The sequence below is a fragment of the Dendropsophus ebraccatus genome, chromosome 2, assembly GCF_027789765.1.
Source record: "Dendropsophus ebraccatus isolate aDenEbr1 chromosome 2, aDenEbr1.pat, whole genome shotgun sequence".
In the NCBI taxonomy this organism is placed as follows: Eukaryota; Metazoa; Chordata; class Amphibia; order Anura; family Hylidae; genus Dendropsophus; species Dendropsophus ebraccatus.
Window position 1 is genome coordinate 208,102,007 of NC_091455.1, and position 109,028 is coordinate 208,211,034.

The following is a 109,028-nucleotide window of genomic DNA, read 5'->3' on the forward strand; positions in this document are numbered from 1 at the left end:
TACAAATTATACATTAACCTCTTATGCACTATACATCTATACATTCTTAAGTCTAATATTTTGCCTCATGATATATGAAGATGACACTGAGAATTATAGTTTCTCCCAACAGTAGAACTCCGATCCTCTTGTCCCTCGCAGGTCACGTCTTGTAGCTAAAAGTTTCCCATTTACTTTCTTCGCTATTGCCCGTACTTCTTGACTTTTCGCTCTAGTACATCGTGGCCGTCGCGTTTCAGGATGTAAAGGATACAATACATTTATATGTATTTGTCTGTCGGTGTGTACAGCTGTACTTATGCATTCCGCGCCCCGTCATTTGGCTGATTACTTGACTGAAGCGTTGTTTCTTTAAATGTCAAGAGTCTCTTTGCCGTTGACGACTTCCATTGTCTGCCTGGGATCCTTGGCTTGGCTGCTTTTAGCACTTGATAAATTAGTCATGTTGTACAGTTGTGCTGTTTTGAGCCTCTCGTGCCCTGCGTTTGTAAATTGTGGTTAGAGGCTGAAATGTTCGCGTTACCTTCGCTTTACTGCAGGACAATTACCGGTAATCATCTGCAAGAAACTTATTTTCCTTTCCCCTTTTCAGATGATGGAATTGAACAAGTGTAATATCGGTATCATATTCACAACTACTATTCCTTCTGGGTGCTTTTTATTTTTTGGTAAGTCGCTTGCGGTTGTTGAGGATGGAGCCAGCAAGGAAGGAATCTGATTACATTTCCATAAGACAAGGAAGAACGTCAGGACCACCACCACCCTAGATAGTCCTGATAGTCACCTGTGGGAATGGTGGGTGATTCTATCAGAAGGAAGATAGTGGCTACACCAGGAATATGCTCTAGATAGGGGTCACCAATAGTGATGAGTAGAGATGAGCGAACCTGGAGCATGCTCGAGTCAATCCGAATCCGAACTTTCGGCATTTGATTAGCAGTGGCTGCTGAACTTGGATAAAGCCCTAAGGCTATGTGGAAATCATGGATATAGTCATTGGCTGTATCCATGTTTTCCAGACAACCTTACAGCTTTATCCAAGTTCAGCAGCCCCAGCTAATCAAATGCCGAACGTTCGGGTTCGGATCGACTCGAACCGGAACCTGGTTCGCTCATCTCTAGTGATGAGTGAATGTGTCCAATGGCTGGGTTCATCTGATCTCGAACACTTGGCATTTGACTCCCGGTGGTTGGGGTTAAGGTTGATGAGCACTAGTCACTAACCGTACCCCCAATCAACGCACATGCTCAGATGCACTGAAATTTAAATGTGCATGCAAAAATACTAAGGAGTTATCCAACTAACAAAACTTATGCTCTCTCAATATACATGGTGCCAAGTCCCATCTTAAGATGATCGACCAGCGGAAAATCTTAAGAGTCTATAGAACTCGAACCTTGTTGAACCTTCCGCATTCGATTCCCAATGCCTTCATCGGGAATCTAATGCGGAAGGTTCGACAAGGTTCGAGTTCTATAGAAGATTTATCCTAAGATTTTCCGCTGTTCGATCTTCTCTAGTCCCATCGGCTTGAATCCTCACACAATCACTGCTCCATATGGACTGTGTCTCCTGCAGAGAGTCAAGCTAGTTCCCTGAAACCCAAGCCCAACCACACACAGGACAACCTCCCTGGACTTCCCAAGCTTCCTCTCTCATTGGCACCAAGAGCACCACCATTTTATAATCTCTTCAAATCTCCTTCCCCTCAGCATCCAAGCACAGTGCACCCCCCTTCACTAGGCACTTTCTGCCTGTTCTAGGCTCCTACAGTGCAACTTTGCGTCTTACATACATTCAACAGTATCTTTTGCAATGAAGCTAACTTCTGATTAGCATTCAGTTGCAGATGACACTGGAAAAGTTTGGAACAAGTTTGTAAAAATGGCGGTTGCACAATTTAATAGACATAAAAAAAAAGGAAAAAGAAAAGAGTATACTCACCGCTCCATGCTCCCCCGGGTCTCCAACGTCCTCAGTTGATTGTAGCCATCTCCATACCGCTTATCATTGGCCGCAGCATTGTCAAGTCTCACAGCACTGTCAAGTCTTGGGTGGGCTTTAGGCGGCTTCAGGGGACACCAGAGAAAGAGGACACCGGGAAAGCGCAGACAAGTAAGTATTGATGAGCAAACTTTGTGAACTGCACTAAAACAGCTAAATGTCCGTAAACATTTAGCTATTTTAAATGCAGGTTCATTTTCGGTTCGATGTAGAACAACCCAAAATTTTCTTCAAAGTTCTGCAAACTTACCGAACCGAATTTTTGAAAAGTTTTCTCATCTCTACAGGTTACTGATCCCAAAGTTCTGTGTATGAGCTTTAATAATAAAGATAGGACTCGTGCATGGAACTAAGCAGGCGTGCGGCTTCATGCTGGTCAGGAGCTTCAGCGACTTCATGCTGGTCAGGAGCGAGCTGCATTGTGATGGGTACTTTAAGGGGAACCTGCCATCACGTTCATGTTACCCGAACCACAATGCATAGCGGTGGCCCTCCATGGTTTCTCCCTGCATCCCTAATAGCTCAACCCATGCTTGGGAATAGGGAGGGGTCTATCAATCAAGGCAGGTGAGGCGGGCAGAAGCCACCAGGGACCGCCCTCATGACTCCTTGTTCAGGCAGCACAAATGTGATAAAAACTGAAGAGGAACTAAAAACAGACAGAAAAATGTTACATCTCTACAAAAAAGGAGGAAAAATGGACATGAAACTATGTGTATATATGTATAGTTCTGTATATTTGTATAGTACAAGCCGTATACCACCATCCATCATTACAGTAGAATCACTACATACGCAGTACTGGTTATTAACACTTTGCGGTAGTTTCCACGCTTGTCATCATGCGGATACCTGGTACCTCCACAGTCCCAGAGGAGAACGCTCATCCTTTACCAACAGAGGAGACGGTATTTTATTAGCGCCATAAATCCAGGAGTCTTTGATATATGGTAACAGGTTAAAGCCGCGCTCATTACGGGAGCTCCCGGCACCTCCGAATCATTGACATTTGCTCTCTTTTGCAGGCTGCCGCTTAGCATCTCCGTCTCCCCTGCTTCTAGGTGAGAAATGAGCACAGTGGGGGACGGCAAATAAATGACAGGACTTATTTAGTTAAGAGGCAAGTCTGGCTGGTTCGGCCAGGGGCTGCAGATGGGAACCGCTCAGGTTTTGTCTCATTTTGAGGCGCACAGCTAAAAATGTCTTTTTCACGTATCAATATTTACATGTTCGGTGACTATTCTGTCAGGAACACCATAAAAATAGCTTCTCCGGCAGCTGCTCGCAGCATTATTTAATGCATCATTTCATCGGAAGTTCAATTATAAATAGAAGGAAAAATAGATGATATATTTGTTTAAGGTACAGGAGGGGATGGAGGCCTGTAGCTTTAAAACGTGAACCTGTTATTATTCTAAAATATTATTATTTCCAGCATTTCATAAGATCACAGAGATCACTTGGAAATGGAGCGGAACTTTTGGAAAAACTTTTCTTAACCCTTTAAGATCTGTTGTATCCAGCAATGCTCTGTGAGCTGTACAGCCTGCACTCCAGACTGATACATTGTACATAGGTAGTCCTGCTCTCAGCTGTATCCAGTGTAGACAATGCTCTGTGAGCTCCAGACTGATACATTGTACATAGCTAGTCCTGCTCTCAGCTGTGTCCAGTGTAGATTATCCTAGTTGGCATATTGTACCGAATGAAGAGTCAAGTATGGGAGAGTGTTGTGAACATGCTCTGTGACCTGTGCAGAGGTCAGTGTGTGGGGAGGGGGAGGAGGGGAGCTGTGACTTTCACATATTGTAAATGTCTGATCCTTTGATGTGTATGTGTGTGTGTGTTTTCTGTCATTGCCTGTGATAATAATGACGACAATATTGAAAAATTTCAGAACAGTGTTATATGTAAAAGTACATTTACATTTGTAATAGCCAGTGATATAGAAAAAAAAAATCTTAGGTTTATATAATTTCCTGGTGACACATTCACTGTAAACTGGAATGTGTATAAAACAAAATTAATACAAGAAATTCTTACCTTATTCTATCATTATTATCTATACTTTTTTACATTAAGGCCATGTTCAGACACTGCATGAGACCCGCCGTTCCGTGACCCGGCCGGGTTACATAACAGCTGGTCTCAGAAAAGATCATCCAGATGATCTTTAGCGCTGCTGAGTTCTGATGCGAGCACATCAGTGCGTGCCTGCATCAGTGCTCTCCACTGCACACAATGGAGCGAACGGCCGGAGCTGCACGCTCTATTGTGTGAATTGACAGGGTTTTCTCACGGCGCCGCTAGGGATCCGGCCGGAGTGTATACTATGTGTATACACTCCGGCCGGGATTCCCTCAGCCTTCAGCACAACATAAGTTCTGCACTAATCACGGCCATTGCAACAACGGCCGTGATTACTGCGGAACTTACATTGTGTGAACATAGCCTTAACATGGATGGTAGACCCTGCGTAAAAATGAGACCTTAATTTTATGTTTCTGTCAATTTATTATTAATGATATCAACAACAATAAAATAATAATAACAGTAACAATATCAACAACAATAAAATAATAATAACAGTAACAATAGCAACAACAATAAATAATAATAATAATAATAATAATAATAATAATAATAAAAATATAATCAACAACAATAAAATAATAATAATAATAATAATAATAATAATAATATCAACAACAACAATAAAATAATAATAAATGTTAATAGTAATATCAACAACAGCAATAAAAAAAAAAATAATAATAATAATAATAACAACATTAAAGTAATATCAATAATAATCACTTTTGTAATAATATTTGTTACTTTGTGATGAGCAATAATATTTTTAGTTTGCTTATTACCGATATTAGAATTTGTATTTATTTACTTTATCATACTATTTTTTTTCCTTTTTTGCTTTTTCTTATGATTCGTCTACTTCTATGTTACGCTTTTCGCTTTTCTCTCCTCACTCTCAGAGTTGAGGCCGCCTTCTCCAAATCTGACTTTCCTCTCTGAGAATAGATCAAAGACAAGACACTCAGCCTGTCATAAAGCCAAGAGTATTTTTATCATTAGGTCTGTTGTTTTTATTGCTTTCCTGAAAAGGTATAAAAGCTTTGTGTGGCCAGTCATCACATCATCCCAATGATTCAGGAGAGCTCTTCATCTGGATATTGACATTGAGACGTCCTTCACCTGACTTAATCCGATCGTCATGTGTTCGGATTGCGGCTCGCTACTCTGCTCTCGGTTAATATTTATTGTGATATCAGACAAGAATAAGATTAATTTTAAACTACTGAAATCTGAGCAATTTAAAGGGGCAGTTCCACAATAACATTAATAACATACCACCTTTCCCTGTTAGAGTTCACAACAAAAAGTTTGTTACAAAATACTTGTAATGCTGCCTTACTGAGCATGTGCGACCACCCAGCGTGTCTAGTGTGAGTGGTCACACATGCTCAGGAGCTGACTCTCATCACCCACAAAGCAATTCCTGTCATTTTGCAGCATTGGTAGTGACAGTTAGTCCTATGACCCTCCCTTATAAATGTTTTCACTTATTTCTCAAGGTCATAAAAGATCTGAGTCCTATGTTTCATTCCTCTGATATATCAGGGGCTTATTGTTTATGTATCTTGTGCAGATTTGCGCCCCCATCCAGACTTGCAGGTATTAGTCAAAGTGCCAGAGATTTGTAAATTACTTCTATTAAAAAAAAAATCACAAGTCCTCCAGTACTTATCAGCTGCTGTATGACCTACAGGAAGTGGTATTCTTTATAGTCTGACTCAGTGCTCTCTGCTGCCACCTCTGTCCATGTCAGGAACTGTCCAGAGCAGGAGTTTTCTATGGGGATTTGCTGCTGCTCTGGACATTTCCTGACATGGACAGAGATGGCAGCAGAGAGCACTGTGTCAGACTGGGAAGAATACATGACTACCTACAGGACATATAGCAGCTGATAAGGACTGGAAGACTTTTCAGTAGAAGTAAAAAGAAAATTTTTAGTAGAAGTAAATTACAAATCTCTGGAACTTTCTGGCACCAGTTGATTAAAAAAAAAAAGGTTTGGTGAACAGCCCCTTTAAAGAAATAGAAGGGATCCCCCCCGCGCAAAAAAGGCGCAAATATGAAAAAAATTAGCTGTTTTATTCACCCGATACTGACCAGACGTAAGCCTGCGCCTGTTTATGTGACTTTTTAAAAAGTCGCAGATGAGTGATAAATTGGGTGCTAATCCCAGATTATGCAAATTTTAGGGTTAATACTAGAGATGAGAGAACCTGGAGCATGCTGGAGTCCATCCGAACCCGAACTTTCGGCATTTGATTAGCGGTGGCTGCTGAAGTAGGATAAAGCCCTAAGGCTATGTGGAAAACATGGATATAGTCATTGGCTGTATCCATGTTTTCCAGACAACCTTAGAGCTTTATCCAAGTTCAGCAGCCCCAGCTAATCAAATACCGAACGTTCGGGTTCGGATGGACCCGGTTCGCTCATCTCTAGTGAATACTTAAAACAGGCAGATTTTTTTTTTAAAAAAAGTCAAAAATATTCACCTGTCGAATACTGGTTCATAAATAGAACTTAGACCAAAAATGGTTGAAAAGTGCAATTTTTCACAGAAAATTAGGCGCAAAACCCTTGATAAATGTCCACCTAAGTTTTTTTTTAAAGGTTTACATTTTTTAAAAGCCATCAGATAAAATAAAAGTCATTTACGTTACATATCGTTGTAATCGTACCGACTTGAGGAACATATATCACATGTCACTTGTACCATAAGGCGAATAGGGTAACCACGAAACCCTTCAAAATGAAAACAAATTCCTTTTGTTCCACGCATTTAATTTTTTTCTGGTTTCGCAGTGTACTTTATGGAAAAATTAAGTCTGTCATTGTAAAGTACAATTAGTGGCGCAAAAAAGTAAGGGCTCATGTGGGTCTGTAGGGGGAAAAGTGCAAGCGCTATGGCCTTTTAAACATGAGGAGGAAAAAACGAAAACGCAAAAACGAAAATTAGCCAGTTCCTGAAGGGGTTAAATACTGAATTCAGATACATAACATAAATTCAGCCCAGCTACAACTGTGACTTCATTTTACAGTTTTACAGTATGGACAGTTTTCCTTTCACTTCAATTACTGAGAGACTGTTCCTTACTCCGTCCATTAGTATTAGAGAGTAATAACCATACAAGATAAAATGCACAGTCCATCATTCATATTCCCAAAGAATCTTTTTCTTCCTCACAGTCCAGCTGTTTGTTGTTATTACGTCACGCGCGGCTGATGGAGAATCTTCTAGACGGTAGGGATGGCGATGAGCGAATTTCCACAATTTGCTTTTGGTCCAATTCATAATTTGTTGGATTTGATATACTTCTTCCATGCACTGGAAAGTCATATATGGCACTGTAAGATCTTCTAGGACGGTGTCACATCTATTCAACTTCAGTATAAAATAATTGTAACTTAAAGGGGTGAACTGGTGAAAACAGATCGATGGCCTATCCACATTGATGGGAGGGGTGCTGACTGCTCTAGGAGACGCATAACTGCAGCTCTGCTCCCGTTCAGGTTAATAGCGTCTGGGCTACAGTAACCAGGTCTGACCACTACACAATGAACAGCGTCAAACACTGTGTAGTGTAGGTGCTGATCAGCTGATCGGCACCCCTCTGATCAGTGATTGATGGCTTATCCTGTGGATTTATCTGGGTTAACGGAAAAAAAACTTTTAAGATTAGAATATGGTTTATAGGTTTAGGGTTTCTAACTAGAGATGAGCACAACTAGAGCATGCTTAAAGGAGAAGTCCGACGCGGGGGAGCAATAATAAACTATCACTACTCACCTCTTCCCATGCCTCTCCTGCACTTGCTCGCTACTTTGGGAGCCCCATGGGACTCCGGGATCTCTTTTCAGCCGATGTTGATGGACTGGCCACTCAGTCAGTCAGTGACTGGGGTGGGACACCACAGCAGTCAATGATTGGCTGAGTGGGCTGTCCATCGCCTGGATTGGCATTTTACCCCACATTGTGGCATCATCAGAACTGTCCGTCGAGGGCCACCATTATTCAGATACCGAATGATCGGACCCAAGCATTCTCCAGTTGCACTCATCTCCACTTCTAACCTAACCTTTTTTCTGATCACTGAAATAGCAGCTGTCATTTAGATTGGTTCAGCTCAGGATTGGTTTGGAGTAGGGGTTACTGATTGGCTAGCCTCTGTTTAAACATCTTTGGATTTTGCAGTAGGGTGAGTATTATAGTATATGCTTTGTAGGTTTTTTCAGCCCAGTATTCTGTTAATTTCATCAGTACCTTATTCTAACCTAGCTTTGTGTGTAGTCATGTTGTCACTCCCAGTCATCATCTGTTCCCATAATGCTTTGGCTGTTATCTATCTGCTTGTTCTGATGCCTGCTTTCATATTATATGCAAGACGGATATCAGATAAATAGATGAATAACAAGAAAAAAGGATAAGTATGAAATCGTTTGAGAGATACAGAAGATAAATAGATAGATGATAGATAGATAGATAGATAGATAGATAGATAGATAGATAGATAGATAGATTGACAGGAGATAGATAGATAGATAGATAGATAGGAGATAGATAGATAGGAGATAGGAGATAGATAGATAGGAGATAGATAGATAGATAGATGGATAGATGGATAGATAGATAGGAAATAGATAGATAGATAGATAGATAGGAGATAGATAGATAGATAGATAAATAGATAGATAGGAGATAGATAGATAGATAGATAGATAGATAGGAGATAGATAGATAGATAGATAATAGATAGATAGATAGACAGGAGATAGATATGAGATAGATAGATAATAGATAGATAATAGATAGATAGATAGATAGATAGATAGATAGATAGGAGATAGATAGGAGATAGATAGATAGATATGAGATAGATAGATAGATAGATAGATAGATAGATAGATAGATAGATAGATAGATAGGAGATAGATAGGAGATAGATAGATAGATAGATAGATAGATAGATAGATAGGAGATAGATAGATAGGAGATAGATAGATAGATAGATAGATAGATAGGAGATAGATAGATATGAGATAGATAGATAGATAGATAGATAGATAGATAGATAGATAGATAGGAGATAGATAGATAGGAGATAGATAGATAGATAGATAGATAGATAGATAGGATATAGATAGATAGATACTTAGCATATGGCTCTGTACAGTTTGTTCATTTGCAGTACATATTTTATTATAGTGTATATGATATTATAAAGTTGCACATACATTGCAAGTCTATAAAAATTTGTCTCACTCCAATCTATATGCAAATAAAATGCACGCCCACTTTTAACACTTTGCTAGCTCATTAGCATGTCTCGCCGTAACCATCTGTCTCTAAGCGGATTTTACATAAATAAAGCTTAATCCCTGTGAAATGAAAAGTTCTACAACCCTGCAGTCTACTGTGTATTTCACTTCCTTATACAGAAGATCTCTGCTTGCTGTCAGTGTATGGGGGCAATGATGTTTATGTTCAGAAGCTGACAACCTGTCCAGTCCTAATATGTGGGACATTTGATGGTTTATTATAATTGTATCTAATGTGGGGTTCATTCTTTCTGATGGTGACCCCATAGCCCTGTGACGTGTCCTCTGGGGCCCAGACCCCATAGCCCTATGATGTGTCCCCTGGGGCCCAGACCCCATAGCCCTGTGATGTGTCCCCTGGGGCCCAGACCCCATAGCCCTGTGATGTGTCCTCTGGGGCCCAGACCCCATAGCTCTGTGATGTGTCCTCTGGGGCCCAGACACCATAGCTCTGTGATGTGTTCTCTGGGGCCCAGACCCCATAGTCCTGTGATGTGTCCCCTTGGGCCCAGACCCCATAGCCCTATGATGTGTCCCCTGGGGCCCAGACCGTATAGCCCTGTGATGTGTCCTCTGGGGCCCAGACCCCATAACCCTGTACCGTGTCCCCTGGGGACCAGACCCCATAGCCCTGTGATGTTTCCCCCCAGGGACCCAGACCCCATAGTCCTCTGATGTGTCCCCCGCGGCCTGGACCCCATATCCCTGTGACCTCCCCTGTGGTATCAGCAGCAGATCCTGTGCGGTGATCATTGCGGCCTCCATTGATGAGACTTTTCTCCAGCACATCCCAAAGAGGATCGATCAGATTGAGATCTGGGGAATCTGGAGGCCAAGTCACCAACTTCATCTCTTTGTCCTTGTCCTCATTCTTGAACAATATCTGCATTGTGGCCCCCAGGGCATTATCCATTACATGCATTAGGGGGTCCTCTCATGGAGAGGGAACTTGGTGTGTCCCATGGTTAGGTTTGTGGTAGGGTTCACAGTAACATCCACATGATAGCAGGACACAAGGCTAGAACGTTATCCATCACTCTGCCCCCGCCATCTTGTCCCATCGGGCACCTGCTGCCATCCCTCCCCTCCGGTAAGTGACGCACACGTACCCGGCAGTCCACACGATGGAAGACGTGATGTACGCGTGTGTAGTGTGTGGTGGTCGCCCAGTTTTCAAAGTTTTCAACTTTAATTTCCATAAAAAGCAAAATGATCAACTTATCAAAAGTGACATAAAAACAATAATGAAACATAATGAGGACGATATCCGATGTAATTGTCTCATTCAAAGTTTTGCGTCCAATTTAACCTCATTGCAGGCTTTTACGACAGTAACTACATAGAGGAGATAATTCGGCTGGTTGAGACTTTGATGCCTTTTTCTTATGTATCTACTGTTCTACTATTGTTTTCTATTATAAAGTTTTATGACTATAGAATGCGGCCAATTATCTGCAGGAAACTCACTATCAATAGGTAAAAACAGGGATCTGAGGCTCGTAGCCAAACCAACAATACAGGAGCCATAGATCATAGCCACACCGACAGGGATCCAAGGCTCATACCTAGAGATGACCGGACCAACGGAGGCATCGGTGCTCTCTCATCATGCCTTTGATCTCTGGCCGCATATTCCCGTGAGCGCAAGTATGCAGCCGGGATCAAAGGCATGACGAGAGAGTGAACTGCTTTCGGACCAAAAGTCCGAGCAGTTCGCTCATCTTCACTCATACCCACACCAACATAACCGAAAACCAACCACACCAACATAACAGGGAGCCAAGAATCATAGCTACACCGAAGCTTGTAGCTACACCAACATAACAAGGATCCTAGGCTCATACCCACACCAACATAACCGGAACCCGACCACACCAACATAACAGGCAACCGAGGCTCATAGTCACACTGCCATAACAGGGAGCCAAGGATCATAGCCACACCAACACAACAGGGAGCCATCCACACCGACATAACAAGGTGCTGCGGCTCATAGCCAAACCAACATACAGGGATCCGAGGATCATAGCCACACCGACATAACAGGGAGCCGAGACTTGTAGCCACACCAAAATAACAGGGAGCCGAGGATCATACCCACACCAACATAACAGGGAGCCGAGACTTGTAGCTACACCCACATAACAGGTAGTAGAGGCTCATTGCCACACCGACATAATAGGAAGCTGACCACACCAACATAACAGGAACCAGAGGATCAAAGCCACACCGACATAACAGGGAGCCAAGACTCGTAGCCACACCGACATAACAGGGAGCCAAGACTCGTAGCCACACCGACATAACAGGGAGCCAAGACTCATAGCCACACTGACATAAGAGGAAGCTGACCACATCGACATAACAGGGAGCCGAGACTTGTAGCCACACCCACATAACAGGGAGCCGAGACTTGTAGCCACACCAATCTAACAGGGAGCCGAGGCTTGTAGCTACACCAACATACCAGGGAGCCGAGGATCATTGCCACACCGACATTACAGGGAGCCGAGGCACGTAGTCACACTGACATAAGAGGGGGCCTAGGATCGTAGCCACATGGACATAACAGGGATCCGAGGCTCATAACCACACCAAAATAACAGGAAGCCGAGGATCATAGCCACACACACCGACAAGTTTCTAACTTTAATTCTAATTTACTCTAGTTTTCGGATGACAGACAAGGCGCGTTCTGGGGTACCACACGCAGTCACCATAACTCTCTCCTTCTATTATATTTAGCCCTCACTGATCAATAGCAGCAATGCCTCTAAACGTGCTGGATCTGCTGGATAAAAATAATGTGAGGCTCCAAAATGTCCTAATGTTATCAGGCAAAAAGAGGGAAAAACTTCTCTACCTATAAGACTGAGACTCTGTAAGAGCAGCTGTATATTGTCAGGACTGGCGGTCATGGCGTCCGTGCTGCCGATCCTGCTTCTGACTCTGTGGGTGATGTGGATGCTCGCTCCCGTTCTCGGTCATTAGGTGCACGCCGGAGAACGCAAGCATTTTAATCCATTGCTATGTTGTACAGACCTGGTCACCTAAAGGGTTAATTGTTCACTGGAGTTTCTCCCCCCCTCACCTGTGGGGGTGGAGATTCCAGGCTGCATTTAAAGGGGTTGTCCAGTGAATAGTCCCCCCCCCCCTGGTGTTCTCTCATTAGTAGAATTACACACAGTGAGGCCCAAGAGACATCTTCACCCCTCTGGCCCAATCCACCATGGTTACTTCTCCCAACTCATTGCTGTGCAGACATCTTTGACATCTTTTCCTGCCCTATAATAATGCTACTAGTTACTTGCTCTAGATGGTAATGTCTACCCAACACAATAATAGTGCCCCCTTAGTGGTGCCCTTTATGGAACCTTTACTGGTACCAAATTGGTGCCCTCCGTACCATAATAGTGACCCCCATTAAGCAAAGCAATCAACTAAGTGAAAGTGTCTCCACACCGGAGACGTCCCCATATAGTGACTGCGCACACTTAGGGGAGTATGTGTCAGTAGTTTTCAGGCAGACTTTGGTGCAAAATTGGTGATCTCAAAAATGTGCAAAAATAGGGACTTTTGGTCAGAGGATTGAAAACATCCCCCCTTAGTGCCCACAACTATTCTTAGTGCCAGAATAGTAATAATTACCATCAGTACACTCCAACACAGTAAAAGTGTTCCTGTAGTACCTCCACATTATGATAGTCCCCATAAGTAAGTCCCAGTGTGGTAAAAGTGTACCTGAAGTTTTCCATAGAGTAATAGTGCCCACAAGTAAGCTCTGGCATGGTAAAAGTGTTACTGTAGTACCTCCACATAGCAATGGTGCCCACTATTAAAGGTGAAGTCCAGTGAAAATTTTTATTAAAGTATTGTATTTCCCCCAAAAAGTTATACTTTATGCTTATAAAGTGCTTTTTTCCCTGTACTTACTACTAGCATCAAGGCTTCACTTCCTGGATAACATGGTGATGTCACTTCCTGGATAACATGGTGATGTCACTTCCTGGATAACATAGTGATGTCACATCCTGGATAACATGTGACTTCCTGGATAACATGGTGATGTCACTTCCTGGATAACATGGTGATGTCACTTCCTGGATAACATGGTGATGTCACACCCTGACTCCCAGAGCTGTGCTGCTGTTGGAGAGGATGATGGCAGGGGGATGCTCAGTGTCCTGTGTCCCTCAGTGTCCCCCTGCTATCATCCTCTCCAGCAGTCACAGCCCGCACAGCTCTGGGAGTCTGGTCATGACATCACCATTTTATCCAGGAAGTGACATCACCATTTTATCCAGGAAGTGACATCACCATGTTATCTAGGAAGTGACATCACCATCTTATTCAGGAAGTGACATCACCATGTTATCCAGAAAGTGACATCACCATGTTATCCAGGAAGTGACATCACCATGTTATCCAGGAAGTGACATCACCATGTTATCCAGGAATTTACATCATCGTATTATCCAGGAAGTGATATCACCATGTTATTCAGGAAGTGACATCACCATGTTATCCAGGAAGTTACATCATCATATTATCCAGGAAGTGAAGCCTTTATGCCTTTTTGCTGGACTTCTCCTTTAAGCGTTGGCATAGTAAAAGTGTTCCTGTAGTGCCCCTTCAGGGTTAATTGTGCCTATCAGTCATTTCCAGCATGGTGAAAGTGTTTCTTCCCCTCTTCCACATAGTAAAAGTGCACCATAAGCAAGTCTCAATGCATAAGCAAGTCATAAGCCTCTTCGACCCACATGGTACTAATACCCCTACTACATAAGCCTAAACACATAAAAAGTGCGCCCAAACAAAACTAATACTCACCTGACCCCTGTTCCCATGCAGAGCAGCTTAGTTACACAACTCTTCCAGCCTCCGACCTGAACTGAATGGTGGCAGAGGAAACCAATAGGGACAGATAGAGAGCTGCTGAACATAGTAAGCCTCTGCCTCTCTTATAGATGGAGGTCCTCAGGTCAGACATGATGGGGTATGGGATTTGCCGAGAGGAGACCCTTAATATACAGTACTAGGGCGAGTATGAGGAAGCTGGCTCCCCATTAATCCTTCTATATATGTATTCCCTTTATTGTATCCGCTTATAATATGTATTAATAATGGTCCCATATTTGCAAAATACATCAAGTGAAATAAAAGGATCTCAGTAGGAAAGGGCCTGAAATTACGATGTGTCAATTGTTAATTATTCCTATATGCCAGTGATTATTATTAATCTATAACAGCAGCCTAGCATTTGTCTTTCCGTGTAGCTACGCTCTCGCTTTACTTCCTTTAAGATGATGAAATGATCAATAATCCTGGATGCAGCTGCTTCATCGTGCTGGCACCGAGCCAACCCGTCCCTTCAGCCAAAAAGACAAAGGAAAACTTGTAGCAATTTCCTAGTGAAGGAGCATAGTACAAGTCTTTGTTAATAGTCCCATTGTATCCTAGTAGTAAAGTTTATAGGGATATTGGGGCGGACTGCGGGGATTTACAATATCAGTGCCCTCATGTCCTGTATATATTATTATAACATTGTCCGACGTTTGTATATACAATCTACAGAGAAAGTCTCTATGTAACTATATCACATTACTTATCATCTTCTAATCCTGAATTGCATCCTGTATTATACTCCAGAGCTGCACTCAATATTCTGCTGGTGGGGGGTCACTGTGTACATACATCACTTGTCCTGTACTGATCCTGAGTTACATTCTGTATTATACTCCAGAGCTGCATTCATTATTCTGCTGATGAGGTCACTGTGTACATACATTACTGATCCTGAGTTACATCCTGTATTATACTCCAGAGCTGCACTCACTATTCTGCTGGTGGGGTCACTGTGCACATACATTACATTACTTATCCTGCACTGCATTCATTATTCTGCTGATGAGGTCACTGTGTACATACATTACTGATCCTGAGTTACATCCTGTATTATACTCCAGAGCTGCACTCACTATTCTGCTTGTGGGGTCACTGTGTACATACATTATTTAACTGATCCTGTACTGATTGTGAGTTACATCCTGCCTGTGGTATTGGGTTATACAAGTGGAGAAGTATGTATACAAAATAACACTATGGCCATAGTTCATAAACAATATTCAATTACTTTATTCACATGATTAATTTAAAACATGATACAATAAAATAAAATATAGTATACTACATAAAGAAATGGTAAAACAAAATGACCAATTACTAATACAATATAATTCAAGTCTAGGGTCTTGAGAATGCTATATAAGGTGCAGTAGAGCAGTATGTATTGGTGCGGTGTGGTGATGGATTCTACAAATGGAGCAGTATGTATTGCTGCAGTGTGGTATTGGGTTATACAAGTGGAGCAGTATGTTTTGGTGCAGTGTGGAGTTGGGTTATACAAGTGGAGCAGTATGTATTTGTACAGTGCAGTGTTGGGTTATACAAGTGGAGCAGTATGTATTTGTTACAGTGCAGTGTTGGGTTATACAAGTGGAGCAGTATGTATTTGTACAGTGCAGTGTTGGGTTATACAAGTGGAGCAGTATGTATTTGTACAGTGCAGTGTTGGGTTATACAAGTGGAGCAGTATGTATTTGTACAGTGCAGTGTTGGGTTATACAAGTGGAGCAGTATATATTTGTTTAGTGCAGTGTTGGGTTATACAAATGGAGCAGTATGTTTTGTGCAGTGTGGTATTGGGTTATACAAGTGGAGCGGTATGTTTTGGTGCATTGGGGTGTTGGGTTATGCAAGTGGAGCAGTATGTATTTGTACAGTGCGTTGTTGGGTACTACCAGTGGAGCAGTATGTATTGGTGTAGTGTGGTGATGGTTTAAACAAGCAGAGCAGTATGTATTGGTGCAGTGGGGTGTTGGGTTATACAGGTGGAGCAGTATGTATTGGTGCAGTGCGGTGTTGGGTTATACAAGTGGAGCAGTATGTATTGGTGTAGTGTGGTGATGGTTTATACAAGCAGAGCAGTATGTATTGGTGCAGTGGGGTGTTGGGGTACACAAGTGGAGCACTATGTATTTGTACAGTGCGGTGTTGGGTTATACAAGTGGAGCAGTATGTATTGGTGTAGTGTGGTGATGGTTTATACAAGTGGAGCACTATGTATTTGTACAGTGCGGTGTTGGGTTATACAGTTTGAGCTGTTTGTATTTGTTAATTATGATGTTATATTATACAGATGGAACAGTATTTCTGGTGCAGGGTGATGTTGGGTGTTACAGGTGGAGTAGTATTTATGAGGCCTGCAGACGAAAAGTTTGAGAAGCCCTGATCAATAGGACAGCTCCTGTCCATTGTCTTGCTGTAAAGTGTATCACTAACTGCAGCTCAGGCAAGATGGCAGCCGCCATAATAATGTACAAAAAAAATTAAATGAGAAAATAGAAAGAGATAAGAAAACGAGAACATATCTCTGTGTCTGGATCTAATCAGTAAAAAAAAAATGTAGGCGATACATTCCCTTTAAGTGTTTGTTCTGTAAACCAGGTAGCCCCTTTAAGATGTTACTAGCTGTAATAATTTGAATAGTCCTAGTAGATTGCAGTCACCTTGTTTCGGTTCGCAGTGCACGTAACCTTTCTGTAAGACTCGGAGCTTCTTGTCTCTCTGTAGCCAGAATCCCATTGAACTGTGAATAAAGTGGCCACTCATCTTGAAGCACCACTCTTTCTGCTCGCCGCGCCTGTTCACCTGCATTTCTAGGCATCAGAATAAAGTCTCTTTGATTATTTCAGAGAGATTCCTACACAAGACCCTTTCCTTGTCCTTGCAGAACCTTGCGAGACGAAACTCAAAGCGCACAGAGAAGTAGGTGAAACCAATTTAACCGTTTCTTCCATCGGGAGCCGCGTGCGGATGACTCCGTAGGTGCAACCGTCAGCACTATCTCACCCACCTGAAATAACCGATTTTTTTTATGTCCAGCTTTAACTTATGAAAATCACATTTTTATCTTCGGTATAAAGACTTTATGGCCGCGTTATCGTGCTAAACGTTCCGTAGACTTTTCATACAATTAGATTTCAGGGTCGTAAAAAAAAAAAACGAGTTATGTGGCTTCTCCGTTTTGAAGCTTGTAAGAAATTAATTATAAAAGTTTACAATCCTCAGGAGGGAGATAATGAAGGAACAGGATCAGACGGGGAGGAAAAAGGAGACGCTTCTATGTTCTATGTAGCACGGTGTCATTTCTTTACATGTACTTTATATTTATTATTAATTAATTTATAAGCAACGGCAATATTTCATGTATCTTATCAGAATGTGATGATAGAGAGGTAGATAATAGATAGATAGATAGATAGGAGATAGATAGATAGATAGGATATAGATAGGAGATAGATAGATAGATAGATAGATAGATAGATAGGAGATAGATAGATAGGAGATAGATAGATAGATAGATAGATAGATAGATAGATAGATAGATAGGAGATAGATAGATAGATAGATAGATAGGAGATAGATAGATAGATAGATAGATAGATAGATAGATAGATAGATAGAGATAGATAGATAGATAGATAGATAGATAGATGGATAGATAGATAGATAGATAGATAGATAATAGATAGATAGATAGATAGATAGATAGATAGGAGATAGATAGGAGATAGATAGATAGATAATAGATAGATAGATAGATAGATAGATAGATAGATAGATAGATAGATAGGAGATAGATAGATAGATAGATAGATAGATAGGAGATAGATAGATAGATAGATGGATTATGGAATAAATCTTGCTTTTTTTCACAAATATTTCTTGAGTGCTGCGGTCTATTTGTGTGAAGATTTATCAGCCCATGGTCAGGGCAAGCTGCTGGCACCTACCTACATCGACTCAGAGTGGTGCTGCTCGACTATCTTTATCATAGATAGATAGTAGATAGATAGATAGTAGATAGATAGATAGATAGATAGATAGATAGATAGGAGATAGATAGGAGATAGATAGATAGATAGGAGATAGATAGATAGGAGATAGATAGATAGATAGATAATAGATAGATAGATAGATAGATAGATAGATAGATAGGAGATAGGAGATAGATAGGAGATAGATAGATAGATAGATAGATAGATAGATAGATAGATAGGAGATAGATAGATAGATAGGAGATAGATAGATAGATAGATAGATAGATAGATAGATAGATAGGAGATAGATAGGAGATAGATAGATGCTTCTGATACAGTGCTACTGTTGCTCATTGAAGAGAATCAATTGGTATATAAAGACACTACAAAATAGCCATGTTTAGGGGTTTAAATAGCCCATAGAACAGCTAAAGGCAATAAAAAAATAGAGATTGACATTTTTGACACAGAAACAGCAGAAACACATTACTATTGCACCACTGTTTGGTCTCCATATACTGCTACTAGAGATCAGTGCAACTGGAGCATGCTCAAGTCTGATCAATCGGCATTGGATTACCTGTGACTGAAGAAGTTAGATTCAGCCCTATGGCTGCCTGAAAAAATAGATATAGCCATAGGCCATAGGCTGTATCCATGTTTTCTCAGACTCCCTAGGGCTGAAACCAACTTCTTCAGCCATCGGTAATCAAATGCTGATTGATCAGACTCAAGCATGCTCCAGTTGCACTCAGCTGTACTGTTGTTCTAGGGCTTTTTGGTCTCCATGCACTGCTACTTTAGGACCACTTGGTCTCCATATACTGTAGGACAGTTTGGTCTTCATGCTTTGATATTGCTTTGTACTGCTATTGTAGGACCCCTTGGCCTCCATGTACTCCTACAGTAGAACCCCTTAGTCTGCATTTACTGCTTCTGTAGGACCCCTTGGTCTCCATGTACTGCTGTTGTAGGACCCCTTGGTCTCCATGTACTGCTGTTGTAGAACCTCTTGGCCTCCATGTACTGCTATTGTAGGACCCTTTGGTCTCCATATACTGCTACTGTAGGACCCCTTGATCCCCATGTACTGCTATTGTAGAACCCCTTGGTCTCCATGTACTGCTATTGTAGAACCCGTTATTCTCCATATACTACTACTGTAGGACCCCTTGGTCTCCATATACTGCTACTGTAGGACCCCTTGGTCTCCATGTACTGCTATTGTAGAACCCGTTATTCTCCATATACTACTACTGTGGGACCCCTTGGTCTCCATGTACTGCTACTGTAGGACTGTATGTTCCCCTTGTACTTCTATTGTACAACCACTTGGTCCACATGTACTTATGTTCCTTGTTACAGTTACAGTTTTTTCTCAAATGTTATTTATTTTTCTTACCACCATATTGATACTTTTGCCCGTCTCTTTCGCAGCCGAGCGCTCGCTATATAAATCCAGGCTTGTTTTACCCTCCTGTTTTGATAGAATTGTAAAAATATTTATGTTGCATTTTTCTTCACCTCTCGCTATAACAGGTGGAAGGAATAAATATTTCTGATCACCTTTAAAAAAAAAAAAAAAAAAAAAAAATGAATACGGCAAACGAACGTGTAAATCTAGTAATGAAGTGTCTCCGCTTTCTGGTGCTTCCCACATATTCCAATGGGCAGTGAAGAGAGGAGAGTAAAGAGATTTGCTTGTAGAAGCAGATGGCAGCAGTCAAGAATTAGCCAGACTCTCCAGATATTTCCTTTGCACCTGGCACTGGAGGTGTGAGCCATGCCAGTTACTCAACACAGATGTTCTTGTTGTACATTTTTATGGAAGTGCAACGTTACTTTCCTGCTCAAAAAGTTGCCGGGCTGAATGCGAGCGCTGTAATTCAAGAACAACACTTTATAAGAGCACCTGTATTTTTGGAAGAATTTCACAATCCCTCTGTCTATTTCCAGCCTTGCTGAGCTCTACTGGATTTCAGCACAATGTAGATGAAAGGGAGTTTCGGATTGTAGCTCAGCTCCGTGTTTTTCCTACTTGTCCTACATTTTACCAAAAAAAATAAAAAATAAAATTGATTCTACTTTTGTCCATATATAGAGGTCAGAGCTATGGGGGGGGCATAGATTGGCACGTTCTACACCAGCCTTAACTTGAAGATCATCGGAGTGAAATGTGCCAGATTTATTATGAGGTGCGCGCTTCATAATATATTTGGCAGATCTTAAAAACAGAAAATTAAGTCTGTGCTTGCTACGAGCAGGTGGAGGTCTGCACCAAAGAGGGGAAAATTTACAACCGGCGCTGGAACCATTAGATTCCGTCTTTTCGTGTGTGCGAGAATGTTGTAGACGAGACGAGAGGATACAGTGGACTTGTTGGTATATTCTGGAGAAACAAAAAAGAAAAAGAGTCCCACCTTATATTAAAGAGAAATAGATCGCTGATCTCAGGGAGACCAGCCAAATGATAACACTGCCGGCTGCTAGTGAAAGCGCTCAATGCAGTGAAATCCTAGGTGCATTGCCCCCTGGGAAACATGAATATGCAAAAGAGGAGCCTGTGGAGCCTCATGGAAGAGTCTTGAAACAAAAGACTAGCCAGATATCCCTCCTAGGAAGGACCCGACCAAATTGAACGCTTTCACTAGCAGCCGGCAGTGTTATCGTTTGGCTGGTTTCCCTAAGATCAGCGATCTGTTTCTCTTATGGCTCTACTAGGCATTGCTCCCACCTAGCCAGAATCCTGCTCCACACTGATAAGGGGCAACACCTCGAAACAGCTGTCTGTGGATGGCTACCTGGCCTTGGTTATTCCCTTGTAATTACATTGACTTATAGGGCCACTTAATATGGTGGTTTTGGTGATTTCCCTACAGGAGCCGCCCCTTGGCTGGGTCCTTCCCGGAGGGATATCTGGCTAGTCCTGTGTTTTGAGACTCTTCGATGAGGCTCCACCGGCTCTTCTTTTGCACCTTATACTTAAATTAAGCCTTAAGCCACAGTCACATAACGTTTCTTTTTTGCCCCTTCGACTGACTTTTTTGGACAAATAACGACCAAATAATAGTGATTATTCCACAAATAATGGATATTGATTGGACACGAGATGGCGACCATTCAGAAAAACAGCCTTCAAACGGCCAAAAGAGACATGTGGTTGTGACCTTATACTGAAGATGTCCAAACCTGCCAGTGCCGGTGAGTACAGAAAACAGCATCCACAGTGGTAGGCTCCACACTCTGGAGGGAGTGCTGACGCCAAAGAAGTCTGGCTGTGACTTACACCTCCCCATAGATAACACATGAACGTTATCCGTGCCAACCATTCATGTGTATTAGGAGGCCGGGAGATAACTGTTGGACAAGCCAACATTCAGTGGACTTAATAAGGTGTATGGCCTGCCGTTAGATCGGTATTACACTGGCAGACCTAAGCCCAATGGGAGCACTGATCAGGTAAATCAGACGGGTTATCCAGGATTAGACAAATATAGCTGTTTTTACTCCTAAAACAGCACCACCCCTGTCTTCAGGCTGTGTGTGGTATTACACCCACCAATCAAAACTTCTGGCATTTCTCTGTGACATGTCGGATAATGACAGGTAGACTTTTAACATAATTTACAGAAAAGTAAGAGATGATTCATAGGTTTACGTAAAAGCTCCCACTTAGGGGATAAAGAGTTTTTTTATCTAAATTTTCTCTATTCCTTGCCATTAGTCACTCCCAGGCAGGGCAATCCTTCCCAGCTTCATGACCAGAAGCATTTTTGTGTTTTGTTTAGTTTTTTTAAGCACAAGAATTTGGTCATTCCAGTCATTTTTTTGCATTTTTTTTGTGGTACAGAGAGCTTAAAGGGGTATATATTCAAGATGGCGCCAGCCCGGAATCTACATCTCAGCAATGATGATGGGGCAGTGTGAGCGTAGCTTGGCTTCCAGTGCATTACGGCAGGCTTGGCCAGGGAACACTAATGTTAGTGGTGGGCTTAGCTTGTGGGTACCAGGCCAGGATCACCACTGAGACAAGAACCATGTGGGTGTCATCTCTGATGGTAGGGGGAGAAAAAAAAAAAAAAAACAAGACAGAGAGGACCGGCTGAAGATGCGTTTTCAGCACGTGTTGAGGGTAGGTGATGTGGAGAAGCCCCGGAACGGCATGGATGGTGTGACTGTAGTATATTACAAAAAGGACTTGCTTGGGATAGCTATTTAATAGAGTAATAAAAATCTATCTCCTATCTATCTATCTATCTATCTATCTATCTATCTATCTATCTATCTATCTATCGATTTCTATCTATCTCCTATCTATCTATCTATCTATCTATCTATCTATCTACAAAACACAAATTGCGCAGCACTCTAAGAAAAGAGCTTTGCCCGGTGCCGTGGTCAACACCCCAATCCACAGGTGTCTATACAGAAATCCAAAAAGTAACTGCAGCACACAGGACTTCGTGAAAAAATTCAATCTGTATTGGTGATTATTCCATACAAAGCACAGAGTGAACAAATAAGCAACGTTTCGACGTCTCACTGGCTTGAGAAAGACGTCATTAAGACGTCGAAACGTTGCTTATTTGTTCACTCTGTGCTTTGTATGGAATAATCACCAATACAGATTGAATTTTTTCACGAAGTCCTGTGTGCTGCAGTTATTTTTTGGATATCTATCATCTGTCTATCTATCTGTCTGTCTGTCTCCTATCTATCTATCTATCTATCTATCTATCTATCTATCTATCTATCTATCTCCTATCTATCTATCTATCTATCTATCTATCTATCTATCTCCTATCTATCTTCTGTCTATCTATCTATCTATCTATCTATCTATCTATCTATCTGTCTGTCTGTCTCCTATCTATCTCCTATCTATCTATCTATCTATCTATCTATCTATCTATCTATCTATCTATCTGTCTATCATCTATATCATCTATCTATATATCATCTATCTATCTATTAGTTGTTATTATTTATTTATTTTGTGTTTGATTTTGGGGAAATTAGTTGATTTTTTTTCCTTTCTTCAGTATTACAATTTATTTATTTATTTTTTACTAATTATTTGTAACTTTTTTTATATTTTTACTTTTTACTTATTTTACTTATTTAAAATTTGTTTTGACATTTTTCGATCGCATATGATCACCAGGGCAGGCACACAACTGTTGAACCTGGTGTTCAGCACTTATGTATATGGGCAGAGCAGCTATCACCAGGATGTTCATCTATATGGGAACTCTCCCCTGTCAGTGATACAAACACGTCTCCAACTACAAGTAAGGGGTTAAAAATCATCAACTAACAGACGCCGGCCGGCAAAACCAGATCCCACAGAACTTCTTCCAACCTACATAAGATGTCTATAGAGATGTAATGTAAGACCCTCCTTATATTGAAAAAGGGACACGTGGTGTAATAATTTTTCTCAAATTTTTTTTTTTAATTTTTAAATTCCCAAAATGGTTTCAATTGTTCAGTTGGTCCCAAAGGCGCCACAAGACTTACCGCCTCGGTTCGCCGTTATATCGCCTCAACAAAAGCAGCAAATTTCATTATATTAATTGTGGGTTTTTTGGAATTTGGCCTACAATCAAAAAGCTTCTTGTCTAATGTCTAATAATGCGCCTTTCAGCTACCAGGAGATTGATAAAGTCCTTTTTCAGGAGTTGTTTGCCGAGATAATTTTCACTGTGCAAAATAGATGACATGTTTATTGTCCACTATTTATATAGCAATATTTCTAATCGGTAATATTTTTAGCCTTGGCATTGTTATAATATGTATTTTTGTATTTTTTTTTTTTTTTGGTGTGCGATTAGCATTTAGGACAAGATATTAATTTAGAGTTTTGTAATGAAGCCCTATTGAAAAGCCATAGGCGTAAATATATCCCCCCAAACATCATAGGGAAAAACGGATTGTTAGTCATCCCCCCCGTGTCCTACAATTATTAGAAAAGCTGCGTACTTGATAAAGTTACCGCAAGTTCTATAGCGACGAAGCCAAAAGTCTAAAATACATTGGACACTGTGTAGTTATTTCCAAGAATAGCGCATGGAAGGATTAAAGCTATTGTCCATCTAACCACATCCTGCATCACATTATTGTCTGATTAAACATTTCAACGTTACATTTGAATAAAGGGAAACTTCCTGTTATCAATATTTTCTTCTTCTTCTAGTATTTGCTAAATGGTTGGAGGGATAGAAGGACTGGATGGCGTTTTATTGTTTCCTGACTCGCTTGTGTTTCCCTAAGTTCGAGTTCTGCCGAGAACGGAAAGTAATACAAGAAAAGGCACAAAGGAAAGAAAAAAAAAAAAGTTTCACACTTTGTAGTTAAAAAGTGAAAACAAAAAAAAGAAAAATTTTTTTTATGTAATATTTTTGGAACAGAATATTTTTGAACTAATTAACCCTTTAACTACAGCCAAAATGCATTTTTTAGGACATTTTAAAAGGTTTTTATTTGGCAGCACTATAAAAAAATTAAACTGTCGTTAAATTTTTTTTCTCCAGAAATCAATAGTACAGGCCATTTTAATGAAACTTTGTAATCGGGTTTATTAGCCTGAAAAAATAATTTTTGTCATGAAAAAAGCAGTTTGAAGCTCTCCCCCCTATCTTCATGGTTTTCCAATGGAGAGATGGAGATGAAGGCACCAAAACAGGACAACAAAGAGTTAATTTACAGCTACCACCAGGCTCTCTCCTCTGATGTCACCACTGACCTCTCTGACCTCTAAATAGCTTCCCCGCTGTGTAATCCTTTGTTCTCTGCTCTCTGCTGGCGACTAATCTCTCTCCTCCCTCCTCCCCTCTCCATAGCTCAGACAGGATCCGACTTCATAAAAAAACTGTCGAGATTTCCTGATTCTGAGCAGTGGATGACAGAAAGGAGGGGAGGGGATCTGGGAAAAGGCTTTTTAAATGCAGATAATGGCATATTTGCCTAATAAACCCAATTACAAAGTTTCTTAAAATCGCCTGGACTATTGATTTCTGCAAAAAAAAAAAATAAACAACAACAGTGACACTTTAAGAATCACATAAGCCTAGGTTAGGGGTAGCCATAAAATAACAGGGACAGCCACAATGCCATTGACTCGGTTGACCTTGCGATCACAGAGACAAACATTGTGGTTGTAATTACTGTGACATCATCAGAAGCTGCCATGACAACCCCAGAGAACTGGAGAACTGGTGTAAACATATAAAGATATATACAGTAAAAGAATAGAATGATATAAAAAAAAAAATTCTAATGATAAACTACGTAAAAATAATAAAAAGGGAATAATTTTTAGATCAACTGGTACCAGAAAGTTATATTGATTTGTAATTTACTTCTGTTTAAAAATCTTCAGTCTTCCAGTACTTACCAGCTGCTGTATGTCCTGCAGGAAGTTGTGTATTCTTTCCAGTCTGACACAGTGCTCTCTGCTGCCACCTCTGTCCATGTCAGGAACTGTCCAGAGCAGGAGAGGTTTTCTATGGGGATTTTCTGCTGCTCTGGACAGTTCCTGACATGGACAGAGGTGGCAGCAGAGAGCACTGTGTCAGACTGGAGAGAATACACCACTTCCTGCAGGGCATACAGCAACTGATAGGTACTGGAAGGTCAGGGATTTTTAAATAGATGTAAATTACAAAACTATATAACTTTCTGACACCAGTTGATTTGAAAGAAAAAAGTTGTCGCTGTGGTCATTTAATGAGGATGTGAGACTCTCTGAACATTAAATTAAAATGTCTAAGAAAAAAATTAATAAAAAATACATTAAATATACAGGTAACATTTACATTTAAATATACAAATAAAGGAATAATTAAAAATAAATAAAAAGTTAAAATTAAGGGGGAAAAATTAATGAAAAGAAAACATTAGCTGTATTACGGAGGTGAATGGCTCCTATAGTGTGACCAATGAATTCTATAGCCAAACAGTTGGAAAAACATTATCTTTTAATTATCCATGTAGTGATGGACTTAGGTAGCTTGGGCCCACCTGAGATGATTCTGAGGGTCCACTCTCCGTCCATATCCCAATATGTGCACACTCTCTGTATCACCAGGGTCTAACAGGTTATTTGGGAACCATTGTATAACCAATGGGAGTCACCTCCAGATATGGCGTCTTCTGCTATTAGAGGCCCATTATTCTGTCAGAGCCTGTAACACCATCTATCCTTTGGTTTTCTAATGGGTCAATTCAATTCTATACACATATATTAATAGAAGAGATAAAGCAATCAATTAAAAACCTCCCTGACCCCATGCCCATGCTATATTTTTCCTCTGTGCCATATCCAGCTGTTTCAGGTTTGGCGGGGAACGGGTAAACAACACTGTCACACGGCCCCTTGGGGCAGGAGACCAGTGTTTTGTGCCCCTTTAGCCTTAGTTTATTTGATCAGGACACCTGCTGACTATGTGGTATCCCACCACGGTTTTGTTTATTGGTTACACCTTTCGCAAAAGCCTGAACTTTTAGGAGTAAGTAGTAATGTAGCAGTACCATTGTTTTACCACAAGATGTCATTATTGTAACTATGCATATCCAGATATTGCACGGCTGTCGTACCTAAAGGGTTATTGTTTTGTTTGTGTGTCACATGGATCTGTACACCAATGAGAGTCTTTTCTTTTGCTCATTTATCATCTTTCTCTTTACTTCTTTACATGCACTCCTCACCCACTCACAGCACACATTACATGCGCTGTAGGAAGGAAGTCCCATGGGTGGAGGAAGTTTAGGGTCTTTTGTCTCTGGATTCTGTAGAGGAAGGATGCAGGTTAGAACGCTCTCTACAGCAGCCAAGTTGGTTCTGGTTTTGACCCTTTGACTTGTTTTCTGGTTATTCTTCTATGTTCGGATTGTGCTCATACATGCCCATCTGGTATTGGCCCGGCCTGTCTGACCTCTCTCCTCCTGGGCTCCTATTCTAGTATAGGGACTGTTGCCCTGTTGGGGGCTGCAGTTAAGGGCAGGGTAGGTAGTGACAGTCAGTCGGGTGAAAACAGAGCTGCACTCATTCTGACCTATCATGACAGTAACAAACTTGTTCAGATTTCCCCCAAAATTTTGAATTTTAGGGAATTTAGGTACATTTTCAATCAATCAGAAGAAGGATAAGGAAATAGTCATGGTATGATTAGGGACCATCTGTCATGTCCTTGCCTGCTCAGACCTCAGCACAGTCCTCTGTTTGTAAAGTATGGCCGAGACTGCGCTTCAGTGCCTTAATTGGATGTTTCCTTTGCACCAGTGTGAACTGTGTTTTATGATAGTACTTGCTGTGTGATGATTGACAGGTTACCACCACACCCATCTGGCTTCTTCTGCTAGCTCTACTCTTGGGCGGCAGGTTATGGACAGTTACCTTCACCACTCACTTCCCCACCCTGCCAATCTGTGTCCTGTGTAGTCCTGATGCCAGAGGGCTGGTCCAATCACTCTTTGGACTGGGACTCTGACACGCTCTGGGACCTTGCTTGTGATAGTCTTTTGCAGCTTGAGCTGGTGTTTTTATTGGATCGTCTTGTTTGGCATTCTGCAAGCCCCCCCCCTCCCCCCCCCCCCCCCCCGCGCCGATCTCGTTATCGGTGCCCTCCAGCTCTGTTATGAATAGAAGAGTCGGAAGAGTGCCGTACTTGGATCTTTCCGTCGGCTCCATAGGAATGAAAAGAGCCACGGGTCGTGTGCCATACCTACAGTATTCATAACAGAGCTGGCGGGGCACAATATGAAGATCAGCGGGGGGTACAGTGGTCTGACCCCCTGTGGATAGGAGGGGATAGGTATTCCCCTAGGATTCCCCTTTAACGAGCGAGCATGTGCTGACGTTATTTACGCTTATTTACATACATGACAAAGTTTTCTAACTCAGTAATGTGTGTTGATTAAGCAAAAACAAAAAAAAAACACTGGAGTTGTCCTGCCAGAAAGTTCCAGAGATTTGTAATTTACTTCCATTAAAAAATCTCCAGTCTTCCAGTACTTATCAGCTGTTGTTTGCCCTAAAGGAAGTGGTGTACTCTCTCCGGTCTGATACAGTGCTCTCTGCTGCCACCTCTGTCCATGTCAGGAACTGTCCAGAGCAGTAGCAAATCCCCATAGAAAACCTCTCCTGCTCTGGACAGTTCCTGACATGGACAGAGGTGGCAGCAGAGAGCACTGTGTCAGACTGGAAAGAATATACCACTTCCTGCAGGACATACAGCAGCTCATAAGTACTGGGAGACTGGCGATTTTATAATAGGATTAAATTACATATCTCTGGCACTTTCTGGCACCAGTTGATTTGAAAGAAAAATTTGGGGGGTGAACTACCCCTTTAACATGATATACTAAATAAGGTTGTAAAAAGTGTCTTTATGTGGGGGCACAGGTATGACTCTTGGGCTATAGTACAGCCAGTCTCTGGACTCTCCGCTCTTTGATGGTAGTGTGAACTCGTAACACATTAAAATTCCTCCTCCTCCTCCTCCTCCTCCTCCTCCACAAGTGGTAGCTGCAGATGACCCTCACTGATCTTAAACATATTTCAGTATCTGTAACTGAATAGAGGGTTTCCGTACAGCATGTTCTAATGGTCGTCTGGCTTATAGCCAAAACGCCAGTGAATAAGCCTGTTTGTAAAATACAGAAACCGAGAACAGCTGCAGCAATCAAATTTGATAAAAACAGAGAACTTTTTTTTTTTTTTCTTCCAAGTTTTAGACTCTTACAGGAGCGGCTTTTATTCTGCAAAAAACAGGAACATATAAGAAAAGGCGACCGACAGTGGAGCAGATATTGTAATGATAAGAACTGACAGGAGTTGTTTATAGGTGGTTGGGCAGGGGCTAAAATGCGACAATTTTTTGATCAAGAATAATTACCTATATTGGGTATTGATCAGGCAGCGATATCAGGTGCAATCTTGGACAATTTTGTAGGTGTCTTGTTTTCTGTTCTCCTCTGACAACTTGGGTTATAATAGTCAAATCCATCTGACTACTGGAGGGAATTTTCCCCTTTATGGACAGCTTTACGTAAAAGATTGAAAGATTACCCTGGTGCCACCCACTGGTCATTTCTAAACCTGCACTTAAAGGGGTACTCCAACCTTTTTTTGTTTTTGTTCCAGATCAACTGATTTTAGAAAGTTATATAGTTTTGCAATTTACTTCTATTTAAAAATCTCTAGTCTTCCAGTACTTATCAGCTGCTGTATATCCTGCAGGAAGTGGTGGAGTCTTTCCAGTCTGACACAGTGCTTTCTGCTGCCACCTCTGTCCTTGTCAGAACTGTCCAGAGCAGGAGCAAATCCCCATAGAAAACTTCTCCTGCTATGGACAGTTCCTGACATGGACAGAGGTGGCAGCAGAGAGCACTGTGTCAGACTAGAGAGAATACACCACTTCCTGCAGGACATAAAGCAGCTGATAAGTACTGGAAGACTGGAGATTTTTAAATAGAAGTAAATTGCATATCTATATTACTTTCTGACACCAGTTGATTTGGAAAAAAAAATCACTGGAGTACCCCTTTAAAGTGAAATTTCACCTTCTTGTTTCACCTTTCTAGTTTGGACTACTATGGTAAACAGTTATTTTCCCAGGTCCATCAAGATATTTCCTTTTAAGCTCATAATTTGGAATATAATATACTTAATATAATATAATAGAATTGTATGGGCTTAGGGGCTGTGCATATGTGGAAGGTTCCATATGATGCCCACCGCCATAAATAACTACAATTCCCCTATATGCAATGCTCAGTAGGCATTGGCCCCCTCTGTCCTCCATTCGGCCCCTGTTCCATATAACAGACTCATTCCCTATAGAGTTGCATGGTGAATGCATGCCCAACCACCTCCTTATTCAACCAAGGACACATAGGACTCCTGTTTTCATTTTCGACCCCACCTATCAGACACTGATGACTTGGTAAGGAACCTGAGACTTCCTTTTCTGTCTGTGATGATAAGAAAGAGGATGCTGTAAAGTGATCTGTGCAGAATTACAATAAAAGGTGACCAGTAAATAGAGATTTAAAAAAAAAATTACTGCTCAGCCTCCCCCTCCCTGTGGAATGACCACATCAAAGGTCATAGAGCATGCTCGGTAATGTTTCCCATTCATCTCAATAATTGAGATGAATGGGAAACATTACTGAGCACGCTCTGTGACCAATAATTGAGATCTCAGTAATTGACATGAATGGGAAACATCACCGAGCATGCTCTGTGACCAATAATTGAGATCTCAATAATTGAGATGAATGGGAAACATTACCGAGCATGCTCTATGAGCAATAATTGAGATCTCAATAATTGACATGAATGGGAAACATTACCGAGCATGCTCTGTGACCAATAATTGAGATCTCAATATATGACATGAATGGGAAACCTTACTGAGCATGCTCGGTGACCTTTGATGGGGTCATTCCACAGGGAGGGGGAGGCTGAGCAGTAATTTTTTTGAAATCTCTATTTACTGGTCACCTTTTATTGTAATTCTGCACAGATCCCTTTACAGCATCCTCCTCCTGTCCATTGTCGTCTATGTCTGTGGGGATTTGCTTTCCCTACAGCACCAGCACAGGAAAAAACAAAGCATTACATCTTAACCATTGACATCAATGTAAGGTTTTAGTTATTAATGGCCGTTTCAGAGGGGGGCATTAGAAAATGGGGGTATTAGAAAGTAAGTTTTCTCTTCCAGACAGCTCCTTAAACATCTTATTAATTAATCTGTATTTATTTAACTTCTCTTCTACTTTAATAGAGAATGCGGCTGAATGTTTTTTTCCGCATCTACGATGACATACTGCTCACACATGCGGGAAATGTTTTCACAGGTCCGTTTTATGTGCATTAATAGTCCGCAAGGAAAATAAAGAAACAGAGAAGAATCTTGTTTGGGTTCCTTGCTAAATATTATGGGACTTTTCAGCACATGATTAATTATAGTTCATTAAGCCTTACGAGGTGAACCTGAACCAGCTGCGGACTGACTGCTCAGCGCTCCCAGCCGGAGACGGGCCCCCTTGTCACTCCGCTAATACTCATTTTTTAAGTTCTTTAAGTTAGAAATTAGAAAATAAATTGGGTATTTTATGGTCAGTGGGGGCATTTTGGACAGTAGCCGGGGTCTGTACAGTAGGAAGGGGGCTTATTATGAAGCCAATGATATAAAATATTGGACTCCAGGAGAAGACGTTTTGTAGCCAATAATGATACCGCAGGGGAAATGGACAATTTAGGTAAAACGAAAAACTGTTTGAAACATGTTTTATGACTTAAAGGGGTTCTCTGCAGAAAGAAAGAAAAAAAATTATAATAATGAAAAAAAATATATATATAATTTTAATCAACTGGTGTCATAAAGTTATACAGGTTTGTAAATTAAATTAAATATTTACAGTCTTCCAGTACTTTTCAGCTGATGTATGTCTTGAAGGAAGTGGTGTATTCTCTCCTGTCTGACACCGTGCTCTCTGCTGCCACCTCTGTCCATGTCAAGAACTGCCCAGAGCAGTAGCAAATCCCCATAGAAAACCTCTCCTGCTCTGGACAGTTCCTGGCATGGACAGAGGTGGCAGCAGAGAGCACCATGTCAGACTGGAAAGAATACATCACTTCCTGCAGGACATACAGCAGCTGATAAGTACCAGGAAGACTGGATATTTTTAATCTTTATAACTTTCTGTCACTAGTTGATTAGAAAACATGTGTTTTCTCCGGAAATGTGTGTTTGGAGATGGACGATTTGGAGGAATAGCTGTTAACTGCCTAGCTAATCCAATCAAACAAAAGTTTGGGAAAAGTTTGTATGAACCCGAACGCTCGGCAGCAGATTCCCGCTGTCTGCCCGCTCCGTGCAGCGGGTGGATACAACGGGAAGAACGCCTGGAAAACTGGGATACAGCCTATGGCTATGGCTATTTCCCAGTTTTCCAGGCGGTCCTCCTGCTGGATCCGCCCGTTGCACGTAGCGGGCAGACAGCGGGAATCCTTACCGAGGGTTCGGGTTCGTACAAACCCGAACTGAACTCGGTTCGGACCATCCCTAGTTCTGGACAATTTAAAAACTTCCCTTAGGCTGGGTTCACACTACGTTTTTGCAATCCATTTATTTGCAAAAAAACAGATGAAAAACTGATGAAAAAAAACGGATGAAACTGTGTGCATCCGTTTTTCCTATTTACTTCCATTATAAAACTCCTATTATAAAACGGATCCGTTTTTTTTTACGGACACAAAAATGAGGTCGACTACGTTTTTGTGTCCGTCAAAAAAAAAAATAAAAATAGATCCGTTTTGATCCATTTTTTTTTATAACGGAAGTCAATGGAAAAATTGTATCAAAACGGATGCACACACATGCGTCTGTTCTAAAAACGGATTGCAAAAACGTAGTGTGAACTCAGCCTTACTGCCTCTCTAAACTAGTGCCTACTTGCCCTATCAGTTCCCAGCAGCCCCTGCTGTGAGACCTTCTGGTTAGGGATGGTCCGAACCCTCCGAGGTTTGGGTTCGTATGAACCCGAACGTTCGGCATTAGATTCCGTGGAGCCGGTGGATACAGTGGGAGGACCGCCTGGAAAACTGGGATACAGCCTATGGCTATGGCTGTATCCCAGTCTTCCAGGCGGTCCTCCTGCTGGATCCGCCCGCTGCACGGAGCGGGCAGACAGCGGGAATCATTACCGAACTCGGTTCGGACCATCCCTACTTCTGGTCCTAGTTATGTTCTATCAGAATGGGCCAGAAGATGTGACAGCAGGAGCTATGGGATATGATGGGAATAGGAAGCAGGGGTAAGCAGTAAAGAGAAAAATTTGTCCAGAAAATCCCTTTAAGTTGGAATACCCCTTTAACAATCATTCCGAAATCCAAGTGGCTTGTAGTATAAGCTTTACATGTAAACTTCAGCCATTGTTTTAGGCGCGGAAACTTTGTCAGCCTCGCGTCTTTATAAAGTTGTCCGGAGAAACGCTGATTTGCATGTAAATTGTCAGCAGGGCAAAATATCTTCAGTTACACACTGGGGAAAAAAAGCAAGAAAAAAAAAACACAAAAACCTTCATTCGAGCCTCAACGGCAGATACTTAAATCTGCATAAAATTTAGACAAATTGATTCATTTCATTATGAAAGTGTCCAGCTGGAAGTGAGCGTGCATTGTCAATGACAGATGTGCCTGTGTGCGAGGACAACGTCATATATTTGTATTATATCAAATTGAGTTTACATTGTTCACTTAGAAATTGTTATAATATTCATTGTTAAGTGCATTAAACGGAGGCGTTCAATATTCTCCCTCTATCCCAGGATTTCGGATTAGTCACCCATGCATAATTTCCCTTTTAATCAAAAATCAGTTTTTACAGCTGACTGCTTTTAATTTTCTCCCATGTGTTGTTAAAGGGATACTGCGCCCGCCGGCATAAATTAGAGCGCAATCCCTGTCACTGTAAATAATTACTTATTGCTAATATTTACGTGACTCCCATCATACCTTAGGAGTGAGCTGATTTTACGTTTTTGAGCTCGTTGGAGTTGTAGTTAGGGATTGTGCTGTAGGCTCTGTGCTAATGGAAGAGCCGAGTGAACAAATTCGTATAGAACACACAAACAGGTGAAGTTCTTCCTGCTGTGCCGCCATATGGAGCTTTTAGGTATAACTGTGTACTGTATATAAGGACCTATAAGAGTCCTATTACACACTAGATCGGTGCTCGTTTGCTGAACTATTACTTTGGCCGATTATCGGGCAGCAAGGGCTGCACGGACATCATTAGCGATGTCCGTGCAGACCTTGCATTTAGTGTAACATAATAAATATTAATATGCAAACAGTAGAAGGAAAGCAGGCACTACGACATTCGACACACTCCAACAGTCCAGCGTTCCATATGACACATAGCCGCTCAGGCGGTGCTCGTTGCTAAAGACCAAAGTCCACTGTACAGCTGAAGACAAGTAGAAATACAACGGCAACTAACGTTGTATTTCTACTTGTCTTCATAATAAATATTAACTCACCTTACCGCTCTGGACTTCTGCGCTGTGTGCAGCTCTGCCTCTTCTCCGGTCATTGCAGTGACAGGCCAATCACTGGCCAAGACAGGCCGCGGTCAGTGATTGGCTGAACGGCTGGTGACTGGCTAAGTGGCTGCGGCCTGTCACTGCAAAGACCAGAGCAGAGCTGCACAGGGCTATGGAAAAGTCTCCGAGGACGCCCTGGAATGAGGTAAGGTGAGTTAATATTTATTATTTTACACTATAGTCATCAGCCGTCGGCAGCGCATCGCTATTACACGTAACGATGCGCGGTTGGCACCTGATGATTTTGGGTCTGAACCTAAAGAAACCGGTTAAACCCAAGCATGTCCAAGGTTCACTCATCTGTAATTTATATGAAAAAAAAAAAAAAAATTATAATAATAATAATAATAGATAACTAACAACAATAATAATAATCAATGATAACAAGAATGATCAGAATATGGTAATAATAATAATAGCAATAATCATGTGTGTGCTAGAAGTAAAGGGAGGAAACATTTTTATTATAATCACTTTTCCTATTTATACCATTATTTTTTCTTCAACATTCCAGAAACTTCTATATATAGTCTCATTATTGTTTGCCTTATTATCTTTATTATTGGTAATAGAAGTACCATAGTGGAATATATTTAGCTTTTATTATTATACTATTATTTTAAACATTTCCTGTATTTTATTTAACTATATAATTGGTTTATGCATATATATATATATATATATATATATATATATATATATAAATATATATAATATATATATATATATATATATATATATATATATACAGTATATATATATAACCACTATATAAACTAATTATATAGTTAAATTCTAATATAATATAATTATATAGTTAAATATGAGAATACAAAGTGTATTGTAATTAAAAGAATTAATATATATATATATATATAATATTTTATCTCATTTAAATAATAAAAAATACTATTTATAAATTCTATTATATTCAATGTACTATATAAATAATAAATACAATTAATAATAAATAGTAGATTATTAATATAATATTTATATTCTTTCTGTAAACTTCTGATAACTAATAAATAATAAGGAAATAAAGGAAAAGAAAAAAATACTTTAAAATACTTAAAAAATACTTAAAAAGAAAAGAAAAAAATCCTCGGAGACAACTCATTTAATTTCCCAGAGCAGCTGAAACGATACAAGGAAGTGGGCCGGCCATCTCCCTAGTGACTTTTATCCGAAGATCAAGAATGAGTGCACGGGGTCAGATGTACTGTGTGCGCCATTCACAATGTGCTGACATCAGTCGTCATTCATGAGAGCACGCTTTGTTTACCCGGAGCACTAATATGAGGAGACACGTGAAGTAGCTCCGTTTATGGAAGAGGCCAGAAGAGACACAGAGCTGTGAAAACATTCCCACACACTGTAACCACTCATTGACTGCGAAACCCTGCACAACCCTCATTCACAAATCCTCCACAATGCTCTCCCTTAAAAAAATAGTCTGCAAATCGGAGCTTAGAGCATCATCTGGTGCAATCCCCTCCTGCCCATCGCTGCTTTTAATAAAGGAGTCCTTTTTTTTTTTCTGGGGTGCTGAATTAGAGGAAACAGATGCAGGGGTTTACATGTGGCTGTAACATGTCCTGAATATAATGTCGTAGAAGTCTGAAGAACGGAGGTGCAAAAGATTAGAATGGGGGCCACTTGGGGCTGACACTACTTCACCCCAGCAGGACTTGGGGTACCACACCTGTCCATGGGCTCTGACTGGCTCCAGTGATATGAATAAGAGAGAGCTGCAGTACCATGCACAACCTTTGGACAAGTGTGGCGCTGTTTTTTGAAGAGAGAGAGCAATGTGTTTTTTAATGCTTGGTAAGAAGGAGGACGATTCCCTTCACAGATTCTTACCAATAAAGAAGGAATACACCCAACTTTGTGTTGGAACCTCTCTTTAGCATGGTCTACCTCTATGATGAATGTGACTAAATTACGAGCAGTACAGAATTCATCTGTAGCTTGTAGAATAATGCTTCAGGGGTGGATGGACCATTACAGTAGACGTAGACATCAATGGACCTCACAGCCCCTTAGGATGCCCATAGACCTCAGACTTAGGGTCACCCAAACCCAATGACTCCATTTAGTTGTCCGAGCAACAGTGGATTAACACCAAACTTGATTGACATTTCTGGCTTATTTGTAAATACAGTATATATATATATATCGGTTAGTGTCAGGCCACACCCCTCCTGGTAAACTCCACCCACTTCAGGAAACACAAAGTTGCAAATTTCTTGCACAAAGAAACTCTCTCCGCCTTCCCTATAGTGAACCCAGTTTGTCAATGTAGTAAATGATAAAGTTTTGTTTATTAATTGTGCTATTATATTACATGGCTATGACTTCCCAATCGATACCAGCTGTTCTCAAGGGGTTTAGATGCCAGATTCACTTTAAAAGGATACTGTCACTTTAAAAACCCGTGAGTGATCACTGGGACTGGGAATAAATGCATTGTGAAATCATTGTTGCGCATTTCTTTTTCTAGATCTCAGCGATCAGTTGTTGGAGGTGGTCGGCCTTGAAGGAGCAATGGAGATGGGACAGATCTACACAGGACTGAAAAGTGCTGGAAGGCGTCTTGCACAATGTTCCTCTGTGGTTATAAGGTGGGATTATTATTACAGTTATGATTATTGTTACTATATACGATTATATTGTTGTTATTTTATCTTGTATGAATAGTGAAATTAATGAGTGAATAAATCAACTCATAATGTATAATTGGGGTTGAATCTGACCCCACTGCGGTGCCACTAAAATTTTGCGCAGTGATCATGACTTCCAGTGACCAGGTCTTATATCAGTACTGTTATTTGTAGTAACTTTTGACATGTCTGATGACATGCCAAAAGTTAAATGATCACCCCGAGTATCCCACTGTGATCCAGAGATACAGTCGAAGACAAGAGCGCAGCAGTGAACCTGACCATCAGAACATCCCATTCTTTCGTTTCATAGGCTAGTAATTTTCTTTACATCTGAAGCTATACCTACTTGTATTTAGTTACATGTGGGAAGGGGACATTTTCTTATCTCAGAACACACAGCACAGCCCATACCTAATACCAGTTAAGCTGTCAGTATGACGTGTATAGTCAGGGTAGAGCCTGAGAAGAGACAGAGAAGGACACAGACAATGAGCCCTAAACTGGTCCCACTACCTGACCCTGCTTCCTTGCCTCAACAGTCCTGACAGTCAGTGGTAGATTTTCATTGCATGACCCCTTTGGTCTTAAAGGGGTTATCCAGCGCAACAAAAACATGGCCACTTTTGCACCACTCATGTCTCCAGTTTGGGTGGGGTTTTGAAACTCAGTTCCATTGAAGTAAATGGAGCTTAATTGCAAACCACACCTGACCTGGAGACAAGAGTTGGCGCTGAATAACCCCTTTAAAGAGATAACCTTTCATAGAAAACATAGAAACATTCATGTGTATTGGGAAGACGAGAGCAATCGGCCAAAAGTTATTGAAAGTCTTAACCATTCATCTAAAAAAAAAAATACAAATTTATAGAAACCAGCAGTGAATAGACGCCTTGTTTAGCTTCTTGTTATTATCTATACTGACGTTGTCTCTTGTCTTTATTCACAGGACGAGCAAGTCTCTCCCTATGCAGATTGATGGGGAACCCTGGATGCAGACACCTTGCACGGTGAGTACAATTGAAGAAAATGGCTTTAATTTGGTGTAGGAAGAAAACTTTCCCTGAACAAAACACTGAAGAATTAAGACTTTGAAATCTGGAAAATATATCAGTTGGAAACAACTGACCAAAATCTATCAAGTTACCGATAGTGTCACAGTAGGGTTAGAATTCCTGTTTATGTTATTGCTGTTGCTATTTAGTGTTGAGCGAGCACTAAAATGCTTTTTCAATACTCGAGTGCTCAACTCGAGTAATGAACACCACTGAAATCTATGGAAGATTTAAAGGGAACCTGTCACCTGGCATTGCGGCGCCGAGCCCACCCGACCCCCCAGTGCAGCCCCTGATACTTACCCTTTGCTGCAAGTCTCGCTCCTGAACCCGGCCCCTGAACGGAGATATCGCCGTTGGCAGCCGTGCGCGCATGCTCCAGAGATGAGTCCAACGCCCATAGAGAATGACGGCTCCAGTCATTCTCTATGGGCATTGGATTCATCTCTGGTAATTGGCATACAGCGAGTGCTCAGCTTCCGGTGCCAATATATCTCCGTCCGGGAACCGGGTCCAGGAGCGAGATTTGCAGCAAAGGGTAAGTATCCGGGGCTCCACTGGGGATCGGGTGGGCTCTGCGCCGCAACGCCGGGTGACAGGTTCCCTTTAAGCATTTAACCAGGTGCCCCCTGCCTGGCAGAGCAGAGGGTGTCTGGTAGACCTATTGCATTTTTGTTTGTTCTAATTTTAGTATATTTCCTCCCTTGAAGGGATGTTAAAACAAAATATACAAAAATTAGAAGAAAAAAAATGTAATAGGTTTCTGCAAGACACATTAGAACTTTGGCGGTATGTGCCAATTTCTGTCATACTGCCAGAGTTCTAATGTGTCTTGCAAAAACCTATTGCATGTTTTTGTTCTAATTTTTGTATATTTCATTTAAACTTCGCTTCAAGGGACAAAATATGCAAAAATTTGAAAGAAAAAATTGCATAACATACTGCGGCAGGCGGGAGATATAACTGAGGACAAATGATTGTTCAGCTGTCAGTTAATGAAGGTGCATGGCCACCTTTGACCGAGAACCACGATGCACGCTCAACACTATTGCTAACCTTGACTTTGTTACCGGACCTTGTTCTTGTTTACCTCCATGGATTCCTGTTCTGGTTCTTGTAGTACCTCTCTGGTTTCTGAACTTGTATTTATTTCCCAACCTTGCTCTCGTTCAGCCCCGTGGATTCCTTGTCTGCTACTTCTCTGGTTCCTGATTTTGGCTTTGTCCCTGATTTGACTCTTATCCCTTATGAGTGATCCATGACTGCCCCTCTGCTGACGGTTTTGGCTGGCTACCATTCACCTGCCTGGTTAAAAACTCTCTAACTATCACTTCAGAACTATATGGGAACTGCAACCTAAAGCTTTTCTATAACAAAGTTCCACATTTCCTTATGGAGGATAACATGTAAAAAATTTTTTAAAAAACCTAAGACTTAGATGCCACACTCCTACACAACTGGATTTTGGTTTCGAGGATCCAAATTCTTGATTATAATATTAGTTCTGTTACTTATGATTCCCAAATAACCTATAAGATCTTCTTGAAAGATAACAACATGTCATTATAATTGGATCTCACATAGTCTGTATAGGTGGAGGGTGAACCCTCTCAATCATCTCCTTTGGATTCAAGAAGCCAGAGTTCAAAAATTTCCTAAAACTATTAGGAGAATTTTTTTTATCAAAGAAAAGTCTGAAATTTTTTGGATTCTACAATTAAATCGAGAACAAATCAGAACTGAGCTCCATTATCCACATTCCTTAGGTCTTTTCTTTTAAGGATTGCCAACCTTCCCCAGCTGTATCTCCTGTCTTGCATAAATGAATGGTGATTCGGTAATTACAGTATGTCAGTGTCACATCGCATTCTTCTACCATTTACCTCCCAGCAGTGACTATCTCCAAGAAGACGTTAGCTACTATAAATTATAACCAGGCTGAATTTCTAATTTCAGATTCCTTTCGTAAGCACTCTCTGTGATTGTTCCCTTATTTACTGCAGAGAAATGGATTTACAGCCCGCTTTCATGCACTACGATGCACGGCCCAGGAAGGGTGGACAAAGGGAGCACTGTGATAATAGAAAGAGTGGAAACTATGTTTTTAGGGCGAGTTGGCCCAGTATAATAGAATAATGTGTTACTATTGATGTTTCAGAACTGAATTTTCTCCCTTTGGAAAATTGAGCAAAAAGTTGGAGTGAAAATAGAACTAAATGTGCCCATACATGTTTTACTAAAGCCTCTCAAACCTGTTGCTGGCCTCCTCACTCCCTGCCGACAGATGATCTTGGTGAAGAAAAGGATTTTTTGCAGCCCAGCACTTTTGTTCTTGGAGGATTTGTTTGGCCAACAATTATTAAAGGTGCACAGGGTAGTTAAGAGATACAAGAACTTGGTACTTCATTTAAAGGAGAAGTCTAGGGAGGGGGAGGATAAAAGAAATAACAAGCTCTTACCTCCCCCGCTCCAGTGCTGGTGGCCACATAGCATCTCTTCAGTCCCTGGTCCGCTCAACAAGTCAGAGGCCATATCTGATGAGCAGACCCTAGCCTCGCAACCCAGGTCTGGCTCAGACCAGGAAGTAGCCAGGGACCCAGGGACTGGAGCGGCGGTACACGGCCACCATCTTTTATCCTCCCCAGCACTTATTTAAAAAATAGCTTTCTCCTTTAAGTAAGAAATTAACATGTTAAAATTTTTAACAATGAAGATTAAACTCCAGTTTTTTAATTAAACAAAACATTTTAAAATTAAAGTCATAAAACAAAAGAAACATATCTATCCTCCATATTGCTACCACCCATAAATGGGCACTGTCATTGCCAATAAATAATGTTGAATCAGCAGGGAGGGGTGATATACTACATCTTTGCAATTCACTTCTCTTCTTAATGCTATACATCTGGCCACTAGGTGTCTCACTGGGAAACTGCAGTTGAAGCTCCGTCACTAAGGCCGTTTTGTCTTTAGTAAAAAGCAAAAAAAAGACGGCCTTCAGAATCAAGTGTGGCTGCGTCACCCAAAAACTGACTTCATCCTCAAACTTATGGCAGGGCCTAGATTTTTTTTTGTTCTACATCTATGATCCAGAAAAATCTTACCTTGGTGGAAACCAAACCAATACGATCAGTAGAGAAATGAGAGATGCGGAGAAGACGTCTTCTCGTATTCTAATTTAAATGCTGCAAAGAATTCTGGGAAATAATCAACAAAGATCTGAGCAAGGTTTTTATTTTTGTATATTTTAACTAACAACCATAGAAGCTTCAAGGCTTTTACCTCATTCAGGAGGCGCTCGCCTACCCGAGTCCACTTCATTAATGTTGTTGCCCCTGTTTCTCCGAACATGATTTCTATATGGATCATAAGTACATTTGTATTCATTCCTAAACTGCTGTGAGTGCCTTCTGCCGCATCTAAATGCAATGTATTCATAGCGTCCACATAATTTATTTCCTTTTTCACTCTTCATGCAAGATGGGTTTTTAGCCAAAAAACACATTAGATCAACTACTATCAAGGTAAGCCATTCACGGGCCAAGTTCACTCTGTCTTGGCAGCGGCTTCTTGTGCAAGTGGAAAGGAATTCATGAGCTCTCCTTCCCTCTTCTCGGTAAACCTGAACGATACGCTGCAACAGCAAAAATATAATCAAGGGTTTTCGAGAGGTTCTTCTTGTTGAGTATAGTTGAGTAAAAAAAAAGAAATATTGTTTAGCTCTATGGTACCTTATGTTACAGAATTTTTAAAAAGTTTTTCTTTATATTTACATTTCAATTACTTTGCTCTTTTTTGTTCTGTTGATTGTTTCTTAACTACACCTATCGTGTTGATCCAGAAGAAGGCAGATGGATAGGGTTACCTCCAATGATCAACTCATCAGCTGATCGCTGTCTTTATTACACAGGGCTATTATCTGCCCAATCAGGCCGATTCGGGCAGATATCGCCCTGTGTTATAAAGACAACGATCTGCCGAAGAAACGATCATCTGCTGATTGTTGTCTTTTAGGATGTTATAAAATCATCAGCCATGCTTCTCAGTTTAGATGAGGTTTTGGTGCACAGTATCGATCCTCCAAACATACCATTGTGCATGTGTTACTGTAAGGTTCCCAAATACCCTATTGTGACCCATCCCAAATTTACTTAAATAAGAATTCTGGGCTGGGATGATTTTTGGCCGAGGAGGGGGAAGATGAAAGAAGTAACATGGTCTCACCTCCGCGGCTCCAACGATGGTGCCAATCCCAATCAGCCAGGCAGCGGCCATAATGGGGTCCCACCTCGGACGCTGACTGGCTGTCACATCCCAGGTCCCTCCTTATTAGACCCAGAGGCTCCTGGGACTGGGAGACCGGAACTGTGGGATACCAGCACCAGTGCTGGAGCGGGGGAGGTGAGACAATGTTACTTCTTTTATCCACCCCGACACTCTGCCAAAAATCACCCCAGCCCAGAATTCTCCTTTAAACCACCTGGATGTGCCACAGTGCTTTGTGAAAACATTTTATAGACAGGGGAGACAGTAGTAGAGCTTTTCATTTACAGATCCCTCATTCTAGACTCCCCTGAATGACACAGTCGTTGTAGTTTAGCAACAAACTTTTTCACGGTTTCCACTGTTGTCATCAAGTTGGGGTGTGCAATCTGTCTTTCTATCTTATTATGGTCGCTATGACCTAGCTATTACCACTATGAGCCTAGCTACTATCACTATGAGCCTAGCTACTACCACTATGAGCCTAGCTGTGAGCCTAGCTACTATCACTGTGAGCCTAGCTACTACCACTATGAGCCTAGCTACTACCACTATGAGCCTAGCTACTACCACAGCCTGCCCTGACCATGAGCCTAGCTACTACCACTATGAGCCTAGCTACTACCACAGCCTGCTCTGACCATGACCTGGGCTTACACACAAGTGGGGGCATTATCCTGGTCCTCATGGCCATTACGTCACTGCCTTGTACAGATCTCCCTTTGCTACAATGTGCAAATCACAGAATATAACCCTCTACCCAAAGAATACATTTCCAGTCTTTTTTATATAAAGGGAATGAGAAGTATAAAAAGGAATTGCCAATTACTGGTGGCCCCAGCTGCTGTACCCCAATAATCAGTAACCGGTGGTATAACCTTGTGTCTTTATATTACTGACAGTGACCGGAATAGCCCTGTCCCTGTATGTTCTATGGGTGGATTTCTGGTCACTTTAGGGCATTTGGTGCTTAGCGGGTATACAGTCAGATATAAAACAGGATAAAATGTCTTTTCCTTAAATAGACTCCGAGAAGCAGGTTTACTTTTTGAAAGACTTTCATCATCTGATAGGTACGGCTGTATTTTCTTACGAGATCCTATTAATTAGCTGTAGAGGGAATTCTATCATACATCACTCCCAGACGCCTTCTGACATAAAAGATATTTATGGGATCACTGAAAACCAGGGAAGATATTAATAGTAATGGCTCTTTAGTGTCTCTGATGTCAACCTGTTTATCTCGGCGACTAAGTACGAATATTGTGCAGAACAAATACAGTGTGAGTTCTACTCCGTGGAAATGGTCCAACACTTTCTATCATGGATCAATATATAGTCTAAAGGCCCCAATTACACTGATCAGTATTTGACCGTATCGACCAATACGGACAATAATCGCTTTGTGTAATAAAAGGCAACGATCAGCCTACGTGCACGATGTCAGCTGATCGTTGTCTTTCAACCTTTTGAAAGAGCAACGATGCAGATAGCAACGATCTGCTGCCGTTACTCCATGTAATAGGAGGCAGCAGACCTCCACTATCTTCTATGGGCTACCCGGAAGTTTTAACGATGGCTCTTACCCGCTCGCTGACGGTAGTGTGTGCTGGCAGTGAGCAGGGAGTGACGGCCAGCGCTCGCTTGCTTCTCTGAATCGGCCCATGTAATAGGGCCTTTATGGTGCGTTTACACGGAACGATTATTGTTCGAATTTTCCCAATAACGATCGCATTTGAGTGATAATCGGCTTGTGTAAACACAGCGAATGATCAAGCGATGAGCGATAAATCGTTCATTGTGATCTTTCAACATGTTCTCAAATTGTCGTTGGTCATTCGCTAAAAATTCGTAGATCGCTTTGTGTAAACAGTCATTCAAAGATTCACCCTATATGAAAGATGGGCTTGAGCAATTCTAAAACGATTGCAATAACGATTTTTCTAATGATTAATTCGTCTAAACGCTGATCGTTATAAGAACCAAATCATTGCTTCAAAATTGTTAAACAATCGATTGGGCGAATTATCGCTCCGTGTAAACGGACCATTAGTCTGTAATCACACTGGAGTCTAAATGGAGCCATGACAACTACAGTATATTGGAAATGTTTTTAGATGGACAGAACTATATCCTGATGGATCATGGGAAACTATAATTGGCTCAATCAGGTCTCTGCCTTCTATTATATGGAGGAGCTTTGAAATTTTGTGGTCCTTAAATCGTTCACCATATTACACAGAACGATGGTCGTTAGTTACGATCGTTACTATGATCGCTTTTGCAATCGTTACAATGATCGTTTATTCCTTCTGATCCCAGCAAAACAATGAACAATGTGCAATTACACTGAGCGATTAGTGAACAAACACGGAACTACAGCGAATGAATGTGGAATTACAGCGAACGATTAGCAAACGATTATCGATAATTTTAGGTTCAGATCTAAATCAACGATCAACGACATACGAAAGATATTCTGATCGTTGCCTGCAATTACACAGAACGATTATCGTTTAAATTCGAACCATATAACGATTTTTCGCACAATAATCATCTCGTGTAATAGGTCCCTTAGAACACTTTATATCTTTTATCCTCCCCCTCCCCAACACTTTACCCGGTCTTCCTCTTTAAAGTTATTGTTATTCCTGTTGCTTATCAGGATATTGTACAGAGGTTCCGATCACTATTATTTCTCTATGTGCTCAATGAGGCTCTTCTCTAATTTTCCTCAGCAAACATGGGCAACTACTTTTTGGGGGGGAGGGGGCTGCATATTGACATAATCTGTGTATAGAGTCCAACTGGCAATCCCACGTAGGAAAAATATGCAAGTTAGCTTAGTAACATAGTTAAAAAGGTTGGAGGAAGAGAAGAATCCATCGGGTTCAACCTAGAGAAACCCTACTGTGTTGATCCAGAGGAAGGCAAAAACTCCTATGAGGCAGATGACAATTGCCCCATCACATGGGGAAAATTCCTTCCTGACTCCTATAGCGATCAGAATAATCCCTGGATCAATGTTCAGAAGAATTCAAACAGTCGGGCTCTTGACACCTATTGGTGGTACCTCCTGTGCAAGTTAGTGATTGATGGAAACCAGAAAATACAGAGGAAATCCTCATCTCCAGGTGAAGAACATACAAACTCAATACAGATGTTGTCCTTAGTTAAAGTTGAAAGCAGAACTCCAATGTCGTAAAGAGACAGTGCAAACTAATGAAGGGTACCTGGGAGAATATATGTATTTTTAAATCAACTGGTTATACAGATTTGTAATTTATTTCTATTTTTTTTTAATCTCTCGTCTTCTAGTACTTATCAGCTGCTGTATGTCCTGCAGGAAGTGGTGCATTCTTTCCGGTCTGACACAGTGCTATCTGCTGTCACCTCTGTCCATGTCAGGAACTGTCCAGAGCATCAGCAAATCCCCATAGAAAACCTCTCCCGCTCTGGACAGTTCCTGACATGGACAGAGGTGGCAGCAGAGAGCACTGTGTCAGACTTGAAAGAATACACCACTTCCTGCAGGACATACAGCAGCTGATAAGTACTGGAAAACTTGAGCTTTTGAAATAGAAGTAATTTACAAATCTGTAAAACTTTCTGACACCAGTTGATAAAAAAAATCATGCTTTTCCACCCCCCAGAACACCCCTTTAAGGAGAACTGGAGTCAGATAACTCAGAATCAGACTTTTAACAGCCCAACTCCTCCTCCCTCTTCCTGCCCTGTGACAGAGCATGTCCACTTCACTGTCCCATAGCAACCAATGAAATATTTACCCACTAAATAGAGATACATGCTGGGATACAAAATGCGCAATTCAGGCAAGATGGCTTCCCCCATAATGTCAAAATAAATAATACATTTAAAATTTTAAAGTTTAATTAAAATAATCCAGGCCATAGACAATTTAAGCTTAGACTAGACAGTATAAGGGTACTATTACATGGAACAATAATCGGCCGAATCGATCCTATCCGGCCGATTATCGTTCTGTGTAATAAACACAATGATCAGCTGATGATCGTTGTCATCAGCTGATCGTTGATATAGGTTTGGAGCTATAATTGTCGGCCATCAACCACGCATCTCTACGTGTAATAGCGGTGCGCGGCTGGCGGCTGACGATTAGCTAGGTAAATACATTACCTATCCATGGCCCAGGGCTCCTCCTGCGCTGTGTTTCTCCCCAGGTCCCGTACACTGCCGGGACCACCGCGACCAGTGATTGGCTGAGCGGCCTGTCAGGCCGCTCTAAAGCTGCAGCACGCAGGACCCAGGGAGAAGCAGAACACAAGAGGAGCCATGGACCATGTATAGGTAATGTATGCCAGTTTAGCAAGGGCTGCAAGGACATCGGTAACGATGTCCATGCAGCCCTTGTTAAACGATTATCGGGCCGTGTAATAGGCCTAGTAAACGAGCTCGTTTACAGTTAATATCGGTCCATGTAATAATACCCTAAGAATGTGCTAGATCCATGACAGTAGTAAAGTTTTGTCCATTTACGTCGGATTCAGATCAGAATCAGATTCCACCTTTTATTTTTCAAAGAGTCTGTGAGGAATGAAAGTAGGAATCTGATTGGTTGCTACTTTACACCAGTTTGATAAATCTCCCCCATAGTGTTACAATTCAAGCCACACCCCCTTTTTTAAATAAAGCGCAGTGAAGCCACACCCCCTTGTCAGATCAAGGTGTGAAAAGTGTCCAAAACACATGGCAAATTTGGTGCAAATGCAGAGTGCACCGGAGTATTTTACAATAGTAACCCGCCCCTTATGTTCCAGGATCTTTTTATAATCAGTTAGAACATTAATTGATACTTTCCCTTTAAGACACAGACTAACATTTCCATTCTTAGCAGACGATCCCTGGTAAGAAAAAAAATAAAAAAATAAATTACAAGCGCTCTTCTCCTCTCCGCATTCCCAAATGTTTAAGCGGTAACATATACTTTTGGCGACTCCCTCCAGCTCGGTTAATTACATTTGTTTACCTTCTCATAATTTACTTTAATTTTACAGTCATCAATATTATTTCTTAGCACTGACAACACAATTTACTGCTTGCGTGCTCGCGGCGCGGCAGAACCGGGAGGCGAAGAAGGTGTAAAGGCACAGGCTCTTAAATCTGTGACTGGTAAGAGCAGAGATTACCTATGAGTAATTTCTAATTAATTTGGGATAATTAAGAGAAGGAAAAAAAAAATTGCACATTTTAATTAAGCTTAAAATAATCCAAACTGTCATTTCCTGGTATCTGTGGAATATATTACTTCCCATAGTCTGACACTGATCTGTTACAGACTGGAGCACAGAGGCTTTATTAATGGAAGGGCTCACTGATACCTATTAAAACCAAACATGCAGGAATCGTATGAATCATTTACATAATGTTTCCAGCACTGTCACCTTCACTTTGTGCTCAGGATTAATGATGGGACCATTACATTTTCTTATTTACCTGAACTAATGGAAGAGAGAGAAAGTAGAAGAAAATTACACGATACCGTTACTGGCAAAGCTGCAAAGGACTTAAAGGGAACTCACTCCTGCACCTAATTCCTTAAAGGGCTTCGAAAAACATGCACTGCTCTTGTCTCCAGGTCAGGTGGGGTTTGCAGTTAAGTTCTATTCACTTCAATGGAAGTGAGTTACAAAACCTGCCCCCAAATTGGAGACAAGAGTGGGGCTGTCTCTGGAAGAAAGTGGCCATGTTTTTGTAGCGCTTAATAACCCCTTTAAGAATCCTATAGAATAACTAAAAGGGGTACTCCAATTTTTTCCCACTCCTTTCAGATCAACTGGTGTCAAAAAATTGTAATTTACTTCTATTTAAAATTCTCAAGTTATCAAGCACTTATCAGCTGCTGTATGATATAACTTTCTGACACCAGTTGATTTGAACGAAATGTAGAGTACCCCTCTAAATATAGGTTTTTTTTCCTAATTTAGGTTTGGGTTTGAGGGGGCAACATGTTTGCTTGAGGAGACCACCAAACTGACATAGGAGACTTTTTGAATGCTTCTTAGGGGAGAAAAAAAAATTATGTAAATTAGCTGTCCTGTAGAAGCAAAAGAGCTTTCTCTCTGGTGCCACCTATTGGTGGTTACTGGAAAGCTTTGGCTGTCCAGGCATATTGGGTATCAGAGTTTTGCAACAGCTGGAGGGCCATAGGTTCCCCATCCCTGCTCTAAAGCGGTTATCCAACGCTACCACTTTCTTCCAGAGACAGCACTGCTCTTGTCTCCAGTCTTGTCTTCTGACCATTAAGTTTGCCTAAGATCTCTAGTACAGAGAACCCAAAATCCCTGCCAGATGGGACCTATGAATCGTGCATGCGCCCTGCCCTTCCATTCATTGTCTATGGAGCTGCCACAATATTAGAAAATAATTTATGATTTGGTGGCTGTTTTATTTACATACAATATTCTAATACTAGAATACTCCTTTATGTTAGTGACAATTAAAGGGGTACTCCGGCAAAACAAAATCTTTTAAATCAACTGGTGTCAGAAACTTATTTTGATTTGTAATATACTTCTATTTAAATATCTTTAGCCTTCCAGTACTTATCAGCTGCTGTATGCCCTGCAGGAAGTGGTGTATTCTTTCCAGTCTGACACAGCGCTCTCTGCTGCCACCTCTGTCCATGTCAGGAACTGTCCAGAGCAGGAGAGGTTTTCTATGGGGATTTGCTGCTGCTCTGGACAGTTCCTGACATGGACAGAGGTGGCAGCAGAGGGCACTGTGTCAGACTGGAAAGAATACATCACTTCCTGCGGGACTTCAGTTGCTGATATGTACTTGAAGACTTGAGATTTTTAAATAGGAGTAAATTATAAATCTATATAACTTTCTGACACCAGTTCATTTGAAAGAAAAAAAAAATCACCTGGATACCCCTTTAATAAGATGTAAGGGTATGTCCACACTATGGAATCCCAGTTGATCACCCACCGCGGATTACGTGCATTTTCGCTGGTGCCATAGGCTTCATTCTATGGTTTGGCAGATTCTGCCAGCTGCCCGAAGACTGAGCGGATTCATTCTTTGGGCGGACGACGGAATCTGATAAACCATAGAATGAAGCCTGTGGGACCAGCGGAGATTTGCGCGGCCACGAGCGGGGAAGAGCTGAGGAATCTGCGGCGGGTTATCAACCGGGATTCCGTAGTGTGGACATACCCTCACTGGGAAAAGTTAAAGGTATTATCCAGCGCTACAAAAACATGGCCACTTTCTCCCAGAGACAGCCCCTCTCTTGTCTCCAGCTTGGGCGGGGGTTTGCTGCTCAGTTCCATTGCAGTGAATAGAGCCAAACCGCACCTGGACTGGAGACAAGAGTCGTGTTGTCTCTGTAAGAAAGTGGCCATGTTTTTGTAGCACTGGATAACCCCTTTAAGGGCCCTATTCCACCGGACGATTATCGTTCAGATTATCGTTAAATCGTTCGAATCTAAACGATAATCGTTCGGTTGAAATGTAGTTAATGATTAACGACCGAACGAGAAATCGTTGATCGCTTTCTAAGACCTGGACCTATTTTTATCGTTGCACATTCGCAAAACGTTTGCAAATCGTTCGCATTGAATAAGACATCGTTCGGTCGTTCACAATAGATAGCGAAGAAAAAACGATCGCAATTACGATCATAAGTAATCATGGAATCAAGTGAACGTTTTCAGGTCTTTCGCAATAGCGGTCGTTTGAGATCGTTAATCGGTAACGATTATGAAAACGATAATCGTCCGGTGGAATAGGACCCTAGTAATGGAAACAAGTATGAGGTAACACACTTTCAACATAGAGCAGGTTAGCCCAGCAGCACAGAGTATTTCAGTATGTAATGAAAGTGTACCAAGTGTTGCATACTATCAATTGAGGAATATTCTACTGAATTGGTTGGAAACTGAGTCCTATCCTTTACGCAGGTACCCTCCATTAGTCGGACCCTCAGGTTCCATAGCACCCTCTTTCCTTTAGCCACCACTCTTTGGGGTGAATAAAAGTTTGACTTACAAATTCCTTACAACATCTTAGAGTAAAAAAAAATTTTCTAAATTATTGCTCGATATAAATTCCATTTTTTTTTCTTTTTTATTACTTTAAAAAAAAAATGCAAAAAAAAAATAAAAAATGAAAGAAACATCACATGTCTCCCGGTCTGAAAATCTGCTGCACCAACAACTCCTAAACCTATCTTTGACCACATTTGCACAAGCGTCGAAGGTGTCGGGACCCAGGAGATCTGCCAGAATAACATTTCACACTTGAGTTTCTTCTCATTAAATTTTGTTTAGAAAAAGGAAAATGCTATTTTTGACGGGATCCCAAAATGCATGCATAAAATTTAAAGGAACCCTTAATATGCTAGAAAAACATCATCACACTGACATATATTTTCTTAAATAGACCGTAAAAGCGGTTGCAGGTACCACGCTCCTGAAATGGCGACATATGGGTTTCTTAAAAAAGATGTATTCATCCTTTCCCTCCTCCAAAGTGGATTTTATTGCAGCGGGCTAAGCTGATTCTGAATGCCTCCGCCATAACATAAGTGTCAAAAACACTACTATTATTTACAGTGCTGCATTCGGGGGGCTGGCGGACATGAATATGCTCATTGATAAAAGGGTCCCATTCATTAGCGTTCCCCGACGTGTCTCTCCCTCACAGGTGTGCCGGCCAGAATTAATCAAGAAATTACCACTTACGGGATTACCAAATTACTACTATCATTAATATGTGCCGGGTGGTAAAAACAACTGTTAATAAGGTGACCGGAGGGTCCGGCTGTAGATTGTAGACAGAGACACCAGACTACGGCCATGTTTTCATAGTTCTTTTGTCTTCAGATGATGTTTTTGAATTCTATATGAAAATTAGATACTAGAAAATAGATAGGGCTTGAAAAGAACAGTGACTTCCAGAGCGCCCCTTTAAGAGAAACTATAACCATGTCCTTCAAAAGTCAATTCAGTACTGGCCCTTTAAGAGGTAATTCAGTACCAGCTATTAAGAGGACAAATTCAGTACCGGCCCTTTAAGAGTGAATTCAGTACCGGCCCTTTAAGAGTGAATTCAGTACCAGCCCTCATAGAGCCAATTCAGTACCGGCTCTTTAAGAGTGAATTCTTTACCAGCCTTCATAGAGCCAATTCAGTACCGGCTCTTTACGAGTGAATTCAGTTTCAGTCCTTTAAGAGTAAATGTGGTACCGGCACTTTAAAAGGGAACTATCAGCAGGTTAGACTAATCTAATAAAAACTTCTCAGGAGATAGAAAGGTGGCACTCACCGAGATAGCAAAAAATATATTCTTTATTTTATCTCCAAACAGGTTACATGCAGCAGATGAAATTAATAGGCGACAGCTGTTTCGCACGTCACATGCTTTCTTTCAGCCCTCTAGAGAAAGCATGTGACGTGCGAAACAGCTGTCACCTATTCATTTCATCTGCTACATTTAACCTGTTTGGTGATGGAATAAAGGACTATATTTTTTTGCTATCTCTGGGAGTGCCACCTTTCTATCTCCTGGTAATTTTTTTATGCCATTGGACTGCATGTTTTGTTAGAGCACCTCCGATAGTACGGCTCCGAGGAGGAGTATATTCACACTTGAAGACTGTGACCAGCAGTGTGTAGGGGTCAAGTGCCGGAAATCTCCTTTGTATATGAGTTAGACTAATCTAACCTGCTACTGGATATGGGGTGCTGAGTATAGTACTAGTAGTCACTTCATATAAATAATTAATCTTATGTATTTACAAAATATCCCAACTTTTACGAAGGGTTTATATGGAATAACTTGCCCCTTACATTAATTTATAATCAATAGGACAAGTCGTCAAAGAGTTCTGTCATCGCGGCAAAGCAGCCCGTAATGTATATTTTATGTATTTATGATGAGATGTGTTCCCATATGATATAAGACATAGTAAGGGTTTACATGCATGAATATATGTATCTGGTGCCCTATAGCCTCCTCTGTGATGTCCATATGAATTAGAATTGGACCAGTTATATCCTTATAGCCTATTAGCCCCTCTATGATGTCCAGATGCCCCAAATAATTTATTCACTAATATCCATATGTTCTATGGACTCTCCTCTATAACGTTTAAATTGCCATTGGAAATCCCTCTATGACATCCACATGTCCTATGGGATTTCCCTCTATGATGTCCATATATCTTATGGGATTTCCCCTTATGGTATCCATATGTCCTATGACATTTCTCTCTATGATATCCATATGTCCTATGGGATTTCCCTCTATGATGTCTACATGTCCTATGGCATTTCCTTCTATAATATCCATATGTCCCATGGGATTTTCCTCTATGATGTCAATATGTCCTATGGGATTTCCCTTTATGATATGCATATGTCCTATGGGATTTCCCTCTATAATGCCATCACTATAATTCCCATATAACAATGTGCAGCCCTGGGTCACCATTTTCAATTGCATTAATTCTATTTGTTCAGATTGTGCCAAAATTTATTTATTTTATTAATATTTTTTTTTTTTTACAATTAACTTTTTCTCGATTGGTTGTTTTTCCCCAGTCCTGTACCCATATAACAATGTAAATGTGTTCTGGTCCCCCTCATCCCATCAGCCCCTGCTCCCCCTTATCTCCGTGTCATCCGCTGATTGCATAAAAATGATGACAAACACCAGAATGAGCAGCGTTCTACATTTAATACCGTTTAATTATATGCTGGATGATTTGCCCTAAAATGAATATGCATCAGGTCATGTGACTATTAATTAATCATGTCTATATGATAAGTGATGGGATGGGGGGATTACTCACTGAGGATCATTTGCATTGGGTTCATCTGTTATATGAAGCTTCCCCTCGATATTGCAATGAAATGTACATGGTCATATTGTCAGTATTGTCCGGATCCATCTGTACCATGCTAAGTAGTGTATTACTGTAGTATTCTCCAACACAAACATGGTGGCATGGACGGTATATGGTTCTGTAATGTACAACAAGTCTCCAAAGCTACAAAAAAAAAGCTACTTTCTTGCAAAAACAGCGCCACCCCAGTCCTCAGGTGGTTTGTGGTATTACAGTTCAGCTCTATTCACTTCAATGGAACTGAGCTGCAAAACCCCAGAACCCAAACTGAAGACAAGAGTGGTGCTGTTTCTGGAAGAAAGCGGCCATGTTTTCTGAAGGGCCCTATTACACGGGATGATTATTATTTGAAAAAATGTTATTTCGTTTGGAATTAAGCGATAATAGTTTTGTGTAATTAAATGACTAACGATCGCTTGTTTAGACCTGGACTTAAAATCATCGTTGATCGTTCGTAGATTGTTCCGTGTAATAACACGTCGTACGGTCGCTCCCGTAGGTTCAGCAAGGACAAGACAACCGCAAGAACGATCGCAAGTGACAATTATCGATTCGTGTAATTGGGTGAACGATTTCAGGTTGTTCGTTTGAGATCGTTTACCTTTAATTGTGGAAAAATCGCTTAGTCTAATAGGACCCTAAACCTAGAGAACCCCTGTAAATGGGATTTATGTTGATTTAAAGGGGTTATCCAGCAAAAAATATTTTTCTTTTAAATCAACTGGTTTCAAAAAGTTTGTAATGTACTTCTATTTAAAAATCTTCAGTCTTCCAGTATTTATCAGCTGCAGCATGTCCTGCAGGAAGTGTTTTCTCTCCAGTATGACACAGTGCTCTCTGCTGCCACCTCTGTCCATGTCAGGAACTGTCCAGAGCAGGAGCAAATCCCCATGGAACAGTGCTTCTCAATTCCAGTCCTCAGGCCTCACCAACAGGTCATGTTTTGGGTATTTCCTTAGTATTTCACAGGTAATATAATTATACTCAGTGCATCAGGTATTATCACAGGTGATCTTTGTATGGGATAGCCTCAAAACATGACCTGTTGGTGAGGCTTGAGGACTGGAATTGAAAAGCACTGCCATAGAAAACCTCTCCTGCTCTGGACAGTTCCTGACATGGACAGAGGTGGCAGCAGAGAGCACTGTGTCATACTGGAAAAAATACACCACTTCCTGCAGGACATACAGCAGCTGATAAGAACTGGAAGACTGGAAATTTTTAAATAGAAGTAAATTACAAATCTGTATAACTTTTTGAAACAAGTTGATTTGGGGATAAAAAAAAAAAGATTTTCGCTGGAGTACCCCTTTTAATGAATGTCTAGTAAATATTACCTCCCTATAGTAATAAAATATTGTATATCCAATTCCTGCCCAATGTAGTTAACAAATTAGATTGCAATGTACAATCATTTTTTTGTTTTGTTTTGTTTTTTTTTTTAGAATTTTATATATTTTTTGCAATTTTGATGTAAATCTAAGCAAACATCTAAATGGCATCCCAAGAGGATATATAGTAAAAGGACGTTGTATCTCCACAGCTGCAGTGGTTTACCATTCAATCCATTTTTTTCCACAGCAGGACTGGGATTTTATATTGTTTGATTTTGCTTCTTTTTCATGTAATTGGGACTTGAGGAACAGGTTGTGCTGTGCAGCCGAGCCCTGGCAATAGTGCAGGAGACGTCTGCTGTTGTTTTGTTTCCCATTCTCTATTGGTTATCTGACTCCTCATAAATAGAATTTGATGGAAGTATTAGAAATGACACATGATACCTCAACCAGTCCGACAGCTGCTACTTAATAGGATTAATATGTGGGATTGGTTTGTGTTATGCAAGTATTAAAAGAACTTTATACAGTAGATTTCACATCCAAATATGTTTGGTGGAAATTCTGGGTGTCACTTGGCATCAATCAACAGAGTGATGACAGATACCCCCCTAAAATTAGATGGTTTAGACCATTGTTGAGAGGTTCAAACTCAGATACTTGGAGTGAACCATCAAAAAGAGGTAAATTAGATAAAATAGGAGTTAGATACATGGAATATCTGACGATATAAGTTGTTGGTAGGAGATAAGGTAGGGTATGTTCCCATCAAAATGGGATGCCAATGTATTTGTTCACTGGCCCCATAGACTTTAAAGGGAGCCAATCACCTCTCTAATGGAGTGTGAACTAACCCAGTACCTAATAGCCGCTGGACACTCGGAGGATGTTGGCAGGCTCTGGTCGGAGTAGCAATTTTTGTAAAAAGAATCCATCTTTACTGCTTGGTTCCAGATCCCATTAAAGGTGAAATCCGGAAGAAATCATAATTTGCCAGCAGATGGGACGGGGGCAACATTATAAACGATCGCAACTCACCTTTCCCCGTGCCTCCGCAGTGCCGTGCCACAGGCTCTGGGACCCCTGCCAAAACTGATTTTCAGTGGAGGTCCCAACCAATCAGTGACTACAATGGTGTCCCATCCCTGACACTGGCTGAGTGGGCAATCCATTAGCTGAGTCAGGATGTCACTAAAGAAGGAGATCCAGGAGTCCAACGGGAGTCCCGGTGCAGTAAGGCAGCACTGTGGAGGCACAGGGAGAGGTAAGTAGACCTTGTTTATTTTGTTCCTACAAAACACAGTAATCACTGAGCTCAGGGAGATCAGTGAAAAAAATCCAATGAAGTACTCACTCAAGAGTCTCCATTGATACATTGCCCCCTATAAATTGAAAAATGCACAAAAGGGTCCGTGGAGCCTCAGTTGCGAGTCTCAAAACACGATAATAGCCAGATATCCCTTCCAGAGAAGGAAACTTCCCAGTGGGCAGATCACCAAACCACCAATTTCTTGGGACTTCTTCTTTAACTAAGCATAAGGTCAAAGCAGACAGCTTCCACCCTCTTTCCAGCCACTCGTGCTTGATTGGGAACTTAAAGGGGTACTCCAGCCCAGGGCCCAGGAATAAGCTATGGCCGGGGAGGGGGTGGTTATAGACAGTGGCGATCACTTAGCTCCCCGGTTCCAGTGCTGGGTCCCGGATCAAGACGCCCCGTACACCCGTCCCGCGGTCGCTTCCTGGTGTGAGCTCCGGCATGAGACGTGACGTCTCATGGCAGCTCAGCCATTTAGCGGCCGAGGCGGGCAGGTGTATGGGGCGGCGCAATCCGGGACCCGACGCTGAAACCGGGGAGGTAAGTGATCGCCACCGTATATAACCACCCCCTCCCCGGCCATAGCTTTAAAATACCCCCACGCCGGATTACCCCTTAATGCAAAGCCCTGCGCTCAGGCTGCCAATCAAGTATGAGTAGCTGGGAAGAGGGTGGGGGGTTGCGTGACTACATGCCACTGTGGCTCCGTCCTCAAGCCTAGGCACCAGGGTGCGGGACTGATTTACAACCAATTTTTTTCTTAAGTTTCCTGATTTACAACCAATTTTTTTCTTAAATTTACGCCCTACCATAGACTGCCGGATACAGCGTCGGAAAGCTGTACCCGGAAACTGTAATGTACTGGGGACAGGTCACACTCCCTCAGGGAGCTGATCGGTTCCCTTTAATGGTCCAAAGATAGTCACCTACTTACTACATTTGTGTCATTTTTCAAGAATAAACAAGTTTTGGTTTGCTGCACTAAACACGTATACTATCGGAAAATGATCCGAATAGTTACAAATACTAACTAAAAAATTGTATGAGAACGGTTAACTCACAATCCAGACGGCAAGAAATCAAATAAAAAACCGAGCATGAGGTGCCTACTCCAGAACGTCTATGCTTAAACCCAAACTTTTATGAAGTCGACCTTAACTCCGTTCCGTAGACAATACATTATTTAATTTTTTTTTTCGAACTCTTGTCAAGAAAAATTGCCGATTCCAAAAGAAGCAGAAAACGTTCCATTTTCGGCCCTAATGGTTCTGCTAGGCGTGACATACTTTTTTATTTAATACAGTTAATATATGGCACAAGAAAAAAAAAAAGAGATTCATTACACATTGCAAATGTCAGGTATGTACTTTGCAAGAAATATATTTTGCAGGTTCTAATAGACTGGTGTTTCTGACCAGGGAAATGCTTTGTGCGCGGCGTCCGCGGCGAGGCTGACAACTGATATTTAATAGATGATGAATCCTTTGGATTAAGTCGGAGGATCTTAAAGAAAAATGTCTCTTAATACCTGGGAAAAACTTTCGGCATCACTAGCCCGAAGGCTATGAGTAACCTTTTTATTACATAATTAGGGATATCTATTATCTTACAACAATGTATCTTAAAGTCACAAGGTAAATGCCACTTTTATAATCACTTTCAATTAGCTTTAAGCTAAGCGGGCGCTCCTAAAATGTCTTCCTTCTTTAATTTTGAATTAGGAAACACCATAGCCGTAATCTTTCCAGAGTGTGTATAATTTAAGGTAGTTTATGCTAAAATAAATCAAAAATAGTATAATTGTCCAAGTCAATAGTGCAGTTATACAAGAGTGATATCATTAGCGGCTCATTAGCAGATTAGACAACTAGTTCATCTTTGGTGGCTTTTGCCGTCAGCTAACCTTTCCTGGTCTTTGTAGGTGTCTATTAGCTCTATAGTGGAGTACAGCAGAGTGGGAAGTGCTGCACAGCGGGAAGAGACGGTACCTAGACGATTAAGATTTTATTTTATTTTTTATTTGTCATCAGAACAGAATTTCGTTGAACTCCTTTATTTCACTCTATTAAATTTGGATAATTTAGATTAGTATTTGGTATAACTGTATATTAAAACAAAAAAAATGACACAACTTATTGATGGTGGGTCTGACTGTGCAGCTCTGGAGCTGTGGATTAAAGGGGTTATTCAGTGTGAAAAATTGTTAATATATTGCTGCCCTGTTGGTTAATATAATAAACATGTTATGCTTACCTTTCAATGCTCCCCTGGTGTCCTGATGCGGCCTCTCCGGTAACCCCCACTGACTGCAGCTCCGTTACTTCCAAGACTAACTCATCTTAAGAGTGACAGTCTGCTCAGCCAATCACTGGACATGGCACTGTCTCTTTTTAGACAATGATTGGCTGAGAAGGCTGTCACTCATGAGAAAAGTTTGTCTCCGAAGTAGTGACGCTGCAGTTAGCGCAGGACACCGGAGAGGCCTCATCAGGACACCAGGGGAGCACAGAAAAGTAAGCATAATGTGTTTATTAAAGGGAACCTGTCACCTCCGTGCCGGGGTGAAGGCCGCCCGACACCCTGCTAGAGTCCCGGATATTCACCCCATCTCGCCAAATGCCTCTTCTGGAGCTGGTCCTGGGACAGAAATATCCTTGTCGGAAGCTGCATAGGTTAGTCCAATGCCCATAGAGAATAAATAAGCCGTCATTCTCTATGTGCGCCAGACTCACCTATGCAGCGCACGCACCAGGCTTTCGACAAGGATATCTCCGTCCCAAGACCGGCTCCAGGTGACATGGGGTGAGTATCCAGGGCTCTAGCAGGGGGTCGGGCGGCCTTCACCCCGGCACGGGGGGTGACAGGTTCCCTTTAAGTTTACCAACGGGGCAGAAATATATAAAAGTCATTTTAAACAATGGATAAGCCGTTTAAGAAAAAAAAACACTCACCTGCCCAATCCCTGCCCAATCCCTAACCTCCTCTCATGGTGACAGTGTCAGGTCCTAACAACATTTACTGGTTCCGATCCCAACAAAGGGAAGTGGCCACTGTGCCAGACACTGGGTGAGGTTGGTCACTGCAGTGGCCAGTGTTTGTCTAGGTTGACTTTTTTTTTTTTTTTTTTACCATCGACATGGGGGCCAGGTACTGGTCAGAATGTGAATACTGGGGACTGGGCTTATGAGTACAGCTTGTAAAGGTTTTCTCAACTACTGCAAAAAGTTTAAGGGGTCGTCTGGTATTTCTTTACTGATTGTAAAATTCACCAGGTTGGGAGGCAAGAAAAAAAAAGGGTACTTACCTTCCCAATCCTCTACCTTAGCTATGGTATTGGTGTCTGGTCCCTGCTGCTGCTCACGACCCCCAGATCCTCAGCCCGGCCACTTTTTAAGTAAAAACAAAAAGCCAGAATACCAGGTTTTATCCACAGTTAGAGACAAATGTCTGGGATTTTCCTGAAAGCAGCACTATGGCACTCGGTGGGCCTTGTCTGGTACTGCAGCTAAACTCTAGTCAAACTTTAAAAATAAGTGTACTCTCCTTCCCAACAAAATAAATATGATACTTGCTAACCCATCCTGGTTAATCATGAGGAAATCTGAGTAAATGTTGCAATAACAATATATATATATTTATTTTTTTGTATTAATTTTTTAGATCAAGATAACGCACAAGAACCAAGCCCCTATGCTGATGGGACCGCCCCCGAGGAACAGCCTCTTTACATCCTTCATCAAAGGAACAATGAGCAGGAACAAGGAGTGAAGGATGCTACATATATACCGTCAATGGACATATTGGCCTCTTACCATGTGTTGCTGGGCTTAATAGCTGTATTTGGAATAATGGGCTTGTTTTTACTATTTTTTTTTAAATTATTATTTTAACGTTAAGTTATAATTCTAATTTATTGTAATTTTTTTTTTATGTCTCGCATGTACAGTCAATATTTATTTCTATCGAGCAACATTACGGCCTGTAATGTCTGCATGCATTTGGTTTACAATGATGCATCTGAATGCTCAGATCAGGCCTGTTGTTTCCACATCGTACAGCAACTGGATGAGGAGAAGCAAAAACAATCACTTTTAGGAAAATTTTTCACTTTATTGGAGAAATAGGAAGTAAAAGTATGCGGATATATATCACTTTCAAAAACAAGTATGCTATATTATTGGCCAAGGGAAATCCCAGGCTCTACTGTCTCTAGGGGGCTGTGCACATAGGAAATCCACAGGGACGGCCCATGAGGAATATGTGGAAGTAACCATAGATATAGTACATGACCATGACAGACAAACCCTCAGCATTCTTACTTTACCCAAGTTGAAACTTTCTATGGACTTTTATTAGGATTATGGGGTAATGATGACACCACCAGCAGAATAGTGAGTGCAGCTCTGGAGTATAATACAGGATGTAACTCCAGATCAGTACAGGATCAGTAATGTGATGTATGTACACAGTGACCCCACCAGCAGGATAGTGAGTGCAGCTCTGGAGTATAATACAGGATGTAACTCAGGATCAGTACAGGATAAGTAATGTATGTACATAGTGACCCCACCAGCAGAATAGTGAGTGCAGCTCTGGAGTATAATACAGGATGTAATGCAGAATCAGTAAAAAATAAATAATGTAACATTTTTATAAGATGACTTATGTTTTTGCAGTTCCATATCAAAGTTGAGAATAGCAGAAAAGCAGACTAGCTTTCATATGATCAATGAGACCAGAGACTGGGATTTCTCTTTATAATTATATACAGTACAATGAACACAGCAAATGATTTCTTGTTCTGTGACATATGATGCCTAAAATTTGTGTACCTCAATGGGTTGAGTATTTCCGACAACAATGCAAACATGCAATATTTTGCTTAAAAGTGAATTTCCACCATGTGACACTCATTTTAAGTCTTTAATCCTGTGCTGCTTTTGTTGGATTTAGAGCTGCAGATCTCTGCAAAAAGCATAGAGTTAAATGACACACTGCTGCCTGTCTGCGGCCACCACTAGGGGGAGCTCAGGATCTCACTGCATACTGTGTTATTATTAAGTTCTATGTATTACCAGTCTTCAGTAAGCTCCTTAGGTCCCTCTAGCTACGAGTCCACATAACAGGTCTCTAAATGCTGCATGATATGTCATAAAATAGGTCGGAGAAGACCAAAAGACCCATTTACTAAAACGGTGGACTTTCATTTAATCCATCAACGACGATGCACTTGACTTGTATATTTTTTATTCATCTGAACTTCACAGAAAGGTATGCATAAATAATTTGTGTGAATCTTTATACCATGGCACAAATAACCAATCTGATCTTTAGATACCACTTGCTTAATAAACTGTTTCCCGCCAAAGATTTACCGACTAAAACGTCGGAGTAATGGGTTAATGCATAATTAATCAAGGACATCGAATGAAATTCACAGCTGAAATAAAGAAATAAATTCCAGCACTTTTGATTACCTTGGCGAGGGATCACATTAGACTCCCGATGCATTAGGTAAACTTAACAAATAGGCTTCTGTTGCCAGGTAAGATACTGCCAATTTCATACAGAAATTCGGGATCAGTCTTTAAAATTGCACCAAATTTTCACATTCGAGTATTCTTATTTGTAAATATTTGTAAAGTAATTTAGTTTCATAGGGAAGACCGAGAACATATATTTACATAGATGCTTATATAGAGACTATGTACTGTATGATTTATATGTGATATGTGATAGACCCAGCCCAAAACTATTTTAAGAAAACCCCTCGAAACTGGGTTAAATTACTGATTTCTATGGATATAATGGACAGCTGACTTTTAGAGGGCAGATTTAAAGAGGTTATCCCATAATTTAAAGTTATCCCCGATTCAAAGAGCAGAGGGTAAATGGCTGATTGGTGGAGTTCCAACCAATAAATAAGAAGTCAGCTGTCCCCTAAGTAAATAAAGTGGGAGTGTATATGCTTGACCACCATCCTCACTATTGGACTTCCAAATTTGCCAGTCACTGAACTCAACCATATGTTCAGAAACCCCATAGATAATAAATGGAGTGATGGCCATGTTTGCACACTAGAAGGACAATTGATATCCATTCTTGTGGTCAATGGATGTCCCAACGGTCAGATCCCCACCAAGCAGTTAGTTATGCCATATCCTGTAGATATAGGATAACTTTTAATCTTTGCATAACCCCTTTAAGTTTTTTGCCCCAACCAGAGCCATGTTAATATGTTTGGAAAGGCATACCTACCATAGAGATAGACCATGTGGCTGCTATTGGGCATCAATGGTGGGGCCAAGACGTCCAGTCCTGGTTAAACCCATCACCCTTGCTGTTTGGGTGGTAAGAACCTATGTTCATTCCCCTCAAGGCTAAGTCCATTGCTTTTAAACAAGGAAGTGGGAAATTCGCCCCAAAAAAACAGGTTCGAATGGGAAACAAATGTTGGCAAAACTAATGTCATAATGAAAAGACCAGTTTGATCTTTGCTATGTCATCTCCTTTTCTTTATGTATGACACTGTAGTGTTGTATAAAGTTTAGAGGTAGTATATAGACCAAAGGCAGCTTTAATACAGCTCTTTGCATGTAATACTTAGGCTGGATTCATGAGTTGGGAACCTGGGATCACTGTAAGAGGTTTCCTGCACATCGCTGCAGTTTTGAACACACTACAACCCATTGTTGCCCAAAGTAGAACTTTTGTGTCTGTTTTTTTTTTACCTTTTAGAGGTCCCAGAACAAATAGAAATAGGCAGTTTGGGGTCAAGCACAATAGAGTTGAACCAATGTTTGGGCATCTAAAAGATTGCATTGAGTTGACCATCACTAGAGCAGTGATGGCCTCAGTGAGAAAGTAGTTGGGAGTCTACTAAAGGCCCAGATATTTTAGTGTGGTGCTTGGACCTATGTAACTTCATTAAGATGTATTAAAACTTCTGATTTTAAACGATTGTGTTGTTGGTGGATGCCCACCATTAGGGTGTTGATGGCCTCAACAGGTGAGGAAGTAAGTGAAAGACAACTATAGGTCCACACAAAAACTGATACTGTTACTAGATATCTTTTGGGGGGTCTTGAGAGAATAGCATTTTGTTTGTGGTTGGGCACCAATAATGTAGGTGTTACCTCAAAGAGCATGGGTGTAGAAGAGTTTACATTAGGTCTACCTATTGCACTACATGGTCCTTGAACATAAGTTACAAGTTAATATTTGTAGTAGGATTACTTAGTTGAAGTGGAACTTTTTTGTGTGCTTGGATTGTAGGGCAATGACTTCCATTAATTTTTTATAGTTTCTGTCCCATCTAAAATAAATCTATGGGAAAACCAAAGGGTCCAATCTACATCATTGTGAATCAACACAGATATTATTTTTTGAAAAAAATATATTGTAATATAAAAATGTGATGAGTAGGAACATACGGTACAGGTACATATCCCTTGCAGCTCAGTAATAGTACAGCTACAAGGACATCCTCATTCCTACCATCATAGTGCAACTAGATACTATATATATAAGTAAAATAATAGCTCCATATGCTATTCCTACAACCACTGTCGATTAGAAAAGATAAGGGTTACCAGTTATCATTCTTAAAGTGGAACTATCCTCTAAGAACTAAGAACCCTTAGATTCACGATGTTCTTTACAATACGTACTGTATACATGTAGTGACAAGTCGGTGATATCACATAGCATGCACCTTTTATAAGACTACTATTTTATTATACTTTATTTTTTAAGCCTGAATAGAGCTTTAGAATACTTTTCGAGAAGCGGAAACCTTCATTGGTTTGGCAGTGCACGATAATCTGTCTTGTGTATAAAGCATGATGAATTGTATTTGTTTTTGTTCAGACACTGTCATTTATTCTTGTCACCGATCCCCTCTATGGAGTATAATATTTTTCATGAGATGCTTATTATATAATAATTGCTGTTAACCATCTTTGACAGTATTACAAATTCAATTGAGATTCACTATGGAACAAATGGACTATGTTGTGGTTTGGTCGAGATAACATTTATGATAAAGTGTCTTTGACCAATAGTAGACCCTTCATGACTGGTGGTGAAACCAATATATATTTGTTGCCCTTTTTGTAAGTTGTAGAGATGTCCTTATGGCTTGTTTCAATATTTAGAATTTGAATCTTTACTTGGAATTTTTTATTTTATTTTCCTTCTCAGTTCCGAAATATGCCAATGTTCAAAATTTAAGAACAAGTCAAAAACTTTGAACCCAAAGTCTGAAGTCCTAGAAGTAAGACACTATTTATCCTAAAGCTGACCATACACATTAGATGAATGTCAGCGGGACCAGCCAACCACTAGAGATGATCGAACAACAGAAAATCTTAGGATTCCTGATGCCTTCCCGGTCCATGGGGAAGGAGGAGACAGCCCGGCAACCTCCTAGAATTCCGGGATTTAGCCTAGGTAATAGACAGTAACCCGGAATTCCAGACTGTCTCCTCCTTCCCCACGGACTGGGAAGGCATCACGAATCAAATGCGGAAGGTTCGACAAGGTTCGAGTTCGATAGAACCTAAGATTTTCCTTTGTTCGATCATCTCTACCAACCATGTAACGTGTATGGTGTTCTCCGAACTGTTCCAGACAGCAGATATCTAGTAGAATTTCAGCAGTTGGTCAACATCTGAAGTGTAAGGTGAACCTTTTGGGAACTGGCTTCGATTTTAACTACAATTTACTCCAGTGTGCAGGTGTAAATTGGAAACATGGCAAGCGGGACACAGACAGGTGATAGAATGCTAAAATTCTGCACAGTGTGGGGCTCTGTTCAAAAATTTGCCTAACACTCAGACCCCAAAGTCCAAAGAGGTTGTCCAGGATACTCTGATACTGTCTCGCTCCTCCACCACTGCCAGATCTCCACCTATTCTCCCCCACTGTCAGTGTTTTGGAAACATCTGGTGACATCCTGCTCGTTCCAGACGGTCAGCAAAACCAGTATAGTATCTATGCTGCTGGCCATTTCTGGAGGGAGTGGGGGGACACCAGGTGTTTCACAGCTGTGGAAAACAGGTGGCACTAGATATGGCAGCAGAGGAGGAGTGGGACTGGTAACTATACATTACTGTCCCCTGCAGCCACGGCAGGATCCGCAAGTATAAAATTATCCCAAACAACCTTGTTAACATAGTAGAAAGTCAGATCGAAGAAAGTCAAATGAGTGATACAAAAGGTCAGATTCTATGAAACTAAACCCAAAGTACTGGAAATCGCTCAAATCAGAACCCAAGATGTTAGAAGACAGAACAATAAATTCCAAACTAAGATACAAAAGTTGGTTTAGAGCCTGAAGTTCTACACTGTAAGTCAGACCTTATAGGTTAAAGTACCAACATAATGACCCAAAATGGGGCTCTGATTGCTAGGATCCCTCTAGGTTCTCTCTATGTAAAATGTAAGGCCTAAAAGAGTAAAATTCTACATAATTTACAGTTCCAGAGTATTTTTTCACTTTTCAAACCATAATTTTTTCCCATTTTCCTTCATAGTGAATCTCTTTCGAATCTCTATTTGTCAACAATACATTTTAATTCATCCATTATTACTATAATATTTTAAGAATATTTCACTAGAATAAATGCCTTAAACACAGAAACATCCATCAATGCAATTTCCAGAAACCTTATCGAAAGATTTTCGAAAATGTCTCACCCTCCCTCCTCTTTACATGCGTTCTAGGAAAAATTACAGATATCAGATTTTCTGCCTTAATCCAAAGATCTATACTCGTTCAGCTCGATGAAACATATCTATCTGTATTCGATTCTAGATACTGAATTATAGGTGTATTTCCTGCCACTAGGTGAAATGAGACGGTGGAGTTGCTAAAGTCGTTCACTTTGCAGCCACACGTAACATTTTGCACTTTTTGAATTTCTGTAAATGTTTACAAAGCACATAATTTCGAGGATTACTCCAGGCAAAACGGATACACTATGTTTTGCCAAGTGCCCAGTCCTCAGGGGCGGGGCTTGTCTATTTGAATTCTTATGTTAAGCCCTGCCCCTGCAGACCTTGCATTAAGTTGTATCAGTTTTCCCCAGAGTGTTCCATGAAAAGAAAACAAAGTCTTGAAACGGACAAGGTAAATCTTACTGCTACCTTCTCTTTGTTGTATACTCTATGAAATGTGCATTCCACCTATTGTAATAATTGAGTTTATAACTTATATCTTAATGTGTGTACGCAATGTTTGTTACGCGTTGTCTATATTATTATTTTTTTCTTATGATGCAATATATCGAGACGGTTGTCTAATTGTCACAATTGTACATGTGATTAATTAATAGAAAAAAAAATTATGGAAAATGACCACCACGTACATGGCGAATAGTAAGCTGAATTTCTTTGTGCAGGTGTGATATCTTGTCAGCTATGTATATGCACTGCTAATTCTAAGAAAAAGTCAGGATGGTTTATGGGTGGACATAGACAGTAGCTGGAATAAATGTCCCCTCAGTCTACATTAGTTCTTCATAGAGTTCCCTCTACGGGTGTAAATACTCCACATATGTACCGTTTTCTCTGGGGCACTGCAGTACATGTGAACCAAGGCAAACAGAAGTACTTAGCTGAAAGAAAAAAATAAAATTTTGGTGGTCTATGACCCCAAGGAGGTTTTGAAAGTCAGCACTCACGCATTGGTGCCCTGTCGTAAAGATAGACCACCAATCTATATGCTTGGAAAAAAAGGTGGTAGTCCAGTGGGTCTTTGTATTGCTCTGGTCAAACTTCTGGCCCGCCAGCTGAAATCATAGTTGGACAACTAAAGCCAAGGCTTCGGCTATCCAGTAATTATGGGAATAGTAGTCTTGCAACAGCTGGAGTGCCGCAAGTAGAGTTGATTGAATCTCGAAAAATTCTAGGTTCCATCGAACTCGAACATACCCGAATCTTCCGCATTAGATTGCTAATGTCTTCATAGTCCGTGCGGAAGGAGGAGTGTGCCCGGGGACCGTCTGGAATTCTGGGATTTAACCTAGGTAATAGGCTGAATCCTGGAATTCCAGGCGGTCCCCGGGCAGGCTTCTCTATGCTGGGGACCGAGAAGGCATCAGCAATCTAATACGGAAGGTTCGGGTATGTTCGAGTTCGATCGAACCTAGAATTTTCCGAGGTTCTATCAACTCTAGCCGCGAGTCTGACATGTATGCTCTAGATGATGTCCATGTGATATGTCCATCATAGATAGTTTAACATTTTGGAACATCCTAATTTTTTGAATTGTCTCAATAATTCACTAAAATGTACTTGTGTAAAATGTACATCTAGAGATTCTTGGGGGCACGGAGGTCGGAGCCCCCCTAGGGGCCGAGTAAATTTAAATTGGCCAATCCCTATAACTCTCAATGGAGGGTAAAATTGATACAAGATTACAAGACATTGGGAAATAAAAAATATTTGTTATTTGGTTCTAAAATTATAAGAATTAATATAGACAAAATGTTTGGATGGGAAAGAAAGCGACTATTCTTGCCTAGGTGGTGACTGTGGTCTGCTGCTTCAGTGTTTGAGCAGTGAGCGTGTAGCATTGGGAAAGCTTGCAGCATAATGGTAAATTGCTATCAATGTATTACAGTGTCTGCAAGGAATCTACACTTCTCAGCGGGCATGCTGGGAGTTGCGGTTTTGTAATGGCTGGAGAGCGCCAGGGTGCAGAACACTGGCATAGGAAATGATCTGCGAGGAGACCAAAGGCAAAAGCTTCAGGGGAGACGTCCTGAAAGTGTGATCTTTGTACGTTATTTTTTGCTTATTTTATTGTTACAATTGAAAATTAAATACTGCACTTTCAAGGATCCCTGTGTCATGTTTCTTTTGTAGACATTGATGGATTTATATAGCGCAAAGAGAAATGTGCAACCCAGATACGGAGAGAGACGAACAAACCATCAAAAATAGAACCAAATTGTTAAATGTATTTTGTATGACAGCGATCAGGAAATAATACTGCCTATTATAATGGACAGGGAAGCAAGAAGTATAAGAGTAGTGGTATTCTTGTACATAGGAGCAGTATTATAGTAGTTATATTCTTGTATATAGGAGCAGTATTATAGTAGTTATATTCTTGTATATAGGAGCAGTATTATAGTAGTTATATTCTTGTACATAGGAGCAGTATTATAGTAGTTATATTCTTGTATATAGGAGCAGTATTATAGGAGTTATATTCCTGTATAAAGGAGCAGTATTATAGTAGTTATGTGTAGGATAGATGAAGACAGCACTCACCCGGTACAAGGCAGCTCAGTTTATTCCATGAATCGCAGGTGGCAGGGAGGGAGAGGTGAGGACGCGCACTGGGACGGCCGTTTCGGGGACACGCCCCCTTTGTCGACCAGGTACCTGGTCGACAAAGGGGGCGTGTCCCCGAAACGGCCGTCCCAGTGCGCGTCCTCACCTCTCCCTCCCTGCCACCTGCGATTCATGGAATAAACTGAGCTGCCTTGTACCGGGTGAGTGCTGTCTTCATCTATCCTACACACAGCGTATTACTTCCTTATCGTCTTGCACCCCCGGCGTCCAGCCATTTATATCGCAGTGTATCCTGCACATTTTGTATCCGTGGATCCATAGACATTGGACTTTTGTTTGGTGGTGCGGGTCAGCTGTTCCTCCCTCCGGCAATTATAGTAGTTATATTCTTGTATATAGGAGCAGTATTATAGTAGTTATATTCCTGTATATAGGAGCAGTATTATAGTAGTTATATTCCTGTATATAGGAGCAGTATTATAGTAGTTATATTACTGTATATAGGGGACAGTATTATAGTAGTTATATTCCTGTATATAGGGGCAGTATTATAGTAGTTATATTCTTGTATATAGGAGCAGTATTATAGTAGTTATATTCTTGTATATAGGGGCAGTATTATAGTAGTTATATTCCTGTATATAGCAGCAGTATTATAGTAGTTATATTCCTGTATATAGGAGCAGTATTATAGTAGTTATATTCTGGTACATAGGGAGCAGTATTAGTAGGAGTAGGAGTTATATTCACTTGTATACAGGCAGTATACTGATGAATATGTAATAAATAGGTAATAATATGTATATACTAATATGTAATATGATAAATTGACTATGTCTAGTCCCTCCTATGGCAGAATAGCCTTCTCAGCTGATAACCACTTTTCTTAAGGCAGAATTCGCTCTGAACAGTTGTCACTTCTATTTCCCAACTTGGCGTTTGATACAATAAACATTAATGAACCAAGGAAAACAATAAGCACATAGGAAAACTCCTAGGGTAGAGCAAATATAACATCGGTGATTCATCCTGAGGTGCAATGGTAGTCAGGAATTAGAATAATCGCAAGATACATGGCAAGGAGAATGCATAATTTAAAGGAGCAGACTCTACAGCAATCCCCATAATATGAAGCAGATCAGATACAGTCCGGACTCCACCAGTCTATGGTGATACATCATGCTCTCGGCTGTCATCCCCAGATACGCAGTACATAAACCAGGTCTAACAATGTCCTTTAGTTGTGTCCCGATGACAGCGAGGACCTGTGCTGCTTCTTTAATTTAACATCTGCTCAGATTTTTTTTAAAAAGAGTCGCTGCGTTTCGGCCGTGAGAGTCTCTGTAGACAAGTCATTTGTTTTTCTCACATTATCTTTTTATGTATGAATTTCAGGAAATGACTGTAGAAAAATGAAATAATGATGAGGTGAAGTGTACACAAGAATAGCGGCGATACAGAGAAGCTTCTTCATCATGACAGTGAGAGTTATCTGAGTCAGACTCACATCAGGAAAAACAAGAAAACTTCTACACTTCCTATGACTATGGCTGATGCCTGCGGGGGGCGTCACATCTTCTGGGTGTATTTCATATAAATATGTTGGACACCCCGTATACCCACTTCTCCCATTACTGATTATCCCTCTGCGGTTTGTATCTGTAGTTTTTGGGAATCTGAAGTCTGTATTTATTTGAAGTAGCCCAAGGTGCCCTGATCACACACCATTTTACAGTTCCTTTATTTGATGATGGGTGGGGTTAAACAGTCTAGGGGAGGATGACAACATGGCCTAATCTACTACTGACTCGGCTACTGACCTTAGACCAGACCCCTAAACTAATCCGGACCCCAGACCAGACCCCTTATTTAATCTAGACCCCAGACCAGACCCCTAAAATAATACAGAACCCAGACCAGACCCCTAATCTAATCCAGACAACACACCCCTAAACTAATACAGACCCCAGACCAGACCCCTAAACTAATACAGACCCCAGACCAGACTCCTAATCTAATACAGACCCCAGACCAGACCCCTAAACTAATACAGACCCCAGACCAGACCCCTAAACTAATACAGACCCCAGACCAGACCCCTAAACTAATACAAACCCCAGACCCCTAAACTAATACAGACCCCAGACCCCTAAACTAGTACAGACCCCAGACCAGACCCCTAAACAAATCCAGACCTCAGACAAGACACCTAAACTAATACAGACCCCAGACCAGACCCCTAAACTAATACAAACCCCAGACCCCTAAACTAATACAGACCCCAGACCCCTAAACTAATACAGACCCCAGACCCCTAAACTAATACAGACCCCAGACCAGACCCCTAAATAAATATAGACCGTAGACCTGACCCCTAAACTAATCCAGACCCGACCCCTAAACTAATACAGACCCCAGACCCCTAAACTAATACAGACCCCTAAACTAATCCAGACCCCAGACCAGAACCCTTAACTAATCCAGACCCCTGACCACACCCCTAGACTAATCCAAACCTCAGACCAGACCCCGAAACTAATTCAGACCCTAGACAAGACCCCTAAAGTAATCCAGACCCTAGAAAAGTCACCTAAACTAATACAGACCCCAGACCCCTAAACTAATACAGACCCCAGACCAGACCCCTAAACTAATCCAGACCCCTGACCTCTAAACTAATCCAGACCCCAGACCACACCCTTAGACTAATCCAGACCTCAGACCAGACCCCTAAACTAATCCAGACCCCAGACCAGACCTCTAAACTAATACAGACCCTAGAAAAGTAACCTAAACTAATACCGACCCCAGACAAGACCCCTTAACTAATACAGACTCCAGACCAGACCCCTAAACTAATACAGACCCCAGACCAGACCCCTAAACTAATACCGACCCCAGACAAGACCCCTTAACTAATACAGACCTCAGACCAGACCCCTAAACTAATACAGACCCCAGATCAGACCCCTTAACTAATACAGACCGTAGACCTGACCCCTAAACTAATCCAGACCCGACCCCTAAGCTAATACAGTCCCCAGACCCCTAAATTAATACAGACCTCAGACCAGACCCCTAGACTAATCCAGACCTCAGACCAGACCCCTAAACTAATCCAGACCCCAGACCAGACCCCTTAACTAACACAGACTCCAGACCAGACCCCTAAACTAATACAGACCCCAGACCAGACCCCTAAACTAATACAGACCCAGACCAGACCCCTAAACTAATACAGACCCCAGACTAGACCCCTAAACTAATACAGACCCCAGACCAGACCCCTAAACTAATACAGACCCCAGACCAGACCCCTAAACTAATCCAGACCCCAGACCAGACCCCTTAACTAATACAGACTCCAGACCAGACCCCTAAACTAATACAGACCCCAGACCAGACCCCTAAACTAATACAGACCCCAGACCAGACCCCTAAACTAATACAGACCCCAGACTAGACCCCTAAACTAATACAGACCCCAGACCAGACCCCTAAACTAATACAGACCCCAGACCAGACCCCTAAACTAATACAGACCCCAGACCAGACCCCTAAACTAATACAGACACCAGACCCCTAAACTAATACAGACCCCAGACCAGACCCCTTAACTAATACAGACCCCATACCAGACCCCTAAACTAATACAGACCCCAGACCAGACCCCTAAACTAATACAGACCCCAGACCAGACCCCTAAACTAATACAGACACCAGACCCCTAAACTAATACAGACCCCAGACTAGACCCCTAAACTAATACAGACCCCAGACCAGACCCCTAAACTAATACAGACCCCAGACCAGACCCCTAAACTAATACAGACCCCAGACCAGACCCCTAAACTAATACAGACACCAGACCCCTAAACTAATACAGACCCTAGAAAAATAACCTAAACTAATACAGACCCCAGATCAGACCCCTTAACTAATACAGACCGTAGACCTGACCCCTAAACTAATCCAGACCCGACCCCTAAGCTAATACAGTCCCCAGACCCCTAAATTAATACAGACCTCAGACCAGACCCCTTAACTAATCCAGACCCCAGACCACACCCCTAGACTAATCCAGACCTCAGACCAGACCCCTAAACTAATCCAGACCCCAGACCAGACCCCTTAACTAACACAGACTCCAGACCAGACCCCTAAACTAATACAGACCCCAGACCAGACCCCTAAACTAATACAGACCCCAGACCAGACCCCTTAACTAATACAGACCCCATACCAGACCCCTAAACTAATACAGACCCCAGACCAGACCCCTAAACTAATACAGACCCCAGACCAGACCCCTAAACTAATACAGACACCAGACCCCTAAACTAATACAGACCCCAGACTAGACCCCTAAACTAATACAGACCCCAGACCAGACCCCTAAACTAATACAGACCCCAGACCAGACCCCTAAACTAATACAGACCCCAGACCAGACCCCTAAACTAATACAGACACCAGACCCCTAAACTAATACAGACCTCAGACCAGACCCCTTAGACTAATCCAGACCTCAGACCAGACCCCTAAACTAATACAGACCTCAGACCAGACCCCTTAGACTAATCCAGACCTCAGACCAGACCCCTAAACTAATACAGACACCAGACAATATCCCTAAACTAATACAGATCCCAAACGATATCCCTAAACTAATACAGACCATTAAACTTAAACATATATTCTGGAACTACTAACCCCAGATAAGCTATACAGATACTCACCACTCCCTGTTCCCACACTCCTCCTTTACCCTTGTGGAGTCCAGAAGCTCTTCCTTTTTTTTAGGAATTTCTGGGACACTCTGGGATAGTTGACAACCATGAGTTTTTATGATACTTCGCCTTATGGACAAGAATAAGATCTGCGATAGCTGGGTAATGTTTGTGTGGTGTCCCACCACAGGTGTTTCTTGTCTGTACACACCTTACAAAAGTCTGTACTTCAAAGTAAAAGTGGAAATGAAGTAGTACCTATGTTTTGCCACTAGATGCCGCTAGTATGTATATTGTGTACCTAAGTATAGCACAGCTGCATGTAATGAAAGGATTATTGTTTTTAGGACCTGTGCACCAATGGGAGCTCTTTCTCTTTTGTGCCTATCTCTATATTTCTCTTCCACTCTCTTCACACCCACTAACAGCACATGTTACAGATGCTGTAGAAGGAAGTCACATGGGGAAAGGAGGTGTAGCCACACCTTAGTGAGTCTTACTCTGGCTTTGGTAGAGGAAAGATGCAAGCAAAAACGCTCCCTAAAAAAGCCAAGGAGGGCCCTGGCCTATGCCAGGTCCCCTGTGGAGTTTTAGGTTGGTCTCTGTAGGGAATGGACGCACATGAGACACCTTAGCACTTGTTTCTTGAAAGCAGCACTTCCACACACTATGCAGTGCTGAACGCACACTTAGAAAGGACAAGTCAGGGATCACCAAACACCACGGTGAGAACCAGTCTAACAGTGCAGGACAGTATCCTGAAGAAAGAGGAACTGATTCGGATAGAGCAAAGTTGCTAGAACCCTACGTACTCTATCTCGCAGCGCAGGTGTTATCAGAGAACTCTGACCACTCTGCTCATCCCAGGTAACAAGGTCTGGGGCTTGTGTCACCCTCTAGGACAGGTTGCCCGACACTGGTGGGCAATAGGTGGTGCAAAGACCAAAGAGTCAAAACACGGGCACAAGTATATTCTCAAGTATTCTACTTATTGTCCTTCCGTCAGTTCCGTCAGAGCACAGTACTACATTGGGTTTGGACTCTCTCGACATCCTCCTCTCTACTTGTCTAAATCTCCTATCGCTCAGCACGCAACACAGTCAGCACGGCTGTACCTCATCTTAAGCTCTCAGCACAGGTTGTATCACTCAAGATTAAACCATATTATCAAGTCAAGATCCTACTGTATACCACCGTATTATACCTTCCTGCAGTAAAGAAGAGTTTATTTATATACACTGGGCTCAGTAGTTATTCGCTAAGCACCTACACAGCCATTGCATTTTCCTTGGGTCATCTCCCCTTTCTGTGGGTGGCAGTGCCAATAGTCGAGGTGGGTCATAACTCCAATCCGTACCATCATTATAAGTGCCCAAGGGACCCCCCAAACAGCCTGGCAGGATACTGACCACAGGGGAAAGGGTATAGCAGGCCCATCTAAAATAAAAGCAGGTGTGCCACCATACCTGTGTGCCCAACCAGCATTGGCGTCACCACAGCATAACACCTGGCTGAGCCATTCCCCAACCAACCAGTACTGTAGTGGAGTCACACATCACCATCATGCAAGTGACCGGTTGTCCACCACACTGGTGGGGCACCACATTTTATATAATTATTTTCTCTTATATAAATATTTTCAATGTGGCCCCAAAATACATAAACCTATAATGTAAATTCCAGTGAGAAACAACCGCACCCATCATCCATACAGCTCACCCCAGTGATTCCTCCTCCCATTATCCTGGTGCTTGGATCTTTCTTACACAAATTGGTTTATTTTACATATAAAAGAGAAGTCAGTATCAGCCATTGTTTCCTGTCTGCAGTTATTACATATGTGACCGTCTGACAGAACAATAACCCACTGTGTCCCTACATGGAGACACTGCTTCCCTAACAAAGGGGGCACTTAACCTCTAATTTCCTTCCAATCTACATCCACACGAAACCACACTCTATTCTGTAAGATGGAGAACTGAGAGGATAAGAAGGAGACAAAAAGATCAAGAGAAATAAACAGAAATTATATTATTATTATTATTATTATTATTATTATTATTATTGTTATTCATGTTATTAGATAGATAGGAGATAGATAGATAGGAGATAGATAGATAGATAGATAGATAGATAGATAGATAGATAGATAGATAGATAATAGATAGATAGATAGGAGATAGATAGATAGATAGATAGATAGATAGATAGATAGATAGATAGGAGATAGATAGATAGATAGATAGATAGATAGATAGGAGATAGATAGATAGGAGATAGATAGATAGATAGATAGATAGATAGATAGATAGATAGATAGATAGGAGATAGATAATAAATAGATAGGAGATAGATAGGAGATAGATAGATAGATAGATAGATAGATAGATAAGAGATAGATAGATAGATAGATAGATAGATAGATAGATAGGAGATAGATAGATAGATAGATAGATAGGAGATAGATAGATAGATAGATAGATGATAGATAGATAGATAGATAGATAGATAGATAGATAGATAGATAGGAGATAGATAGATAGATAGATAGATAGATAGATAGATAGATAGGAAATAAATAGATAGATAGATAGATAGGAGATAGATAGATAGGAGATAAATAAGAAATAGATAGATAGATAGATAGATAGATAGATAGATAGATAGATAGATAGATAGATAGGAGATATATAGGAGATAGATAGATAGATAGATAGATAGATAGATAGATAGATAGGAGATAGATAGATAGATAGATAGATGATAGATAGATAGATAGATAGATAGATAGATAGATAATAGATAGATAGGAGATAGATAGATAGATAGATAGGAGATAGATAGATAGATAGATAGATAGGAGATAGATAGATAGATAGATAGATAGATAGTAGATAGATAGATAGATAGATAGATAGATAGATAGATAGATGATAGATAGATAGGAGATAGATAGATAGATAGATAGATAGATAGATAGATAGATAGATAGGAGATAGATAAGAAATAGATAGATAGATAGATAGATAGATAGATAGATAGAATATAGATAGATAGATAGATAGATAGGAGATAGATAGATAGATAGATAGATAGATAGGAGATAGATAGATAGATAGATAGATAGATAGATAGATAGATAGATAGATAGATAGATAGGAGATAGATAGATAGATAGATAGATAGGAGATAGATAGATAGATAGATAGATAGATAGATAGATAGATAGATAGATAGGAGATAGATAGGAGATAGGACAATAATAATAATAATAATAATAATAATAATAATATATTAGGATAGGTCTCAGTCCATACGCCCCCCATCAGCAGATAGCGGTGTTACATTGGACGCCTCATTGCTCGGGGTCCCGGCCTCTATTTGACAGTCTGAGGTTTTCTATCTGACATCAATAACAGAAGGAACACGAGGTAATTTGGCTTCATTACAGGCTCTGGATAGTGACCACACATTACATTTCCTGTCCTTGTGGTGGGGCTCGGCTTTCAATGGCTTCATCAATCCAAAAGGAAAGTCTCCTAAGACTTCAAATGAGTGTCGGCATGTGGAGGCGAGGAGATAGCTGAGGGGCCGCGGCCATTACTCACCTCCTGCCCCCTCTACCTGCCGCCATCTGCTCCAAGATGGGGGGGACAAGGATGGGGGGATGTCGAATGGGAGCAAAGGTGTAATGTGAAGCTTCAGGGCTCTAATGCAGATCTGGAAGCCTCCTTAGATGGTTGGTGCTATACATAGATGCCTGGGGGCCACTTGTCTCCTTCCAGAAGAATAACCCAGGATATCAGGTAGTGGCTGGATGGAATCCCTCCATGGTCAGAGGTTTCTGCTCCAGCAGACAGATGAGCGCCCCCTGCGTGAGCCCTGGGCCCTGTTTGTCTTTAGCAGATCTCACAGATATAGAGACAATGGACGAGCTGTCAGGATTGTGATAAGACTCATCCATAGATAAGCAATGTGTGGGAATGGTGGTTTACAAAGGAAACAATGGAAGTGCGTCCCCAGGGTGAGGGTCTCCCCACATACAATGGCTCCAGGAGTCTCATCTATGGCTTATTATTATGGGATTAGTAAAAGATATCCACATTTTAGTCACTGTCCATAAAATTGATTTATTGACTATTTTGATAACTTTTCTGGAAAACAAAGGTATCGGAAAAGTAATGGAGCGGGTGGTTGGTAAAGATGGGGGATCAGGGGTTGAGAGGTTTGAGAGGTATGAGATGATGTATTTCCTGCCATATACCTCCACCATGGTAAGGGCATCCATCAGCTTTCCAGATAGTCATATGATACACAGTCCTACTGTTTTGTGTCTACATTTCCTATGCAGACCTATGGGTCTCTATAGTAACAGACTACAAATAAACATTGTGTAGTCTGATCCTGTTGTCACCCTCTATTTTACACTCGGTGGAGGAAGTGAACGACAACAGTGCCCGGATGCCATGAAAAGGTTTGTTTTTTTCTTTTATCATCCAGCCTGGGCATATTTTGAAAAAAAAATAAATGAAAAAAAATTCTAGAAAACCCTTTTAAAGGGTTTTTTTCATGTCAACTGACATTGTTATACTCGTCAAGTTAAGGGGAACCTGTCACCCTGTGGCCCCAGGCAGAAACGGACATACCCTGCAATACAGCTCAATATACTCACCACATCAAACCCGGTCCCATCCCGGATCCCGCTGTTGAAACTGAGAAATCGACAAATCTTCTTCTCACGCCCATTATGGTAATGAGCGCCACCAGGCCAGAAGTCCAGCCTACTCCACGCCTCTGACAGTTTTACTGACGCCGGTCTTCTTCCTCCTCGTCTTCTGTCTTCTCACCGGATCTCTGCGCCGGACGTTCTCGGCACATGTGCAGTTCACAATTGAAGCCGCTCCACAGCTTCACTGTTTACCGCGCATGCGCAGAAGAAGTGACGAGACCATCGCAATAGCGCCTGCGTGGGAATTCGTGAGAAGACTGAAGACGTCAATCAAGTTCCAGGAGGCGTGGATGGGCGGCAACGAGAAGAGGACCTCATGAATTAGCTGGACTCATCCGTAAATTCCTATGGACATTATGGGCGTGAACAGAGGGATCCGGGACGGGACCGGGACCGATGTGGTAAGTGAACTTTATTGCAGGGTATGTCCGTTTCATTTTGCAACCTTATCTCCCCCCATTGATATGCTGCTCTTTCCCTCCCATTGTTGACAGCTCGTTGTCTAAGTTACCAACCACCACTCTGCTCTAAAAGCAGTGTTCTGTCTGGTGAACAAACATAGGTATAGTATGCATATCTATATATAATATAAATTATATATTCACTACGGGTGAGATTTATCAAACATGGTGTAAAGTGAAACTGGCCCAGTTGCCCCTAGCAACCAATCAGATTCCACCTTTCATTTTCCAAAGAGTCTGTGAGGAATGAAAGGTGGAATCTGATTGGTTGTTAGGGCACCTGAGCCAGTTTCACTTTACACCATGTTTAATAAATCTCCCCCTATATATCGATACAGCTACATTATATCTCTATATACATCAGCCAGACCACTGTTTTTAGAGCACAGTGGTAGACAACGAGTCAACAATGGGAGGGAAAGAACAGCATATAAGGAGAAGGAGACAAGTTTGCTAAATGATTGTATTTGCAAAAAGTATACTAAATTTGCTGGCATAGGAATAATCCTTTAAGAAGTAGTAGGGAATAGAGGCAGGATCTGACTACACACATGGTATGAGTGTAGTCTGTAACCATGGAGACTCATGTCTCTTCATAAGAAATACACATAAGTGGATTGGAATTTTTTTTTTTTACAAAGACTAATTACAAAATTCCTTCATGAAGCAATAGATCCCTTGGTCTCCATTCGCCTACACACCCTTTAAGGTCAACACCATTACTCACAACCTGCAGAATTATGATAATTTTATAACAAGTTTATTGGAAGTGTCGCTAAGCCTAAACAAATAGAAGTATTTGATTTTTGTCCGTGTAAATATCTGAGCACATAATATACCGTGCGGAAATTTTCCATCGGGGTCAGATTACACAATTTATTATTATTATTACTTTTTTTTTTTCTTTTTTTGAAGGATATAATGGAGAGGTTGTGGTGCACGACGTGTTCCCGTGCCCAGATTTTATGAGCAGCTGTTGTACAATCTCTCAGACTGTTATGCAATCCCACAGCAAGGGCTGCTCTTACTGATATAATGTCATTATTACTATTACATCAGGGTGCAGGGCCACATCGCAGGGCCAGGATCCTATGGAAGAAGCCGCTGCCACCGCCGCTGCCGCTGGGGGTGGATATCCGGCCCGAGCATCAGGCTATACATAACCAAATCACGGGAGGAAACAATGTATCAATATTATAACGCTGATCATACACTGATAGGAACAGATGGGAGGAAAAGTGCCATTAGTGGAAGAAGCAGACATCATTTACACAGGAATCTCCATGACAGGAACAGATCTGCCATCTTATTACAGGGGAAGATATTAATTATTACTTTTATATTATTACTCATACTAGTGGTAGAATCTACTATTTATGAGACTATTATATATTACATGTAGTAGTTATTGTATTATTATTAATCATCAGAGCTGTAGTGTATATGATTATTATTATTATTATTATTATTATTATTATTATTATTATTATTATTATTTGAATTAAAGGGGTACAAAAAAAATGTTATCAACTGGTGCCAAAAAAGTTATGCAGATATTTAAATTTGTTCTGTTTAAAAAATCTTTTGTCTTCCAGTTCTAACACAGTGCTCTCTGCTGCCACCTCTGTCCATGTCTGTCCATTTGCAGTAGCAAATCCCCATAGAAAACCTCTCCTGCTCTGGACAGTTCCTGACATGGACAGAGGTGGCAGCAGAGAGCACTGTGTCAGACCAGAAAGAATGCATCACTTTCTGCAGGACATACAGCAGCTGATAAGTACTGGAAGACTGGACATTTTCAAATAGTAGCAAATTACAAATCTGTACAACTGCCTGTCACCACAATAACATGATTACTCCTTAAAGCAGGGGTGGGGAACCTCCGGCCCGCGGGCCGCATCCGGCCCCTGAGACCTCCCGATGCGGCCCGCGGCCCGCGGCTCCCCTGTGACACGGGCTGCTTTGGAGGAGGAAGGAGCCGGCGCACACAGCATCCTCTGTGACAGCTGCCGTGCTGTCTGTGTCGGCTCCTTCCTCCTCCAAAGCAGCGCGTGTCTTCAGTCTCCTGCGGGCCGTGCGCGATGACGTCATTTCATCGCGCGCCGCCTGCAGGAGAAGACCAGCACAGAGGACCTGGGAGAGAAGAGGACCTGGACAGCGTGGGAACGGAGGTAAGGTGAGTGGGATGTTTATTTTTTTTATTTGGGGGTTAAATAGGCTGCCAGGGACATGCCTGATGGGGGGGGGATAACTAGGCTACCAGGGACATGCCTGATGGGGGGGGGGATAACTAGGCTACCAGGGACATGACTGATGGGGGGGGATAACTAGGCTACCAGGGACATGACTGATGTGGGGGGGGGGATAACTAGGCTACCAGGGACATGACTGATGGGGGGGGATAACTAGGCTACCAGGGACATGACTGATGGGGGGGGGGGGGATAACTAGGCTACCAGGGACATGACTGATGGGGGGGGATAACTAGGCTACCAGGGACATGACTGATGGGGGGGGGGATAACTGGTCCACCAGGGACATGACTGTTGGGTGTTTACTGGTCCACCAGGCATATGACTGTTGGGGGTTAACTGGTCCACCAGGGACATTACTGTTGGGGGGGGGGATAACTGGGCCACCAGGGACAAGACTGTTGGGGGTTAACTGGTCCACCAGGGACATGACTGTTGGGGGTTAACTGGTCCACCAGGCATATGACTGTTGGGGGTTAACTGGTCCACCAGGGACATGACTGTTGGGGGTTAACTAGGCTACCAGGGACATGACTGTTGGGGGTTAACTAGGCTACCAGGGACATGACTGTTGGGGGTTAACTAGACCACCAGGGACATGACTGTTGGGGGTTAACTAGGCCACCAGGGACATGACTAATGGGGTTTAACTAGGCCACCAGGGACAGGCCTGATGGGGGGTTAACTAGGCTACCAGGGACATGACTGAGGGATTAACTAGGCTACCAGGGACATGACTGATGTGGGGTTAACTAGGCTATCAGGGATATGCCTGATGGGGGTTAAATAGGCCACCAGGGACATGCCTGATGAGGGTTAACTAGGCTACCAGGGACATGACTGATGTGGGTTAACTAGGCTACCAGGGACATGCCTGATGGGGGTTAACTGGTCCACCAGGGACAGGCCTGATGGGGGTTAGCTAGGCCACCAGGGACATGACTGTTGGGGGTTAACTAGGCCACCAGGGACATGACTAATGGGGGTTAACTAGGCCACCAGGGACAGGCCTGATGGGGGGTTAACTAGGCTACCAGGGACATGCCTGATGGGGGGTTAACTAGGCTACCAGGGACATGACTGAGGGATTAACTAGGCTACCAGGGACATGACTGATGTGGGTTAACTAGGCTACCAGGGACATGCCTGATGGGGGTTAACTGGTCCACCAGGGACAGGCCTGATGGGGGTTAGCTAGGCCACCAGGGACATGACTGTTGGGGGTTAACTAGGCCACCAGGGACATGACTAATGGGGGTTAACTAGGCCACCAGGGACAGGCCTGATGGGGGGTTAACTAGGCTACCAGGGACATGCCTGATGGGGGGTTAACTAGGCTACCAGGGACATGACTGAGGGATTAACTAGGCTACCAGGGACATGACTGATGTGGGTTAACTAGGCTATCAGGGATATGCCTGATGGGGGTTAAATAGGCCACCAGGGACATGCCTGATGAGGGTTAACTAGGCTACCAGGGACATGACTGATGTGGGTTAACTAGGCTACCAGGGACATGCCTGATGGGGGTTAACTGGTCCACCAGGGACAGGCCTGATGGGGGTTAGCTAGGCCACCAGGGACATGACTGTTGGGGGTTAACTAGGCCACCAGGGACATGACTAATGGGGGTTAACTAGGCTACCAGGGACAGGCCTGATGGGGGGTTAACTAGGCTACCAGGGACATGACTGATGTGGGTTAATTAGGCTACCAGGGACATGCCTGATGGGGGTTAACTAGGCCACCAGGGACATGCCTGATGGGGGTTAACTAGGCTACCAGGGACATGCCTGATGGGGGGTAACTAGGCTACCAGGGACAAGACTGATGGGGGTTTACTAGGCCACCAGGGACAGGCCTGATGGGGGGTTAACTAGGCTACCAGGGACATGCCTGATGGGGGGTTAACTAGGCTACCAGGGACATGACTGAGGGATTAACTAGGCTACCAGGGACATGACTGATGTGGGTTAACTAGGCTATCAGGGATATGCCTGATGGGGGTTAAATAGGCCACCAGGGACATGCCTGATGAGGGTTAACTAGGCTACCAGGGACATGACTGATGTGGGTTAACTAGGCTACCAGGGACATGCCTGATGGGGGTTAACTGGTCCACCAGGGACAGGCCTGATGGGGGTTAGCTAGGCTACCAGGGACATGACTGTTGGGGGTTAACTAGGCCACCAGGGACATGACTAATGGGGGTTAACTAGGCTACCAGGGACAGGCCTGATGGGGGGTTAACTAGGCTACCAGGGACATGACTGATGTGGGTTAATTAGGCTACCAGGGACATGCCTGATGAGGGTTAACTAGGCCACCAGGGACATGCCTGATGGGGGTTAACTAGGCTACCAGGGACATGCCTGATGGGGGGTAACTAGGCTACCAGGGACAAGACTGATGGGGGTTTACTAGGCTACCAGGGACATGCCTGATGGGGGTTAACTAGGCTACCAGGGACAAGACTGATGCGGGTTAACTAGGCTACCAGGGACATGACTGATGGGGGTTAACTAGTCCACCAGGGACATGACTGATGGGGGTTAACTAGGCTACCAGGGACATGCCTGATGGGGGTTAACTAGGCTACCAGGGACATGCCTGATGGGGGTTAACTAGGCTACCAGGGACATGCCTGATGGGGGTTAACTAGGCTACCAGGGACATGGCTGGGGGGGTTAACTAGGCTACCAGGGACATGGCTGGGGGTTAACTACAATAGCAGGGGCACTAGGCGAACAATACCTTGCCTTGCCCTGGGTGCTGCAAACCCCCGCTACTAACTGCCGCGCACGGTATGCGGCCCTCGAATGATTTTATAAATGCCCGACTGGCCCTCGACATGGAAAAGGTTCCCCACCCCTGCCTTAAAGGTTGAACCACCACAGATGATAAAGTGGGGTCATATTCTAGGGACATGCAAACACCCCTTTAATATCAATATTGGTAGTAGTAGTAGAATGCATTGTTATTAGTGGTAACAGTAGTGGTGTTTTTCCAAAAATAAGCCATACCCTGAAAATAATTGATTTTGCAGAGTTTTTTTGGGTAGGCTTGAATATAATCCCTAGTTACAGTCAGCGCCTCCATCACTAGGTTACATCACAACTCGAAGAGTAGGCACACCGGAGTGAATCCAGCCAAACATATGATTGTTGTCCATGGAAAAAACATAAGACCTATCTGGTATATCTCTCCTTCAGCCAACCACAAATCCACTGAACTGTCCAGGACTTAGGCCCAATTCTCACTAACCTCTCTATGAGATCTTTATGGGGAACTAGTGAATCAGTGGTTGAAACTAACTTGATACTTATAGATATTTTTTCCATGAGGGAAGAACAATACGTCTTCGAGAAACAGCCAGATTTTATAGTCATTGCAGATGTTGGGGAGGCAACCCCATCTATGTATGCTGATTTCCCTTTCTCAGATGATTAAGAAAAATTCAAAAGTCTGAAGCAAATGAACAAAGAGGAAGCAAGGCCATCCCCCATATCTTTAGTATTAGAGGGGAATATCCTAGAATTTTTAGCTTTTGACCTGGCGATAAAGGTTATCTGCTTTTTATAATGGCTTCATAGCAGGTGGGGGGGCAGCTGCAGTGAGCAGCCATACAACAAAAAAAACATAAAAATCTTTTTAAAAATACACCAAAGCCCCTCCCCTAATAAAGATTAAAATCACCCCCTATCCCATTATATAATTAAAACATATAAAAATAATTAGATAAATAAACATATTATACACCGTAGCATGCGTAATTGTCTGATCTACTAAAATATAACAATTGTCATTGCAAATGGCGTAAACGAAAAGAGGCAAAAAAAAGACAGGATTCATCATTTTTTTTTGTTACATTATGTATAAAAAAAATTGATAAATAGTGATCAAAACGTCCAATCTACACAAATATGGGTTTAAAACCCAGAGATCATGGCGCCAAAAAATGACACCCCATACAGCCCTATAGGTGAAAAAATAAAACCGTTATAAGCGTCACAATAGGGCCGTTTTATTAATAATTAATTGCAAAAAAAGAATTGCAAAAAAAGAATTTCATAAAAAAAAATATATATATAACATTAGAGAATCTGTGTAACCTGCATATGGTTGTGTTCGGACTGACCTATAGAGTAATAGTATCATGTCGCTTTTACCATATAGTGCATTACGTAGACACAGGAACCCCCCAAACGTTACCATATTGCATCCTTTTTTTTTACGATTTCACCTATTTATATCATAATAATATATTTGGGATTCCGTCATACATGTTATGGTAAAATGAAAGACGCCATTACGCAGTACAACTATTCCTGTAACAAATAAGCCATTACATGGCCCTGTAGATAGAAAACTGAGAGTGCTAGAGCTCTTAGAAGGGGCAGAGGGAAGAACGAAAACGCAAAAATAAAAATTGGCGTGGTCCACTGGGTCATTTTGGGCCTGGTCCTCAAAGGGTTAGTAGACAGATATCCTAGGATATAAACACTGGCTGCCATCTATGAATAAAGGAGATCCACCAGTGTGTCGGGGTGGTCGATTCTCAGAGCGCGCTATAAACTTTGTAACTGTTTATCCGGAACAGACAGTCAATATGGCAGCACTCTAGAGGTGCATCCGTGTCACCAGAGGAGCCCGGGGTCAGCTGAGGTCGGTATCTACATCGATAAACTGTATATAAAGGAAAGGGCGCAGGACACCCGCATCACGCTCCATGGCCGATAAGTCACATGATCATATTTATATTTATAGTTCATGTTATTATATCAATTATGCTAAGACCCCAGCATGACCCTCCCACCTGGGGGTGATGACGTCGCCCTATCCTGGGTGCCCTCTATTCTCTCTGATAATGGCGCTGTGCTATATATAGAGGGATGTAGTAAACAGCTGGGTAAACCGCGCCAGATAAGCGGCATTACACTTTAATTAACTTCAAGTAGTGATTTAGATTTAGTGAGTAAAAATAGAGTCAGAGGATGAGGATGAGCTATTCTGAGGCCAAACGGGGGCCCGGCGACATTACCATTCAGCTCCATGGATTCAGGCACCTTTTTATTTTTATTTTTTTCCGCTACATTGTAATGACAAAGTGGGAAACATTTCTTCTCCCCCCCCCCCCCCCCAGTGTGTGAAATGCAGATCAGTAAGTGGGTTACTACATGGGAACTTGAGTCACTCTGTCTCCATTCACATCCAGATCCTACAGCATTCTGCCAGCTGCCCTTGGGAAAACGCAATTAGTCTAGCCCCGCCCAGTTGTCATGTGACCTCACTACTTAGTTCATCTGAGCTCCCACAATGCACTGCTCTGCAGAGAAAGGAAACTAGGAGAAATTAGCATTCAGCTCTGGATGTGTTTGGAGGAAGGCGTGCTGATTTATTGTTCGGTGCGATGAGTGAAATTGTTCAGCATAACCCAATTCCACTCCAAATTTCCCCAAAATTTGGGTTTGCCTGAAACTGAGCTTTTTTTTGAGCAGGTTAGACAAATCTAACCAGCTGATAGGTCCCTATTTTGCAGGAGACGCCGAGGAGGAAGGTATGTCTCTTACTTTCATCCTCTGCGCCGTTCCTGTGCGATATGGCCGGGTTCACACTACGTTTTTGCAGTCCGATTTTTTTCATCTTTTTTTTTTTTTGCATTGGTGTGCATCCGTTTTTTTCCATTGACTTCTATTAAAAAAAAAAAAAAATAGATCAAAAAGCATCTGTTTTTTAGCGTGCACAAGAATGTGGTCAACCACGTTTTGTGAACGCTGAAAAAAAGATGCAATGCGATCCTTTTTTTAAAGAATGGAAGTCAATGTAAAAAAACAAATCAACACAAATGCAAAAAAACTGATGAAAATATCGGACTGCAAAAAAGCAGTGTGAACCCAGCTTTAGTCGTTTGCTTCATGGTCTGGTAAGACCATTAGGAGCACTGCCCACCAACCTTTCTAATGATAATGAATGGGGTGGGCTGGCGGGGGGGCCGGTCATCGATATGGGGGTGGGCAGTGCTCCTAATGGTGCTCCAGTGCTTCTAGCAGTCTTATCAGACCATGGAACAGATGACTAATTGCACCGGAACAGGGCAGAGGAGGAGGGTAAGAGACATACCATCATCCTCGGCGTCTCCTGTGCAATAGGGACATATCAGCAGGCTAGATTCATCTAACCTGCTGATAGTTTCCCTTTAAGTTAATGGAGCACAGTTGAAGAGAAAGCTGTACAGAACACCTGTCCAATGAGCTAAGGGGAACTTCATGTATGCCTCACCACTCGCTACAGGTAAGCAGCAACAGTTACCACTTACACATTACATTTGCTGGACCAGGTGCTCTCTATGTTAACTGATTAGCAAGCTGTGCAGTGTGTGCTTCACTGCTCAGTGTACAGTAGCAGGGACACCTGTCTTTGAAGAGAAGTCTCTGTCCCTGTATTAATATCTATTGAATCTGACAGCCAACTCGAGTACTGGCTAGATGTCATATGGTTGTCTGTACCACTTAGTGTGGGCAATGTCTCTCCATGCTGGAGCTGAAGGCACCTCAGAGGTCCACTGTTACACAGCTCAGGAAGGGAGATCACTAGGACTGACCTTAAAGCGGCTCTGTACCCACAATCTGACCCCCCCAAACCACTTGTACCTTCGGATAGCTGCTTTTAATCCAAGATCTGTCCTGGGGTCCGTTCGGCAGGTGATGCAGTTATTGTCCTAAAAAAACAACTTTTAAACTGGAAGCCCTGTGCCCAACGGCCGGGGCTTAGAATGTCTATGCATTAGGCTGGCACAACCTCTCCGTCCCTCCTCCCCACCCTCCTCATCATTAGGAATGCTCCAGGCAGATTGTCTCCTATTCCTTAGCTGTGTGAATACTGAACATGGGTTGGATCGTTAACACATCTGTGCAAGGTTTAGACAGGAGAAAATGTTTCAGTGGCATTCCTAATGATGAGGAGGGCGGGGAGGAGGGACGGAGTGGTGGTGCCAGCCTAATGCATAGACATTCTAAGCCCCGGCCATTGGGCACAGGACTGCAAGTTTAAAAGTTGTTTTTTAGGACAATAACTGCATCACCTGCCGAGAGGACCCCAGGACAGAACTTGGATTAAAAGCAGATATCCGAAGGTACAAGCGGTTTGGGGGGGGGGGGGGGGTCAGATTGTGGGTACAGAGTTAAACTGACAAGTGACATGCCAATTCTGGCATGACCAGCTGACCCTCTCATGTTTATGGGGGCCTCCTGATGTCGGGGTTGGATTTTAACTGCCCAATCCCTGGTATTGGTTTATCTCCATCTTCTCCATTGTGAACACCCGCACGCCTGGTCAAGCACTTCTGTTTATGGGGGTATCGGGGGAGCCTATTCTGCCCTATTCAAACCCCCCCACATACACTCACACACACTTCATGGTACTCTATATAGTGCCCAAACACTAGGATCATACTGTATATAGCTGACCACCCCAGACAGTGTCCAGATAATATCGCCAGTGCCTGAATAATGATACGAGTGAATGATGCTATATCCAGCACTCCCCAAGCGTAGAATCAGGGTACAACCTCGTGTAATTGATCGGCCATACAGCGGGCTGATATAACCGGTCACCAAACACCTCTAACTCCGGCTCTTTCAATGGGAAATCAACAGGATTTTTAGCATTCCCGGGGAAGGACTATTGGAACACCATCAATTCTCATACATTGAAATTATTGGCAGAATAACCCAAAATCTGATAATCCGGCATGGATCCTTTGTAGATTATTCCGGATTAGGAGTTTTACCCGGCATATGTGGAGCTAAGCTACACGTGAGCCCACAGTAATGAAAGGAACGGCTTCACCCGGCCCGCCTGATTCCCTTCTAATGTTTCATAATGAAAACACATTTAAAATAAGACATGAACATATAAGAAATCTAATTCCAGAAGCGTAATTGGTGAATCATCACACACAGATGGCATGAAAACAGAGAAATGTGTAGATCTTTAATTAAATTGTAGTCAAACAAGATGTACAAAGAAATCGCTAAGTTAATTATTAAAGGTGTGAATGTCAGATTAGATATAGTCCAACGCGTTCCAGTTACATTCCGAATGGAGCGAAAATGGAACAAACGTATGGAGAAGGACTCTTCCATAGAGTCAAGATTCCAAAAATACTGCCACACCTGTCCACAGGTTGTTTGCGGTACTGCAGCCCTGCAGATCAGCTCCATTCACTTCAATGGAGCTAAACATTGATCCTTGATCACCCAGAAAGCAGCATGGCTGCCAGCCCGGAGTGCAGGGACTCTCATGGGGGTTGTGTGTTTTTTGTCATCCTGCCTTGAATTTGACTTGAGCTTTGTCACTGTTGAATCTATTGTAACCGAGCTGAACTATAGTCCTGTATGGAATGGAAACAAATCTTTTCCCATCGCATTGCTGTGTGCTGTTCGGTTACATTGTGTATTCTGTTACACAGCAGCTGGAGGAACGACAATGAAAATGACATAAACTAGATGAGTCATGTGGATATGAAGGAGGGCAGAGCCGCCACTGCTGCTGGAAAGGTCACCTGCGAGTAGGGATATACCGGATGTAAGGGGGCTCTGCTGTATACTGTACATAGTTAGGAGAGCTACTTAAATAGATGTTCATTTATCATCATCTGTCAGTGTCTGTTCATCAATTATCATCTGTCATCATCTGTCCATCAGTCATCTGTCAATATATGAACATCAATTATCAAATGTCATTATTAGTTATCATCTATTCATCAATTATCATCTGTCATCATCTTTCTATCAGTCACCTGTCAATATGTGTACATCATATCTCATTATTAGTTATCATCTATTCATCAGTTATCACCTGTCATCATCTGTCTATCCGTCATCATCTGTCAATGTCTTTTCATCAATAATCATCTGTCATCATCCATCAATGTCTGCTCATCAATTCTCATTAGCTATCAATGTCTATTCTTCAATTATTATCTGTCATCATCTGTGGATCAGTCATCTGTCAATATCTGTTCATCAATTATCATCTGTCAATGTCTGCTCATCAATTATTATCTGTCATTATATGTCAATATTTCCTCAACAATTATCATCTGTCATCATCTGTCAAAGTCTGCTCATCAATCATCTGTCAATGTCTGCTCATCAATTATCAACTGTCATTATCTGTCAATATCTGCTCATCAATTATCATCTGTCATCATCTGTCAATGTCTGTTCATTAATCATCTGTCAATGTCTGGTTATTAATTATTATATGTCTATCAGTAATCACCTGTCAATGTCTGTTCATTAATCATCTGTCAATGTCTGGTTATCAATTATTATATGTCTATCAGTAATCACCTGTCAATGTCTGTTCATTAATTATCATCTGACGTCATCTGTCAATCAGTCAACATCTGCCAATGTCTACTCATCAATTATCATCTGTCATCATCTGTCAATGTCTGCTCATCAATTATCATCTGTCATTATCTGTCAATATCTGCTTATCAATTGCCATCTGTCATCATCTGTTAATGTCTGTTCATGAATCATCTGTCCGTTCATCATCAATTATTATATGTCTATCAGTCATCACCTGTCAATGTCTGTTCATTATCATCTAATGTCATCTGTCAATCAGTCATCATCTGTCAATGTCAACTCATCAATTATCATCTGTCATTATCTGTCAATATCTGTTCATCAATTATCATCAACCATCATTTACTTATTAGTTAACATCTGCCCATCAGTTGTCATCTGTTATCACCATGATTCATCTTCTTTGCCACAGTTCGCACCCCACTGTTACTCATAATCTGTCACTTATTAAATAAAAATCAACCATCATCTATCAGTTATTATTTATGCATCAATCATGTCAGTCGTTATCTGTCCATCAATCATGTCTCAGCTGTCTACATGTCAGTTATCACCTGTCAAAGTCATAATCTGTCCAACATTATGTATACAGGTGGCCTCTGTCAACTGTCCTCTGGCCACCAGTAATCATTTCTCAGTCATCATATATACATCTGACATCATCTGCCATTATTTGTTGATCAGTCATCATCTGTCAGTTATAATCTGCCCATCTTCTGTCAATTATGTCAGTTCTCTGCCTGTCGGTAACCATCTGTCAGTCATTATTTTCACATGATTTTTTCTGCTAACCAGTCTCTGCCTGTCAGTCATCATCTGTTACAGTCATTATCTGTTACAGTCATCTTCTGTCAGTCACCATAATAATGAAATTATTCATTATTTGTCCATCCGTCATCCTCTTTGCTGTCTTGCATTTCAGTTGTCATCTGTCACAGTCATCACTGATCAGTCTTCATTTGTCAACATGTAAACATGATGACATCAGTAATCATCTGTCAGCTGTCCTTTGCATGTCAGTCATCATTGTCAATATTTAGCATTATTCAGTCTTTACTTGTCATCATCTGTCTGTTATCTTCTGCTTGTCAGTCATCAGTCACAGTCATCATCTGTCTTTCCTCATTTGTCATAATCAAACATTGATCTGTTATTCATATCTGCCAAAATTGTATCAGTAAGTCTGATGTCCTCTGACTAAAAATTATCCTCTTCCCATCATTATCTGCAAGTCATCATTTATCAGTCACCATTTCTCAGTCATTATCTGTCCATCAGACATTCGTTGTCTGCTGATTTCTGCATTCTGTAGTCAGGCTTCATTCGCCAGTTATCATATATACATCCTCTAACAGCTGTTCTCTGACTGTCAGTCATCATCTTCCCATCAGTCATTATCTGTCAGTTGCTGTCTGTCCACCAGTTATCCTTTGTCATAGTCAGTCATTGGCTTGTCCTTATCTGCCCATGAGTTATCATCTGTCATGGTCAGTTATCATTTTCTCGTCCTTATGTTCATATTAGTTCTCATTTATCATGGACATTCATCATCTATCATAGTCAGTTATCACCTATCTGTTCTTATCTTCCCATCAGCCATCATCTGTCATGGTCAGTCATCTGTCTGTCCTTATCTTCCCATCAGTTTTCATCTGTCTTTTCTTATCGTCCTATTCATTGTCATTTGTCATGGTCAGTCATCATCTGCCTGTCCTTATCTTCTCATCAGTCATCATCCTTTATGGTCAGTCATCATCTGTCTGTCCTTATCTTCCCCACAGTTATTATCTGTCATGGTCAGTCATCATCTATCTGTCCTAATTTGCCCATCAGTTATCATCTGTCATGCTCAGTCATCTGCCTGTCTTTATCTGCCCATCAGTACTCATCTGTCATGGTCCGTGATCACCTGCCTGTCTTTACCTTCTCATAAGTCATCACCTATCATGGCCCGTCATCATCTGTCCATCAGTGATCATCTGTCATGGTCAGTCATCCGTCTGTCCTTGTTTTCCTATCAGTCCTCATCTTTCATGGTCAGTCCTCATCTGCCTGTCCTCACCTGCCCATGAGTCATCATCTGTCATAGTCAGTCATCATCTATCATAGTCAGTCATCTGCCTGTCCTCATCATCTATCATGGTCGGTCATCTGTCTGTCTTTATCTTCCCAATAGTCATCATCTATCATGGACAGTCACCTGTCTGCCCTTATCTGCCCATTGTTTATCATCTGTCATGGCCAGTCATCATCTTTCAAGGTTAGTTATTAGAGATGAGCGGGAACTGGGTTCGGGTTCGAGTCGATCCTAACCCACATTTGATTAGCTGGGGCTGCTGAACTTGGATAAAGCTCTAAGGTTGTCTGGAAAACATGGATACAGCTAATGACTATATCCAAGATTTCCACGTAGCCTTAGGGCTTTATCAGCAGCCACCGCTAATCAAATGCCGAAAGTTCGGGTTCGGATCAACTCAAGCATGCTCGAGGTTCGCTCATCTCTATTAGTTATCATCTGTCTGTCCTTATCTGCCCATCAGTCATCATCTATCATGGTCAGTCATCATCTGTCATGGTCACTCATCTGTTTGAACCCCCTTAATTTGCATATTTCTTTATTCATTAAGTTGATAGTAAAGCATGTATTCAGTGACAGGCCAGCCTCACTCCTATCCCTCTAATATCCAGATTCTCCACTTATTTTCTTAGTCTTACAGTAAATCTCCTCTCATTACTCTGCTGTGTTATTTACAGCGGTCAAATATTGCTGAAACTCACCAGATTCCACACTTCACCAGGATTTCACAATCTCCCCATCCCTGCCAGCGAGGAGCTCAGATGCTGCCAGAACCACAGCTTATTCTTAGACACCAGCGGGTGAGGCCGGGTCACACTCAGTACAATGCATTTTTTGTATTATTTTGTCCTGAATGCTTCTAAGTTCTCGGCAGATTCTTAAAGAGAATTTACATTGCACGATCTGTACCCGGAGTTGGCACCGAGAGAATGTGAGATTCAGCACGAGGACCGCTCAGGGAACCATTGGTGGCAGCCCCAGCATTTGGCTTCTCTTCTTACAGACGAAAAACGGAGTAGAAATCTGCAACAATAAGAAAAATAAAGGGTAAGTATGCCCATTGCCCACTTACTGGACTTAAAGGGGCACTCCAAGAAAAAAAATGTTCTCAATTCAACTGGTGTAAGAAAGGTTTACAGATTTGTCTTTTACTTCTATTTAAAAATTTTAAGGCTTCTTCTTCTTCCTCTTCTTCTTCTTCTTCTTTCGTTGTGGTAGGGTCCTGCTGTTGACAGGATGGGTTGATAACCTGAGAATTATGTTGGGAATCTGAGGCTTCCATTGGGCAGGATTCCCCAGTGATATATGGTATATGCTCATGGCAGACTGATGGAAAGTGTTGGGTATCTGGGCTGGTGAAAAGGTCCCCTGATGACTACCCCCTCCAGTGAAAGTTGTTGAGTGTTAAAGGGGTTGTCCAGCGAAAATTTTTTTCTTTCAAATCAACTGATGTTAGAAAGTTATACAGATTTGTAATTTACTTCTATTAAAAAATCTCCAGTCTTCCCATACTTATCAGCTGCTGTATGTCCTGCATGAAATGTTTCATTTTCAGTCTTACACAGTGCTCTCTGCTGCCATCTCTGGCCGAGACAGGAACTGTCCAGAGCAGGAGAGGTTTTCTATGGGGATTCATAGAAAACCAAGACAGAGTTCCTGTCTCAGCCACAGATGTCAGCAGAGAAATGCTGCGTCAGACTGCATGACATACAGCAGCTAATAAGTATGGGAAGACTGGAGATTTTTTAATACAAGTAAATTACAAATTTATATAACTTTCTGATACCAGTTTATATGAAAAAAAAAAAAAAAAAAAAAGATTTTCGCTGGATAACCCCTTTAAAACAGTAACTAGTTTTGCGTGGAATTGTAAAAGTATGACTGCTATTTTAATGTTTGATATACTGAAAAGTCTTCCAGTACTTATCAGCTGCTGTTTGTCCTGCAGGAAGTGGTGTATTCTTTCCAGTCTGACACAGTGCTCTCTGCTGCCACCTCTGTCCATGTCAGGAACTGTCCAGAGCAGCAGCAAATCCCTATAGTAAACCTCTCCTGCTCTGGACAGTTCCTGACATGGACAGAGGTGGCAGCAGAGAGCACTGTGTCAGACTGGAAAGAATACACAGCTTCCTGCAGGACATACAGTAGCTGATAAGTACTGGAAGACTGGAGATTTTTAAATAGAAGTAATTTACAAATCTGTATACCTCTCTGGTACCAGTTTATAAAAAAAAAAATAATAAGCCAGAGTTCCCCTTTAAGGCAATTTCGATGTCAAATTGAATCCAATGGTCTACTAAAATTCTGTAAAATTCTACATAAATTTATCAAACTCAATACTATTTCACCTATCCAAGAAGTCTGAAATACCCTTTACCTCCACAGCTTCACAGGGGGGTTGCAAGATTTGCTAATATAAAGCAGTAGAACATCTCATTGTCATCCAGGGGTGTCACTTTGGGGTTGTTATAGGGGTGCTGGGTGTAAAGGGCCGGGGGCACCAACAAGCTGGTTATCACTAGGATGTCATCCCATAATAATAGACATCCCATCTGTTCCTGAGTCCAAGGGGTTAACCTGTGTGCAGCCTGTATTAGCCTTATTAATATGCATATTAATTGGTAAGACACTCTCTGCGGCTTTCATCAGGCAGTCACGAGGAGGAGAACGTCGCTGTCTGCCCACAGATGGAATGAAATAAATATAATGAAGTGTTCCCGTAACCAGTTCTCTCCTCGCAGCATGCCGGGGCATCTGTCCTTTTGATCTCCTGATTTAGTTATGAAGAATAGATTGGGGGGGGGGGGGGCTCTGGCTCACAATTAGATATAATATTATATAGCACTAACCTGGGGCCCGGCTGGAGTCGGAGAATAAGACAATGGAGTAACATGGAGATTTAGCTGCTACAGATACATTGGGGGCAGATAGAGAGGAAGGGGTTTGGGTTTTGCCCATTGAATGACCAGGACCAGTGGTCTCCATCCTATGACCATCTAACTTCTAGTCTACAGTACTCTCCGGGTCAGAGATCTACAGGGCCATGGATGACACCGAGATGGCGGAACGTCTGCCACATTCCGGGGTAGCAATGCGGTGTTGTGGCTGCTGCGTGGGTGTAGGGTCACTTGGGCACTTGTCACAGTGGCCAGGAGTGGTGTTGGAACCCGCCTCCGGACAAACGGGCACTGTGCTTGAGATTGAGGATAACCCAAGTGTAGACAGGTGTATACTGTAGGTGCAATAACAAATAGACAAGAGTCCAATGTCTTAAGAAAATAAGAAGACTTTGGCATGCAAGTTCAGGCAGGAGCTAGTTATAGTAGACTTTGTGAAGTGAGAGTAGAACAGAGCAGAGGAATGTCTGGAGAGCCCTGTCCAATGTAGCTGTGTACTCTAGTTGAGAATAGAAGAAGATACTCGTACTCACGTATAGATACATTTGATCTGACTACCTTTTTCCCTGAAGTGTCAGGGCACCCGTCCTGCTAGGGTAGTACGAGGTCCCAGGTCCCTGCGCTGGGTTGAGCAGACTTTCCAAGACTTCCCAGAACAGCCACACATTGCAGTAGGTTACTTAGGCTTGCACACTGCTTTGTCCTACTAGGGTAGGTACCTAACTCCAGGTATACTGCCCTGTGTGTTGCTGAAGGTATCCCTGGCATGGACAGGGTTGTCCTCAGAGGACATCCTGACTTTTAAGGGCTAGCACTGCATGCTAGCGGTAATTACATGCATAAGAAAAGTATAAGTCTCTAGGTCCCTGACAAGGGTCCTGGCCCGAGCCAGGTCCTGGCTTCACTGCAGCAGGAACAACTCTCTGTGTTGTTATTATCCTGTAATCGGCCCATGTAAAAGGACCCTAGGTTCACTTGCATGCTCTGGGACAGGATTCCCAGCTTATTACTCTCCAGCTGTTGCAGAACTCTCATATTGGCTGGCAGGGCATGCTGGGAGTTGTAGTTTGGCAGCATCTACAGAGACATCAGTTGGGAAGCACTGCTCCAGGACATTTAGTATTCTTTCCCCTTCGTAGGAGTCAATAAACCTCGGACCCTTCATGCCCCAACAGCAGAAGAGGAACTCATTACATTTTCTTCCATATGGAAAATAATTTCAATTGTTTCTATCTCTTCCTTGTCCATTTACCTGCAAAAATCTGACAAGAGGAGGCGGGATCTGTACAGACCGAATGCTAATGGCGTCTATTCTCAGTGGCTGCTGGGAATGACAATGGAGTTCCTGTAGCCATCAATAGCCTTCTAGCCAAGGTGTGAAGACCAACAGGAACGGCCTCCACCCAATGTTCTCATAACAAGGAACTTCTCTACCCCTGCAATTTTTGGGGGTTTTGTATGAAATATCTGGAGCCGCGAAGGCGTCCTCCATCAGTAACAAAAACATACACCACTTGTCGGAGACAATAGCTCAGGAACCTCTCAGGAGAAGGAGACATCTTTTCTTCAACTTTTAATATAAAGATTACAATTCTGATATATGTTGCGTCTAGAGATGAGCGAATCAACTCATAACTTGTGGTGAGCGGACTTGCCGAACTGTTTGGGTTCGGCAAAGTCCTCCCAACCCAAGCGCTTAGCATTTGACTCCCGGTGTCTGGAGAAGTTGGATGCCACCCTACGAAAATCTGCAAAAGATGGATACAGCTAAAGGCTATGTTCACACTCTGTAATGAATTCATAAACCTACTGTACGACCATTAAACACAATGGCTGTAGATTTCCGAATTTATTGATTTGTATTCATTTCAGTATAACAACGGCCATAAAAAGAATGACCATGTCTATTTCCTACGGCCATTGTTCGCGAACAACGTCCATAGAAAATAGACTGTTCACCCACTGTGTAGCCATTCTGCCAGCCATAGTGGTAATGATATTCAATGGTTAATTGATTTTCATTCACACCCATACTATGGAAAATAATGTTCCCATGTCCGGTGCAATATCAGCCGTCAAACAACGGCCATTATTTTACGTTGTGTCAACTTGGCCATAGGCTGTATCCATTTTTTCCTGGCAGCCCTGGGGTGGCATCCAACTCCTCAAAATACTGTGTGGGAACATAGCCATAAGCTGGCTTCACACTACCTTAACCCCTTAAGGACGGAGCCAATTTTCGTTTTTGCGTTTTCGTTTTCTCCTCCTTGTGTTTAAAAGGCCATAGCACTTGCATTTTTCCACCTAGAGACCCACATGAGCCCTTATTTTTGCGTCACTAATTGTACTTTGCAATGACAGGCTGAATTCAAAGTGTGGTAAAATTGAACAGAAAAACGCATTTCTTTTATTTGGGGGGTATTTGTTTGTACGCCATTCGCCCTGGGGTAAAACTGACTTGTTACTCATGTTCCTCAAGTCGTTACGATTACAACGATATGTAACATGTATAACTTATATTGTATCTGATGGCCTGTAAAAAATTCAAACCATTGTTAACAAATATACGTTCCTTAAAATCGCTCCATTCCCAGGCTTATAGCGCTTTTATCCTTTGGTCTATGGGGCTGTGTCAGGTGTCATTTTTTTGCGCCATGATGTGATCTTTCTATCGGTACCTTGATTGCGCATATACGACTTTTTGATAACTTTTTATGACATTTTTTCTGGATTTAATGCGTCCAAAAATGCGCAATTTTGCATTTTGGGATTTTTTTGCGCTGACGCCGTTTACCGTACGAGATCAGGAATGTGATTAATTAATAGTTCGGGCGATTACGCACGCGGCGATACCAAACATGTTTATTTATTTATTTATTTATTTATTTATTTAGTTACTTTTATTTAAAACATGGGAAAAGGGGGGTGATTCAGACTTTTATTAGGGGAGGGGATTTTTACTAATAAGAACACTTTTTTTTTCTTTACACCTATACTAGAAGTCCCACTGGGGTTAGGGTTATTCCTCCCTGGGGTTAGGGTTATTCCCCCTGGGGTTAGGGTCATTTCCCTGGGGTTAGGGTTATTCCCCCCTGGGGTTAGGGTTATTCCCCCTGGGGTTAGGGTTATTCCCCCTGGGATTAGGGTTATTCCCCCTGGGGTTAGGGTCATTTCCCTGGGGTTAGGGTTATTCCCCCTGGGTTAGGGTTATTCCCCCTGAGGTTAGGGTTATTCCCCCTGGGATAAGGGTTATTTCCCCCCTGGGGTTAGGGTTATTCTCCCTGGGGTTAGGGTTATTCTCCCTGGGGTTAGGGTTATTCCCCCTGGGGTTAGGGTTATCCCCCATTGGGTTAGGGTTATTCCTCCCTGGGGTTAGGGTTATTCCCCCTGGGGTTAGGGTTATTCTCCCTGGGGTTAGGGTTATTCCCCCTGGGGTTAGGGTTATTCCCCCTGGGGTTAGGGTTATTCCTCCCTGGGGTTAGGGTTATTCCTCCCTGGGGTTAGGGTTATCCCCCATGGGGTTAGGGTTATTCCTCCCTGGGGTTAGGGTTATTCCCCCTGGGGTTAGAGTTATTCCCCCTGGGGTTAGGGTTATTCCTCCCTGGGGTTAGGGTTATTCCCCCTGGGGTTAGGGTTATTCCCCTGGGGTTAGGGTTATTCCCCCTGGGGTTAGGGTTATTCCTCCCTGGGGTTAGGGTTATTCCCCCTGGGGTTAGGGTTATTCCTCCCTGGGGGACTTCTAGTATATACACTCTGATCTCTCACTGATCTATGCTGCATATACTTATACAGCAAAGATCAATGAGATCGGCACTCGTCTGCTTTCGGCTGCTGCAGCGGAAAACAAACGAGTGCCGAGCCGGGATCAGCGCCATCTTGGCGGAGACCCCGGCCGGCACCAGACACGGAGATCGCTCCTCCGGGAAAACGTCACAGGGGGGGCGATCTCCGCCACTAGACACCAGGGAACGGCTCCGGACGGTAATCGGATGCAGCTGTCAACTTTGACAGCTGCATCCAATTACCTTATTAGCGGGAACGGCAATCGGGCCGTGCCCACTAATAGCCGCGGTCCCAGGCTACATGCCGCACCCGGGATCACGGCGGCGGTTGCCGCGCGGCCCCGCTCTGAGCACCCTTCCGGACTTATGACGTACGGTTACGTGATATGTCAAAGTGTTACCGTTGTTTCTTTTTTTTTTTCCCCCTGCAGAAATCAATAGTCCAGACGATTTTAAGAAACTTTGTAATTGGGTTTATTAAGCAAATATGCCATTATCTGCATTCAAAAAGACTTTCCCCAGGTCCCCCCCCCTCCTCTCTCTTATCCACTGCTCATTATCAGGAAATCTCAAGTCTTTTACATCAGTCATGCCCTGTGTAATCTATGGATAAGGGAGGGGGAGGGAGATTAGTCGCCAGAAGAGAGCAGAGAACAAAGGATTACACAGCGGGAACTGTGTGAAAGCCGCTATTCTGAGGTCAGAGAGGTCAATGCTGATTTCAGAGGAGATAGCCCGGTGATGTAGCTGTAATTTAACTCTTTGTTGTCCTGTTTTGGTGCCTCATCTCCCTCCAGCCCTCCCCTCTTCCTAAAGAGAACAATGAAGACAGGGGGGGAGCTTCAAACTGCTTTTTCATGATAAAAATGCATTTTTCGGCTAATAAACCCAATTACAAAGTTTCTTAAAATCGCCTGTACTATTGATTTCTTAAAAAAAAAATCTTGGAAAAAATACCAAAAACACCAGCAGCCAGATGTTAGCTGGAAGTCGGTGGAAGTTTATGATCGGCCTTACAAACACAGCGTTTTTTCTTTTTCTCCTTTAGTATTTTTGAGACTCTGTTGAGGGGTGGTGTTTTTTCTCTCATAGACTTGTTGTTTTGGCGTTTTTGTCACCTTTTGTGGTCCAGCAGCTAGGTCATGGGATAGCAGAGGAAAAAAATACAAAAAAAGCCTAAACCCCAAAAATGATCATTCACACATAAAGTCAAAAACGCCCGAAACAAATGCAAATGCATGAAAAAAGAATAGATCGGCAGTTTTTCTGGCTCTTTTTGGATTCCTGGAAAACGCCACACAAAAAGGATGTGTGAGGGCGCCCTTAAGGCTATGATCACATTAAATAAAAACAACGGCCGATGTTTGGCAAGTTCCTGCAGCTGATACTGCTATATCGGCCACAGGAACATAATTTTATTTTATTTGGATTTCGGACTCATTTGGGTGGTGCCTGCAATCCAAATCACCAATGAACCAATGAGCGGCCATTGTTCACACTTTAGTTGTCGGAAATGATTAACATGCCAATTATTTCCATGGCCGTACAGGTCGACGCATCCCCCAGATGTGAATGGAGCCAAGTTTACAGAATCTGCAACAAATCCTTAAAGGGGTTATCCAGCGAAAATCTTTTTCTTTCAAATCAACTCATAAATTTACTTCGATTAAAAAATCTCCAGTCTTCCAGTACTTATCAGCTGCTGTATGTCTTGCAGGAAATTTTTTATTTTCAGTCTGAGGGTATGTGCACACTGAGCAATTCACGAGGAATTGAAGCAGAATTCAAGCAGAATTTGAGCAGAATGCAAGCAGAATTCAAGCGGAATTCAGGCAGAATGCAAGCGGAATTCAAGCCCCCATTGACTTCTATAGGATTCCTCTAGCAGAATCCCCAAAGATTCCTTTTCAATTCCTCACCTAATTTTTCACCTTTTCCTCAGTGGGCAAATAACCTGACACAGTGCTCTCTGCTGCCATCTCTGGCCGAGACAGTCTCAGTTTTCTATGACGGTTCCTGTCTCAGCCAGAGATCAGCAGAGAACACTGTGTCAGACTGAAAAAAAAAAAACATTTCCTGCAGGACATACAGCAGCTAATAAGTACTGGAAGACTTGAAATTTTTTAATAGAAGTAAATTACAAATCTATATAACTTTCTGATATCAGTTGATTTGAAAGAAAAAGATTTTTGCTGGAGTACCCCTTTAATAAATCTTCCATGTCTGAATAAGAGCATGTGAAATCAATGTAAGTCCATGCAGATTCTACATGGACTTTATATGTGTCAAAAGTTTATATCCCGCTATAGTCCTGGAGGGACTACCCTTTATGTGACTTTTATAAACTTTTCATAGTCCATTCAGCAAACAAGAAAGTTAGGGCAACATGGCAATTCACGGGTAATGAGAGTGAATGGGGTCATGTTGTGACCCCCCCCCCCCCCCCAAGTGGCCGCAGCTTGACAGATGCCAGAAACCCATCTAAACTGAGACAGTTAATTCCAGATTAAGGAATTATATATTATCATTAAAACTTCATTGTTTGTATGTATCACATTTCAAGATCTCTGCTTGCTGCCAGTGAATGTAATTCATTCACTATTTATCCAGAGACCAATTGCCGGCCCTGACCTAATACTTCTCACAGCCCATACTTTATTCTAATTATATCCAGATAATCTTGTGTGAGCTCGAGCCGTCAGCGCAAATATCTGCCCCGTCCTGAGGGAAAAATATATCCGTCTGGGGTCCGGCCTGTTCAGCTGACATAGGATTGTGTAGACTGGATCCAGCTGTATTACAGCCTTCAGCTGTGAGAAGTATTAGGTCTGCACAGAGTTGCGACCACTGGATGAAAGGGACAACAATTCCATTCACTGACAGCAAGCAAAGAATCAAAACACAACAATAAATGCATCTTTTTATAGCACCAGCCTATTCTGCAGCACTGCACACACAACTTAAAGGGGTTGTTCACCAAAAAATATTTATATTAAATCAACTGGTGCCAGAAAGTGCCAGAGATTTGTAATTTACTTTTATAAAAAAAATGTCAAGTCTTCCAGTACTTATCAGCTGCTGTATGCCCTGCAGGAAGTGGTGTATTCTTTCCAGTCTGACACAGTGCTGTCTGCTGCCACCTCTGTCCATTTAGCAGTAACAAATCCCCATAGAAAACCTCTCCTGCTCTGGACAGTTCCTGACATGGACAGAGGTTGCAGCAGAGAGCTCTGTGTCAGACTGGAGAGAATACACCACTTCCTGCAGGACATAAAGCAGACGATAAGTACTGGAAGACAGGATATTTTTTAATAGAAGTAAATTACAAATCCCTGGCACTTTCTGGCACATTTAAAGGGGTTATCCAGCATTAAAAAAAATATATAGCAGCTTTCTTCCAGAAACAGTGTCACTCCTGTCCTCAGTTTGTTTGTGGTATTACAACCCAAGTCCATGAATGGAACAGAGTGGCACCGTTTTTGCAAGAAAGCAGCTATATGTTCTCCCTTTGACTCCTGTAATGACTGTCCTTGGACCTTTGTTTTCGCAATGTCTATGGCTAATTTCATAGGAAGCCATTTAACCTATCAGTCTGTTTTTGGAGTGTAAGGTTAAAAGAGAAGTCCGGCAAAATTTTTTATTAAAGTATTGTATTGCCCCCCAAAAGTTATACAAATCCCCAATATACACTTATTACGGGAAATGCTTATAAAGTGCTTTTTTCCCTGCACTTACTACTGCATCAAGGCGTCACTTCCTGGATAACATGGTGATGTCACTTCCTGGATACCATGGTGATGTCACTTCCTTGATAACATGGTGATATCACTTCCTGGATAAACATGGTGATGTCACTTCCTGAATAACATGGTGATGTCACTTCCAGGATAATATGGAGATGTCACGATCCGACTTCCAGAGCTGTGCGGGCTGTGGCTGCTGGAGAGGATGACGGCAGAGGGGATGCTCAGTGTCCCTCCAGTGCCCTGTGTCCTTCAGTGTCCCCCTGCCATCATCCTCTCCAGCAGCCACAGCCACAGCTCTGGAAGTTATCCAGGAAGTGACATCACCATGTTATCCAGGAAGTGAAATCATCATGTTATCCAGGAAGTTACATCACCATGCTATCCAGGAAGTGAAATCATCATGTTATCCAGGAAGTTACATCACTATGTTATCCAGGAAGTTATATCATCATGTCATCCAGGAAGTGACATCACCATGTTATCCAGGAAGTGACATCACCATGTTACCCAGGAAGTGACATCACCATGTTATCCAGGAAGTGACATCACCATTTCATCCAGGAAGTGACATCACCATGTTATCCAGGAAGTGACATCACCATGTTATCCAGAAAGTGACATCACCATGTTATCCAGAAAGTGACATCACCATGTTTATCCAGGAAGTGACATCACCATGTCATCAAGGAAGTGACATCACCATTTCATCAAGGAAATGACATCACCATTTCATCCAGAAAGTGACATCACCATGTTATCCAGGAAGTAACATCACCATGTTATCCAGGAAGTGACATCACCATGTTATCCAGAAAGTGACATCACCATGTTTATCCAGGAAGTGACATCACCATGTTTATCCAGGAAGTGACATCACCCTGTCATCCAGAAAGTGACATCACCATGTCATCCAGGAAGTGACATGACCATTTCATCCAGGAAGTGACATCACCATGTTGTCCAGGAAGTGACATCACCATGTCATCCAGGAAGTGACATCACCATGTCATCCAGGAAGTGACATCAACATGATATCCAGGAAGTGACATCAACATGATATCCAGGAAGTGACATAACTATGTTATCCAGGAAGTGACATCACCATGTTATCCAGGAAGTGACATCACCATGTTATCCAGGAAGTGACATCACCATGATATCCAGGAAGTGACATCACCATGTCATCCAGGAAGTGACATCACCATGTTATCCACGAAGTTACATCACCATGTCATCCAGGAAGTGACATCACCATTTCATCCAGGAAGTGACATCACCATGTTATCTAGGAAGTGACATCACCATGTTATCCAGGAAGTGACATCACCATGTTATCCATGAAGTTACATCACCATGTCATCCAGGAAGTGACATCACTATTTCATCCAGGAAGTGACATCACCAATGTTATCCAGGAAGTGACATCACCATGTCATCCAGGAAGTGACATCACCAATGTTATCCAGGAAGTGACATCATCATGTTATCCAGGAAGTGTCATCACCATGTTATCCAGAAAGTGGCATCACCATGTCATCCAGGAAGTGACATCACCTTGATATCCAGGAAGTGACATCACTATGTTATCCAGGAAGTGACATCACCATTTTATCCAGGAAGTGACATCACCATGTTATCCAGGAAGTGACATCACCATGATACCAAGGAAGTGACATCACCATGTCATCCAGGAAGTGACATCACCATGTTATCCAGGAAGTTACATCACCATGTTATCCAGGAAGTGACATCACCATGTTATCCAGGAAGTGGCATCACCATGTTATCCAGGAAGTGACATCACCATGATATCCAGGAAGTGACATCGCTATGTTATCCAGGAAGTGACATCACCATTTTATCCAGGAAGTGACATCACCATGTTATCCAGGAAGTGACATCACCATGATACCAAGGAAGTGACATCACCATGTCATCCAGGAAGTGACATCACCATGTTATCCAGGAAGTTACATCACCATGTTATCCAGGAAGTGACATCACCATGTTATCCAGGAAGTGGCATCACCATGTTATCCAGGAAGTGACATCACCATGTTATCCAGGAAGTGAAGCCTTGATGCAGTAGTAAGTGCAGGGAAATAAAGCACTTTATAAGCATTTTCTGTAATAAGTGTATATTGGGGATTTGTATAACTTTGGGGGGGGGGGGGGGTGGGCAATACAATAATTTAATTAAAATCTTCACCGGATTTCTCCTTTAACTGCACCTCAACTACAACATGTGTATCACATGTCCACTGCAAGCAGATGCTGTTCTTGTTCCCTAAGACAATCTATGTAAATGCACCATCATCACACTCCTCTTAAAGGGAACCCGTCACATTGAAAAGTCACTGTATTCTGTGTGTACTGTGTGTTATACTGTAGGAGGAGCTGAGATGATTCATGTATAGTTTCTCAGGAAAAGTTGTAGTATAACTTGTCATTCATTTATTTAGTCATGTGGGCGGTCCTAAAGAGTGATTGACAGCTATCTGCATATAGGTTTGCATATAAGAGGGATCACCTATTTGACTACTTTGCTTATTCTAAGTCAGGGATGGGGAACCTTAGGGAAACTACAACTCCCATCATGCCTAAAGCTAAAGCTTTGGCTGTCCAGGCATTATGGGAATTGTAGTTAAGAGATACTCAGTGATTGACAGATCTCTCTAACGTAGGGTTAGGGAACCTTGGCTCTTCAGCTGTGGCAAAACTACAACTCCCATCATGCCTGGACAGCTTTGGCTGTCCAGGCATGATGGGAGTTGTAGTTTTGCCACAGCTGGAGAACCAAGTTTTCCTACCCCTGCTCTTAACACATACAGCTGTCAATCACTGAGTAGGACCGCCCACATGACTACTTAAATGTATATGAATATATGACAAGTTATTCGGAAACTTCTCCCGCAAAACTAAATACAGATCTGCTGGGCTCCTCCTGCTCCATAACACAATGCTAGCAGATGTGACAGGTTCCCTTTAAGTGCTAGGGGCCCCGATGTCTGTGCACCCCCTCTTTAGCAGGGCCCCAGTGTTACTCTCTGGGACTTTGTGTAAATAGAAGAATAAGTATTGATACAATGTAATAATATTAGTGTAACAATGTATCAGTCACATGCATTTCCTTTTCTTTAAGTAAACGTTTCCTTTCCTCCTCCTCCTCCTCCTCCTCCTCCTCCTCCTCTCTCTCTCTTTCATAGCTCTGGTAACTTTGGCTTGTTTTCCACCCCTTTAGTTCCATGTGACCCTTTGTGGAATTTTTGTGAATGAAGCTCTATAGCTGGAGGCCTGGAGGCATATCTAGGCTGAGAGTCTATGAATAAACACATCAATCAGATTAGAAAAACACGCCATCCCATTGGCTGAGCCGCCCAGGCAGACTGGACAGGATCCAAACCCCGCCAGGGTTACCAGGGCAACCAATCCTGCTCAGGCCGCTCCAGACGGTCTCTCTGCAAACTGTTGCTCACATTACAAGGAGGCAGAAGCCTGGATACTTAATATCCTTACAGAAAGCACCGAGCGAGCGCAAAAAACCTCATAAATGTGCTTTATTTATATGGCGCCAACCTATTCCACAGCGCGTTACATGCAGGAGAGGAGGATTGATATATAATGGAGATATATATATATATATATATATATATATATATATATATATATATATATATATATGTATACAGCATAGTCCATAGGTTACAACATACTCCACTGTAACAAGTCTGCAATAGTAAATCAATGTACAATCATTCCCTCCATTGTGGGATATAAGGGGCAAATGAAGAGGATGAAATATACATATAGTTATATATATATATATATATATATATATATATATATATATATATATATGCACAGCCATCAGCCATAGCATAAAATGCTAATGTTATGTCAGCCCCCCTCATCAAGGCCTGGACCCCATATTGCTATCATGTGTCCCACTGGCGTATGAACCCCATAACCCTGTGATGTATCCCCACCAGGGACCAGACCCCATAGCCCTATGATGTGTCCCCCAGGGGCCCAGACCCAATAGTCCTGTGATGTCACCCCCATAGTCCTGTGATGTGTCCTCCCTGACCCCATAGTCCTGTGATGTGTCCCCCCAGGCCCGGAAACCATAGCCCTGTGATGAGTCCCGCGAACCCCATAGCCCTATGATGTGTACCCCAGGCCCGGACCCCATAGTCCTGTGATGTGTCCTCCCTGACCCCATAGTCCTGTGATGTGTCCCCCCAGGCCCGGAAACCATAGCCCTGTGATGAGTCCCGCGGACCCCATAGCCCTATGATGTGTACCCCCAGGCCCGGACCCCATAGTCCTGTGATGTGTCCTCCCTGACCCCATAGTCCTGTGATGTGTCCCCCTAGGCCCGGAAACCATATCCCTGTGATGAGTCCCGCGGACCCCATAGCCCTATGATGTGTCCCCCAGACTCCATAGCCCTATGATGCGTACCCCCAGGCCTGGACCCCATAGTCCTGTGATGTGTCCCCCAGACTCCATAGCCCTGTCATGTGTCCCCCAGACCCCATAGCCCTGTGACCTCCCCTGTGGTATCAGCAGCAGATCCTGTGAGGTGATCGGTGAGGCCTCCATGGATGGGACTTGTTTCTCCAGCACATCCCACAAATGATCAATCTGTTAGAGATCTGGAGAATCTGAAGGACGAGTCACCATCTTGTTCTATGAGTCTTGTTCCTCATTCCTGAACAATGTCTGCAGTGCGGCCCCCGGGGCATTACTCGCTGCCATTAGGCGGTCATCCTGCCATGTAAAATGGGACTTGGTGTGTACAAGGGTTAGGTAGGTGGTCGGGTCACAGTAACATCTCCATGTAACCATAACACAAGGTCTCCAGCAGAACATTGCCCATCACACTGCCCCCGCCATCATGTTTTCCCATAGTGCCATCTCTTCCCCAGGTAAGTGACGCACCCGGATGGAGAACCTGACCCCATCAGATCAGACGTCGTCTTCCATTGCTCTATGCTCCAGGTCTGATGTCCATGTAAACACTTTGGGTGGTAGACGGGGTCACTGTGAACCCCCATACCCAGCGAGGTGCCATGTCCTCTGTGATCTGACTCCTTTCTATCATAAACAGCAGGAAGTTTTTCAGCAGTTTGCTTTACAGCAGCTCTCCTGTATGATCAGGCTGGACACACTACACTTGCCCGTTTTTCCAACATGAACTTCCATTACTGACTGCCCCAGGCTACTAATGTCCCCCCCAAAAATGGCACCGGATCATCCATATAACATCGGGGTCTCCACCCCAGGAAACATTTTGTGTCTGCGAGTAAAAGACCCTATATAGTGAGATATAGAAATACAGGACTACACACAGTATATACATAGGGGAGATTTATCAAACATGGTGTAAAGTAAAACTGGCCCAGTTGCCCCCGGCAACCAATCAGATTCCACCTTTCTTTCCTCACAGACTCTTTGGAAAATGAAAGGTGGAATCTGATTGGTTGCTAGGGGCAACTGAGCCAGTCTCACTTTACACCATGTTTGATAAATCTCCCCCATAGGGTTTTCATGAATGTGACTTATCCATCTATTGGATTTCAGAAATGGCAGAAAAATGTAGAAACCGCAGCTGGTGGCCAGAGATGGATGCACCCCACAGATCAGGGCTAATCCGCACTATATTAGACACCAATCCCCATCACATCTATGTCCCAGATTCTCCCAGTCCGGCAGGTTTTCCAACCAGTCTGAATTTAGCCAAAAAATCTCTCATTCTTCTAATTGCCCATTGGTCCTAACTAGAAACATTATTCTATTATGGCCGCGTTCACACTAGCGTCAGAGCTCCAACCTAGGGATCGCCATTTATTTAGCAGAATCTGTGGCTGTAAGTTGCTACAAACTACAACTCCTATCATGCACTTATCCGTTGATCTCTTAGGTTAGAGTTCTACAGCCTGTGACCCTAAAGCTGCTGAAAAACTACAACCCCCATCATGCCTACTGCAGTCTGTAGCTGGTTATTTGATCTCTTTGGTCTGTTACACAATATGAAAAACTACAACTCCTATCATGCACCGATCCATTAATCTCTTAGGTCAACCCGTAACCCTACAGCTGCTGCAAAGCTACAACTCCTATCATGCACTGATCCGTTGATCTCTTAGGTTAGAGTTCTACAGCCTGTAACCTTACAGCTGCTGCAATACTACAACTCCTATCATGTCCACTGCAGCCTGTGGCTGATCCTTTGATCTCTTTGGTTGCTGGTTCTCAATCTGCAAAACTACAGCTCCCATCATACCCACTGCTGTCTTTGGTTGTTTGATCTCTTTGGTTAGTGTTTCCCAATCTTCAAAACTACAACTCCCATCATACCCCAACAGCTGGAGAGCCACAAGTGTCAAACCTGCAGCCATCTAGCAGCTGCAAAACTACTATTCCCATCATTCCTGGACACTTAAAGCTTTGGCTGTCCAGACATGATGGGAATTGTAGTCTTTTAGTAGTTGGAGAGCGGAAGGTGTCACACCTGTGGGTTAGGGAATGCTGTTCTATAAACTAGCAGGGCATGATGGGACTTGTAGTTTTGCAACAGCTGGTGACTCACTGGTTTGGGAATTCTGCTCTATAAATTGTCAGGGCATGATGGGAGTTGTAGCCTTGCAACAGCTAAAGCAGGGATAGGGGACCTTGGCTCTTGGCTTTTGCAAAACTACAACTCCCATCATGCCTGGATAGCCAAA

General features: G+C 42.1%; 1 protein-coding gene across 1 annotated transcript; it reads left to right on the forward strand.

Annotated features, from left to right (window-relative positions):
- The first annotated feature begins 17,278 nt into the window (after positions 1 to 17,278).
- On the forward strand, positions 17,279 to 67,032 carry LOC138783965 (diacylglycerol kinase beta-like). The gene is made up of 4 exons (XM_069959339.1): positions 17,279 to 17,295; positions 36,917 to 37,037; positions 38,026 to 38,086; positions 59,598 to 67,032. Exons 2-4 carry the CDS (start codon positions 36,961 to 36,963, stop codon positions 59,703 to 59,705), a joined length of 246 nt encoding a protein of 81 aa, XP_069815440.1. The 5' UTR covers positions 17,279 to 17,295; positions 36,917 to 36,960; the 3' UTR covers positions 59,706 to 67,032.
- Positions 67,033 to 109,028: the final 41,996 nt, after the last annotated feature.

What these genes read in the sequence shown, in the direction of transcription:
- LOC138783965 (XM_069959339.1), top strand. Translation starts at nt 36,961, where the DNA reads ATGGAGATGGGACAGATCTACACAGGACTGAAAAGTGCTGGAAGGCGT. An exon ending in TGTTCCTCTGTGGTTATAAG is followed by an intron (nt 37,038 to 38,025) that starts GTGGGATTATTA and finishes CTTTATTCACAG; the next exon opens with GACGAGCAAGTCTCTCCCTA. An exon ending in GGATGCAGACACCTTGCACG is followed by an intron (nt 38,087 to 59,597) that starts GTGAGTACAATT and finishes TTAATTTTTTAG; the next exon opens with ATCAAGATAACGCACAAGAA.